Below are 124,089 nucleotides of genomic sequence, written 5' to 3'. Positions count from 1 at the left end.
TCACTTGGTGGGGCTACTGGGACTATTGGGAAGGAGAGCTCAGAGGAAGGGCCCAAATGGGCCCCTCTGGCTGCAGAGTGAGCAGACAGCACACCCACAACATTCTCAGCTGTAGGGAAGTTGGGAGGCCAGAGATGCCTGGAACTTTCCCATGGTAGGATGACTACAAGTCAGGCTAGGGAGCTCCATCCCTTGTGACCAGGAGGTATTGCAATTGTCATTGATAGAGGCCAGCGATCTTGCTTGGGAGCCAGAGATCTGGGCTGGAGCAGTGCTGAGCTTTGAAACATGCATTGACTCTTACTATGTGCCAGATACCATCACGCATATTCTATCTAATCTTCATAAAACTTCATAAAAACTCTATCAAGGAAATACAGTTTTCTCCATTCTACAGAAGAGGAACTTGAGGTTCAGAGAACATAAATAACATGCCAAGAACATGCAGATGGTGAGAAGCAGAGTTGGGAGGACAAAGCTGGTGCTCAGGCTCCATCCCTATGGTTTCTCCTAGGGTGACCTCGCTTCTGTGATGGCTCCTCAGTCTCCTTGACATTTGGGCTCTACCCTGGGTGTCCTCCTAGCCTTCATCCTCTCCCTCACACTCAATCAAAATTGACCAGAGCCTGTCAGTCCTACTCCCTCTACAGGTCTTGCATCTGTGCCCTTTCCTCCAGTCCTGGAGTCAGGGCTCCGGTTTGGGCCCCATGATCTGCATTACGTTGGTTTTACATCAGCCTCGTCCTTGGTCTCCCTGCCTTCCAGGTCTCCCACTTCCACTCCAGTCCCTCCTCCACATCAGCAGCCAGAGGGCTCTTCTGAAATGCAAGTCTGGCCACGTCATTGTCCTTCATAGCACCTGCCAACACATCCCTCTGGATAAAGTGCAAATTCCCACCAGGTTACCAGTCCCTCTGGGCTCCCAGGCTCACTGCTCCCCTGGCCTGTGCCAGCCAAACACGATCAATTTCACCCTCCTCTGAACAGGCCCTGGGCTGGGCTTTCTTGACTCTGGACCTTTGCTCCCCCTGCCACCCAACCTACTACAATCTCCCTCATCCATCTCTGCTAACTGAAGTTTTGGCCACTTTCAAAGTCTCATCTTCAGGGAGGGCCTTTTCCCAGAGCTGAGTGTACCTTGGATTAAATTTGTTAGTGTTCCTCTTTCTCTTCTCCACTGAGTAGCACCAGCTCCTGTGTGCCCCTCCCTCTGTGCCCAAGGGTACAGTGACTGACATTCTGGGGAGGTTCTGTAGCATGAGCTGGGAGCCTCTTGGCCTCTATCCACCAGCCCTTCTATGCTGGCTCTGGCTGCAGGTCTAGTCCCTTGATTCACTCCAGCAGCAGCTGCAGCAGTTCCAAGTTCGGCTCCTGGCTCTGCCCCAACTTTGATTTTATCTCTGACCTACTTCAAGCTGTAGCTACAGCTCCTGGCCTAGCACCAGCCTTGGCTCAATATCCAGGACTAGTATGGCCTTAGCCTAGGGCATTGAGTCCAGACTCACAATCCATCTAACTGTTTCCTACCCTCCCAAACCCCAGCTCCTGGACTTCCTTGGACTGAGGTTTCCTCCCTCAGAACTCCCCAGTTAGAAGGAGGTAGAGAGCATGAGAGGAGACCAGAACAGAGCCCCATGCAGCCTGCCCACTACTGGGATTACCCCTGCCCTGGAGCCATGTTTTTGCAACATCCCAGCCCAACATCAGGGCCCTGACCTGTGCTATGGGTACAAGTAGTCCCAAGTTCAAAGCAAGAGCCTGCCATTTACTGGCTGTGAGGCTTTGAGCACCTCCTTGGGCCCCAGTTTTCTTGTCTATAAAATGGGACAACTGTTGATGTGAAAAGGACAAGAAAGAACACTGTGGAGTTCTGGGCACGGCACCTGGCACAGAGTAGATGTCAATAACCATGAGGGCCTTTCCTCTTCACTGATCTCCCAGGTCCATTGGGTCAGTTTCTGTAGATGCCCTGCCCGTTCCACAATGCCTATTGCATAAGGGCCTTCCTGCCACTGTGACACTGGTGGGCCTGGCAAGCCTTGTTTCTAAGCTTTTGGCTGGGACTGTTGTCCCTAGGGCAACTTGGGCAGTGGTGGGGCAGAGCAAAGGCACCAAACTAGATCCTCTGTCCAGAACTCCATGTCCCTGACGTCAGGTGCAAACACGAGTCCACAGCGTACTGAGGGAAGGCCGGTCTTCCTTCTTTGTTGTGGGCTGAATACATATATTTGGGTTGGCGAGGTAGGCTGTCTCCTCTTCTCCAGTTGGCTCACTGAGTCTCTGTCCCATCAAAGCTCGGAAGGCAAGGGTTCCTATGGATAAGCGAACCTGGGGACACTGCTACCCATCAGTGAGGAGCTGGGTGTGATGTGAAGGTGTGTGAATGTGTAGGTATGGTTGTATGTGTGGCATGGTGTGTGGTGGGTATAGGCATGTTAGAATATAATGTGTAGTGTGTATGTGTCTGCAGGCAATGTGTGTGTCCATAAATGATGTGGGCAGTTGGAGGGCTGTGCATAGCATGTGTGTGGTGTGTATGTGACTTGTGTATGGATAACTGTATGTGTGGAGTTAAAGGTGGACTGGGAAGGTGTCCTAAGCAATATGTGTAGATGGTGTGTCTGTATGTGGGACAGGGACAGTGTGAGCTGGAAAGCTCTGTTAGGCAGTCGGCAGTGGGAAGGTGCTGGCGTATCTGAGATTCTCTGCTGAATTCTTTGAGGTTGCCAAGGTCATTGTCCACTTGCTGCAAGAGCAGAGAAGGGCAGTAGGGACCGAGTCAAGGGGATTGGGTATTTCTCCAGAGAGCAAGACAGTCCACGCCTAGCTAGCTGCCCTGCCCTGATATATGCAAACAGCTGGGGGAAATAAACACAACCTTTGGAAGTCCTGGTGATGTGTCTGGGAAAGATGCTCCAGCTGTTAGTTCATGTGAGGACTGCCCTGCCCTTGACCAGGGGCTGAGGCTGGTGAAGAATATGTCCTTGCTGCTACTAACTAGTCCTAGATTATCTCAGAACTGCAGCCTCACTCCAGAGCTTCCAGAGCCTCCCTGCTGGAGAAGGTTAGCCCAAGTGCAAAATGGCATCTCTTGGAACTCCAGACCCGAGAAGGAAAGTTTAGGGACTTCTAAGGCCAAGCCATATTCAGGCAGCGGGTTCCTTCCAGAGGGAGGAACCTAATTTGAACTCAGGCTGGTTCCTCCCTGCCCCACATCTAGGTATGCCTCTTACCTCAGAATAGCCCATGCTTCCCAGCTTAGAATCATTCCTTAGATAGTATGACCCTGTCTGGGTCTTCATTCAGGCTTCCATTCAGGCTGGAGACACCCTGAATCAGATGTATTTCCAAGAATGCATTCTGGAGACCACTGCCTAAAACACCCTCCTCTGCCTGGCTAAGATTCATCTCTCATAATTCAGGTTAAGCAGCAGCTTATCCAAATGCCTTCTGAAGCTGAAACTAAGCGTTGTCCCCTAAGATCCATTACCCTGCTTGTTCTTAGTCATAGAACCCTGCTATTAATCTGGGCACAAGTTTGGTCTGAAGTAAAAACTGTATTCCCCAGAATTCCTTGCAGCTAAGTGTGGCTCTGTGACTAAGGGTTAGTCAACAACTTGTGAGCAGAAGGGTTTTGTGCAACCTCCAGGAACTGTTTTTAAAGGGAGAATATGCTGCTTCCTCCTTTGGACTGACTGGAACATAGTTGCAATGACTAGAGCTTGAGCAGCCATATTGGACAATGAGATAAAAGCATCGCGTTAAGGATGGCAGAAGCTGGTAGAGCAATAGAACAGAAAGCAGCAAGGCTCTGATGGTCATGTATCAGCATACTAGCTCTGGACTAGTTATTTCCCGATGTCTAGCTGGTTGTAATGACTGTGATTTGGGGTTTTCTGTCACCCACAACCAAACCCGAGCCTAACTGATTCAATTTCCTTGGATCAGCTGTCTCTCCTCTTTTCCTTTCTGCTTTCTCTGCCAACATCCTCCATTCTAATTGGTTAGTTCTATTTGCTCAGGTTATTGTGAACTCATGAGGGCAGGGTCCATGTCATCTACCAAGCGCAGTGTCTAACAAATAAAAAAAAATGTTAGTTTTATTGACAACTGTGTGAAATACGCATTCAGGCATCCAAATTTGGGTACAGCTGTGATTAGGGAGTTATTAGTATATTAATATATAGTACAATATACTTTATCATTATTAAGATGGTCACTGAAATGGTGGGAGAAGGGGGTAAAAAGAAAAGAGGGTTAAAGGAAGAGGTCTTTTAAAGTCATGTTGAGGGGGAAAACCCTAGAATGAGACTGAGAACAGCTTGAGAGTGGGCAAGGATTGACTGAAGGGCTGTGGTGCATGTGAGCTCTGAGACCACATATGATTACGTGGATTCCTCCAGCAACTCGTGGTAGCCTGGGGTAGGAGCAGAGAAAGAAATCAGTTGGGTCTGAGCCAGAATAAGGGCAGGGGAAAGTGTCAGCAAGAGATTTGCCAGCCCTATGGGACAAAGACAAAGTCCAACTAGGAAGGACTGCTATATTGGGAGAGGATGGAGGATTGGAGAGATGGGAGGTCCTGAGGAGGCTGAAAAACAGCTGATGTGAGCAGGCCTAAAAGAGAAACCTAAAGAGAATTTGACATTTTTCTCAGGGTGTAACCAAGTCATACCATGCTGAGGATTAAAAACAAGGTCACCAAATTGTGGGTTTTTTTCTGGTTCTGCAGGACCCCAGCCTCCCTCAAAGTCCTCCTGGGAATGCTAGGAATCCCAAGGGGCTTCTCATATATGTCACTCATCAGGCTCCCACCCCGTTTCCCCCTCTGCCCACGATCTCCACGGAGCCATTTAGTCTTGTATACCAATGACCTATGAAGGCCCTGCTTCTTATGAAGCTCAAAGAGGGAGCTGATGTGATTGCTGGGGCCTACCTGGCTCTGTGCTGCGGCCACCCATGCCCAAAGGTAAGGGCCTTAGTTTTGAAGGAAGTCGTGGTCAAGGGCTCATGGTTCCAGAGTCTAGAACATTTGGGTTTCCATCCTGGCTCTGCCATTCACCAGCCCTGTGATCTTGAGCAAGTTGGCTGATTTCTCTGCACCTTATCTGCAGTAAGGGAAATAATAAGGAACCTACCTCATGGGGATGCCGTGAAGTTAATATGAGAAAATTCATGGAAACCATTTTGTAAAGTGTCTAGCACAGAGTGAGTGACTAACAAGTGTTGGTGATTATGATTTTTGTTATTATAGTCCTTCTTGCATTCATTAACCCGTTTAACAAAAATCTCTAGACATTTCCTCACGTGTGCTCAGTGCTTCAGCCAAAATGGACTTCCTGATATTTCTCAACACTTAGCACATTGCCTCAGCTCCCTGTGGCTTCGCATATGCTGTTTGCTCTGTCTGGATTCTCCTACATTCTTCGTCTGCCTGATAAACTTGGCCTTTGAGCTTCAACCACTATCTGGTATCTTCAAAGGACTTGCTGAGACTTTCCAAACTAGGTCAAATGGCTCCTCTGGGCTTGCACATGACCAGGCCTGTCTCATTGCACAACTCCATGGGGGACCAGTCATATAAACCCCCGGCGTTGTGCAACATGGCAACCCTGCTATGTTCCCCTCTATCAATTTATTTTATCAGATCCTTTCTGTAATGATTTATTTACCTGTTGGTCTCTCCCCCTAGACTCTGAACTCCTTGAGGACTCTGCCTGACACAGAGTCAGGGCTCAGTAAACACTCATCCAAATGATGGGATCTTGGCCTTGACCCTACATCCCGGGGCTCCCAGAAGGCTGGAAAACAGAAGAATCAACATGAAACATATCAAGAACTGAGCATGACCAGGAGGTTCAGAAGCCTGTTTGTTTCAGACTGAGGCTTCTCTAGGACAAACAGAGGTGTAAGAGAGGATGAGTGGTCACAGTGGTGGACTGGAGCTGAGATGTAAAGAATGAGTATGTACTTGGAAAACCCAATGCTCCACACTTCTGGATTGCTCTGCTCAAGGGTGGGAAGAATTCTAGCTCTCCAGTCCCTGTGAATTTCGTCTGGTCCAAAATGAAGGAAGTAATAATTTCAAAGCTCTTACAAAGAAGTTATCTATCCAAGAGGAGCTATTATAAGTTGATGCTCTTTGCAGGGCCACTTTTATGCATGGTAGGCTGGGGCATAGCCTGAAACAAGAAGATGTACCCAGAGGATCTGAATTGCTCTAAAAAATAATTTGAGTTATCCCCACTATGGGCAGGAACCAGATTACGGGGTTCTTACGAAAAAGATTTTCTTCCTTAGTATGGATTTAGACTATATTGGTGCTGAGAATAAACACTTATCTTTTATAGGTGTGTGCATGTCTGTGTGTTTCATCTGCATTTAACCACCCCTCTGCCATCCCCACTCACCCAACAAGGCCAAGTCTGAACAATGAAGAGGAGACATAGCTGATGACTTCTCATTGGCAGAAAGACTTTAAAGAAACAGGACACCGAGAATCAAAATTGTCAAGCCCATCCTGCGCTGTTTGGTGAAGGCTATTTCTTGTACCCTTCCATCATCTTGCTGTGAAATTCTTCTAGACGGAATAGTTCAGACTTTGGAGATTGTTCTGCTGAGTGTTTCCTAGCCTGTTGATCTGATCTCATGTAGCTTAGGGGATGAGTTTTCCTGCACAGAGCTTGATGGAGGTTTTGCCCTGCGAAGAACTGAAAAGGTGGTCTTTTTCTGGGGATGTGAGAGAAGGAAGAGCTAAGACAGGAGTAGACTTAGGAACTGAGGGTACTCATTAGGGGACATCTTGTTAACAGGTTTTCATTGTTTTTCTCCTTGGGCAGTCACGTGTCATGTACAACTAAAAATGACTTATATTTCCTCCTTGTATTTCCACACAGGAAGTCCTGCTTCTTCAGTTAATTCTGTCCCATGCACATGGCCCTGTGTTCATGGCAGCATCGTGGCATGAACAAGTCATGCAATGGGGCTGGGGAAGAGTCCTGCTGGGCAAAAGGCTCTAGAGCAGATGCAGGAGGAAGGAGATCTTCCCTGAAAGGGAATAAAATGTGGAGCATCCATTGTAAGGGAGAAGGCAGTCAAGGAAAAGGGCAGGGCTTGAGCAAAGGTTTAGGTGAGCCCTGGAAAAGATCTTTTCTGGGGACTGAGAGCTTCAAGCTCAACTCCTGGCTGGAACAGAGGGTGGGGGTGACATCTGGGGCAATGATGTAGGAAAGGTGGGGGTGGGAGCCCCTTGGTCTCAGTTCCAGGTCCTGGGCTGTGCCTGTGCTTCCTCACTGCTTCCTGCTCTGCGGGAAGGTCCTCGATAACAAGCAGGATGGATCCTGCCCACTGGAGGACACCTCCACCTATGACATGTCCTAGCCTCTACTTATTCTTCCTGGTAACCAGGGAAGTCCTTGGGCAGCTCAAGGAAGGCTGCTACTATCTTCACTTTGGCCCTCTCTGCTAGGAGAGGGGATGAAAGCTGAAAGTTTCCAAGAAGAGAAGTGAGTTGAAGGGAAAAACTCAAGAACTTGTTATTCTCCCTTCTGTGACCCCCCTGCTCTCACCCAATATAAGCCCAGAGCCTGGAGTTCAGAGACCACAGCTTACCATCTAAGATTTAGAAACGAGTTCAGACCAGTCCCAAAGTACAGCTCAGAGCCTAGGACCCAAAGCCCAACCAAGCTCAGCCTTGGTCCAAAGTCTAGCTCAGAATCTAGAACAAAAGCCCAGAACTGTAACTGCAGAGTGTGAGGCCAACTGGCCCCACATTCAACCCTGACAGGTTGGCAGTGATAAATCTCTTGGCCCCACACAGAGCCCAGAGCAGGACTCAATCCAGGCCCAAAGTCCAGCCAGAGCCAAAGATAAGAGCTCAGAACTTACAGCTGGGCCCTCGGCCTAAAACCCAGCTCACAGCCTAGAACCCAGAGCCCAGAATTCAGACCAAAGCTAAGCCCAAAATCTAAGGCCCAGAGCAGCCTAGAATCCAGCTCAGAACATACCCAGAAACTACCCGAAAGCCTAGAATCCAGCACAGACCCATCTTAATGTCAGAACTCAGAGTCCAGCTTTATTAGGGTGGCTTAGAACCCCACACTCAGCCCAGTGCCTAGCAGATCCTTGACGCGCCTCCTAGGGGCAGCCCCAAAAGCAGAGATTGAGGCTGCAAGCTGAAGAGGAGGAATTCCTTCTCTCAACCCTACTCCTGGCTGGAAGGAACACGGAGTTGGTGTTTGTGTGTGTGGCAATGGGAGTGTTCTGTGGTCCTCTCAGCCCTGGTCTGGAGGGTCCATCTTGTGACTTGGATACCAGGCAAAACATGACCTGGGCTTTATCTGCAAAGGCTGCCCCTCAGAATCCCGATGAGATGGAAAGCAGAGTCCCACTGCTGCTGACTTGCTATGTGATCTTGAACAAGTCCCTTCCCTTCGCTGGTCTCACTTCTTCCAGAAAGGAAATTAGGAAGTGCTCTATGTAGACCCATAGACCCAGAGACATAGCGGAAAGGGCTATTACAGACAGCCCTTTCATTCATTTAGTCTTCCACTCTTCAAACATTTATTGAACACGTGTAATAGGTAGGTGTTAAACAGGGGGTTGGAATGGTCAGATTTATTTTTTAAAAATTCATCTGTTGTTGGAAATTGGATCAGAGGGGACCAGTTAGGGCATTGCTGTAACAGTCTAGGAGAGATGAGATGAGGTTCTGAAGATGGCGAGTGACAGTGTCATGTTTATAAAGTACAGATATAGTTATTTTGCTCCTCTTTTCAAAATCCTTTTAATTGGCATCGCTTCAGGATGAGGATACAAGGCCTCCTTCCATCTTCTCAGCAGCAGGGCTTACCAATTCCCCAGCCAGCATGTGCCCAGCCAGCTTCAGCTGCTCAGTGTTTCTGCACCCACCATCTTCCATCACACTTCCACATCTGTGTTATTTCCTTTCCCTGGCATGCCCTTCCTTGTCTCAGGAACTCTTACTCATCCTTTAGGGTTTGGCTCTATCATCACCTCTGTGAAGCCTTCCCAAACTTCCACTCCCCAACAGAATCTGGTGTTCTCAAGTCTGTGTACTCAGACAGGTCTCACTTAGGCCTTTGCTACATCATTTCATAACATAGTCTGCTTAGATTCGTCTCCACTATTAGTTGTTACTCCTTCCAGGGGTGAGATTATCCATGCCTTATTTATCTCTGTGTTGCTGGGTGGACACAGAGTAGGCTCAGTGAGTGCACTGACAAGGCTACTTTTACAGCTTTTAAATTTAAGGCCCTCATGTTTGAAGCTTTTAAACCCAGGTCAGAAAGGTGTTTCTCCATTGTGTATTAATCCAACACATCCTGCCAATCAGAGGGAACAAAGGAAAGAAAGGGACATTTGTTGAGAGACAACTGTAAGGTTTTTTAAATTTTATTATTATTTGGGGGGGTAATTAGGTTTATTTATTTATTTAATGGAAGTACTGGGGATTGAACCCTGGAGCTTGTGCATGCTAAGTATGTGCTCTACTACCGAGCTCTACCCACCCTGTAAGTTTTATTTTATACTCACTGCATTGTCTCACCTGATCCTCAGGTTAACACTGTGATCAGCTAAATTACAGGTCAGATAAATGAGGCTCAGAGAACTTAGCTGACCTGTCCAAAGTCACAGAGCTAGCTAGAGACAGAACCACATTCAAACCCTGAGGAGCCTGACTCCAGCCACACTTTGTAAGGGCCCCCAGCTAGGCCCGTTACCTCTTGTTCCTAATCAGCAATGAGATCACAGGGTTACCACTGTGTCTGAAGGTGGCCCTCAAAAGCTGGAGGTCTCTGCATGTCACAGTGCAAGTGGAAGTGGCCATTGCCCAGTGCCCAGTTGTCCAGGATGCTTTTTGTGCAGATGGGTAAAAGGATACCCAGATGGGAAGTGGGACTTCAAGGACTTCACAAGGCAGGTTCCGCTTCTGCCACACTGCTGAGTCTAACAAGTCACTTACTCTGAAAAACTTCCAACTCGGAGAGAGTCAAGGCCAACAAACCAAGTCAGGGTTGCAAGGCAGGAATATGGTATGAACAAGAAGAACCAGGGCAGAGTCCTGGCTAGCAAGTAAAGGAGTATTGCTCAGACTGCCCACACCTTTCCTCTGAGGCCAGGCTCTGGGCTCCTGCCCAGAGATCACCTTGTTATGGAAATGACAGGCCACCCAAGAAACAAGCACCACTCGGAGGGTTGGAGTACTCAGATTTATTACGCCGGCGGGCTCAGAGGGGCTTCTGCTCCGAAGCTCTGAGCACCTCCAAGACGTGCACATGAGGTTTTATAGGGTTAATTACAAGTATGGGGCTATTAGCCAATAAGGTTCAAACAACAAAAAGCAAGGAATCAGTACACTGGAGCTTATCAATTTGGAACAGATCACGTTACTGACACTTGTGGGGCTTGGATTTACGAGTTAACATGTTAGCCCAGTAAACTGACACTAAACTTCAGATTTATGAGTTAGCCCAGCAGAACTCAGATCAGTAATCCGACACTTGTTGCACTTAGATTTGTGACTTAGCTTGTTAGCCCAGCTGGGCTTTTCCTTCACAACCTTACCTGATCCAGGTCCCTGAGGCTACCTGGTAGGTTGGTCCAACCACTGGGGCTCCTTCAGGGCTGTGCCATGGTCTCAGATGGAGTGACTTTCTCTGACTTACCCAACTCCTTTCACTCCATCATTCTTATGTTACCTCAGCAGTCAAAGTCTTCTTGCAGAGTCACATTGTCACTCTCAGCTGAGGAGGACCTTGAACTGAGAAGACACGGGGATACTAGCTGGGGAGGCAGGCAACATGTGTCCCAATGAATCTCTGGGTGCTCTCTAGGCTCCTCAGCCCCATCTGAGGCTCGGAAGTTAGACTGATCACCCAGCCCAGTCCTGAAGCCCAGGATAGAGGGCCTCCCTGCGGAGTGGTCTATAGCCTTGGAGGATCAGCCTTAAGGCCTCTCTTGTCCCTCAAGTGCCCAACTAACATCCAAGCAGGAACTGGTAGCCTCAGGTGATTTCAAAGGCCCTTAGCTACTTCCTCCCCAGAGTCACTCTTGGGATCCTCAAGAGTCCTTCCTACTTTCTGGCCTGACTCCTCCCCTCAGGGCAAACAAAAGGGCTAGGTGGGGAATAGCCTGAAGCATCCCCATCACTACTGCCTTCCAGGAAGCACAGGCTTTAATGCTTGCCCAACCCTAAACTCTTAAACCTGGCCATTTCCTGGCCTCAGGCCTCAGACCACCACCACCCAGGGTGTAAATTTACTAGTGGCTGTTAATACAAGTACATTTTTAAGGCATGGGCTGGGCTCCTTTTCTTCAGGAAAATCAAGGCGGTGGGTCTGTCAATTAGGAACTGAAGAGATCTTACCATTGGATAACAGATTGCAGGTTATCCCACCCAACAAAACGGGTATCTGACAACATTTTCACTTAGCAACAATCTCCTAGCACCAACACCCCAACAGCTCTACCTGCGAATCCTGCCCTGGCAGCATCCCACTGGGCTGGAAGCCCCACCTTGAATTGCCACATATAAATCTAGCCCCTATAAACCTTTATAAGTGCTTACTATGGGCAGAGCAGTGTTTTAAGCACCTTATTTAATCCTTATGCCAACCCTATGACATGGATACAATTATTATCTTCATTTGGCAGGTGGGGGAATTGAGGCTCAAAGAGATTCCATAATTTTCCCAGGAGTAAACTGTGTGGTAGGGGTAAGCTATGAAGCCAGGTGACTTGGCTTTGGAATCTTTGTACTTAACTCTGCTGCTCTGTCTCCCAAGAAGCTCAGGGGACCCAGTGGCCTCCCCTAAAGGCCTTCCCAGGAGTATTCTAGGACATGAAGGTGCCCACGAGGCCGAGCATGGTGACTTCTGAGGGCACAGACAGGTGGGGAGCAACAAGGGGAGCTTTGAAATTTATTTGCCCTTGGCTGTCAGGCTGGGCTGGATCCAGAAAAGGTCAAGGATGGCCGTGAGGATAGTACCACTACAGAGTGGGGAGCTGCTTCTCTGCTCCTCAGGGAAAAGCCCTTGTCCTCAGTGCTATCCTAGATGAAAAGAATGTTGCTAATGAAGAATGGGCCCAGGTATCTGCTCCAGGCTCCTGAGGCTAATGGAGCTGATAAGGTTGCCTTTTGCCCACCGTGGATTGGAGCCTCAACAAAACCCCTTGGGCCCCAGGCCTCATGGTGTGGGGGGAAGAGGGTAGGAGGGAGAGAGGCCAAGAGGGCCATGGAGGCATGTGGTCAGGACTGTATGCACCTGGAGGACAACATCTCTACAGCCAAGCTCATGGTCAGGAAAGGGGTCTGACTCTGGATTTATGAAACTGGTCTTTGCTTTCCCTCTCGTTGCCTTAGGTTCATCATCTATAAAATGGGGGTAATAAAAACTACCCTCCCCCATGTTACTGTGAGCAGACAAAATGGAACATACATAAAGCACTCAGCACACTTCCTGCCAGCACACAACAGGTGCTCAATAATTGGGAGCTGTTGTATTAACACTGCCCTGATTCGGTCAATGTCGAATGAGTGTCTCTAGTGGTGTGTTACAGGCCTCTGTCCTAACAGGATGGACAGTGGAGTTGAAGTTGCAAGGAGCAGCCTGGATCTAAACTTTGAGAGGGAGAGAAAACAGTGGGCAATAGAATCAGCATTCAAAACCATCTCGACAGGCTGGAATAAGCAAGATGAAGTTGTCCTTCTGTGAGCTTCGAGACATTACACAAAGCAGGGATGGGGGAGAGACCTAACTTGACCCCAGCTCCAATGAAAAGGATCTGAATGATTTAGTTGACCACAACCTGATGAGAACTAATCATGAGAGAGAAAGGCTCCGAAGCCCAGCAGTCTTAGGCTGCATTAACAATGTGTCGTGTCCAGACTGGGGGAAATAATAGGCCTATTGTGCTGGCTTGGTCAGGCCATATCTGGAATCTTGCATTGCTACACTGGCAGACTGGAATCAGGCCAGGAGGGGGGACCAGCCCAGCCTCAGCTCCCAGGCACTTGGGCTAAGCACTTCCCATGCATTTTTTGTTTCATACCCAAACCAACCCTATCAGGTAGTCGCTTAATATCTCCACTTTATACGCAGAGAAGTTAACTGAGTTGCCCAGTATCAACCACACAGCTAGTAAATGGAGGAACCTGGAACTTTTCTGAATGGGCTCCTCTTGTGCTTATACCTGAGGGAAACTGAGCAGGCATCACTGAACACATGTTTATTAAGTTCCTACTACGAGTCAGATGCCCACCTAGTCAGCGGGGATATGGCAGTGAAAAAGATGTGGTTCCTACCTTCCTGGAGCTCATGGTCTGGCAGGGGATCTAAATCACTTGTGATGTGGTGTGATGCTATAGGACGGAGGATGTTGGGGCTGGAAGGAATCATAGAGTCACCTTAGCCGACTCAAGCCCAGAAAGGGGAAGAGACAGAACAGTGTCACACAGCTCATGGCAGAGGCTTGGGGGCCAGGCCTTTTCATAGTATTAGGCTGCCTCACTCAGGCTCTCTTTGACTCAGCAGTGGCCAAGAGCTGTGTGCCATGACGGGGATCTGTTAGGGCAGATGAGGGAGGAGGGTGCGGCCATCCTGGAGCAGCCAACCCTCATCTCGCCTGCTGGCAATTAGATTTTACAATAGAAAAAAGGGAGCCTGACACTAAGCAACCCACAGGAACAGGAGTGAGTGGTCTTTGAGCATCCCACTTCACTGATCAGAGCCAGCTGGCCCCCACACAGCCTCTTGAGTGTCTAGGAAGCCTGGGGTGATGGTGGCATAACGGACCCAGAAGTAGTAGAAAAGATTGTTTCCTGGCATCCGTGTCTGGCTTCTCATCTTCTTTCAAGGACCAGATTGTTCAGTACTCTCTTTCAAATCTTTCCTTGATTGTTTCCACACAGAGCTTTGTATCTCCCAGGGCTTCTTGTTTGAGGAGACAGGTTTAGTCTGGTAATTTTTGCTGACAGGGATAAAGCGGGGCTGTAGAGAAGATGTTGAAATGGGGCAAAATCTTTCAGGCCTGGCTTGGCCACACGACAGCTGTTTCATTTCTCTGAGTTTCCCTTCCCTCTGCTGTAAAATGGGGGTAATAATAGCACCACCCTCGCACGGTGGTGATGAGGGCTGAATGAGACCATGTCAAGTCTGGAGGAAGCGCTCCATTAAACGCTGCTGTTATCATCACTGTGCGCTAGTGGCTGTGGTCCCGACTCCTCTCAACAACTTGGGAGCTTCCTGCTGGATTGGGTAGTGACTGCCTGGCCTCATCATTCTCGGGAAGAGGAAACAGTCCGTCTTAGGGAAGGAGAGAGGAGCATCGGTTAGGAAAGTGCTAGCGCTACATCCTCCAGGTTTGGAGTGGAGAGAGACTCGATCTGAATCCAGATTTTAAAGGGGCAGTGGGCTTCTGAGCCCCTAACTTTCCTAGACCTGGGGGTCAGAAGTCATCGGGTAGGTCCAACTACAGGGAGAACCCACTCTGGGGTACCTTGGGCAGGTCAGTTTTAGCCTTGGAACTCAGTTTCCTCGTGCGTGTCAGGTGGGTCTCCCAGCCTTCCCCCTGGGATGCGAGGAGCACGAGCAGCCGGATGCAGCTAGAGAAAGTGGCTCCGTGGCACAAGCTGCTGAAAGGGTTGGGTAGGCGGGCTCCAGGATTGGCTGGCGGCGGAGTGGGGCTCCGGATTGGCCGGATCAGAGAGGGCAGGGCCCAACCTTTAAGAGGCATGATGGTGTGTGCAGAGGAGTGTGAGCATTGCTTCTCCGCCAGCCGGCTTTTCTAGTACTCGGTGACCGTGGCGGCGGCGGCGGCGGCTAAAAGGCGAGCCCTGGGTGAGCGAAAGCCCGCGGAACAGAGGAGCATCGCGGAGCAGAGAAGCATCCCAGCCTCCTGATCCCAGGCGGCGTGGCCCAAGGGTCATGGCCAAAGGAGAGGGAGCCGAGAGCGGCTCCGCCGCGGGGCTGCTGCCGGCGAGCATACTCCAAGCCGGCGAACGCCCGGCCCAGGTGAAGGTGATGAAGGTGAGGGCCCGGCACACCGGGTAGAGGACCAGGGGTGGGGAGTAGGCTGAGATGGGGGCGTCGAGGGGTAGACCTGGTTCTGGGAAACCTTGGGCTTGCCGGGAACAGGTAGGCCGAGAGGCAGGAGAGGGCCCGGGGGTGCCCTGGGGGCAGGGGGTGATGGAGAAGCTTTGTAGCCAGAGGCCCTCGTTTTGCCCACTTCCCTCAGCATCTCTGGGGAGCGGCCCCGCCGGCAGCTCCACGCAGTACCCCGCTCTGCCTAGCCGGTTTCCTTTCCTCTGAAACAAGCCGCTAAAGTTTGCTACCCTTCTAGGGCAGAGAAACCCCAGAAATCTAAGAAACTCTCTTGGTTCTCCATCTCTCATCCCCTACCTCCTACCCCCACATGCCTCCGCGTGTTTCCCAACTCTGCTGTGAGGCCGCTCAAGTTCATTCATAAGAACAAGGCTCTGCTCTTAAAGGAGCCGCATTCCGCAAGCGTTTGTGTGTGTGTGTGGGTATTGGCCCACGTGCAGCGCTCTGCGTGTCTTGACCTTCCGTCCCATCCCCAGACGTAATGAAGGACCAAATGAAATCAGGCGGCCCCGGGGAGGAAACACAGGCAGTTTTTTATGGGCAGTTACTGCCTTTTCCTTTTAATTTTATTAACCCACTTTTGGAAGGAGCTTGGGTAAGCAATTACGTTGCTACCATGTATGAGTAATCTCTGCTGTCCCTGGGCAACTTTAATCTCCCCAGTGCCCCACCCAGAGAGGGCCCAGCCCTGAACCTAGAGGCCTTTTCCTCCTCTCTCCAAAATCCCCTGGGAACTGGGGGAGGGGCACAGGGAGAGGGAGGGTAGGACAGCTCCTGGGTTTGCCTGAAGGTCTGGCTGCCTCCAGGGGCCAAGGAGGTTCTGGGACAGATGGAAGGAACAGCTGTGCCTACAGCCAGCTGAGCCAGGCCCTTACAGATCTCTAGAGCCCTCACTCAGTGGGCAGGTGGGCTCTGGCCTCTGAACCAGTGCAGGTTCTGGGGCTTAGGCTTAGGCAGCTCTTGGCAGTAAGAGGATTTTCAGGTTGTGGCAGTTGGTACCAGGTGGGGACAGGTCCACTGCTGGAACGTGGTCCCCCTCCAACTTGGAAAGAAATGTGGCTGAGGTCTTGGGGGGAGTTGTTAAAGGATGATGCCTGATAAGGATCTGAGGCGGGGTAGCCTAGGTGCTACTTCCTTAGTATGGATTCCCCTTTCCCAGGTTGCTAAGAACAGAGAGTACCTTTCTTTTGGGAGATGGGAACTCCCTGGGTGGGAACAGGGCAAGGCAGACTTGTTGAGGGTTGGCTGGAGGGATGGTCCTGCCTCTGGAAACTTCTAGGATGGAGGTCAGGATCATGAATCTCTTTTCATTCTTTTTCCTCTTATTCCCAGAAGGAACCAAAGAAGAAACAACAGTTGTCCGTGTGCAACAAGATTTGCTATGCAGTTGGGGGGGCCCCCTACCAGGTGACGGGATGTGCCCTGGGGTTCTTCCTGCAGATCTACCTGTTGGATGTAGCTCAGGTGAGTGGGCTGAGCCCCTCAGGGCTCCTCCAGCAATCCCAAGGTGGGAAAGACTAGGGACTCCCGGATAGTATCATTTCATTTTCCCCATCTGTGAAATGGGACTGGGAATCCCACTTTACTGCCTCTCAGAGTCACAGTGGATAAGAAAAAAGAAGACTTTGGGAAGTATCCAGAAGGAGAGTCTCTCTGCCCCAGGAGTCTTAGCTGGCAAATCAGGCAGGTCCTCCTTGCCTAGCAAGAGAAACAGAGCCTGGAGGGGTAGACGATGGTGTGAGAGAGAATGAGGCCCGCTGTAGACCAGGCCATTCTTAGAAGAGGCTGGCACACCATGTCCCCGGCTGGACAGTGGTCAGCTGGCTTGGCTCAGGGGTTGGTAGTTGTTGCAAGGCTTGTGGATGACGTGCATTCCACTTTCACCTGAAAAAGAGGCATGTCAGTGGGCAGAGGCGCCCTCAAGTGCTGGTCTAAGTTAAGGTACCTCAGGATACAGGGTCTTTGACCCGGACAGGTACTTAGGGTGAAGCATGGCTCCTCTGTACTTTGCAAAGCCTTGACCAGCAGCCTGGCATCCCAAGAATTCACCTTGTCTGGTGGGAGACTAGGAGGCTGAACAGCCATGGCTTTCAGGGCTCATGCACTGGCTGTCTTTTGTATGTAGCATCTGACTTTGCAAGCAAGCCATCTTAGTTGTATTCATTTATAAGTGGGGAACCCTAAGCCCCAGAAAGGAAAAATGACTTCATTCAAGCAGCATGTGTTTGAGCAACTCCCATGGGTTGGGGTGCAAATATGAGGAACCTGCTATCAAAGTATAAGACTCTTGAGTGTTAGAGTTAGAAAAGTCAGACTGGGGAAACCGCAGTGTGGGAGAGAGCCTCCAGCTTCCTGGAGCAATAGCAATAGTAGAGCCTTGATGGATTAAGAGGAGCCTGGAGAAGCTGTCTATTCAGATCTAGAACATTTGTGGGGAAGGGGATAGCTTGAGTGTGTGGTGATAGTGACAGGCCACTTTTTCAAAGCATCTGTGGATTGCTTTTTCCACATTCAACATAGGGCTTGATCCTGTAAGATAAGGCTCATAACTCCCATTATATAGTTGGGGAAATTAAGGCCCACTGTGGTAACCCAACAAGTGCTATTTCTGATATTTCTGGTGGCTGGGGGCTCCAGGCTGTGAGAGGGAGGTAAGGAAATGAATTCTGGATTCATTCTCATTGGTGGCAGATCTGGGAAAAGTTTCTAAGGAGGCGCACAATACTACTGCTATTGGAGAACTGGTATTGTCATTATTAACAAGGCAAGTGATGATGTTTAAGGCCTGGGTGGAAGCAGCATAGAGTCCCAGTGGCCTGGCTGAGATGGGGTGGGGAGCTTTACTTTTGCCCATCAGTGATGGCTGAGGTGGGGTAGAAGGATGAGGGGGTCATCTTTTGCCTGTTTCCTATTCCAGGTGGACCCTTTCTCTGCCTCCATCATCCTATTTGTGGGCCGTGCTTGGGATGCCATCACAGACCCGCTGGTGGGCTTCTGCATTAGCAAATCTCCCTGGACTCGCCTAGGCCGCCTCATGCCCTGGTGAGTAGAAGAGGCTCCTTGGAGGTAGCAGAAGGCCGGGCTTCCGGCATATCTACTACACCTTGGTCCTTTCATCTGGCTTGTCACAGGCTGTGGGGGGTGAGAAGGAAATGATACAAAAACCTGAGTGCCGAAACCCCGGCTGAGGCCTCAGCTGCCCCTGGCATGGGCACTGGAACCCCTGCCAGTTCATAGCCAGGCTGGCCAAGTTGCTAGACTGATCAGCTTCCCCGGGCCCAGGTCCCATGACTCCCCAGGGATTCATTTCCCTCCCATGAAGGTGGAATTCTAACTGCTTCCACTCCATCGCTTCTCAGAGTAGCTGAGGTAGTCCTGCAAGGTGGTTGAGAGGTTATACACTCTGGAGCCAGCCTGCCTCAGCTTGAATACCAGCTTTACCACTTAGAGCTGTACAACCTTGGGCAAGTCACTTAACACCTCTAAGCCTCAAGTTCCTTCATCTGCAAAATGGGGATAGTAATTATGCCTATCTCACAGGGTTGTGGGGAGGACTAAGTTTTTTAAAAATACGTAATGTATAGAGCAGTGCCTGGCACACATTAAGTGATGGATAATTTGGCCCCTCAGCAGAGTGGCTCCTGATGCTGGGGCAAGGGTACGAGGTGAAGCCTCTGGCTCCTCGGACCATGTGAACCACCTTTACTCTAAGTACAAATCCGATACTACTCAGCCTCAGGCTATGAGGGGAGGTTGGGGGAGGTGGTGCCGCAGATCAGACAGTAAAGGCAGGCACGTGGGACAGGCTGACAGGCCCTGAGCTCTGGTTCCCTCCAGGACATCCTGCTTGGTGGTTAGGGGGGAACATACCCCTTTCATCTCCAGCCCATCCAGGCTCAAATGGGCGCCTTCCTGCCCCAGGGGCGCCCATACCTGGTCTCCGGCCTTGAAGGCCTTCAAAGCTCTTCCCGCAGTCCATGCCGCCCTCCCACCCCCCCACCCCGCCTACGGCTTCCTTTCCCACGAGGCCCCCCTCCCACTGAAATCCCGCCAGCCCCTGGCAAAGGCCCAGGTTGCCGCCTTTGATCCAAGCTTCAGGGCCCTGGGGACAGGAGAGCCTTCCTTACCTGGGTAGGCTGCTTGGGGCTCCCAGTGAGTCTGGGTCTTATACCCACCCCTTGGCAGCTAGTAGGGGAGGGGCTCCACTGTCACATCTCCTCATGAGGCACAGCCAATGGCAGGCAGCGGCTCAGGCCAGCCCAATGCAGCAGCAGCCAGGGTTACTTTCAGTCACTTTCGGTTCCTAAGCATGGCTGCTTGGCAGCCTTCAAGAAGAGTACGGACTGTTTGAGGAAGACTGGCTAAAGGCACATTTATTCCCTGAGGATTTGGGAGGGGTGGGGTGGGGCAGGGAGGGAGAGCAGAGGAGGTCCTCCTTGTGAGAGGTAGGGTCTGAGGACACCTCACCTGGGCAGGTGTGGCAGCCAGCTTGGTGAAGAGGGCCTTTCAGGCTAGTTTCTGATTTTAGCACTGATTATGTATGTACATGTCCTCGCCCATCTGGGTGGTAACCCCTAGTGACACCTCCCAGGTGGTGCCCCCAGCTCTGTCTTTTATCAGGGGGCTAAGGGGCTGCCATGTGGTGTATGTGACCCACCTTCCCATCCAGTTAGGACCCTGGCCCCTCCTCAGGCCTGGGACTCGACACCCCTTCTCCTCTCAGTGTAGGAAGAGGCTGGGCCTTTCAGGATTCATGAGCTCAGGCCCACTCCTGCAAAGCCTCAGACCAGCCCCTGCCTTCTACCAGCATTGAAATCCTTTTCAAACCAGGGAGACTTTGACAGACATGGAGTTCCCAAGGCCGCCAATGAGAGGCAGGGTGTCAGTGGGGTCACTTGGGAGATGCACCTCAGGTCTGATTCCCAGGCCAGTGCAGCTCCCTGAACTCTGCCCCTGGGCTTCCCTGGTGTGATCATCACAGCCAACGCTTGCTGTGTCTCAGGCACCATTCTACATTTTAATATCCACTATTTACGTCTCAAAACTGCTTCAACCCTACGAAATAGAACCAAGGTCCTTACAATGACCTGCAGGGCCCTCCACGACCTGGTATTTCATTTCCTCTCCAGCCCCATTTCCTAATTCCGTCTCCCATACTCATTCCACTCCTGCCCCACTGGTCTCCTTGCTGTTGCCCAGACCTGCCGGGCCATCTCCCACCTTTGCCCTCACTGTTCCGTTTGCCCCGCATGCTCTTGCCCCAGACATCTGCAAGGCCAACTCCTCCTCATTCAAATCTAGGCACAGATGCCGCCTCAATGAGGGCTACCCTGGCCACTTAGTTGGGAATTGTACCCCCATACCCCTAATTGCCTTTAGCTGCTTTATTTCTTTCCTCCACAGCAACGTAATCATATTTTAATACATTACATAGCTTTTTTGGTGTGTGGTAAAATACACTATTTAAACATTTAAAAATGTGCTGTTTTAGCCTTTTTCAAGTGTACAGTTCAGTTGCATTCAATATAGTCACATTGTTCTGCCACCATCTCCAGATCTTTTTTTTTTAAGATTTTCAGAATAAGTTTATTTTTATAACATAGAAATACAGGTGAAAGTAAAGGAAGAACTCTAATTTTTTCTAACCTTTGTTCTCTTTTGCTTATTATTATTTTTTTAATTTTGAAATGGACACATCCCTTTAGTTTTGCAGTGACTTTTTAAAAAGTCCTCAATTTGCTCAGGCCCCAAAGTCTGAGATTTTTTTTTAACATTTTTTATTGATTTATAATCATTTTACAATGTTGTGTCAAATTCCAGTGTTCAGTACAATTTTTCAGTCATACATGGACATATACACACTCATTGTCACATTTTTTTCTCTGTGAGCTATAACGTTTTGTGTATATTTCCCTGTGCTATACAGTATAATCTTGTTTATCTATTCTACAATTTTGAAATCCCAGTCTATCCCTTCCCACCCTCCGCACCCCCCCCCCAGATCTTTTTGTTTTTCCCAAACTGAAACTCTACTTATTAAACACTAACCTCATTCCTCCCTGCCCCCACAGCCCCTGGCCGCCGACTACTTTCTATCTATGAATTTGATTCATCTAAGTGGGATCTTACCATATTCGTCCTTTTGTATCTGGCTTATTGCACTTAGCGTAGTATCTTCAAGGTTTATCTATGTTGTAACAGGTGTCAGAAGTTCATTCCTAAGACTGGATTTTTATTTATCTATTTATCTATCTATATATCTTTATTTGTGTTTTTTTTTGTTTGCCAATTAGAATGTAAATTCCCCAAGGGCAATGACTTGTTTTGTTCAGTCATTAGAATTGCGCTCAGCCCAGAGTTGGCACTAGAATATTTCTTGAGTAAATGTTGACGGTAAAGTAGCTTCTAGTACTATGTGCACTTTACAGAGGAGAAAATGTCTCAGAGAAGTTAAATAACTTGCCCAAGACCAAGTTATTTATAGTTATAGCTGAAAGTGTGGCTTCTTTTAACCACAGCTCTCTGCTGGTTTTCATATTGATGCCATGAAATTGGACCACCCAAAGATCTAACTAGGATGGTGTAGGACTCACACGTGGGGAGGCAGGCATTTGCCCCTCCGTCCCTCTCATAGTTATTTCACTAGGCCCAGCCCTCCTCCATGGCTTCTCCAGAAGGGACACCTTGCCCTGAAGTTGGCCTCCCCAACCCCTGCGTGTGTGCGTGCATGGGTGAGAACCCCACCAGTGGGGTTGTTCCTCCTCCCCTGTCTCGACCTCCATTCTCAGCCCCCAAGCCCATAGGAAGCCCCTGCTTCCTGCTATAGGCAAAGCTCAGGGTCTGACCTTATACTCCATGCTCAGGATTGTGGCCCAGGGGCCCTGTCTCAGTCTGCTCTTCTGGGCTTGGCCATTAGTCTCTTCCCTGAAACCCAGGGGTGGGTGGATCCAGGGGGAGGAATTTCCTCCCTGGTGGGCACCCTGTGGGGCTGCAGAGCAGTCCAGACTGGGTCCAGGTCTTGGGGTTTTGGCATCCAGCCCCAACTCAGACCCTCCCCTTCCTCAGGATCATCTTCTCCACCCCACTGGCCATCACTGCTTACTTCCTCATCTGGTTCGTGCCTGACTTCCAACAGGGCCAGGCCCTGTGGTACTTGCTTTTCTACTGCCTCTTTGAGACACTGGTCACGGTGAGTGTGGGCATGTCCACTGGGTGTCTCTGGGGGCAGAGGTGAGGGCAGTCCCTGGGGCCTTCGGGGTTGGTGCCCAAAGCCACATCTCTTTGTCCATCATCTGACTGGCCGAGGGCCTCTCTTCCATGCCAGTGTTTCCACGTTCCCTACTCAGCTCTCACCATGTTCATCAGCACAGAGCAGAGTGAGCGGGATTCTGCCACCGCGTATCGTAAGTCACCCCAGCCACTGATCCCACCCACCCGGGACTCAGGGTCCTGGATTCCCTGACCCTCCTATCATGTTTCTTCCCATGTGGGCCCAGCTCTCTGCTTTTGGGAATAGGTGTGAGACCATCTTAAAAATAACTCAATCCCCTTATTGCTCTGAGACCAGAGAGGTGCAGGGACCAGGCAGAGGTCACACAGCAAGGCCACGAGTTTAGACCAAGGTGCCATCTGCCTCACCACTCTGTCTGGAGCTGCAACCATCACCTGGGTCTACAGATGGGCTTCTGTCTATCTGACCTTCCTCCCTGGGGGCCCACAAGCCATGTGGCCCCTCCAAAGGACTTTCTTTTCCCTGCTTAGGGATGACAGTGGAGGTATTAGGCACAGTGCTGGGCACCGCAATCCAGGGGCAGATTGTGGGCCAAGCAGATACGCCTTGTCTCCAGGACCCCAATGCTTCTACAGCAACCTTGGAAGGTGCCAATCACACGCATAGCACCACCTCACTCAAAGAAACGGTGAGGCCCGGGCAGGGCAGGGATCTGGGGAGATGAAGAATGATGGGGTGGTTTGCAGTTATACTGAAAGTAGTAATAATGGCTAGTGTTTATAAATGTTGGGCATTTGATAGGCAAAGTGTTAATTATGCCCCCTTGGCAGATAAGGAAACTGAAGCACATAGAGGCTAAATAATTTGTCCAGGGTAATTGAGCTAGTGAATTGCAGAAACTAGATTTGGGGAGATTTGAACTGTGGGCTCTCAGACTCCACAGCCTGGTTTCTTACTTAATTAACCTGTTCATCTGGACTTTGTCCAGCCTTGGGAAGCAACAGCCAGGCTGGGCTGATTTTCCCATTTCACAGATGGAGACAGTGAGGCCCCCAGAGAAGAAGGGACTGGTCCAAGGTCATTTAGTAGAGCTGCTGGGAGTTGGGATGAGATCAGACTGACCGTCCTCTCTGTCACCTTTACCCTATTTGTAGCAAAACGCATACCTGCTGGCAGCAGGGGTCATTGCCTCCATCTATGTCATCTGCGCCATCATCCTGATCCTGGGCGTGCGGGAGCAGAGAGGTAAGGGGTCCCCGGGAGGGGTGCAGGCCCCAGAATGGGATGGTTTTGTCCCTTTGCTTGGAACTCAGGCTCTGGGAGGGGCCTCTGCTCTTACCTCACTGTTCCCTCTGGCCCCCAGAACCCTACGAGACTCAGCAGGCCAAGCCAATGTCCTTTTTTCGGGGCCTCCGGTTGGTCATGACCCATGGCCCGTACATCAAGCTTATTGCTGGCTTCCTCTTCACCTCCTTGGCTTTCATGGTGAGTGGGGCCCTGATGTGCTCAGCCTGATGGGTGGGGGTGCGATGGGAGTGGGGTGGGCTCCGGACTCAAGATGTGACAAAGTGTAAGGGACAGGTGGGATGGAATGAGGGTGGGTTGAGCAGAGGTCCTTGGAGCACGGGGAGTTCCTTGGGGAGGCTCAGCTCCGTCATCACCTCTTTCCTTGCCTTTCTTTGCCACTACGCTGCCCTGACCCCCAGCTGGTAGAGGGGAACTTCGCCCTATTTTGCACCTACACCTTGGGCTTCCGCAACGAATTCCAGAATCTGCTCCTGGCCATCATGGTGCGTGTGGGACCCCGAGGGTAGCTGAAGTGGCTTAGGCTGTGAGGTGGTTCTTTAGATAGCCAGAGGATGTTTCCCAGACTGGCCCAAAGTCATGAGGGATGAGGGAAGCTTCTTAGAACATTTGGATCTGATCTATAGTTGCTTAGATAGGACTGTGAAAGAAAGGTATCTTAAAGTCCAATTTTATGTCAATTATATCTCAGTATCATGGGGGAGAAAAAAGAAAGGGTTTGGGTTAGATGTTCACGGAGAGAGTATAACAAAAGCAAAGGTGTGAAGGTCAAGAACTTTGGAGATCCATGCTCAGAGAAGGCAGGAGATGAGATTGGAACTCGCTGTCAGCTCCCCTGGAAAGCTGTCAGGGGTGTCTGTGAATATCCCCACTGCCCAGATAACGGCATCTGGCTGCTCTCGGGCAAGGCTGGAAGCCCCTTTGGGGTCTTGGAAAGGGCAGGAGGGTTTCCATGGCTCTAACTCACTTCCCTCACCCCCTTTCCCCATCCACAGCTCTCAGCCACAGTCACCATTCCCATCTGGCAGTGGTTCCTAACCCGGTTTGGCAAGAAGATGGCTGTGTACATTGGGATCTCAGTGAGTGGGGGCTGAAGGGATAGGACCTGGGCTGGCTCGAGGGTTACTGATGGGAGCCTTCCAACTGACTCATCTTTGTGTACCTGCTCTGCTAAGTCAGCAGTGCCATTTCTCATCTTGGTGGCTCTCATGGAGAGTAACCTGATCGTCACATATGTGGTAGCTGTGGCAGCCGGCATCAGTGTAGCAGCCGCCTTTTTACTACCCTGGTAAGTATAAAGAGGCCCCCGGCTTCTCCAGCACCCCACCCCCAAGTTCTGAAGCTCCTTGGGGATAATCCTGTGGGGGCTACTGCAGGCCATTCTATGGGTCCAGGTTGGGGGTGGGGCAGGTCTTCCCAGGACAGTTGTACAGGTTGTGCACTGCACAAGAAAACCTAGTCAGTAGGGGAAATACGGTCTCAAATCTAGCCTGCACCCTACTTTCCCAGCTGAGCAACTAGACTTGAGGCTGCTTCATCTTGGAGGAAGAGGCCTTTTTTTATTCCCATCAAGCAGCCATCTCATTGAACTTTGTGCCGTGGGACCTCAGACTCCCAGAGAACCACTCCTGAGAGAGGCATCATGTGGGCGAGTGGGGGCCTGGGGTTGCTAGGTGGGAGGGTCCTCATGGCTGCCACCACTCTGTACAGGTCCATGCTGCCGGATGTCATTGATGACTTCCACTTAAAGCAGCCCCACATCCACGGGACTGAGCCCATCTTCTTCTCCTTCTACGTCTTCTTCACCAAGTTTGCCTCCGGAGTCTCTCTGGGCATCTCCACTCTCAGTCTGGAGTGAGTAGGGTAGGGGGCTGAGCAAGACTGGCTGGTGCTGGGTGGGGCCAGATCTCAGGTGCCCCATCCTCACCACTTCCTTACCCACTGGGTCCCACAGCTTCACTGGGTACCAGACCCGTGCCTGCTCCCAGCCAGAACGTGTCAAGTTTACGCTGAAGATGCTCGTGACCATGGCTCCCATAGTCCTCATCCTGCTAGGCCTGCTGCTGTTCAAGCTGTACCCCATCGACGAGGAGAAACGGCGGCAGAACAAGAAGGCCCTGCAGGCTCTGAGGTATGAGTAGGGAGGAGACAGGGAGGTGGAAAAGGGGGTACCACCAGTCTAAGCCTTTGTTTCATGTCTCCTGGGACCAAGCCCAGATTTGGCTCCTGCCCATCTTCCCTTGATGGCTCTTCCTCTACCCTCTCCTTTCCCGCTGCTGATTCATTAGCACGGGAGCTGACATTTTTTGAACACTTAGCTGCGCACCAGGAGCTGTGCTCAGTGGTTTGACATTTATTCATTCAACAAATACTTATTGGAAGCCCACATGCCAGGCATCGCTCTAGGGAATGAAACAAAAATCCCTGCCCTCAAGAAGTTTTACATTTTGGGGGATGTACTCATGATTTCCCCATGTCCTTCCAACAACCCTGGGTGTCAGAGATCCCTGTGATTCCCACTCGGCAGTTAAAGATACAGGCTTCACCTGGAAGAGGGACTGGCCCAGCTGATAAGGGCTAGAGCTGGGGTTTGAGCCCTGGTATTCTGACTCCAGAGCTCACTCCCCTGGCGGGCGAGACCTCAGGTGTGGCTTGAGACCTGCCTTTTGGGAGACCAGAGGGCAGGGTGGACTGAGTCACACCAGCGCATCAGCCTGCCCAGGCCAAGGTGCAGGACTAGGGCTTGGGGTGCCTGGTGGGCAGCAAGAACAGCAAATCGAATTTTCTGAGCTGAGTGAGAGTGAGCAAACTGTCCGTGTCCTCTGATTTAGACTAGCCTGGCAGCCAGCTTAGACTGAAGAGCCAAGAGCCCACGAAGAGCAAGCAGGTGGGTAAGGATGCTTCCTCTAACCCATCTCCTCTGGCTCTTGCAGGGAAGAGGCCAGCAGCTCGGGCTGCTCTGAAACAGACTCCACAGAGCTGGCCAGCATCCTTTAGGGCCTGCTGGGTGGTCCGAAGCCACCACGCCCAGGGCCTGAGTCACCAGGCCATAGGAGGAATCCAGGCTTGCTCACCTGCTCACTGAACAGCTGGTCTCCAGATGCCAGGAGGGAAGCCAAAGACTTGAGAGTAGGTGACCCAGGACACCTCTTGTGCCCATCGTGGGGCGGGTCGTTCAGACAGCAGGCTGCCTTCCCCTGCCCGCCCAGGGGCCAAGCCCAGAGACTGCGACTGTGAATATGCCAAGGACTGACCGGGCCTAGCCCGGAACACTAATGTAGAAACGTTTTATACAGAAACTAATTAATGACCATGTACATAGCAATGTGTGTGTATGTATATGTCTGTGAGCTATTAATGTTATTAATTTTCATAAAAGCTGGAAAACGGAGCTGCCTGTCTCTGTCTTTGGTTTTGGCTACTCCCTGAGCCCTTCTGGGTTAAGACTCAGATAGAAGAAGCAGTCAGCCGTGGGGGCCCTACGTGGGGAGACGGTATCTGCAGGTGCGGTAACACCTAACATTTACTACGGACCTATCTGTACCGGGCACAGTGCGGAAGCTTTCCTCTGTCTTTCCTGGTGTTCTCACTTGATCCTGGAAACCGTCTTGCTGGGTCAGGACTTGTCCCCATTTTAAAGATGAGGAAACTGCCCCAGTATTGAGGGGGACTTGGCTAAACTCACATGGCCAAAGAGTGACCTAAGTGGAAAGCCATCCCAGGTCTGTGAGACTCCAGGCTACAACCACCACCTTCTGCTTCCCTGTGTCTGAGAATGAGCAGTTTGCTCTGCCCAGACCCTTGTGCTGTTTTCTGCCCTGTGCGTGCCTAAGCACGTGCAGCTGGCTGTGCTGGGGCAGACTGTGTGACTGAGGCCCTGAAGGGTCTCCAGAGACCTGGGATTCTTTCTCCACAGCTGTTGATGACAAGGGTGGAAGGCCAGAATGTGCCCACTGGGTATATATACATCGAGAAGTGGGATCTCACTACTGGTGGCAGGGGAGGAGAGTGGTGGGGGAAGCCTACTGTGTAGTATTTGCCTATTCCCATGGTGTAAATATTCCCATTGTAGCCAATTTCAAGTTACCAACAGTTGTGCAATACTGTAAAATTCTTCATAATTTTATAATGGGCTCTTGCAAGCTGGTAGGAGCTGTCCTAGCGAGTCATTGGGTTGTACACACTTAGGCCAAGCTCCAAAAATCAAGAAATTAATGCTGGCAGGATCAGAGACTACCCGTCCAAACTCTTTTTTTATAGATGGATAAATGAAGCGCACAGAAGAGACATGCTTAAGACTATTTAGGCTTGGTTTTTACTTTGATTTTGGAGGCTCCAGTTGTGGGGTGGGGAGGAGGGGGCTTCATTTTTTTTTTTTTTTTGAAGTTCTGCCGAGCCACTCTTATACACATGTAAAGTATTACTAACAGACACTTACACAAGCTTAATATCAATTAGTCCTCATAACTTTCCCCTGAGGTAGATACATTATTATTCCCACTTCCGTACTGGGAACTGAGGCACAGAGAAGTAAATTGTCCAAGGTCACCAGAGAAGCTGATATTTGAATCCAGGCTATCTGGCTATAGGGCCTGTGTTCTTATCATTGCTTTAGGTTGTTATGTGACAATAGTTTTGCCACCACCAAGCCAAGTCCAGCTGCCTTTTGAGCTGCCCTCAGGGTCAGAGGCTGCCTGGGCAGGGCAAGAGCTGTGGGCTCTGGTTGTAGCTGGAGCATTCAAGGGTAATGCTTGCAGAGGCCCACTCACACCTCCTTTCTCCCTCCACTCCAATCAGTAACCACCAAATACCATCTTTAAAACATTTACTCTTAATTTCCTGAACTACCCAAGCTTACTTCTTTCCCGTCCCCGCGATTACTTCTCAGGTCTTGTTTTCTCTCACCTGGATGATTATATCACTGTCCTCACTGGCTGCTGTCTGATTTGATCCCATCAGATTTGATTCCTTCTGCAAGCTAGCCAAGATAACAGAGTAGCTCTCCTGTTTAGAAACTTCGAGTCTGTTGTCTTCAGGAGGAAGTCCAAGATCCCTGCTGACTTCTCCAGCCCTAGATTTAGATGCAGCCCTTTTTGCAGGCCACCTGCCTGACCCTGGAATACACCGCTGTCCCCTGGTCCACCTGGAAGACACTGGTCCAGTGTGTCCATGCTTCTGGAAAGCTATTCCCGACCTCTGCATCTTTGGGGCAGCTCTAGGAATCCATGCCTTCCTCATCATAATCACCTCCAAAGAACCCAGAACCAGGCATGGAGGGGAGGAGTGAGGTGTGTGGAGCTGAATGAATGAACTAAGGCCAGAGAGGGCTTTGTCAGCCAGACTCAGCTCCCACTGACCCCACTATGAGACTTCCTTGGTCTCAGTTTCTCCAACCATACAATGGGGATTTGGGATTGAATACACTTGCCTCTCTCCGGTTTCATGGTCATGGGAAATTGCTCTCCTCAAACACCCCTTGCTGACTTTTGGAGGGATGGTTTTGGGATGGGATAGGTGGAGGAAGTCGGAGTGCAACCTGGGATCCCAGAGACCCCTTGAGTCATTGGCTGTTCTGGCTCCCTTCTGGACAGCTCATACCTTCCTGTTCTTTGGGAGATGTGCCATCTTGACTTCCTAGAGGATCTACACTTGGATCCAGCAACACTGCAACAAACCCTGCTTCTCCCTCTTCACTGTCCTATTGCCCTCAGCCAGGCCAACCACACATCGCTCCGCTGGACCCCTTTAATGACCAGGTGTGGCTTTGGCTCCACCTGCTGGACGGAAAGGGAAACACCTGACATTGCAAAGAAGAAACTCCAGATCTGTCACTTGACTGGCTCTAGGACCACAGCTATCCATTTATGCAACAGGTATTTATAATGGGCCTACTAAGTGTCATGCATTGGCTAGGCTCTGAGAATTGGTGAATAAAAGAGAGTTTACATTCTTAGTGGGGACCAATGACAAATAAATGGACGCGTACATAAGATAATTTCAGATTGCAATAAGCACCATGAAAGAAATAAACAGAGTGCTGCAATAGAACTGGTATGGAGGTTATTTTAAATCAGGTGCTCAGGAAAGAACGTTCCAAAAAAGTGATGTTTGAATTGAATTACAGAAGAAGAGACATAGCCAGACATTTGAAGAGCTTGGGGGGAAGCATTGCAAGTAGAGGAGACAGCTAGCATAAACACCCCGAGGTAGGAAAGACCCTGGTGTCTCTGAAATAAAACAGTGCAGCCAGAGAGTGGTGAAGGAGAGGGTAGGTGGTGTGAGACGAGTTTGGAGAGGTCTACGGGAACCAGATCACCCAGGGCCTTGCAGCCCACAGTGAGAGTTTCAATTTTATTTTGAGAACAGCAAAAGCCATTGAAGAGATTTAAACAAAAAGTCATTTACATTTTTTTAAAAAGCAAAGGCAGAGGCAGATGGCACAGGGCTTTGTGAGTCATGTTAAGCATTTTGGTCTTTACCCGAAGAGCAGACAAAAGCCATTGACAAGTTTTGAGTAAGGGAACCATATGATAGATCAAGAGTCTAGAAAGACTGTCATCTGCTTTATGGAGAAAGGACTGAAGGGGAGTGAAAGTGGAAGTAGAATGACTAACGAAGAGACTACCGTTACAGTGTTCCCAAGTAATGAAAAGTGCTCAACAGAGGTAGTGGCAGGGAAAACGGAAAGGAGACAGCTTTGGCAGCTGGTTGGCCTGTATAATTGACAGAGAGGGTGAGAGAGGGAGAAGGAGGAAGAGAAATGAAAGTGACGCCTCTATTTCTAACTTAAGAAGCAGAGCGTTACCTCTATTCAGTAATAGAGGGTGCGCTGGAGGAGGAGCAAACTTGGGGGACAGAACAATTCATTTGTCACCGGTTTGTATCATTTTCCTATTAAAAAAAAAGAAGAAATCACACTTAGAAATTCCACTAAATCAGAAACAAAAATGCACACTGTCACTACTATCACTATACAACCTTTCATTTGGAAATATTAGCCAATGCAGCTAGATAAAACATAAAAATTGGGAAGGAGTAGGTAAGATTAACTTTATTTGTCAATGATGTTTGAATTCCAAGAGAATCCAAGTGAATTAACTGAAAAACTACTATAAACAAGAAAATTCAGTAAGGAAATGGGTATAAAATTGACACACCAAAATCAATATACACAAACCTTTATATACACAAACTGAAATCATTTAAGACTGCATCGTTCAACAAGATAACCACTACCACATGTGGTGATTTGAATTTCAACGTAAAATAATTAAAATTAAATAAAATAAAATTCAGTTTCTCAATCATACTGGTCCCATTTTAAGATCTCAATAGCTATGCGTGCTTCATGCTACTGTATTCGTGTAATTATAGAACATATCCATCACTGCAGAAAGTTCTGTCGTCCAGTGCTGAGTTAAAAGATATGGTGAAAGAGAAGATCACATTTACGAGAGCAACAAAATGCGTAGGAATAGGAACGAAATAGTTCTTGGCCAAACCACGTGACTTATCGGGTCACTGTCACCTGTCTGGACCTCTCTGCATTTTAGGTCATGGGTAAAGCCTTATCTCTTTGGGACTCTTCCCTGACTCTTTCAGGCTGAGTCAGAGGCTCCCCCAGGACCCCCCAGTACAACATACAGTTGATCCTCATTATTTGCAGATTCCATATTTGCAAATTTCCCTACTTGCTAAAATTTATTTGTAACCCCAACAAGGGAGGCAGGAGAGCGGAGAAAAAGAAGCAGCAATGACAGAGGTGGTAGAAAGCCGGAGAAGGTTGAGGACTGGGTGTTTTAGACAAGATCTAGGGCCTCCTTTTTCTCCAGGGAAGCTATGCATTGCAGGGTGGGGCTCATATCTTCAGGGCAAATCAAGGAAGTGCCGGATTGCTATGGTCAAAAGCATTTTCTGTTTTCCGGGGTGAGGCCCAAGCCCCTAGAGTGAATGCCGATCGCTCACCCATCCAGAAAATCACCTTCTGTCTGCCAGAGATCCTGTTGAAAATGACCTGGGGTGAGTAGACTGGGTCCCTACCCCAAGGTGATCTAATATGGCTTGAATAGCTAGCAGGGAGTCTGGGATATCCTGGGGTGACCTAGAGTCAGAGAAACAAGGAGGCGGCGGGACTCTCTGCCTTTATAGTGGTTCACCAGAGATGAAGAATGAGGCCTGGAGTCTCTCTGCTCCCACTGCAGTCACGGCATTCACTCATCCCAGTACCTTCCCCTTAGGACTCGTATACAGAAGGACTCTGTACTGGGGAAGGCTGGGGAACCACCCAGGGTAGCCCCTAGGCTCAGAGAGGGAAACAGTCACACAAGCTCACACGGCCCACCAGAGGGAGAAACAGGATGGAATCTAGTTCTCACTCCCACACTTTTTGTTTTCCCACCAAAGTGTCAGTTTTATAAGGGCCAAGACTCTTGCCCTGGGTCATTCCCTCCCCCTTCACTTCCACCAGGGTCCTGATTCCACAGCTAGCTCCCCAGCAGATGGGTTTGGTTCTCTCTGTGAACACTCAGTGGCAATGCAGTTCCACACCCTACTATTTCTTTTTGTTTGTTTGTTTTTGTCTTTTTTGAGGAGGGGGATAATTAGATTCTTTTATTTATTTTTAATGGAGGCACTGGGGATTGAGCCCAGGACCTTGTGCATGCTAAGCACACGCTCTACTGCTGAGCTCTACCCTCCTGCCTTCCTGCTAGTTCTTGAAGGGACACAGGGGCAGAGGCCACAGGGGAAGAGACCTAGGTTAACTAATCCAACTCCCATCTGATGCTTGGATGCCTCCTACAACATTCCTGCCTTGTGGCTGGCTGCCTGCATTTTGCTCACACACGTACAGTTCATTATAGTTCCAGTCAGTCTGTTTTATTTCTAAAGAAAGGTATAAAAAAATTTCTCATGTTAAATGGGACCTATGTCCTTATGGTTTGCCCCACAGACCCTGGATCTGCCCTTTGGAGACTGCACAAGACCTCCCTCTGTCCCATCTCAGACCTGCAGAGAACTGAAGATAGACCCATGTCCCCAGAAACAGGTTCAAGTCTTGGCTTCATTCTTTTAGTGACAGTTGCTTTAACCTCCAGTAAATAACATGCATTTATTTCACATTTGTGATTACAAAAGAAGCTCCTTATTTAAAAATTTTTATTAAAGTATAATTTATATAGGAAAATGCACAAATCCTAACTGTACAGCTCTGTATGTGTACACCCACATAACCTCCACCCAATTCCAATGTAGAACAATTTCATCTCCCTGGAATGCTGCCTGTGCCCCATTCAATCAGTGCCCAATCCACCAGAGGTAACCACTGTTCCGACTTCTAACACCATGTGATAGAACCATACTTGGGTCCACTTGCCTGCATGCAGTAAAGCCAATCTACTGACACCAGGTTACAGGTTGTGGTGAAGGAAAATACAGCGTTTATTAAAGGACACCAAGCAAGGAGTCCAGGTAGCTAGCGCTTAAAAGATCGAAACTCTCTGAAGACTTTCAGGGAAAAGTTTTTAAAGACCGTGTGAGGGGTTGCAGGGTATGTGGTCAGCTCATGAATATTTTTCTGATTGGTTGGTGGAAGGTAATCAGGAGTCAACGGCGTCATCAACCTAGTTCCAACTGACCTAGGGTTTACATGCTTGTGGATAACATATAGTTAACTTCTTCTACCTGGTGAAGGTTTTAGTATCTGCAAAACAGCTCAAAGGATATATGGCTCAGAATTTTATCTACAGCCCTTGAGGAGGAACTAAAGGTCCTTGACTTTGTTTAATGGCTAAACTATTATTATTTTGTCTTGCTTGAGTGTTTTCCCTTCTTTCTGCATTTTCTCACTTCTCTGATTAAATGTACTCTTTGGAACTCAGGGAAGACAATGGCCCATGTCTTTAAGAAATGCATACTCAAGTATGTAGGAGTGAAATGATATGGAGTCTGGGACTTGAAAGCAAATAATGTCTTTTTCTGCAAAGAAAAAAGAAAAGAGAGATAGATAAAGCAAATGGGGTTCTCAATATGGTTAAATATTGACTCCAGGTAAAAGATACATGGGAATGCATCATACTGTTCCCACTTTTGCTTGTATGTTTGACTTTGTTAAACACCTGGGTCATTGTCCTGTAAAACCACAATGCCACGACCATGCCTAACAACATTTAAAGTAGCTCTTTGGTATCATTTAATATCCAGTCCGTAATTCCACTTTTCCTAATGTGGATTTGTTGTTACAGTGGATTTGTTCGAATCTGGATCCAAACCAGTCTCCACATTCCATTCTGGCACTGTACCCTTCGGTCTTACTGACTGAATAAGCCATCCTCCTCCCTCCCTTTATTTTTCATACCATTGACTTAATACAGAAACTAGCTCCATTGTCCTGTAGAATGTTCCACATTCTGGATTTACTTTTTAGAACAAATCTCTTGTAATTTACCCTTTACCAAGCTGAAATGAAATTCAGAAATAATGTAGCTACTGTATTAGTTAGAGTCTGGCAGGACCCAGAGGCCAGTATTATGAAGGGATTATTGACAAAGATGTGGGCAAAGTTAAGGGAACCAGCAAGGAATGAGGAAGCGTGTGGAGGACGTGTTGGCCATCCCTGGGCCTGAAGAGCTGGGATGAGGAAGTGGTATCTCCCTTTGGCTGAACCCAACCCGTAACCACTGGGTAAGGGAGTTGGTTGGTGCTATTTATAAAAGTCTGCATCCCAGGTTAGACAGCAGAATGCAGAAGAGCAGAGAAGATCTGGTCTGGAGTGACAAGTGGAGAGTACCTGTCACAGTAATCTACACACATACTTTCAAAATAATGAATCGAATTCCCTGTACTATAAGGGGAAATAAGAGGAAACAAATGCATAAAGTATTATATGCTTGAACATGTAAAAATTTTGCACTTCACCAGAAGCCCTACTGGAATCACCAGTTGCAGCCATTCCTAGAATCACCGTCTCTGCCAAGGCTGCAAACGCAGACTGATCCAGGAGCCCTGGATTGGCATCTCAGCTACAGAGAGGAGCCGTGTTGTTGATTTTCCGAACAAGACAGAGCATTCTTTTCCATCAATTACATGGAAGTGGCATTTGTGGGAAACTCAGTGCATATTAAAACCATACTCAAAATACTCTGCGTTGATGTGGAGAATAGATCTAGGCTCTAGGTTGAGATAAACAATAAACACATTTTTCACCAAATGAATATCTGATAGGACATTTGAAAATGACGTGGAGTGTGGGACAATTTCTGTTGTGCAGGATTGTCCTGTGCATTGCAGGATGCCTATGAGCCCTGGCCCCATCCACTAAAGCTTTGTAGTTCTCCCTACTCTAATTATCATGACATACCCTACCCCCTAAAAAATGTGCTGGCAATTTTCCAAAATATTCTCTAATGGGTAGATCATCCTGGTGGAGAATTATTGGCCTAGGTGTTTCAGTCCCAGAAGAGGAGTCCAGTCCTGTGGATTTTAATACCCTGACACTTGCCAAATTATTTATCCAGCCTCATCCTCTCTACTGAGTACACACTTGTAGATTTGATTTATACTTGATGTTTCTAGATACATCACTAATGGGCATCTCAAAGTTTACATGTTAGAACCAGAACCTTGAATCTACTCCTCAACACAGGCACCCCCTCCACCCTTTTTCCATCCCAGGTTTATTTTAGTTTAATACGTGGCAATTTAATTGTTTTAGTTTTTCAGGCCAATGATATTAGAATCATTCCTGACATTTCGATTTTCTCATGCTCCACATGTGATCCATCAGCCAATTCAATTGGCTCTACCTTCAAAATGCATCCCACTCTGATCGCTTTCTACCACGACCATCACCATCACCACCACTACCATGGTCCAAGCCATTATCATCTCCCTAAACTGTTACAACAGCCTCCAAAGTGGTATCACTGTTTCCACTCTGGTCCCTACTTTCTATCTTCAACGTGGCAGCCAGTGTGATTATTTAAAAAATGTGAGTTAGATCAGCTCAAGCCTCTACTCAAAACTCTGCAAGGTTCTAAGTGAAATAGTAACCTCTGGGATCTTTGTGTCTCCAAGTTCCCTCTTCCTATAAGGACACCAGTCAGATAGGATTAGAGCCCACCCTAAAAACTCCATTTTGACTTAAATACCTCTTTCAAGCTCTATTCCAAATATTGTCACAGTCTGAGATACTGGGGCTTGGGCTTCAATATATGAATTTTAGGGGAACACAGTTCAGCCTATGACAATATTCCTATTCATATGAGGGATAGTTGCATCATATTAAGGGCAACATTACTGTTGTTTGAAAGTTAAACACGGACAGAAGAATGTATATGAATTTCACTGACTAGCCAAAAAGGTAGACCATACCAGGTTTGTTGGCATCTCAGCACCGTTCTCACTTCCTCCTGTGATTCATCCTCACTTCCCCTGTATTTTGGAGACTGGAAGCCTCAAGACTACATTTCCCAGATTCCCTTGACAGCACGGTTCTAGGTTGTGTCCTACAAATGAGACGTGCGAGTATGAGATTTGTAAGGCAGGGTTAAGGAGAGGCCATAATTACTCCATCAGTGATGAACAGGTGAAGGCCTCCACAGGCAGCAGGTGGAGGTTTGGGGTGCAGCTTCAGGCAACCTCCTGTAAATCACCGACTTTGGTGTCTCTGGTAGTTGAGATCACTGGTGTTGGTTCCTCATGACTTCTGCACTTTCTGATTTCCTAAACATTAGCAGACACATTTTTTGGCTGCAGGATTCTTTGCAAAATGTCTCTCAAAATGTTTTATTATCATTACTAAGCCCTCTTCTTCTTGCTCGATTGTGCAGGCATGGAGGCCCAGCTGAGCGGGCCAAGTTGCAGGAGCCTCATTCTCCTACCAGGAGCGGAGACAACAGACTGTTTCTCACCAGTTTCCCTAAAACCCTGAGGATTGGGGTTCTAACGTTTTTCCCAAAGAAATTCTGCCACCGCTGCTAGGTTGCAGGACATTTAGGGTGATGAATTAAATATTGCACGTAGGAACGGGAGACTTTAGTTCTAGGCCTACGTGATTGCTACCTGGCCTTGGGCAAACCCCTTGACTTCTTGTGTCTTACTTTCCCTATGTATAAAACGGGAGAAATGAGAAGAAAACAAATTTAAATAATAGCTAACATTTACATACTGCATTCGGTTCCAGTCATTATTTTGAGGACTTTTCCTATCCAGTCATTGAAATCATCACAAGAATCATATGAGAAAAGTACTACTTCTATCTTATATTTGGGGAAAACAGATATTAAGAAACTTGCCCAAGTTTCTTGCAAGTCACCCAGGAAGTCTGTGTCCTCACTGGGGCTTTTACTCATTAAAATATTTGGCCTCTTATTATGTGAAAATGTGTGATAAATGGCAATTGATTTACAGTTTAGAAATGACTGGTTTGGGATGTAGTGGCCTCTGTGCCAAGTTCTTTGTCCTCCCCAAAGTAGGAATTCACTGGATCTAGGAACTAACTAAAGATGTTAGGAATTGTTCTGTTTCTTCCTCTCCAATGTCATTCTTCCTCTCCCTGCACATCTTTGCTCAGCTTTCTGTCCCAATGGCAGGTAGAAAACAGAAGCCAATAGCTCTCAGGCATTTCCTCTGTTCAAGTGACCTCCCCTGACTGAGTTGGACACTCCTGATTCTAATTATAGATTTTACTGAGAGAGAGAGAGAGAGAGAGAGAGACCCCATTAGCCCAGCAGAATCTGGAAGTGATTACTCATCCAATCAACTGGCCACCAAGGGCAGAGTCATGTAGCACAGACTTGGTGTGTAGGGCTGCCCACCGAGGGGTGAGGCGGGCAGACACCCCAAGAGATGGTACTTCAGCTCTCTTGACTCTAGAGATATTTAGGTCCTACATCATGTTTTTCATCAGGTGAGGGACAGTGACATGTCTCTCACCTTCTGGAAAAAAATCTCTATTCCAGGCCTGGCAGCCAGCCTCAACCTTCTAGGGACAGCTCAGCTATTGTGGAAAGAGCCTTTTATGCAATCGGAAGTCCTGGGATGGGATCAACTTCCGGTTCACCACTTACTAGCTGTGTGAAATTGGGCAAGTTATATAACTTCCCCGAGCCTCTGTGTACTCATTTCAGAAAAAGCACAAAATGCAAACAATTATAGCTAGGAAAAGAAAGCCACCTTCTTTGTCCTCTTCTTTCTCCATTTCAGCAGGCTCCTATTTATGTAACATGCTGGAACACAGAGGGGAGGAGTCCAAGCGTTCAGTTTCAAAGCTTTGGCAGGGCCTTTGTGTCTTTGTAGGAAAGGGAGAGGCCATTAAGAAGTACCTTGCTCTTCAATAGGCCTGTTCATTATTCCCAGCAGGCCTAAGAGAACACGCAGTTTAGAAGGCCAAGGATCAAAGAAAGACATAAAACTGTTCTGCATTGCAAATAGAAGTCCTGCTCCATTGTGAGAGAGGCAGCCTTGCAAATTACAGGGGCAGAGGGAGTAAGGTAGCTAAGTCAGGAACAATTAGTGAAACCCAAGAGTGGAGAATTGTATGAACCTCTAGGGGAAGGTAGGTGAGGAGGTGTTACATAGGACAGGTATGGGAGGGGTAGGTTTCCCATTCCTGTCCTGACCCAGTCAGTGGCAGCAGGGCCACCTCTAATCTAACGGGGCCCCTTAAGGGAAGTTAAAGGGTGTCCCTTCTCTGAGTGGTTGCAGCTCTGTGCCAGGATGCAGGGTTTGGTGAGTGGAGCGTGAGTTGGGTTCCTTCCATGCTGCAGATCTCCAAGGCTATGCTCAGCAGCCCTGAGTGCCAGCCCTCAGTGTAGACTAGTGGGCAGCAAGGAACATCTACTAACAGGATGGACCCAAATGGACCCAGAACAAGGGTGATGCCCAGGGCTCTCCGCCATCTTGAGACACACCTGGTGGGATGAGAAAGGAGAGACCAAACACACAAGTTTTATATGTAGCCCAGCTCCCTATCCTCTGAGATTACTTTAAACTGCTTCTAACCTCCATTCCCAAACCCTCTGGAAGAAATCCACAGCCTATCCTTTAGAATCCTGTGAAATCCTAGGGATTACAGTCTTGGGTTTTCCCACTGGGTTCCTGATTCGTTCCTCATGTGTGATCCCACTTCTTCCTCCAAGTATTACAAAAACTACGCATACTAAGCATTCGTTTGAGTAGACGGTATCATAGAAGATTGGATGGGGACAGGGAGGAAGGAAGAAAGTCTTTACATTGAGCTGATGAACACTTCAACTTTGCATAAGGGAAAACGCCATTCTTAAAATTCTTTTAAGTTATCCTGTGATTCTATGTGTTTTTCACTGATATTTAACCCCACTTACACCCAATCTTCCAGAATTTTGCTGGCTCCCCTCTCTCTACCTTTCCTATCTTCTACCTCTAGAATTTTCTTCTGTACTCCAAACTTGTCTTTTTCTATTGTGCAGAGCAATGTAGCTCTCCCTATCTCTGAATCTGCAAGATGGACATGTAAACTTATAAAGTGGAGGGTTTTACACTGAATGGAATTCATCCTTCTTTAAATTTTTTTTTGTTTTATAAAGGGAGGTAGTTAGGTTTATTTATTATTATTATTTATTTAATGGAGATACCGAGGATCAAACCCATGACCTCATGCATGCTAACCATGCGCTCTTCCACTGAGCTATACCCTCCCCCCAGAATTCATCCTTCTTATAACATCATTACATCTGACACAATTGTCAGAACCTGAGGAGAAAAAATGTTAGCTTTATTTACTATGCAATTTGATGGTGAACTTCCTGGGTAATGTGATACTTAATAAATATAAGGCATAGAATAGTAGCTAAAGTTAGAAATAGAGTAATTTTTTTTTAAGTCAGGCTGAAAAACTTGATTTCCACATTAGTGGGAAATGTGGAATAGTTTGTGTTTTTAGTTTAATCAGGAATATATTGATCATCTATTAACTTGATCTTTAAATAGAAATTAAGGTCTCTCAATAATGAAGTCTTCAACTTGTCACTCCCTTAAGTAGGGAAGAGATGAAGATAGGATTTGTAGGGTCTGAGGATTATATAGCTTTACTTATATATGTATAAGTATATGTATATATGTATATATATGTATATATATATATAGCTTTACTAATGTACAATAGTAAATCTTACAGTAATATTATATAGTTTTACTAATATGCTATATTAATTATATAGTATACTATACAAATTACATAGTTTTACAGGGTGCTTTTTTATTTTTTAATTTTTTTTTAATGGAAGTACTGGGAATTGAACCCAGGACCTCAAGCATGGTAAGCATGCACTCTGCTACTGAGCTATACCCACCTTCTTACTGGGTGCTTTGTAAAATGGTGGTTCTTAAACATTTAAAGAACTATCATTGTGGAGAGAGGATAGCTTAATGTGGTAGAGTGTGTGCTTAGTATGCACGAAGTCCTGGGTTCAATCCTCAGTACCTCCTCTAAAATAAACAAACAAACAAACCTAATTACCTCAACCAAAAAAAACCTAAAAATTAAGCAAAATAAAGAAAAATAGAAACTATCATTATAAATGTAACTCAGTGAGATTTCGATGTTCTGCTTTGGAAATGACAAAGGGGAGGGGTGCTACACCTGAGGAGTGCTGACACGAGTTAAGTTACTTTGTGCAATTTTGCCAAAAGATGGAGCTACAGAAGTCAATGCAAATCCAGAGTATTTTAATGGTCCATGAGTTGGGGGCAGAAATCAAAGCAAAAGATCTTACTTTTTTTTTAACTCTTTTTTTATTGAGTTATAGTCATTTTACAATGTTGTGTCAAATACCAGTGTAGAGCACAATTTTTCAGTTATACATGAACATACATATATTCATTGTCACACATTTTTTTTTGCTGTGAACTACCACAAGATCTTGTATATATTTCCGTGCTATAAAAGATCTTACTTTTAATTAAGTTTTATAAGTCAGAGAGCCTGCTGTTCCTGCCCAGACTTCAGTAAATCACAGTTCCTATCTTAGCTGGTAGAGGGGCAGGGCCAAGTGGAACTATGGGTTACCAACTGGTCTCTCCCTGTTCCACGGAGAAGAATTGGTCAAGCTGAGGCTGAGTTTCATAATGAAGGTATTAAGTATCATTAGTTTCAATGGGATGCCCATGCAGCTGGCAATCTGCCAGGATTCTTGCACAGGACCAAAAGTAGGAATTGCTGAGTTAAGGTTGTGGGTGTTGAATGGCTTGGAATGGATAGGACAGAAGGTTTCTCAAGGGGTCAGCAAAACAGAAGGTCCCAGGGGACACAGTATTTGCTGCTCTTTTCCCCCAGCTCATATTATCGACATCCTGAATTTCCTTTTCCTGGTAGCTGTCACAAAACCTGGGAAGAGGAGTTGTAAACTCAGTTGCAAATGGAGGAGGAGGTCCTTTTAAGAAAAATAATACATAAGTATGAATATAAAATTAGGTACAGGGCCTTGGAAGGGTCTCACACGAGGAAGGGATCCTAAATCTTAAGCATCATTAGCTTCATGGTAAATGTGTCTCTATTTTGGCCTGAGTCAGAAAATCTTTTTCTGCTGGTTGTGTTTCTGGCCATTGGTCCTTCTGGAAGGCATCATAGAAAAGGACGAAAATCTACCATACTCGTTCCTGCTGAGCGATGGCACAACATCAGAGCAGCAATCCCAGGCCATCCTAGAAATTAGCCTTTCCCTAGCTCATCAAAGGTCAACTTTGTAATGAGAAAAGCAGATAGAACAGCAGGGACCTATCTGGAACACATCAGGTTATTACGACTATCTTTCCAGCATTCTCACGCTAATTGCTCACAGGTTGTTTACGCTAACGGCACAATGAAGTTTGGAGGAGAGCCAAGATGATCAAGCCAAACTCTGCAATTTATAATGTTCCATAAAGTTCTCACGCAGCAACACATCCCTCCTTTTTTTCTTTTTTCATTTGTAAGGGATGGAAAATCACAGCTTTTTTTTTTTTTTTTTGAAATGGCCTCTGGCTTCCTACAACATGGCCAGGGATGACATTGGAGGCTGTTTTCCAGTTGCCTTCTAAATTGGCCCATGACTCTATATCTGATATGATCTGATTTATATTTTGAGAAGTTCCCTCTGGCTGTTGTGTTGAGAACTGACAGTGGGAATGTGACCGAAAGCAGGCAGGTGAGTTGGGGCTCTGCAATAGGCTAGGTAAGAAATGATGCGGGTTTCAACTTGGGTAGGTAGGACTCCAGAGAAGACACTGGAGTCTGGACAGCTTTTGAAAGGAGAGTCCACAGGACTGCTAATGAGTTGGATGTGGGATGAGGTCTGCAGGATGGGGTAAAAAAAAGAGGATTCATGGTTGCTTCCTAGGGTTTTGATCTGAATTACTAGATAAAATTCCAGAAAAGGGGAAGATAGAGGCAAGTGTAGAAAAAAAAATCAAGAATTCTATTTTGATCATGAGGTTGACCAAGTCAAACTCCACAGACTATGGGACACTTACTCTAAACAATGTAGATTTTCAAGTGAATCACTCAAATAACCATCCATTAAAGAATAAGCCCTAAATACCAATCCAAAGAATATATTTATATAAATAAATTTGTTTTTTTTTTTTACCCTGACATGGAGATGTCCATTTCCTCTCAGTGTTATAGCTAGGTCAACATCACCAAATTTCACTTTCTCTGGGGACTTTCCAGGTGTAAAGAAAAGTGAGTACAAGAAGAAGTAAAAACTCAAATAACCACCATGTTTGCTGGCCAAACAATGATATCTAAAAGGCAAGTCTGAAGGTTTAGTTATCAACGACAGACCATTCCGAAAGAGAATTTTGTTAAATGTGCCTTCTCATTCATTAATTGGTTGATTCATTGATTACTAATAATCTCACATGCAAACAAAAAGCACACTCAACTCCTTCCAAAAGGAGATAAGCCAGGTCCAGCTATGGCCTCTATTCCTTCCCTGGTTACATTTGCTTGTTTAACAAACATGTAATGAATGTCTATTATGTACCAAGCACAGTGCGAAATTGTGGGAACATAATTATGAACAAAATATCTTCCTTGTCTCCAGGGAACTTGCAGTCTACTTGGAAAGACAGAAAAGTAAACACACTTCCAACTTCAGCAATCTGGGGCCCTGCTTGGGCACCTGAAAGTGTTCTTCTGATAAACACTTAGAAATGCTGGCTTAAATGTCCATCAATAGGTGACTGGATAAAGAAGATGTGGTATATTTATACAATGGAATACTACTCAGCCATAAAAACCGACAACATAACGCCATTTGCAGCAACATGGATGCTCCTAGAGAATGTCATTCTAAGTGAAGTAAGCCAGAAAGAGAAAGAAAAATACCATATGAGATCGCTTATATGTGGAATCTAAAAATCAAAAACAAACAAAAACAAAGCATAAATACAGGACAGAAATAGACTCATGGACAGAGAATACAGACTTGTGGTTACCGGGGGGGGGGTAGAGGGTGGGAAGGGATAGACTGGGATTTCAAAATTGTAGAATAGATAAACAAGATTACACTGTATAGCACAGGGAAATATACACAAAATGTTATGATAAATCACAGAGAAAAAAATGTGACAATGAGTGTGTATATGTCCATGAATGACTGAAAAACTGTGCTGAACACTGGAATTTGACACAACATTGTAAAATGATTATAAATCAATAAAAAATGTTAAAAAAAAAAAAGAAATGCTGGCTAAAATCTAAGGAAGTGCATAACTGAATTGGTAAGAAGAAAGAGACCTCTCCAAGGTCCAAAGCAAAGCAAGAGCTGAAAACCAAACTGGTAAGGATGAGAGCAGATGATGTAGCTATCCTGGGGGAGGGCTTAATCCCAATATCCTAGAATATTCTAGCATCTATTCAGTGTGGGAGGGGACTTCAGGAGGGCATGAACTCCAGAGGTGAGAATCACTGGGTGCCATCTTGAAGGCTGGATACCACTGGGCAAAGCACTAGACCAACTGAGTTGCTGGCCAATGACAAGAGAACATGGATTAGTGGGAAAAGAGAGAAGTCATAAATAACATAACCCGTTCTGTTAAGTTAGGACTATTGCCTTTACTTCTATTTCCTTCCTTACTGGATATTCTTTCTATTTTTTGAGGTATACCATCATAAGATAATAGAAAAAAAATTGTTCTCTGACCCTGGTTCCTAGCACAGAGCTTCTTAAACCCTTGTAATTTCCTAATTACAAGGAATTAATTAATTCCTAATTAATAAGAGCACTAGGAGCATCTCTTGTTCTAATACTTGGTCTTTGACCCCAGGTCCTGACACAGAGTTCCATGGAATTTCCTGGGTGATAGCAGTGCCTTTTCTTCTGATGAAGTCGGCTCCTGGATAGGGGCTGGTCACCAGAAAGACCAAGCGATGATTAGGAACTTGGAATTTTCAGCCCTATCCTCCATTCTCTAGAGAGAAAAGAGGGGCTGGAAATGGAGTTAATAATTGATCATCTATGTGATGAAGCTTCCATAAAAGTCCCAATTATATGAGGTTCGGATTGCTTCCAGGTCAGTGCACATGTGGAGGTCAGGGGAATGGCATGGAAGCTCTGTGCCCCTTCCCTCATGCCTTGCTCTATGCATCTCTTCTACCTGGATGTTCATCTGTGTCCTATTATAATAAACTGGTGAACAGTAAGCAAATAGTTTTCTTTTCTTTTCTTTGACAGAAAATTACATTTATTGACCGCTAAATATAATAAAACTAAGAGCTCTGCGCCACACGTTTTAAGAGGGCTTTAACCTTGTTCTCACTGCTATGCTCATTGAAGTCAGCGTGCATTTGTCTCTGTAGCCTCTGCGTCTGTTTTCTGGGCGGCTAAGGGGACTTCACGTGACTGTTTCCGTAGCAGCCTCTCAGTATTTGTGATCACCATGGGACGCAGAGGGAAAAAACCAGAAAGACCTAGAAGCTTTTCCACAGGCTTAGAGAGGTGGACCCTACAGCCAATCCAATGCCGGATCCAATCCAGGTTGAGAGCAACGAGCTTCTCTCCATGACTGTTGGGCAGTGTATCTTAAGAGCCCAGCTGCTCCATGAAATGGCCATCCCCAGGACACTTGTGAGCAGCCACGATGTGGTAGAAAGGCCAGTTGGTACAGCCACCCAGGGCAAGCAGATGGTTAAGTGGACTCCATAGGAGGCCTGGCAGAGGAGAGTAGTGAGCGGCACCGTGCTGCAGCCGGCGCCTGTGCACTAGTTGCCACGTCTTAGAGCTTCCTGGATCTGCTCGACCACCTAGGGTGGCGCCGACAAACCACAGGAAAGTCTACATAGCAGAGCCGCTGGGATCGCCCCTCTACAACCCCAGCCCGGACTTCTCGGTGCTGGAAGCCAATGCCAAACAGTTTTCTTGAGTCCTGTGAGCCACTCTAGCAAATCAATCAAACCGGAGGAGGAGATCGTGGGAACCTCCAATTGATAGCCATTTGGTCAGAAGCACAGGTGACAACCTGGACTTGAGTCAGTGGCTGAAGGTGTGTGTGGGGTGTGTGTGTGTGTGGTGTGTGTTGGGGAGGGGGGCAGTCTTGTAGGACTGAGCCCTTAACTTGTGGGATCTGAAGCTACCTCCAGGTGGATGCTGTCAGAATTGAGTTAGATTGCAGGACACACAGCTAGCATCACAGAAGATTGCTTGTTGTGGGATAAGCCCCTCATATCTGGTGTCAGAAGTGCTGTGAGTGTGGTAGTGATGTGAGAGTAAAGGAGAGACCTAGGAGGAAGACTGGGTTTTTCCTTCTCAAGCTTACATAGAGTAATAGGCAGAAAGTCAGAGATGTTTTAAAAGTAACTATCCTTCTCTTTCCTTTTCACTTCCCCTAGAATTGTGTATGGTGTGAGCTGGTGATGATTAAATTTCTTATGTTGTCCACAAGTTGCAAAATATGGAGAGGGATCATGATGGAACCAGAGGAGAGATGGAGGCCATAACCGGACATGGGTTGTCTCCTTTCGGAAAGCGCTGAATTTTTTGTTTGCACGTGAAATAATTATGTTCGAAATTTAAAAAAATTGTATGTGGTATGAAAAAAAGTGAGAGGACGTTGCTTGGCAACCCATGGTTGGAATGCAGAGGACATCTGTTGTTTTCCTCTCTCAGCATTCTATCTCCTTCTTTTGGAGAAGGCCTCCTCCCCCACCACACACTGGCTAGGTGGGGCTGTCAGTCACCGTTCTCTGCCCTTCCCTAGTCAGAGGATGCCATCCAATTCCAACTAGGCCTCTTGGAAGTGCTTTCTCTGGAAGAATGTTTTAGTGGGAGGACAAATCTTGAAGTTCATTCATTTTGGGGCAGCATCTTTATTGATCACTTATTTTATCTTTTTTTTTTTTTGATGGAGGAGGGACATAATTAGCTTTACTTATTTATTTTTAAAGGAGCAACTGGGGACTGAACCCAGGACCTCATGCACGCTAAGTATGTGCTCTACCACTTGAGCTATATACCCTCCTTTGTCTGAAGGGCCTTTCCCCCCACTATCAGTTAGCTCTTCATCCTTTCCACAAGCTTCCCTGCCAGGTTATTGTGGCCAAATGAATGTGAGGCAAGGACAACCCAGGTGAGTGAGGCTCCTGCCTTAACCACCTCTGCCTCTCTCGTGAGAGAGGAGGCTGGGCATCCCTGTTGGAGGCTCGTCTGAAGGGAGGTGGGCCAGGCTGAGCCTACCGCCCAGAAAACCAAGCCTGGCTGAAGGGACTTTTTATTCTTGTTACCCACATATCCAGAACTGCTCTGATTCCTAATTATCTTGCTACTTAACTGTCTAGATTGTCTTTTGATTTTTTGTGAATTTTCACGTTTTCTTTCCATAAATTCTTTGAAGTTCCCTCTTAAATTAGCCAGAGTTGGTTTCTGTTGCTTGTAGCCAAAGAACTTTATTTAGTAGTTGATTCCTTAGCATTGAGCTCAGTTAGAAGGATCCTATAGCAAAAAGAACACTAAATTCAGTTAGTTTTGTAGCAAAGAGGACCCGCAAATAAGATGATACTTAGTGATCCAGCTTTTTCAACACATACATGCAGCACTTTCCTCCCTAAGCCTACCTTCATAGAGTCTGGATTGGAAAAGTTTTCAGGAAGGGTACCTGTACTTGCTGATACCTTGTATTCAGAACCACTAGCTAGGATATGGCCTTAAAGGTCTCGTACCGCAAAAACCTCCAGGGAGTGCCATTCACATAGATTATGTTGTGAATGGTGTCCTTGGTGTTGTGTAGTGCAGCAACCTGTTACTCCCCTCTCAGAGTCCCGGTTGCTGGATTTGGCTTCTTGTGTCAGCCTCATACAACCTCCTTCTTCTCCTGAATTTTCCCTCAAGTGCACAGTTGAACTTCCCTGCAATCAGTCATGTCTAAACCAGTTCATCCGATGTGTCACAGATTTGTATGTATCTGGATCAAATAGTCGACAGAGATAAAGACTTTGTTTCTCAGGAGGTTCTTAGGAAATCAATCGATACACTGAATGTTTGTGTCCCCTCCCAAATTCATATGTTGAAGCCCTAAGCTCAGCATGGCTGTAATTGGAGATGGAGCCTCTAAAGAAAATTTAAAGTTAAATGAGATCATGAGGGTGGGTCCCTGATCCAATAGGATTACTGTCCTTATAAGAAGAGGCACCAGAGAACTCTGACTCTCTTTCTCCACACACAGACACTGAGGAAAGGCCATGTGAGGACACAGCAAGAAGGTGACTGTCTGCAAACCAGAAAGAGTCCTCACCAGAAACGGCATTGGCTGGCACCTTAATCTTAGACTTTCTAGCCTCTAGAGCTTGGGAAAATTAATTTCTGTTTTTTAAGTCACCCAGTCCGTTATGGAAGCACAAGCCAACCAAGACAGATTCACATAGACACATAAAGGTGGGTAGAAGGGTATTAATGAATTTCACTTATCAGAAACATTGACTTCAAAACTATGTCCAGTCAAGTCACATTGCTACATAAAGAAGATACAATGAGTGGATAGGGTGTCCTTTTTTTATTGTTGTTACAGAGGAGGACAGGTGAATGAAAAACATGGGAGAGAATAAGATCAATGCTTTCTGTGTTTTATGTTTTCTTCCATATACAATCTATAAATATCTTGTCACTATAGCAAAGTAATTATTACACCATACCACCACCACCACATAAACACATACACACACAAGAGTATTAGAATAGGAATGATATTAATTATCAGGAAAATGCAAATCAAAACAACAATGAAATACCACTTCAAACCCACTAGGATGGCTATAATAATTTAAGAAAAAGACAATAACAAGTTTTAGAGAAAATGTTGAGAAATGGGAACACTGATACATTGCTAGTGGGACTGTAAAATGGTGCAGCTATGGGAGAAAATAGTTTAGCAGTTTTCCCCAAAGTTAAACACAGAGTTACCATGTGACCCAGCAATTTTACCCTAGGTATACCCAAGAAAATTGAAAATGTATGTTCACACAAAAACTTGTACACAAGTGTTCATAGCAGCATTATTCCTAATAGCCAAAAAAAGTGGAAACAACCCCGATGTCCATCAACTGATGAATGAATAAACAAAATGTGCTATATCTATAAATGAAATACTATTCAGCCATAAAAAGAATGAGGTACTGACATATGCCACAACATGGATAAACCTCAAAAACAGCCTGCTTACTGAAAGAAGCCAGACACAAAAGGCTACATGTTGTATGATTCCATTTATATGAAATGTTCAGAACAGGCAAATTCACAGAGACAGAAAGTAGTTTAGTGGTTGTCAGATGCTGGGTGGGGGACACAGCTGTATGGGGCTTCTTTTTGGGGTGTGATGAAAATGTTTCAGAATTAGATAGTGGTGATGGTTGCAAACCCTCATAAATAGATTAAAAATGACTGAATCGTACACTTAGAAGTGTGAATTTTATGGTATGTGAATTATATCTCAATAAAGAAAATCAGAATAGATAACAAGTTGACTTCTATCCTTACAGATATTGGACAGTCAGTCATGTGGTAACACCATCCAACTTTGCGTTTTCTACCCAAATTTTAAGCAAGAAGGAATTACTCAGAGAATAAGGGGAAAGAGTTGATGATAAATTAAGAAACATTAATTTTAAGAATCTATATTGTATACAAGGCTAGTTATAAATGCAATATAAAATTCTACAAAATATAAGCAATATCTAAATGCATAATGTAAAAGGTTAGTCTCCTAAATCCTACTTTATCAGCTAACGTATGCTAGCAGTTTAACAAATCGTGACATCCCAAATGCCTCATAAAAGTTTTTTTTTACTTCAGAATTCCAAAGTAGGATTTTATCACTGATCAATAAATTGTACTCCTCTAAGCAATGATTCTGGGACCAAGTCTCCTTTCATCTTGTGTCTCCATCGTGAACACAGAGCCTCCAAAGTTGCCATAGAAGAAGAAATCATGGAGAATTGTCCACAATTCCCTTGGCCAGATTCCAGGCACACGACCATGCTTCTCTGAAAGGGAGTTTAAGAAATGTAAGCTAATGAGTGCCCAGGAGAAAGAGGAAAGAGATTTGTTGAATTGTTGATCAGTCTCTGTCACACCCACCCCATGGAGAACTCTGTTAACAGTTTACAGCAAAGTCCTCCGGCTTTCTTTGTATGCATGTATTAATATATAACAGTACTTTTTAATGGTAATGGAATCATACTATATATATATGGATACTATTCATGGTAGGCTGACTCAAATATAATCTACACTTATTTGCTATCCATATACAATTAGAATTTAGAAAGTGGATGGCTAATCCCAAGTGAAAAGAATTGAATGGGGGGGTTCATAGCTCTGTTGAGATTCATCTTCCTGTAGAGTTGCCTTCTGTACTCCTTCAATAAAAATTGACATTCTTTGGCTATCTGTTATTTTAATTTCAAACTTAGGTGCAGTTAATCATTTTCCTCATTTCAAGTCACACTATCATCATTGGTCCATGCAATGCTCCTCACATATATTTATATTCTGTTTCATTCCGTAACCTACTTCCTTTCCTACTCCATAGACAACCACCGTAATGTATTTAATACACATCTTTGTGTTTGTGTTCTTGAAAAATGTATATTGCTCTGTAACCACGTATTTTAAATTTGCATATATGGTCTGTGTTTATAACTTATTCTGACTTTTAAAATCAGCTCTATTTTTAAGTTCAAGATTCATTATGTTACTAAGTGTATATCTAATCCATTGCTCTCAACTGCTATATGTAGTACTCCATGGTTTACATTCGCTACATTTTATGTATTTATTCTCCAAATAACAGAAACTCAGATCACCTCCACTCCTCCACACCACAAACAATGCCAGAATTGACCTTCTAGCTTGTGACCCTTCAGGGGCTTTTTGTGGGAATTTCAGTGAGATACAGACTCATGGACAGATTTTCTGGGTCATTAGGTATGTATATGCACTATTGGACTATGTGTCACCATATTGCATTCCAGAATGGTTACACCAGTCTTTATTCCCATCACGAAGAGTGCCTATTTTCCCATCATCTCTCTAATTTTTGCTATCTGATTGGATGTAAAGCAATATCTCACTGTTAATTTATATTTTTCTGATTATAATTTAGTTTAAACATCTCTTCACATGCTTGCTAACCTTCTGAGTTTCTTCTTCTGTGTATTGCTTACTCATATCCCTTTCTATTTTTGAAATTGGAGTTGCTGTGTTTTTTTGTTAATATGCAGGAGTTCCTTGTCTTTTCTAGATCAAGGATCAACAAACTACTGCCCACAGATAAAATTTGGCACACTTGCGGGTTTTGTAAATAAAGTTTTATTAGAACACAGTCACCCATTCACTTACTGTCTCTGGCTGCTTTCCTGGTACAACAGTAGTGTCGAGTAGTTGTGTCAAAGATTATCAGCCAGCTTAAGTTTTCATTGTTTGGTCCTTTACAGAAAGAGTTTGCAAAATCCTGCTCTAGTTAGTAATCTCTTATTAGCATTAGACTTGGGAAATATCTTTTCCCATGTTGTCATCTGTCTGTTAACTTTGTCCATACAGCTCTTCACTGAGCCCTAAATCTTGATTTTAATGCAATCAAATCCATAGATTTTTTTTTTGTCAACCTCAAGTTACATTTTTTTGAAGTTTAAAAACAATTTCTGTTCTGCCTCTAGGTTACAAAAATAACTTACAACTTCTTTTCCTATTAAATTCATAATTTTACCTTTTATGTTTAGGTCTTTACCCCATTTGGAGCTTACATTTATATATAGTATTAGATAGGGATTCAATATTTTTCTCCATGTAGTGAGCCAACTTATCAAACACTAACTACCAGACATTCCAATTAGCCTTTGTGTCAGTTTTCAACATATTGCTCATAGTTCCAAATCTACCCTTCATTGCCTGCTCTGCAAAAAATAAGATGATCCCTTTAAATATTTCTCCCTTACCATCTGGGATAATAGTAAGCTTGTCAGTAGAGGATACTGGAAGAACACCTGAGGAAAAAGAGATTTTTCCTCTTCCTGATTCCTTCTCTAATCAGGCTCTTGCAGTATGCAGTTTCTGTAGCACTGGGCTTGCAGCACGTGGCTTCTCCAGCATCTAGTGCCTACAGTGTGCAGTGGCCTGCAGTGTCCAGTATCCAGCAGTTTCCCCTTGCAACCTCTTGGGTAGATTTCCAGCAGATTTCACTGGTGCAGCTTTCCCACCATCCAGTGAAGAGGAAATTCCCTCTTCAACCCATTCTGGGTCTCAGGCTGAGGGATACTCTTCTTTGGGTATTGCCTTAGAAGTAGTAGCTATTCCTTAAATCTGAGATTCTTGTATTCTTTAGTGCTCTCTTTATTTCTTACTACCCAATCTCCTATAATTTCATCCCCTGCTATAGTTAATAGTTCTTTATATTAAACTTTTTCTGTACAGATTACTGTATGATTTCTACCTCTTGGTTGGACCCTGACTGATATAGTCATATTCTCATTGATTTGTGCTATACTTGTATCATATATTAAATTCCCATATTTAAGTATGGGTCTATCTCTGAGGTCTCTTTTTGTTCTATTTGGCCTATTGCCTAATTTAATCTTCAGTAAGATAATAGGTGCAAAGTACCTAGCCATTACCTAGCATATATATAGTAGTTGCTCATTAAACAATACTGATCATGGTAGACTACCATGCCCTACTTTGCCCTCAAAGAGTACCCATCTAAGACCAATAATTTGGCTTTGGTTTAATTCTATGAGCTGGAAAAAGGGAGTCAGGACCAGTAGAGGAGAGTGGCCTATTTCCCAGTTCAACTTATGAATGAATGAAAATCCAAAAATCACTGGCTGCTTCTGACTTTAAGCTGCTTTAGCCATCACCCATAATTAACATTAATGCAGACATTTATTCCCACAAGGATACTAATAGGTCTATTCTATAATTTTAAAAATTTCTTAAACATGATAATCATAAACCTGTACAATGCAGCCTCATATAGGCACTCAAGTGAATGTTTCAAGTATATGCAATGCTTTGTTTCTTTTTCATTCTTGTTTGAAAAAGGAAGTTTCTCTCACCAATTAAATACAACTGAATTATGAAACAAAATCTAAACAAATAGAAAAACATATCCTATTCTTGGAAGGGAAAACTTGACATGTCCAGTCTATCAAAATTAATACATTTAATATAGTTATAATTATAAACTTAATTTTTAATGGACAATATCATCTTTAAGTTGATTTTGTAGATAGTTTCCAGAGATGAACAATTCCTTCCCTCACTGATGTAGAGTTATCCCTCCCCTTGAACCTGGACTGGACTTAATGACTCAATCAATAGAACGGAATGCTGCCTTGCTTAATGAATAGAATGCAGAGAAAGTATCACTCTGGGACTCTAAGATTAGATCATAAGAAATATTGCAGCTTCCATCTGGATCTCTTGGAATGTTTTCTCTTCAGACACTCCCCCTCAGAACCCAGACACTATGGTGTGAGAATCCCAAGCCACATGGACAGGTCACCTGTAGGCACTCTGATTGACAGCCCCAACTTAGCTCCCAGTAGAGAGCCAGCATCCATTTCCAGTTATGTGAATGAGCCATCTTGGATATCCTGCCCAGGTAAGCCTTCAGATGTCTCCAGCCCCAGCCACCATCTGACAGTAATCACATGAGAAACTGCCCAAGTGACTGCCCCGCTGGGCCCAGGCAACCCACTGGACATAAGAGATAATAAATTATTGTTTTAATTTACTAAGTTTTAGTGTGGTTTGTTATGCAGTAATAGATAGCTGGAACAGAAATTGATACCAAAGTGTTATCTTGCTGTGACAAAAACCTAAAACATATGGCAACAGCTTGGGACTAGGGAGTGTTTGGCAGCTGGAAGGGCCTTAGGAAGACTGTTAGTGAAGATTTGAAGGAGAGAAAGGAAATTGTTATTGGAGGCTGGAGAAAAGGCAACTCCTGCTATGTAGCAGCAAAAAGTTCAGAAGATTGTCACCTATGGTAAAACATAAAATGGAAAGTATAGTTAATACATGGATGATTTGGATAAGGAGATTTCTAGGCTGATGGTTCAAAGTACCAAATGGTTTCTTTTAGCTGTCAATGATAAGGTACAGAAAGACAGAGATAAGCTAAAAGGGAACTATTCTGCATTCTAGAAGAATTTAGAGGATATCTGAAAGGCTCAGGACAGTTTTTCTAGCCAACAAATGTTTCTCAAAGGAAGAATATTCTTCAGATAAATGAAGTCAATATTGCATTTGTTGAGACTTGAGGAGTTTTAAGTGCATGTTTTCTAGGTCCTCTCAAGTAAATGAAGTGGTTTCTAAGAATGCTAGAATGTCTCTTAGATTTTTTTTTTAACAGACAAGAGAGCTTTTAAGAATCTTAGGGGTGTTTTTTATAGCATACTGAATCTCAGACCAAGGTAGAGAAGGACCTATTTTGAAGACATTGTGGGTGTGGCTTCTGAGAACCTAAATAAAATTCCCAGAGAACACAAATGTTCAGGAAGACTGCATTTGTAGAAGAATCACTAGCTTCTAGCAAAAAGGACAGCTCAAAACAAAAACAGCCCTTGGAATACCCAACTTTTTATGGGCAAGAAGCAGGCTGTGAAAGCTACACAGCAGCAAATATGAGCCATTTTTTATGGAAAAGGAAGGATGATCCAAAGTGAAGAATCAAGGGTTGAGAAGGCAGAGCTCAGGGCCACAGAGAGCAGGAGTGGGTCCCAGTCAAAGAAATGGAAATATGTTCCTGGCTGGGATTTCAGAATTGCTATGGGACACTGCCTGTTATGTGTCTCCTGTTTCTCCCTTTTGAACAGAAGTGCTTATTGCAGTTACTTCGTCTTCATAACATCGTTGTATATTGTGTTTGTGTTGCAGACAGCTTGATTATTTTTTTTCACAGATCTTCAGATCAAGAAGAGCCACCCCCAAGGAGCCTCAGCTACACCTAGACCTCATTTAGATGATGAGATCCTGAACTTTGAGTTGATGCCATTATGTGAAGAGATTTTCAGAATCCAGAGAGGATGATGAGTATATTTTGCACATTCAATAGATATGAATTGTGTTGTTCAGAGGGTAGGCTGTGGTGGGTAAGCTTTAAATATGTTACACCATCAGTCTCTGCTGTAGCATTTTTTTTTTAACTCCAAAAATTGTTTGTGCCTTTTCTTCATCATTTCACCAGAGATTTATCTATTTCATTATTCTTCTCAAAGAATCTACTTTTGGCTATGTCAATCTTTAGAAAATCACACGTATTTGTTTTTTGCTTATTTAGTTTCTCCTCTCATTTTTTTTTAACTCATTACTTTTAGTTTCTTTGGATTAGTTCAGTTGTTCTTTGTCTCACTTCTTGACTTTTAACATTTAGCTCTTTAAATTTTAGCTTATCTTTTTTCTAATATAAGCACTTAAGACTTTGCATGAGGTACCTCCTACAAGTTTCGATGTAAAGCATTTTTAAAGTCATTTAGTTCTAAGCATTTTCTGATTTCCTATCTGATGTCTTCTTTGACCAGTTTAGCAGTACATTTAAAAATTTCCAGACATAAACAGGTCATTTTAAATTGTTGCTGTTATTGTCCTCTAATTATAATGTAGACACACAATGTGGTAAGTGTAATATTGATTCTTTGGTATTTGACATTTGTTTTTCAACAAGGCTAAAGTATGATTTACAGTGTAATAAATATTTACAGGAGTTCCATGGAAATGATCAATGAAAATATATATGTTCTAATATTGGTAAAGTTTTCTAAATAAAATCAATTAAATCACGCCCTTTAAAAAAACCTGTGTCTTAGTTTTGGATCCCCCTATTATAACTGTGTGCCATTTGTGAGATCTTTTGCAGGGGGTAATCCAGTTTTCCTTTCCTTGTTAATGTGATATAAAACATTTCTAAATTTTACAGGCAGTATGCTTGATATTGAACTATGAATTCATGGAGTTTTACACCTATCAGTTTGCCAATATTTTAAGATACTCATATTTGATATCCTCTTACTGTGAAAAGATTGACTTCAAATTTTAAGCTGGAAAATCATTGCAAAATTGCTCAGAAAATTATTACAACCATGTAACTTACAGAGATTTTCAATACTTAGATTAAGAATTATGTACAAACTGTTCATAGTGTCTGTGTTCTGATCAACAAACAAAAATAATAAAACATTGGTTATAAAAAGTATACATTAGCATAGAAATAGACTGAGTTTAGACATACATCCCAGTGTAGATGGGAATTTTAGGAATGACAAAATGGTATTTTAATTCAGGGAGGAAGTTAATGGTTTAATAAATGGCACTGGTAAAATTAGCCATCCATTGGAAAGAAAGTAAGGTTGGACTCCCAGACTCACTACACTCAGAAATCAGTTCTGGAAGCATTAAAGCTTAAAGCTAAGAAAAAAACTTTTTAATGATATTTTGGCACCTAAACATATAATTTAAGATTTAGCAAGACCTTTTACAAGCAGAAATCAGTGAAGAAACCTAATTACCCAACCCTCATAAAACAAACAATAAAAGGCAAAAACGTGTGCTTCATTTGAAAAAAAAAATCTCTTAAACAAGAGAAAAATGCAGAAGATCAAGGAAAAGTTAGGTTTATTTGATCTCATAAAAATCTTTTTTTTTTTAATGGGAAAAGATAACAAAGCCAAATAATAGACTGGAAAAATGTTTGCAATCCATAAAACTGAAGAGATTAATTTTTGCAACATACAAAGAGAGTCTATAAATTAATTTAAAAAAAAGACAACTCAACCATCTGCAGCAATAAGGGCTATAGTTCATCCCATTAACTTCCCTCTTCTAAGTTTCCCTTCAGGAAGGGGGGCCTGTGAGAACCGGGAGGAGGAGCTGCTCTCCAAAGATGTGTGGAAGGGTGGCTCTCTTAGCCACGCAAGGAATGGGTTATGTCAGAACGGGGTGGACTGTGTGCATGACCTCTTGGATTTATGTTCAGAAAGACAACTGCGTGAGTGCTGTGAGGAGTAGGTAGCTGGCAGCTGCCAACAGCCCTACTGCTGGGACTTGCTATGGCATTCTTGCCAAAGCAAATCCTCTCTGGATTAGTCCCAGTCATGACTGAGCCCAGTGGGCATACCAGAACTTACCCATTTCTGCCTCATGTTGTAACAGAAAAGAACAAATCTGACACCACATTAAATCTGTTTCTTTGGCTTTAACCCTGTGCCCTGTTTCCTAGGCTTAGTCTTGCTAGCTCAGCACTTTTTGTAAAAGAACGTTGCCTTTAGCCTGAAATACAGAAGAGAGCCTATTCTCAAGGCTCTGATTTTTAAGGATATTAACACTTTTGCACTTACATAAAGATAACAAGTTGCAGAATAGAAAATAACATTTGTTTTGTTAGAGGTTTTACAGGGGCACCATGACCTGACCCACATGGACAGCTACAAGAAGAAAGAAAGAATCCTACCAAACCAAGAATTTTGCAACAACCAACCACACCCCCTCCCCTTTTTAGTATAAAAGGAACCCGAATTCTGACTGGAGTAAGATGATCTTCCAAGACGTTAGTCTGCCATCTTCTTGGTCTGCGAGTTTTCTCAATAAAATCGCTATTCCTTACCCCTAAACCCCATCTCCTGATTTATTGGCCTGTTGTGCCGCTAGCAGAACGAGTTTGGACTCGTAACAATGTGGCACTCCTCTATTAGGAAACTGGCCAGGTCAAGGCGTTCCCAGAGTTGTCTCACTGTACCCTAAGGCTCTTCTTACTCACCCTTCCTTTCACGGGTACCAGGCCTGCATCAGAGTCTACTCCTACTTCCTCTCAATTTGATCTTTCACAGGCATTTCTCCCTTGAACTTTTGATTCCATCTTTGGCATCTGCTTGCGGGAGGGCTCAGATTTAGTTTGGAGCGGTTCATTGTTCAGCAATAGAAAATGAAACAGTTTGGTCTGGGTGCTGCCATAACAAAAGCCTAAAACATGTAGCATTGGCTTTGGGATTACCGGTTGGAAGGGGTTTGAGGGAAAAGGCTTTTAAAAAGCTTCAGTGACTGTAACCTGAAACCTGAAGGGCCTGGAGGGGGCTGTCTGGAGGGGAACGAAGGAAAAGGAGGAAAAGGTTATTGAAAGCAGGAGGCAAGGGGTCCTTTCCTAGAAAGTTTGGCAACATTGTCACACGAAGGAATACAGAAAATAAGAAATGTCCCTGTTGAACTCAAGGAGCCAACCAAGGAGATTTCTAGGCAGAATATGGATGGTGCTACCTGCCTTTTACATGCTGCCCATGATAAAACATGAAAGGAGAGAGATAAACTAAAAAATAAACTTAATTATATAGAAGACCACATCTTGTATGATTCCATTTATATGAAATGCCCAGAATAGGCAAATCTATAGAAACAGAAAGCAGATTAGTGATTACTACGACAGGCAAGTAAGGACTAGGGGCGGGGGGGAAATGGGGAGTGACTGCTAATGGTACCAGTTTCCCTTTTAGGGTGATAAAAATGTTCTAAAATTGATTGTGGTGATGGTTGCAACTCTGTGAATATACCAAAAACCACCCAATTGTGTGTTTGAATGGGTGAATTGCATAGTATGTGAACTACATCTCAATAAATCCTCAATATATCCAGGACCAGGACTTCCTGGGCTTAAATATAAAACTAGTTTTCATTGTCAGCCTCTCCAGATGGTAAATGATTCTAAAATTAAGAAATGTCTCTTGGCAAAAATAAAATCCAAGATACTGTCAGGAAAACATTATCTAAAAAAAAAGATCTAAGGAGGTGCCTCATAGAACCTGTCAGATACAAAGAAGTCTCTCTAAATATCTTAAGGATATTTGTTCACAGCAGTCTCTTGGGGAGCCCAAGGTGGAGAAGAGCTGGTCTCTGAACTCTGCTCAGACAGTTGTTAGGCATGGTTTTTGTTGAATGGAGTGGGTTGTAAATTGATGCATAAAAACCCCACAAAGCCTTTAAGGAAATTGCCCTGGCAGAAGCATCATCAGCTCAGACTAACAGTGACATAGTACAAAACAAACAGAGAGAGGTCTTTGCATCCCTTTTATACGCGAGAAGGTTACTCAGTTGCAAAGTCAATTTTCTTTTGGTATAAGGGAAGGATGATTCAGAGGGTGGAACCAAGAGCCCAGACACTGGATCCATAAACCTTAGTGAATAAAAATGACTCCAAAGCAACTGGGTTAGACTCTAAACCAACAAGCATTTCAAAATTGGCTCCATTATGCACTTCCCGCTTTCTGTCTCTTTGAAGGGGAATGGCTATAGAGGTTACCCTATGCCTTTCCCACTGTGGCATGTACACTGTGTGTAGGGGAGAGATAACCTGTCCCTTTAGTTTACAGAGCTGCTAAATAGGGAAGGGGTGTGAGGGAGAGACCAATCAGAAGATAAATTAAGATACTCTTAAGATAGCCCAGGCAAGAGACAGTGGTGGTTTTCAGTAGGTAGCAGTGGAAAAAGTGATAGGTGGTGGGATTCAGCATATTTTGAAATTACAGCCAACAGGCTTTGTTGATACACAGGGAGTAGGACATGAGAGGAAGAGAAGAGCTGAGTTATGACTCCATAATCATAAATGAAATGGGTGAATGAATGTCTCCCTCCAACCCTCCCTGTTCTATTGAAGTATGGTTGATTTACAATATTGTGCTAGTTTCAGGCATAGAGCAAAGTAATTCAGTTATAACCCCTCCAACTCCTTTTGTCTGTCTCTTTTAGGGGCAGAATTTTCAAGGGTAACCTACACTGTTGTCTTGATTTTCTCACTTCCCACTTCTCATCCCACTCCTATCTAGTCTCTGCCTCCTACCACTCTGCCAAATTGCTGTTGATAATATCACCAGTGGCCACTGTATTTCCAGAACCACTTTTGCATCCTCTTTTTATTTGCTTATTCTATTGCATTTAGTGGAGGGATCCACTGCTTTTTTTGAAACATTTTATTCCCTTGGCTTTCTTGAACCATGTATTTTTCTGAGTTTCTGCTACCTCTCTGGTTGCTCCTTCTGAATCTCCTTTTCTGGCTTCTCTTCTAACTCACTATTGATGTAGATCCTCAGTAGCTCTGGAGGACCTTTTCCTTGTCTCGCTGTAGACTAATCCAATTCCAGGATTCCTAAACTGACACCTCCCGGCCAAACTTCTGAGCTCCATACAGTTCTGTATGTCTACTTGCATATTCAGGAAATCCCAGAGATACCTCAGGCTGAACATGACAAAACAGAAGTCATTACCTTTCCCCTCCAAATGTACTCTTTCTCCAGTGTTCCCACTCTGTATAAGGAAATACCATCTACCCAACTGCTCAAACCAGAAAACTAATAGTCTTGGCTTCTCACCCTCTCTTACACATACTACCATAAACAATCAACCACTATCTCCAGTAATTTCCACCTCTTAGATCACTCACTCTCAAATCTGACCATTTTTTTTCATCTGCTGTCACGGTCTTCCCAGCCATCATCATCCCTTGCCTGGACTTCTTCATCAGCCCCCTATCTCTATCTGCTGGCCTTCTAGTATCCACTTTGGCCTTGTATGCTATGCTCTTGTTCAAGCACAAATAGGACGGTGCACTTCAGCAATTTAAAGGTTTCCAATGATCTCCTATACCCTTGAAATATATTTCAGAATCCTTACTATATAGCTCATAAGACTTTGCATGATCTGGACCGTGTTGCCTCTTTCACTTCCATCTCTTATCACTTTCCTTTCTTTTCTGTGGCCAGTCACACAGATCTGATCTCAGTCCCTTGAACCTGCCAAAATTCCTCCACCTTACGGCCTTCACACTTTTTCTCTGCTCGAACAGCTCCTCTCCATTCCTTTTGTCTGGCTCATCCTTGTCTCAGATTAAGTGACACTTCCTCAGGGCAGCCTGTCTTAACCACCCACCCCCTCTCAAATTAAGTCAGATCTCTCTGTTGTGTGTTTTCTTAACCTTCTGAACTTCTGCTTGGCTGCACTCTGCTTGAGTGTCTTGTGTAATCATTTAGTAGAGTGTCTGTTTCATGTCCGATTTCCCCACACTAGACTGTTAGCTCCATTACGACAGACTGTGCCTGTTCTATCCATCACTGTAGATGAGCATGTGGTTTCATGGTCACTAAGTATTTCTGGACTGGTTGACAATAGAGGAAGGCCCAAGTAGCACTGGCCTTTGAGCACTAGCTAGAATTAATTGCCTGAGGCTATAACCTCCCACCCTTTCCTCCCTTAAGGAAAGTTATAAGGGCTGGGGGGGGGGGAACAGAAGTACTCCATGACTCCATGCACTGTCTAGTACAAATATGAAAGAATCTTCATCACAATTTTACTTATTAGAGTGAAAAAATCAGAAAAACCCAAGAGTCCCTAAATGTCTAACAATATGGGAATGGCTTCATACATTACACCAATGGTTTAAAATAATTGTCTAACATATTTGAACCCTTATTTTTCAAATAGAACCTGGCATAGGACCCCAACATGTAAAATGCATTACAGTGGGGGCTATTCTAGTTGAACGGGGGATGGGGCAGAGCTTAATTTTTTAGGTCTCCCCAGCTTTCCCTATCTCTTCTCCTCCCCTATTTTCCCATCTTTCCTCCCCCAGGTCTTGAAGGCTTTCCAGTTCCTGGCTCTGTTATTTCTTTTAAAGCCGGGACGTCATTTCTGTTCAGGTTCCCATGAGACACTCCCAAATGCTTTGCTGTGTTGTTATGCTGGCTCAAGTTGGTTTTCTGTTACTTGTAATTAAAAACAAAAACAAAAAACCGAATACTAAATAATAATACTGTTACAGCTTTATATTCACTTATCTAATGGAAAGAGAATTGGGTTCGGGGTCAGAAAACCAGTTTCAAATCTAGGTCCTGATTTCAAGCAAGCTAACCATTTTCAACTCAGTTTTCTCATCTGCAAATGGGACTATTTTGGGGAATATCCAAAAAACAAAAACAAAACAAAAGAAAAACCAATACTGGACTTATATTTGCTTTTGTTTAATTTGTGGACAAAGACTTACAGACAAGTGCAAAAGTAAATCCTCTTTTGCAAACCACAACTCATTGTTCAGTATGAGTTTTGATACAGATAAGAAGGGACATGATACCTAAAACAGATTCAACTGATGAGGACATTGATAAACATAAAGGTTGCTTCCAGGACTATAGAACTGATCATTTAAAAGCGTAAGATATGAAGAAATTATCAGCTATATTGATTTAGTACTCCAATTTTTTAAAATAATTTTTGGGGGAGGTAATTAGGTTTATTTATTTTTTAACACAGGTACTGGAGATGGGAGCCAGGACCTCGTGCATGCTAAGCACACACTCTACCCTTAGTGCTCTAATTTTAATGCTGACATGAAACAAAGATGGCTTCTTCCTTTAGGCTTTTATCTTGAGAACACAGTGTCTGAACTTTAAAAAAGGTATTTGCATATCTCAGCGGTCAGTACTGTTCCTAGGGTGTGACAGCTTTGGACTGAATATGATTTGAACTTCAGGTGAGTTTAGAGGGTGTCTAAAATTCTGAACCTGTCAGCTCCATCTCCTCTGACCCTAAATATAGTCCAAAAGTAAATTGCTTGAGGAAATTGGAGTCCAAAGATTACAGGTGGGGAATTTTTGAAATGTGTCCATAGTCCACTGGAGATCGAAGAAACCCAACTAAAAGAATTGTGAACTGTGAAAAATGTGGATTGAGCAAAACAAATTTTTGAAAAGGCTGTCTTGAAGATTGTGACTCAAACATTGGAGGAACTAAGGTGATGGATAGTGGCCGGGATCAGAACATGTTAAGAACATGTGAAATTCCTTAAAAATTTATTGACAAGTAATTTTGCCTATGTTACATATAATAAAGAAACTCCTTTACAGAAAAAGAACAAAACCAAAAACAATACTAATATATTAAAAAGGCCAGTATTGAGAAGGCTGTCAACAAATGTTTAAATAAGATTAATAAAGTCTTATTAGAAGTCCCTCCTACCCGCTCCAACTTGAGGGAGTGGATCACTGTATTTAGTGCAGCCAAAGTTAGCAAGGCTGCCATCTTGTGGAGATATACTGACACACTGACCAACGTCTCTTAACAACAGCTAAAGTTTTAAAATGTTCAAGAATCTAGAGCTACAGAAAAGGATGGCAAACACATCAGAGAGAAGCTGGAATGAAGATAATAACAAAAGACACAAGATGAGGATAATTCGCTATTGGAAAGAGCAAGGAATGAAGAACCTAGGACTGAATTTTTAGGAACAGGCACACACAGCAGAGAAGTCAGGGAAAGGGACAGAAAGAAGTGACTGATGAAGGAGAAGTGAACAAGTATAGTTCAGTGTAATACTCAAGCCACGGTTGACAAATATGTTTGCGTTGATAGTTAACCTGATCTCCTATCTTGTATTTTTCCAAGATTTCAAAAGTCATTAACAAAAGCCTGCTGACACTATAATTCTTGTAACACTATTCCCAGGCCATTCAAATGCTACTTGTGCCTCTTAAATCAATGCTTTACTTTCCTTTTTTTCTTTTTTTTGGTGGAGGGGGTGGTAATTGGGCTTTATTTATTTATTTTTAGAAGACATACTGGGGATTGATCCCAGGAACTTGTGCATGTTAAGCCTGCACTCTACTGCTTGAGCTATACATACGCTCCCCTCCTCACCTTTCTTTTACATCTTATTACAATATACCAGTGGTAAGGATTTTAATAATTATAAGGCTACTGCATGTCAAGGGGTATCAGCACTTGCTCCTACCACCAGGAATGGGGTGCTCACTGGGGTCTGCTCCAGTTCCAGACTCCCATCCTGAGAATCTGCTTTCTAGGGTCACTTTTACTAACAAATCTTTTAGATTTATTCCCCACCTGCCCCAAAGCAGAGCCTGTGACAGGGTCTTGCAAACAGGTAGCTTATTTTCAGAAGTGATCCCAAAGGACAGGAGTCAGAGACTAAGTAGGAAGAGTAAAACAGGCAAAGTAGGAAAGCCAACCCAAGGATGAGTGATCCAGAAGGTCACTGCCTTGGACATATGGGGCTCGATTTCCCTGGAGATACTCTGAGGCAGTGCAGAGTGTGACTCTCAACTGTCCAATCAAGGGAAGGAAGAGGTGAGTATTTATTCAGCAGCTCCCGTGCTTCACTGGTCAAGGGTTTCCCAACTGCTGTTAACTCCTTTGCACTCTCTCAAGTTGACACGTTCAGGCTGACATGAGTCAAAATGATTGCACAGGTTCTCATAGGCATCCCATGAGGTGTGTTCCATGAGAGAAGCCCTGGGACAGAAAGCGAGATACTTGGAGAAAGCAGATGAAGCTTTGGACTGTTGGGTCACACCTGCACGCAACTGGTAGCCATAGCAATGGCTGGAGTAGGTGTGCCCATGGGCACAAAAGGTGCCCAATACATGGCTGTAAGTAAGGGACAAAGATTTCAAGTTCTATCCTATGCAGGCTGCACTGTTAGTTCTGAACCAGTAACCAATGCGTGGTAGCGTTTCATTCCTAGCCAAAATAGATGGATCCCAGGAGAAAAGGGTAAATGTGGAGTGGCAATCTATTATACCTAATTGACTACTTTTAAATGTTTATCTTCATTCTCTGGGATTCTGAGTGTGGTTATTCACAAATTTTATTACCCAAAGGAGGAATGCATCCACCAAAGGACATGCATTTAGTTCTGGTGGATTGGAAACTAAGACTGCCATTGGCCAATCTGGGGCAAATTTTTCATGCTAGTAGGTTAAACAAACAAACAAACAAACAAACAAACAAACAAAGGTTAATTCAGTGGTGTGCCAGAGTAGGTGATACAGGCTTATCGGAGTTGATTGTGTACATGTATGATTCCTATTGTTGCTGTAACAAATTACCACAAATTTAGTGGCTTAAAACAATAAAAATTTATTATCTTACATTTCTGAAGATCAGAAATCCAAAATAGGTCTTACAGGCCTGAGATCAAGGTGTCAGCACAGTTATGTTCCTTCTAGAGGCTCTAGGTGAAAACTTGCTTCTTCCATTTTCCAGCTTCTAGAGGGTACCCTGATTCCTTGGTTGAATCACTAGGACTTCTGCTTTCATTGTCACATCTCTTTTTCTTACTGACTCTCCTGATTCCTTCTTTCTCTTACAAGGAACCATGTGATTGCATTGGCTTCACCTGGATAATCCAGGCTACTCTCCCCATCTCAAGAGCCTTAATTTAATTTACAAAACCCCTTTGGCCATATAAGGTGGTATATTCTCAGGTTTCAGAGGTTAGGATGTGGACCTCTTTGAAGGGCCACTATTTCATATGCCATAGTGCATTTTTCTTCAGTGATATAATGTTGGTAGCTTAAAATTGGCCATGGGGGGAGTATTTACACTACAGAAGTTGGCAAATCTACAAATCAGGTATTTTACCCCAGAGAACCTATTGTTAAAGTTCACTGGCATATCTCTGATTATGATGGTTGGTTGGAGTAAATGAGCGTTTATCAAGGCAAAATAGAATGGTCACTATGCAATAGAGGGAGGAAGGATTATGATATAACCCAGAGGATACCTGGGGCATCTCCTAGTTCTGCCACGCTTACTTAGCACAGAAAATTATGGGAATATTGTACAGGCAGGACCACCAAGGTCTTCAGCCCCTCAAGAAAAAAGCTTTAGGTCACCTATAGAAAACTCAAGTTATAGCCCCAGCCAGAAGCTATCTGACTAAGTACTAGCTAATGCAGTGGAAGTGGAAGTGATATATGCCATTTCTGGATCAGAGCCTTTAAGACAGCAGCAACCTTCTTTCATGTCCTCTTTTCCCATCATTATGACCCTGGTGAACCCAGGGGTTGGTCAAAGACAAAGAAAATATGAAGTGAGTAGTGGATATATGAAGTCAAAACTATCAATTAAGGTCTTGTGATCAGTTACAGAAAGTTTTATCATGTCAGCTCAACAGTTACTAATTTAGTATCTAATTTTCTAAGGAACTCCACAAAGCCAACCCTGCTTTCTGTCTTATAGCTGGAATCAACAAATATCTCAGCTTGCTTTGAGTATATTCAGATACTAAAATAGTATCTAATTTTCTTCTCCCCCCACCCACCCTCCAATATGTGTAAGGTGTGGTATGTTGTGGTGGTTGACTTTATTGTTCAGTCTATAGGCTGAAGAATATTGAGGAAGGACGATTATGGAACTCGAGGAAGATGAATATTATTCCAAGATCCTGGACTCAGAGCTAGATGAAGTAACTGATGAGACTTGGGTTGATTTCTTTTTTGGGGTAGGGGAATGGGTATAGTGATGACAATTTAGATTATAAAGGGGAGGATTGTTTTAGTGAGTTTTGTTTCATTTTTTGAAGTGTAAGTGTAGAAAGAAGGGTATATATTGATGTTGGACAATCCAGGGTTTATTATCATGGACACCTATCATTCATATCGGACACTCAGCATCTGAGTCCCCTTCATAATATTTGGGCGATATCTCAAACAACGAGAGAGTGCATCTTATACCATCAATGCTGCAGAGCTCATTGTCACCTTCCTAGTGTGCCTGACTCAGCCAACTCCATTCTTTTTAGTTTGGGTTCCCTGAAACAAGTGAGTTGGGGGAGGGAGAAAAGCCAATAAAGGGTTCATTAATGAGTGGGTTCCTGCAGTTGGCACCTGGAGCTCACTCAGCCCCTCTCAGGAACCTTGAAAATACTGTGAAACACACACCTCGAAAGTGTTCCTCTAAGGGACAAGGAAGCTGAAATATTTGTTGGCTGTTGGTTCTGGCTATGAGACAGAAAGCAGGGTATGCTTTGTGGAGTTCCTTAGAAAATTTTAGCTTTCCATTTTCAGATGCTTCAGCTTCCTTTTCCTCTTTCCTCTGTCCTTAAACATGATGTGATGGCTTGGGCTACAATGGCAAACTTGCAACTAGAAGACTAAGTCAAACTGAACTGCAGAGATAGCAGCTCTGCTATTACTGAGCCAGTAAAAGTGCCTACCTCCATTCTCCTTGTGAGCAGGATATACTTAAAAAAAGTTACCATAGTCAAGTTTTCTGTTATTTGCAGCCAAAAGCATTCATATTCTGGATTTATCTAGTCTTACTTGCAGCCAAGGGCACAGACTTTCAATAAAAAGTTAGTGATATAAAGAAGGAGATACTTTCTGGTGATTCAACAGCATGGCAGTGGTTCTGGTGGCACCATCCGATGTGTTGACATTTCAGACCTTAATTTGTTTCCTGGCTGCCTTCATCAGGGACACAGACAATAGACTCTCTGTATCTAATAATAAGTGTTACTGCTCATGGAATATTTACTGTGAACCAAGTGTTTTGTATATTTTCTCTCCTCATCATCATGTCAACCATTCCAGGTAGATTTTAACATCCTTCTCTGAGGTTAACTGACTTACCCAAGACCACACAGTAAGTGGCAGAGTTGAGATTCGGGTTCAGGTCAGAGTGACACCCAAGCCAGATCTTAAGGACTACATTATATTGCCAGTATATCTCTTGCCAACTGGTAATTATTGGACCTGAGACCTTAACTCAGGCTGGAGCCAGGGTCTCTATCCTAGGAGAGGAAAAAAGATGGGCTCCTGTAGATTGTTGTCTATCATCAACCCCTTCTGTCAGGGGGCTGGAGGACTTGCACAAATGCAGGCAGGCACTGGGCCAGGCAGCACAGATGCAGGCGCTCCTCTGAGCCAGGCTGGGAAACACTCCAGATGAACCACCAGACTTCTGTGTCTGAATCTCTGAGAGATACGGAAGAATCTTGGGTGGCGCCCTCACAGACAAAGCAATTCTGCAGGTTTAGAATGTACTGACATCCAGGCAAAATAAGGAAGTGGCAAAATACATGAAGAAGGGGCATGTGTGATAATCAATAAACTCTCTTTTGGTGATTCTTTTTAAATTTTTTAATTAAAAATTTTTTTTGGTAGAATAGATAAACAAGATCGTACTGTGTAGCACAGGGAAATATATACAGGATCTTGTGGTGGCTCACAGCCAAAGAGAATGTGACAATGAATGTATGTATGTTCATGTATAACTGAAAAATTGTGTTCTACATTGGAATTTGACACAACGTTGTAAAATGACAATAACTCAATAAAAAAAATAAAAAAAATAAAAAACTCAATAAAAAATGGTTTAAAAAAATAAAATAAATTAAAAAAAATTTTCTGTCTGCAGTTCTTGTTTGAAAAATAATTAACTGTCCTCCTTTCTCCCTTTCTCTTCCCAGGCTGGACTTTTAAGGTCTGAGGCTCAAAACCACAAAACCCGGATTGAGTCTTCCTCCCACCCCCCATTCACCCATCTCCAAGTCTCAGAGCCACTTTGACCCCTCCCACCCTTTCCATTTAGTCCCAATTTTCCATAAATATCTACTGAACATCCATTTTGTGCCAGAGAGGCAAGGATTCTAATCTCAGGGTACTTAGAAAGATAAAAGATAGCTGCACAAATAATTATTTAATTAGGATTGTGATTCCTGCCAAGAAAGAGTAATATTCAAAGGGAGTGTATCCCTGGGGAACTAGATCAGGTTTGAAGGTTCATATTCAAATCACGTCCTTTCCATTTGTCTTCCTCCTCCTCACTATCCCCTCTGTGAGAATGGTAGCTTCTGCATTGTCCCATTGCTGAATCCCCATACTGCAGCCTTGATTCAGACCTCACTACATCTTTGTATCTGTTTTCTAACAGGTCTCTTGCCTGTTTTTTTTTAACTCACTCAAGCCCATGCTCTACAACACAGGTAGGGTTGTATTTCTAAAATGCGATCTGACCAGCTCCCTCTCACTTTCACATCAGGGTTTTACCTCTCCTGCCTGGGAGAGCTTGCTCAACATCTCCCTCCACCACCCCAGCTTTATCTCCTATTTCTCTCCTATAGGAACCCTTCACCTCATCCAGGCACAGATTCCCATCTCCACTACTGTTCACTCATGTTTGCTCTGCAAAGTTCCACCCATCCATCTCAATCCAGGAAATGAGTTCTGAATTCAAGGGTCTCACTGGATATGGGCTTGATGAGAACCTACCATGGATGAGGTACCGAGCACTGGGCACTGGGCAGGATCAGTGAGGAAGAAAAAACTGGAAGCCAGTAGTCGGCTCATCTTCTGATGATCTTCGCTGTTGGAAACACCTGTTTCCACAAGAGATTGCTCCACGAAGGCTCCACAGGGTCTGACTTGTTCATTGCTGTACTCCTAGTGTGCCTGGTACAAAATAGCATGGTGCTTAGAACAGAATATGAATTCAGTAATTTTTTTTCAGAGTATAAATAAACGAATAAATAAAAGTCATGATACTGCTCTTAAACTGCCTCCCACTAGAGTTACAAGTATATGTGTTTAGACACCTTAAAAGATTATAAGTTCCTTAAGGGGAGGCCTTGTGACATACATGTGCACTCTTCACAAAGAATCACTTTATCGATTGGTTTCACACAGATTATTGCTTCTGTTTCTCTTTACAACCCTATGGATTATTATCCCCAATTTATAGATGAGGAAATTTTCTTCCTTCTTTTCCTCCTCCTCTTTCCAGTTTCTTCCTTTCTCTCCCCTTCCTCTAAGATACATGTATGGTCTAGTTATTTCCTGTCTCTAATCCAGAAAGAGATTTAGGAGAGCTAAATGTAGAGCTGATTACAGTGAAGGCCAGGGAGGCTATTTGCCCTGGACTTCACATACATGAAGCACTCAAATATAACCTTTTTATGTTATGTCTGAATAGTTTGTGCACATGTGTGTGTGTGTGAAACAATGTTTTTGTTAAATGTAAATATTTGAGATATACTACAATTTTTGTACCATATTTTGCCATGTGGTCATTTTCTTTCAAACATTCTGAGTGATAAAATTGAGAAGAGGCCCAGGTTCAGAGAAGTCAGATAACCAGACCAAAGTCTTGGATCAGACTTTGTAAAACACCTATGCCAGGATTGGAACCCAGGATGTCGCTCCACCCAGAGGCATCGCTGCCTCCAAACTGCCACAAATGATTCCAGCATGTCTACCATAGGGGTTAAGTTCAAGGGATTTAGCCAGATAGATGTGTTCTCTTCAAAATCACTTTGTGAACCTGGCAAGTAATTGAGCTTCCTCATTTGAAAACTGGAGGCCATAATGGTACCTACCACAGAGAGTTCCAATTAAAATTAAATAAAAATACTACTGAAGCATTCAGCACAGTCCTGGCATGAAGTCAGCGCGCAGTAAATGGTAGCTGTTATTATAAGAACTATGTTTGTTGAATGAGTGACTCTGGCATATAACGCCGGCATTCAACTTGAAGCTTGGAGCTGTCACAGTCGTTCAGCTGAAGGGGTGGGAACCGCAGCACTTGCCAATTTTTTTCTGGAAATAAATTTTTGTGGGAGGATAATCATTGGTTGGAAAGTGTGAGCCTTGAGAAAACAAAGCTCTGATCCCCAGGCCTGAAGAGCACGGAAGCAGTCTTCCCTGCGCACAGCGGCTCCCGTGCGGAACCTTCCCTGTACTGAGTGCCAGCCGGCTGGGCACACTCAGCCCCCGCCGAGGCTGCCTCTGAAGTCGGGTTTCAGTCGAGTGGAGCACGATCTCTTTTAATTCTGCTCATCTTATTCTTGGGGACCACACCCTGCACACCGGGAGGAAGGACTCGCACACCGGGAGGAAGGACTCCCAAACCGCAGGGCGGAGGCTACCACGGGGCGGAAGCTTCCGCGCGGCCCTAGACCTGACCATCTATGGTCACAGAGTGCGCCGAACAAACAGGAAGTGGGGCGAGCTTCCACCTTCCCAGCCCCAAGGCAGAGCAAGCAGGGCGGCGGCAGGCAGGCCCGGAAGCCGGGTCTGGGCCGACGCACCACTGCCGACGTCCTCCCAACACTCAGCCGCCGCAGATCCTCCCGGAAAGTAGTCCAGACCAATGGCCTCCCACGTCACAAACGGGGAAACAGAGGTATGCACGCCCAGAGGGAGGCGGAGCTTAGCTTTGATCCCCACGGAGAGTGGACTGCCGCCCGGGCTTCCCACCCTCAAAATCCGACCCCCTAGTCCCTCTAGGACCCTTTCCTGACGGCTATGAAAAGGGACCGGCCTTTGCCACTGCGGCCAAACTGATGGGAGAATTAGCCACTCATCTGTCCTCCTTCTGCGGGGGTGGAGCTTAGCCAGTAATTTCGGCCCTTCATTGGCCCAGTCGATTCCGGCTCCTACAGTTGGCAGAGGGGCGCGGCCTAGCTTTGAGCACGCCCCACTGTCGCTCCCGCCTTGGGGGCGGGGCTCTTTCCCAGGTGATTCTCTCCAGCGGGGATTCTCTCTCCCCGGGGAGGTGACTAGGGGGCGGAGTTACGAGTGGGGCGGCCAGACTTCCTCCCCTTCCCTTCTCTGGCCTGGCGCTTCAGCCGGCCTTTCATTTCCGGTGGGGGTGCCGCGCCCAGTGAGGGCCCGGAAGTGGGTCGCGCGAAGATTGCTGGGCGGTTCTTGCCGGAAGTGGAGGGCGGCTGATCGCTGTCCGGAGGTGAGGCAGAACTCTGAGGTGAGTGTGCGTGGCTGGATAGGGACTGGGGTCCGCTTCGCGGCCCACTGGCCCCTGGCGTTGTTGGTGTCTCTTTGGCCTAGGCGCGTGCGGTGAGCCCTCCCGAGGGGGCCGGCGCAGAGGCCCTCAGGCCGACCCCGGATCCTGGGCGCGGTCTTTTGAGATGGGGCCAGGGTGACCAGACTGAGCCCGGCTCCCCTGAGGAGTTCCCCTCCAGTGGATTTCACGGTTCTGGCTTCAGCCTAAACGGAGGCCTGATTCCTAAGGTGCCCTGACTGAAAGGAACCTTTGAGACCTTAAGAGTCTTTCCTATCCCTAGTCTCGCCCCCACTGCTCGGATGGGTAAATTGATCCTGGAGAGACGAGGCTGGTCTAAGATCTTACAGCGAGTGAGGGAAACAATTGGCATCTAGACCTCAGTTCCTTAAATTACGAGTCCCAGATCCTACCCCTGTTCATTTCCCAGGAACCTCTCTCTCTACCTTGGAGTGGTCTTGGGTAGGTGTCATCTCCAGGGCTATCGCAGGGCTAGCCGCTGCGTGAAGCTTTTTTAAAAAATACAGCTTTTTCGGAATGCCTGTGGAGTTTTTATTTTTGTTTTTGTTTTTTAAAAGAGGGGCAAGTCTTTTTATTTGCAATCAGATAGCCTCCCCTTTCTCCTAGACGGTAGCTCTTAACCTGAAAAGCTGGGTTAACTTTTTTGAAGGTGTTGCGTACTTCTGGACGTGATACCAGTTGGCTCAGTTTGGCCTGGCCCCACACTGCTAAGCATCGGTAGCCATAGGTGCTTTATTTAACTTCCTTGAGCCTCATTTTTCTCATCTTTGAAGTGAGGATCTCTGCTTACCTGGCAGGATTAAATTCAGTGTAACAAATTGTGCTTATTTTGTGTCAGGCACTCCTGCCACATCCAGGGAATGCAGAAACAGAACAAGACAGACCCTGCCCTCATGGAGCTGACGGTGTTTGCAGGGAGTTAAGTCATTGTAAATGTGATGAGTGTTAGGAAAGGACAGGGTGCTGTGGAAGTGTGTAACCAGGGGCTCAGGAAAATCTCTTCTGCAGGAGCAGAGTTTAAGATGAATTTTGCAGGATGGCTAGCTCAATGAGAGGATGAGAAACTTTTAAGGCAAAGGTTGTCAGTTGAAGCTCTTTGTAGGGATCCCTGTTCAAGTGAAAAATAGGGGGCAGCCCAGCACATTCATCATTTACGAATCACTTATTGAGTCCTTAATATGTGAGGCATATATTAAATGAGGCACTTGGCCCTGGTGGCTAAGAATACAGTAGTTCTTACAGAGTGGAGGAGGCGGCAGACAAGTAAATCAGGGGTGGCTTACAGTGTCATAGTGCACTGCGTGAGCACAGGGATATGAGAGGTGGAATACCTGGGCCACTTTTCCAGGCTTTGGGGAGGAAATGGGAGGCTAAGTCTTGCAGGATTTATTTAGCAGGATGATGAATCTGGAAAAGGGATTTCTAGCCAGAGAGTCCAAATGCAAGGACATGGAGATCTGGTCATGTGAAAGACCATGACTGGAATTCCAGTAATGTTTGGAGAAGTGGAGGAAGTGGGTAGTGGTGGGATCAAATGTGAAGGACCTTGTAAACCATGCTAAGGAATTTGGAGCTTACCCTGAAAGCTGTGGGGAGGCTTTGAAGGCCCTTATGTAGAAAAATGATGTGGTCAGTTATGTTTTAGTTTAGTCTGTCAAGTGGAAAGGAATATAATGGGGGAAGTATACAAGTGTTTGGAAGCTTGAATGTGGCTTGAACCAAGACAAAGAGAATGGGAAGGAGGGGAGGGATCAGATTTGAGCAATATTAAAAAGCTGGAATCCATAGAGTTGGAGGCTGATTGTTTATGGGTATGAAAAACTAGGAGTAGTCTAGGACAATTGTCTGGTTTTCTGGTTTAGGGAACTAGGTAGTACCATTCACTAAGACAGGTAATGTGATAGAAGGGTTAAGTTGGAGAGGTGACACAGAAAGAAAGTGAATTCTGGACATACTTAGTTTGAGTTGTTTGCAGCACACCCAGGCAAAGATGTCTGATAAAGTATCCCAACTAGAAGAAACAGAAAGAGCAAAGATAGGGAGGCAGGAGAGCACTTATATAGTTCAGTGAAGTACTGGGGCTTGGATTTTGTAGCAGAAGATAAGACCAGAAAGAAAGGTAGATGCTACCAGGTTGTAACGATGCTTTTGATGCCTTGTTTGAATGCCTTTGGCTTTTATTCTGTGGTTGGCAGTTTGTTAATTGAGTTGCTGCCATCCAGCATAAAGAAATTTCCGTAGGAATTTTCCACCTTTTTCTTCCCCAGAAATACTTCATCAATCAGATGGACATAATTTATGTTTTGGAGGGGTTTAAATTAAATGGTAGCAATGAAAATACTTTTGTCAAGGACAACCTGTCATGCAAACCAAAAGTGGTCATATTGTTAAGATTCAGTGAGTGTAGTTTTGCTTTGAGGAAGTTAGCTGTTTAGTTTGTAAAATGATTTGTTTCCAACATGAAGAGTGATCTTTTTTTCACTTTTTTTCTTGATTATAGATACATTTGTTTAGTTGCTGTATTTTTTGAACTAGGGACTGAGCCTTTAAAAAGTGACTTTCTCCTTTCAGTTTTCTGTGAAGCGTGGTGAGTCAAAGGTGCATTTTACTTAAACAAGCAAATGCAGTGTCACTGGAAGTTGAACCCTCTGGCTTGAAATTTAATCCTGAGATTTGAAATCTGAGGATCGTCAAGCCATATCTTAGTCAGTCTTAGTGATTATTCCTTTGACTTGTCATCATTGGTTTCTTTCTTTGCTTTCTACTAAGCTGGCTTTCATACCTATACTTGAGCTTCTCGACCACAGTCGGACTAGTCTTTTGTAAAGAACCATTTTCATCTTGTTAACCCTTCAGTGGCTTCATTTTCCTAAAGAATCAAGTCTAAACTCTATTATCCAATGTACAAAGTTCTCCACATCAGATCCTTATCTTAGTTTTCGTTGGGTGGTACAGCTTGACATTCTAATTTAGAAAGCCCTAAATTATTACATTAGCATTTTATTTGTACCTCTTGTACTTACCTTTTGCTCATTATTACATTAGAACAGGGTTTTTCAACCTGGACATAATTGACATTTTGGGCCAGATAATTCTTTGTGTTGTCCTGTGCATTATAGGATTTCAGCAGTATCCCTGGCCTCTACCCTTTAGATGCCAGTGGCACTCCCTCAGTTGTGAGAACCAAAAATGTCTTCAGGCATTGCCAGATGTCTCCTAGAGGACAAAATTGCCCTGATCGAGAACAGTGCATGAGAAAGTATCGTATCTATGATTGTGCAGTATCTTCTCTCTCCAACTCAGTCCTCTGAGGGCAGGCGCCATGGCCGTGGCTAGCATGGCAGATGGCATGTAATAAGCACTGGGTACCTTGCAGTAAATAAATCCTGGGTTTCATTGAGACATCAAGAATTATTGTTCATTCAGGGAATTCCTGGGTGGTCCTTGAAGGAGGAGGACTTGCCTTTTTTTTTCTCCTCAGAGGATGTGATCATAATAGAGAAAGGCCATTGCTTAGGCACTTACTGGAAGCAAGGTTTCTGTTAGTTGACAGTGCAAGTTAGCAGATTTATATTTCCCCTATACTGGGGATATTTAAATTCCTGTTTTGTTTGCTTACATTTAGACAGCTTGGTTTAGTGGACAGGTATTATTACTTTTTTTTTTTCAAGTAACTAAGGACTGAGTTTTTTTTTTATTGAAGTGTAGTTGATTTACAATGTTGTGTGATTATCATGTATTTTAAATTGCATACAGTTTATGATATTAGTACTCAACGTTTATTTTGACTGATAAAATTGTTATGCAATCGACCTTTGAATAACATGGATTTGAACTGTACAGGTCCACTTATACAGGCAGATGTGGAGGGCTGACTGTAAAGTTATTCTAGGATCTCCCACTGTGCTGAGGGCCAGTGCTCATACCACTGCATTGTTCAAGGATTGACTGTAGTTTCATCACATCTTTAAATTAATGCAGCTATAGCATTCACCATGAAACTATTTCTTCTTGATATACCATCATGTAAACCTAATAAAAATTATCAAAGCTCTAAAAATACTCCTCAGCTACAATGCAGCTTTGTTTGCCTTGTATTACCAGACTTGTGGTGTCAAATTTTTCCATTTGACTGGAAAATAGTTATAGTTGAAATGTTTAATGGAAGAAATGAGTTTGCTTTTTTGTTTGTTTTTTGGGTTTTTTCCTCCTGAGGTTATTAAAATTCCTATACTTAAGCTAATTATAGACTTACAGTCACGAATCTTTTCATATCTCTAGCTATAGCTGAATCATGGCTAGGGACAAATGGCATCCTTGAATCTATCTTTATGTATGAGAATGGGAACTGCCGTTCTGTTTAAAGCTGCTACCAATTTTTTTTAACATTTTTTATTGATTTATAATATTTTACAATGTTGTGTCAAATTCCAGTGTTCAGCACAATTTTCAGTCATTCATGGACATATACACACTCATTGTCACATTTTTTTTCTCTGTGATTTAAGCTGCTACCAATTTAAATCAATCCTTATACAATGTAAAAGATGCCCGCTGAATGTTCTTTTGCTGTTGTTAGTCTTCATTATATTCCTGGAGTTTCAGATAGAGGACCATGTTTAAGGAGGCAGCAGGAGACAAGTGCTAATATTGGGTTGGATTCTTTCCCTCACTATAAACAGGCCTTTCTTTCTCTTTTAATCTAAACCTCAGGTGTCAGTGACTCAGGCACTAAATGTCATTGGTTTCGTCAGCGAAACCAAATGCTTGGGGAAGAACAGTGGCTCCTGATTTGGGTTAGATTTAGATGACATCTTTACTGGGGCAAAGTACTGTCTGTTCTTTGGTTTCTGTGTCATATTAGCCAACTTGTAAGTATCCTGTTAGCATTTCTAAGTTTTGCTTTGTAACATGTTAGAGCCTAGTGATAAGAATTTGTATTGTTAGTTTAGTGATAGCTTAGGTGAGATATCCAAGTGGAACTGTTTTGTTTGTTTTTTATTATAAAGAAATTATATAACTGTGTTTAAAAAATGTTTGGAAAACAGCAGGAAATTATTCAAAACTCCATCCCTTGAATGTGACAAATACTGTAAATTTTGTGTTCTTTTCGAGTCTCTTCCTACAGTGCATTTAGCTATTCTCCTTTACTTAGAAGTGTAAATTATCATTGCAGGTGAACATCTTCATGCCTATCACTTTTCCCGAGTCAGGATTGCTTTCTTAGAATAACTTTTCAGGAACAGAATTACAAAGTAAAGACCAACGAAGCATTTTAAAGCAGATTAGTTTGGGCTACCATAGTATACAGGGTGACTTGTATGGTTACTTTTTTTTTTTTTCAATTTTACTTAAGGGTGTGACTTAGAGGAACAACTACCAAAGTAGAAAACATTTCAAGCATAGTGACTTCCTAGAGTGGAAATTCATTCCTCTGCCTTCATTGTCTGGTGAGAAGAGGCAAGAACTGCAGGAGTAACCTGGTTCCATTTACATCTGAATGACAGGCAGGAAGAATTGGGTTGTTTGAGTTGTTAGAATGATGAGCCTATGAAGCAGCTTTGGCAGGAATCACTGACCATTTCTGATTTTTCTTGGTTTCACACCACAAAAGAAATTGCTGGAGAATCAAGCTCATGGTTTTTTTTTACTCTGCATGATATCCCTCCAAAAGCCTATTCTGTGCTCATGACTATGACATTTCCTTGCTGATGACTTGTAAACATCGCTCTCCAGCCTTGATCCTTCCCCACACTTTATTTCTGTTTACTGTACATTTCCACTTGGAAGCTTCATCTTCTATTCAAACTGTGTATCCAAAACTGACCTCATCTTGCCTTAACTAGAACATGCCAGAAACCTATTTCGGCTATGGTGTCATTATTCTCTTACACCCCTGGATTTGCAACTCTGGAATCATCTTTCACTCCCTTCTCTGAATGCTACTGTACTCAGAAGTCAGTACCACACAGTTAATACTTGTTCTGTATTTAATGCTCACTTGTTTTGTGTGACCTCCAAGGGCAGAACCAAGACCAGTGGGTGGAAGTTGCAGGGAGACTGATTTTGCCTCCATATAAGGAAGAACTTTTAAATACTTTGAGCTGTGTGACTGGAATGGGCTGCCTCTAGAAATCTTGGGTTCTCTACACTGAAGATATTTGAACAGAGGCTATCTGACTAATTGCTGAGAATGTACAAAGGTCTGTTCTGGTATCAGATTGTGATTTTACAAGGTGATTTCTAGACTCTTCCTAATCCTGAGAGCCAGTGATTCAGTGGAAGGTAGCTCTGTCTCTCCTGCTAGACTCCCTCAGGGCAGAAAAACTGTTTCACTATTATTAATTCAGGTACTTGTTACCTCAAAGTGATTATTTTTTTCTTTGCAATATCAGAAATATTTTTTGTCGTAGCACTTACTTTACAGCTAGATGAACAGCTTTCAACATAACCTAGACCCTGATATTGCCCCTCTTTTCCCGAATCCCATTCTGTCAGACAGTACTTGTAAAAATTTTGCTTTTATCATATTATGCCTTCACTCAGAACCCTTTAATAGCTTCACATTTATCACAACATCAAATTCAAATACTGCCTGGCTTTCAGTGCCCTCCATAACTTTTAACCCAGCTTGCTTATTTCCCGTGATACCATGTGGGGTAACCTACTCACATGTTCTGTACATAGCCTTCGTGGTCTCTCTTTGCTTTTGATTGCTCTGGAATCTCTTCCTGTTTTTTCTTTTACCTTTTCCATCAAAATGCCTCACTTCCCTCCTGAAACCTGCTGAGACAATCTCTAGTCCTCATTGATTTCTTCTGAACTTTCCAAGCATGTAGTCATTTATATTATATAATTCAGGACCATACTACATTCTGCAAAATAAAAACTCCAATATACTGGTTGACACTTTAACTTTCCACAGTCCAAATGAAGTTATGTAATCTCTAACAGGATTTTTTAAAAAAAGTATTTAATATTTATTCCATTGGCATTTCATTTGTGTTGTGTTGGCCTTCCCAGTAACAGTGAAAGCTTCTGGAGGGTAGAGACCATGCGTCTTTTATTTCTTTAGTAGCTGACATAATACCGAGCACTATCATGTTATGAGCATCTTCTGTGTGCCAGGTTTTTCCAGGTGCTGCACATTGTGTCTGTGTGTTTGTCTGTGTGTGTGTATAGTGGGGGGTGGTTGGGGGAGTGGGACAGGGAGAATGGATAAATTCCTATGCTCCTAGAACCTAGCACACAGTATGCAGTGATAACATTTTACATTTGAACTGCATTTTAAGGCTCCCAAAGTGACTACTCATCTGTAAAATCAACTTCATTGATCCCTCCATCTCTGCGTGCTAGGTGATTGTCCTAAAGTTACACAGTTAATACGTGACAGAGTTGGGACTCAGACCTTGGTCTCCTGAATCCTAGTTTTATTTAGGCTTGGATAATTAGGACTACCTCTCTTTCTGAAGCCTTTATGATGAACGCTTACATAGTTGGGAATCTGTACATTCATTTATGGAGGCTTGCGTGTAGTTCTTGGCTGTTGTCAATCAGAAATGACAAGGAGCAAGATTAGGCAGAGCTACAGTTTTCTGCTCTGGCAATTCTGTATTCTTGGGAAAAGCCTTATTTTAAATATCAGCCGCCTATCCTGAATGTGAAAAAATATTGGCTCCTGTGGAGAAGATTGAGAGCAGAGAAATCGAAAGCTGCTAATAATGTGACTAAAGACACCATAAAGAGGCCTCAAACCCACAGTGCTGTGCTCAGCAAACAGTGGATGCTGGATGCTGTGATAAACCTCTAGTCACTTAATTGCTTAAAAGCCATGTGGAATGATGGGAAGAGCCTCAGAAAATTTGTGCTCAAGGCATAGGTTCTCTCCACATTGGTTTTTTGATATCTGGCAAGCTTTTAAACTTCTGTCAGTTTCTTCATTCTAAAGATGGGGATCATTATCTTTATAATATACCTCACAGAATTATTTTAAGTCCCAAAAGAAGCAACAGTTTGATAATGTGGTGTACTTACAACTATAAGGGAGTTTTGTTTTTAATTAATATTATATCATCTAATAAACAATATTATCTTCCTTATGGTACTTGGTTTGAAGATCTCTGTGTCAATGTAATTTGTGTCCAAGAAGGCAGCATTTATTTGAAAGTTGAGAATGTTTGTTAGATCCAAAAACAAGCAAAAAGGAATTGTTTAAGAAAGGAAACCGCCCCCAACACTTCCCCCAAATTTGACACAGAGACAGCCAGACTTGTGTTGAGGGGAGAGGGTAAAGGCCCTTATTTATTAATTTTTTCAAGGACCCTTATTGATCTACCGTATTTATAGTACCTACCACATTTATAGTACTGGAATTACAAAGGCAGGACACTGTCTTTGCCTTAGGGTGACAAATTGCCTATTGGCTATTAAAAGATTTTAAACCAGTATGTTAAATGTGTGGTAGAGATAAGTACACAATGAAATGTTTTGGGCGCACATACTGGAAATGCTTCTCGTGAGGGGTTGGGGTGATACCTTAGTTGAGACTCAATGAACAATAGGAATTCTAGAGAGGGGGCAGATTGAGAAGGAAAAGCATACTAAACTGAAAAAGCTTCCTAGCAGAGGTGATACCTTAGCTGAACCTGAAAAAAGGCTGTAGGAGTTATGAAACAAGGAGCAGATTGGGAAGGGAAAGGAGCCAAGCAGAGTGGTAGCATTGTAAAGGCTCAAAAGTGAAAGAAAGCATAACTCTTTCTGGAAAAAGCAAGTATTTTTGGGTTGTTGTAGTGTGTTGAGCAAAGGTATGGTAAGAAATAAAACTGGCGGAATGGTGGGAAATAAAGCAGGGCCAGATCATGGAAACCCTTGTTTGGACTTTACTCTGAATCACTGTGGTAATAATGGAGAACAGATAAAGAGGGTGTATTACTGGAATTAAAGGAGACAAGTGAAAAGGTTATTGCAGTAATCTAGGCAAAGTCATGATGAGCGAAGTTTTATCAATCCGGATGAAGACAAGGGGCATCTATTTATGAGATGTGCAAGGTAGAGCCTATTTTGATGGCTGATGAGGTTAATAAGATAATTTAGTTAATGTTTATAGAATCCTAACTATTTTTCAGGACTGAACCAAGCACTTCTACATGTATTTCCTTATTTATTCTCACTATAGCCTTTTGAATTTTACATTGTTGTTGTCTCTGTTTTACAAATAAGGAAGCTGAGGTTCAGAAAGTTTGGTAACACTCGGTCACAGAGCCAGTGAGTGTCATTATTCAAACTCCCAATCTATCTGACTTCTCTAAAGAACAACGGTCTTAACTGCTGTGCTGTTCTGCTTGACTCTTTCCACGTTACTATCTTGATCAATCAGGTGATTGCTGGTAGTGCTGGATTACTGAGACAGTGAGGGGGAGCCGTATCAGGAGAGATGAGTTCTGTTTTGGACAATTACAGTTAGAGATGGTTTGGGGACATCCAGGTAGAGATATCTAGATGGAAACTGGATCCGAAATTCTGAATCCCAGAAGAATGGCATGAGTTGGATATACTGCTCTGGGAGTTGTTAGTCTGTAGGTGGTTGTGATGGTATCACTCAGCAAGTGGACTGGATGGCAATGCGATAATGGCAGTTGACAGCTTTGGAGTGGACATGACCACCTAAAGGATGAATATATGTACACAGAGAGAAAGCCAAAGTGTGTCCTTTGGTCCCTTCAGGCATTCTTTCTCACAGCATCTCATATTTCACTCCACCCCCACCAAAAACAAAAAACTAGATTCTGTTCACCTATATTTGATCAGTGGTAGAATGAGATTAGCTCTGATAGCTACATTGTCCTTTTTCATTCTGCTAAAGTTAAATAGCAGAACCGTATCTTGTTTTAGCATTGATAGGTTACAAGTACAAGTGAAAGATGGGGAAAAAAAGGAACCAAAATCTCATGAAGCTGTATTATTAAGCTTTTATGATTGGTAAGTGTTCACCAACCCTGGTAGCCTTTAGAGACACTTGTACTGTGTTACCATGTTAACACTGGCCTCAAACTGTAGCATCCATTATGTATGAAGGAACATGTTTTATAACAGAATGGGTGGTATCTGTTAATGGGAGGTAGCTTGGGAGTTTATTGCGTTCACTGCCTTGTTCCCTGGGATTTACAGAACTGTTGGATTATATGAGTCTATCCCTGGATAGAACCCAGAAAGAACAGGACAGCAGTTTGGATACTCAGGCGATCATGCCATAATATGAGGGAGAGTATATTGGATGCTTCTAGTCTGCTCCATAGTCTGTTCCATTTGTGAGAGGAGATTTGGAGGTTTCTGCTACTTCTCCAGGCCACGGAATGGAAAGGTTTATTTGGTTCACATTCTCTGTTTTCCCTTTGATTGTCTTTTAAACAACATTCTCTGGTAGAGAGATTGGGCCCTGAGAGTCTGTACACAGAATAGAATGGACAGGAATTATATTGTCTTCCTTACTTTATTTTGTGAGTTGCTTATCTCTTCCACATGGAAGACAACGTGTTAAATTGAGATATTCTGGCATGTCGTCATCTTTTGGGGGAATTATAATTGCTGTGGTCATTTTAGGTGGCTTCAAGGAAGTTAAGTTCATTTGACTTCAGTTACCTGAACTAATTAATGCTTTGAAATGAAATCTCTCCAAGTCAAGTCTTTGATTGAAACTTCACTGAGTGATTTTTATGAGATTGCTTATAGTCTCAAGCACTTTATGTCAATGTATATTGATAACATTAACACTTATTTATGTGTATTTGTGGGTAATGTTCAGAACCCTTGTCCCTCTAGAGTTCTGGGATACTATAGTTCAGGTTCATTAACTTCATAAATATTTATTGAACACCTTCTCCCTGCCAGGTAGGGGTCTAGATGGACGAGTGTAATAGGGAACAGGCCAGAGAAGGTCCCTTCTCTTTTGGACCTTACTTTCTTTAGGATATTAACCATTGAATGCGGCTAGTTCAGATAAGTTAGTGCTTGCCATAGAGCTATAACAAGCTCTCCTGGATGTGTCTGTTCTTCCTTGTACATATCCAGATCCTGCTTAGCCTCATTTGAAGCCTGGCTCAGTCGGCAGCTTCTCCATGATATCTTTATCTGATCCTTCCAGCTGACATATTCTTCCCCTCTCTGAAAGTCTTTGTTATTCTGTCTGCAACTTACGTCACTTAACTTTTTTTTCTACTTGTTTTATAGTTGTTAGTACACATGTAAAGTCTCCTCCGTTAGACTATAAGTTATAGGGGGCAGGATAAATTTCCTGCTCATCTTGGTTTTGGGCATGCCACATGTAGGCAGCGGGATGTTATAGGAGAATCACTGAACTTAGATCCAGAAGGCTTGAATTTGAATGCTGCTTTCCGTACTAGCTAACTGTAACTATAGGCGAATCATTTAACTTCACTGAAATTGTTTCCTATCTTTGAGAGTCTAGTAATTATCCGTCCATTCCTAAATAGTTGTTGAGAGGCTCAAACTGAGATAATATATGTGACTGTACTTGGTAAATTCTAAATTCTTACACCAGTATTTATTCGGTGATATCATAGTAAATATTCAGTAAGTATTTGAATGAGTAAGCATTTGCTTTCAGTGAACACTGTTTTCTGGATAGTTCTTTTGCTTGATGAGGTCTCTATGATTTTGCAAATATGCTAGATTATTTTCCATTTCATTTTACTATAAAGTGATTCTGTTTCTCAGGATTGGTATCCTCTTCACCTCCAGGGCATTCTGATTTTTCTCCTTAGGTCCTATGTAATATTAAAACAACAAATGACATTGATCTGTTTCAGCAGGTGCTACATTATGGCTGACATGCAAAATCTGGTAGAAAGATTGGAGAGAGTGGTGGGCCGGCTGGAGGCAGTGTCCAGTGCCTCTGACATGCACTGTGGGTATGGAGACAGTGCTGAAAAAGGTAAGCAGTATACAAGCCAGCAGAATACTTGTAGTGAAGACTTGGTGCCTTGGCCTGACATTTTTCCATCACAGTTTATTCTCTCCTTTGGAGCTAACTTCTTTAAACGCTTAATCTAGAAAGTTCATCGCCTGTAATTCACATTGCTGTGAACAGATAAAGGAGGAAGTGACTTGTGCAGGGAGGTTTGTGGTTATTTTAACACAAGAACTTCCTGCTTGTGTGATATTTCCTGTTCTTTCTTTAGCAGAATGACTTAAAGTCAGATGACAAGTGATATTAAAATTCCTCTCTCCAGATGATTGGCAAATTGGCCATTTTGCATGTATACCAATTGAATCATAGAATGTTGGTGCTAAAAGGAACCTTTAGGGCTCATTTTGTTTATTTTCATTCTATTGATAAAAAAAATTAAATTCAGAGAGAAAAGGAGCCAGTGTCACACAAGCACCAGTGGTGGTGCTAGAACTAGAATGCAAGCTCCTGACCCCAGCCTTCTGTTTACTGTGTTACCTTGCCTTTTTGAGTTCATATGGAAGAGCCTTGAACAAGTCACCTTTCTTTTTTTTTTTTTCCAGTTGAAGTATAGTCAGTAACAATGTGTCAGTTTCTGGTGTACAGCATAATGTCTGAGTCATGCATATGCATACATATTTTTTCATATTCTTTTTCATTAAAGGTTATTAAAAGATACTGAATATAGATCCCTGTGCTATACAGAAGAAACTTATTTTTTAATATATTTTTATGTATAGTGGCTAACGTTTGCAAATCTCAGACTCCCAAATTTATCCCTTCCCACCCCCTTTTCCCAGTAACCATAACCCAGAAAGAGAAAGAAAAATACCATATGATATCACTTATATGTGGAATCTTAAAAAAAAAAAGGAAAAACAAGGACTCTAAAGAACTCATCTATAAAACAGAAATAGACTAGCAGACATAATAAACAAATCACCTTTCTGACGTGTCACTGATTCTTTGTGGTGTGTCTGTCTTTAGCAGGAGCGGCTCCTTATGTGCAAGCTTTTGACTCACTGCTGGCTGGTCCTGTAGCAGAGTATCTCAGGATCAGCAAAGAGATTGGGGGAGATGTGCAGAAACACGTAAGGAAATTTTACCCTTTTTTGCCTCTTTCAAGGACTAGTTGCTTTCTTCAAATCCTACTCATCCTTGGTATAAGATCCCCTTGAGGGGCTCCTGGCTTCTTCTCTTTTACCTGTACTGAGGAGCTCAGTCCTTGCACTGGAACAGCTCCTCAGATTTTTCCAGGCCTGCTGCTTTTATCATGTATTCTACATGGGCTTCTTTTATACAGATAGCTGGCTTGGTGCATAAAACATGGCTCGATTCATCTTTGTAGTGAGAACATGCTACCAGGCTTATCCCAGCATGTTACATAACCAAGCCTGGGCTGGCTTATTCAAAGGAGTCATTATCATGACTTAGCATTATAAAACTATGCTTGGCAGTAATGCTAGAACTATGCTAATGTGAGTTATTTTCACACTTAGCCCACAGTGAGAATATGAAGTAGGCGATGACAGGTGCCTCTCCACCCACCTCCCTTCATGTGCTGCTACCCACGTTGTCACTGGCACCCCACACTTTGCCTCCCTCTTTAGGACCCGAAACCTTCCTGCTAGTCTTCTAAGTGATCTTTTGTAAGCAGTAACCATAGTTAGGATTTTCCTGACCCTTCAGCAAAACTGATTTCTTGATCTTCGGAAGATCTATTTGGAGCCTCTTATGTACCATCTGTTGGCATTGGTGTTAACTCTGGAGAGTGGGACCGGGACTTAAGTAAGAGTGTGGGGGCTTGCAGTTTTACTTTATATAGTACATAACATTTGAAAAGGTTCTAAAACATGTATCACTGTTATATTTTAAAAATACAAATTCAGAAAAAACATGACTTCAATTTGAATTTTTGTATTTGGTAGTGCTTATAGCTTCATGTTTCTTAAGCTCTTTTGACCATGACCCTCAGTAAGAAATACATATATGTAACTAAGATAAAAGTTCCACAAAATAGTACCGTGCTACTTATACTGTACTTTGGAGAGGGGATGGATAATTTCAAGTTGATGTACCGTACTCATTGTTTTAGTTTTTTCTATTCACTTAATAAAGGGTTGTTTACAGGGTGGCAAAGTTGATATAATTGTCTGTGTCCTAGTCCAACATTTGAAAATTAGCTTTAACCAAAAGTAGTAAATGCCTTGAGAATTTGAGGCATAAATTTAGGTTTTTGCTTTTACTCCTGCCTCTAGTTTTTGAGAACAGTTTTTTTGTTGTTTTGTGATGAGAGGTAGGAGGGATTTTTCAATGCACTTCATATCGCACTGCACGTGCAGTTGCTAACTTTACTTCATCGAAAGCTAGCCCTAATTATCTTGATTGCCAATTCTGGATATATATCCCTGATTAGTTCCAACAGGAACAGTGGTATGTGTAATTCTGCTATCAGTGCCTGGAATCTGGAATACTTGAAATCTACATGAAGTGCCTGGGTTGCTACCAGAGTACGTAGAAGTGGAGGTTTCAGATTATTCTTATCAAGACTTCTCCAGTTGTAAAGTGACATCAATAGCTGATTCTTCTCTGTTCCTCTCCTTTCCAGGCAGAGATGGTCCACACAGGTCTGAAGTTGGAGAGAGCTCTCTTGGTTACAGCCTCTCAGTGCCAGCAGCCAGCAGGCGTAAGTTCACTACTAGTGGGTTTCATTTTGGTTTGATGTGCCGGACAAGTTGAGTGCTTTGTGCTAGGCTATCACAACAGGCTAAGATAGCCCTACCAGGCTTATGTACGTTCACATCAAGTCCTACAGGGTGAGTCAGATTTTAAGCACCACTCTGGGAATGTGCCATTGAGTATTTATTTAAGGGCTCTACTGGCTTTTTTTTTCCCCCTGTCATTTTACTCAGGACTATAGTTACTTTGGGTCTTTGCTGCTTCTCTCAATAGACAGTCTTTTAAAAAAATTTTTTAGCCTCTTGGCTAAGACCAAATTCATCATATTGTCCCCTAAGCCCTTTGGGTCACAGTGAGAGGTTCTCTTGCTCCACTGTGGGTGGGCTTAGTAAGGCTGCTGGGGAGATCCTGAGACTCCTGCAATACTGCTTCTCTCCTCACCTTTCAGAGGTTTAGGGTTTCTCTTTAACTTTACTCTTACCTCATAATTTTATGCTGCCAAAGTATGAAAATGAATTAGAGAAAATTTAGATTTTTCTTGGAGCCAAACATTTTAGTTCTGTTTCTTCTTTTGTTTTTTTCCTAGGCAGGGTGATAATACAATAAGTCTTCCTGCTAACACCGTGTTAAAAACCCATGACGGGTGGGAGAGCATAGCTTAGTGGGAGGGTATAATACCTTAGTGGTAGAGTGTGTGCCTAGCATGCACAAGGTCCTGGGTTCAATCCCCAGCACTTCTACTAAAAAAAAAAAAAGAAATAAAAACCTAATCACCCCCTCAAAAAGACAAAAACAAAAACCTTTGAACCCTCAGCATACCTAAATAATGTAAAAATAGCGTAAGATAATGTTAAATATGTTAAACTCTAATTCTTAAGCTGTCTTGAAAGGTTAAAGCATTTTGTCTTAACGTTTTTTTCAACCCCACACTTTCCACAACAAATCAGGCAGCTGAGTCACTATTATATTCCCCTTGCTTTAGATCGGGGATTGGCAGACTGCAGCCTGCAGGCCAAATCTGGCCCACCACCTATTTTGTAAATGAAGTTTTTTTGGAACACACCCATGCCCATTGTTTCAAGTACTGTCTGTTGCTGCTTTGTGCGCTGCAATGGCAGGGCTGAGAAGTAGCAACACAGACTGTATGGCCTACAGAGCCTGAAATGTTTATGGTCTGACTCTGACTTTACAGGAAGTTTGCCAATTCCTGCTGTAGACTATTCTCATGCTAAGATCTGAGAATTGAGATTTTCAGGAAACTGAGTTTCCGGACGAAGGATGAAAACAGAAACATAAGATTCATCCATTTTGCTAAGCTGTTTGCTCAAATGCCAAGCCTCATAATTGCATTTGATTCAGCAGATATCTTCTCAGCAGTTGCTATGTGGGCTAGCAATGTGTTGAGGGCTGGAGGATTATAAAAGAGGGCTAAGACAAAGCCCTTGTCTTTGAAGAGTTAATAAGAAAGTAAAACATGTTTACATGGGCCCATTAATAAATTGTGCCAGGTGTAATAAGGTTCCAAAATTGGTTATGCTGATGATAAATGCTGTAGGAAGCCCCTGTACTGGGGTTGGAAGGCTGTTCCTTATGAAGCAGAGGGGCACATGGATATATGAAAAAAGGAGCCCATCATGAGTAAAGGCTCAGCAGTGAACTGGTATCTCCTGTTAGTGGGACAGAGAAGAAACTAGTGGCTGAAGTGGTGGAATTGTGTGGTACAGCTGGAGTAGGGGTCTTGATCATGAAGAATCACAAAATCCAGCCTGAGGAGTTGGAACTCTGTGAGGAGAGTGAGATGATGAGCAGTATTGTAGCATATGCATCTGTGCCGAACGAGTGTAGGGTTCGAGTTCTCATTGTAGTTCATGAAGAATTCTTGCCTTCAGGATCAGAGTTGGGCAACACATAAAGCTTTTATAGAAAGATGCTAACCTGACTCTTTTCCTGCATCTTTTTCTAGAATAAACTTTCTGACTTGCTGGCACCCATCTCTGAGCAGATCCAAGAAGTGATAACCTTTCGGGAGAAGAACCGAGACAGCAAGTTGTTCAATCACCTGTCAGCGATCAGCGAAAGTATCCAGGCCCTGGGTTGGGTGGCTATGGTGAGCAGAGCAGCTTCCATGGGAAGGAAGGGACAGAATGAAAGAGGTCAGGAGGTATGACTGGAGAGGCCCCAGGTCACTGTCACTGACAGCTTCTCTTTTTCTAGGCTCCCACGCCTGGTCCCTATGTGAAGGAAATGAATGACACTGCCATGTTTTATACAAACCGAGTCCTCAAGGAGTACAGAGATGTGTAAGTCCAGCCTGTCTGCAAGGGGTAAAGGAAGCACCCAGCTGGTTACTTGCTGGAGAAGCGCTTTGGGTTAAGTTAAGGCTGTCCTTGGCTACTATGTTGGTTCTACTGTCTTAAGGCTGATTTTTGGAAAATTTGATAGATATTGTCTCATAGAAGCTGCATTTGCAAGCACGAAGTGTTTCTGCTTCCACTTCTGCTTATTCTCCAGGGTTGGTAGAGGCCTTTTGAAAAGTCTTCTAATCCTTACCCTCCCAGGTTTAGGAGATTTTGCTGGAGATAAAAATGGATGAATGCCCTTTAATTTGCCTGTGTAGACAAGATTTTATTGCTTTATTGAAAACTTCTACCTGGCCTAGTGGCAAAAGATTTGGTAAGATTCACTTGGAAATAACCTTGACTGTTCATGTGGTCAGGGAAAGCAAGAGGAATGCTGCCTGGCCAGTACAGGTATTGCATCAGGGAGGTCATTGTACATCCAACTACATGTGTCCACCAGGGCTGACTTCTCCGTTACTGGTTTTGAGCTGGAGTGACTGCAAGTAGCCATTACTCAGCTGCATAACTATCTAGAACCTTTATTCACCCCGTCCGTTACCAGTCAGCCAACATTTGTTGAGTAACTACTCTGTGAAGGAATAAACCTTCATGTGGGTGAAATATGTCCCAGAACATGAAGGAGCTCCTTGATTCTTCCAGTAACCTGGAATTAAGCATCACAGTATTTTGATTATATTACATAATTTACTTGAGGAAATTAGGTTTAATGCTAAATAACCATATAGTCTTCTAGCTAATAATATATAAGAAGAGAGGAGACTTGAACCATAGTGCAGTGCTGTTTCTATAATTTAATACAGATTATTTCCTCCTAAAGGGAAGTTTTTTTAGTTTTTCAGGTGAAGGGCATGTTTGACATAAGGCACTATGCTATAAGGCAGTTGAATTTCTTGGAGTTCTAGAGTTCCTCAGTGATGCTCAAGAGATCTCTACCATGGCTTCATGTATAGAATGTTTACTTTTATCAGTTTTATATATTAGGTTCTGTCTAAGAACTTTTCTACTTTGAAAAAAGTTTTGCTACTTAAAAAGTTTGAAGAATGCTGTTATAAGAGATAGAAAGAAATATAACATAGTGTCCTTATGTGAATGGACTTTGGTCTAATTAGGGTAGAGGATTGGTTAAAAAAAAGAAGAAAAGAAAAACTCAGTTATGATAGAAAAACTGCCACTGAGCAGAGCCTAAGAAACACCTCAGGCAGGAGGATGTGCGCTGACAGATAGGAGGGTTTCTGGAATCACTCTAGTAATGTACCTGTCTGCCTGTGATGAGCTCTTCTTTAATTCTCACAGGGATAAGAAGCATGTGGACTGGGTCAAGGCTTACTTGAGTATATGGACAGAGCTGCAGGCTTACATTAAGGAGTTCCATACCACTGGACTGGCCTGGAGCAAAACGGTTAGTGAGTCCTCCTTCCCCCCCTCTACCCCTCTAGGATTGGATCTACAGGTTTCTTAGACTTTAGTGCTACCAAGGTCCAAGAAGGAATGCTGGTCTTTTCAGTGGAGGATAGAAAACAAAAATGAGAGAAGGAAAGGGGAAAAAAGAAAAGAATAAAAAAACAGGGTCAGAGAAGAAATAGTTCTATTCAGTGTCAGTCAGCATGGGTCAGGAACAGTGACTGGGCTGGAGGGGAGATATATGAATGAGTTACATTATTATCCCAACCCTCAAGAAGCTTAAACATAATAGATACAAAAACCCCAATACAAATCACCAAGCTAAATGCTATACAATAAAGAGACACACTACAGAGTATGAAGAAGAGAAGAATGATGCTCACTGGGAGAGTCTGTACTTTCAAGGAGGTATACTGTGATCTAAAACTTCAGGAATAGAACAGAGGTAGGAGAAATGGGGTTGACTAGCAAACAGCAAAGTTTAAACAAAGTAAATGCAGAATAAATGTAGAGATTGGTTATCTGGCTTCAGTAAGGAGGGAGAGTCACATTTTTAGGAGGAAAGGCTGGAAAGGAAGACTTTTAGACTTTGTAATAGGTAATAAGTAACTATCATAGGTATTTGAGCAAGACAGTGATAATGATCAGATTTGTCCTTAAAAGAATCTTAGTGTATAGGTTTAGGGTAAGGGTTTATGCTCAGAGTATGAAAGTGCTCATGGTGCTAGGGGCCAGTGCAAAAGAGTTTACAGGAAGTGTAACCAAAATAATAGAATGATTTAATGAGATAGATTTAATGAGATTGAGGGGCTTGAAAGATTCAAGGAAGATTGAACAGTCAAGTTTGGATGGTCTCACTGAAATAGAGACATGGGGATGATTGTACAGGTAGTGGAGCAGGTGGGGGATGGTGAAATCAATCTTGGACTTGGTGAGTCTGAGGTACTGGTAACAAACTAAGTAGATTTTTAGAACTATAGGTTTAGAGCTGGAATTAGGTAAAGGTCACTGGAAAAATGTGAAGGTTGAAAAATGGAGCTGAGTTGGATCCTTAGAAAGGCTGAAGAGGAATGAAGCCAAATTGGGTGTGGCTAGGGAACATTCATCATTGCATCAAGGGCTGGAGTGGGTACCCCATTATCTTGGACACATTTAGGACCCTGTTAGGGCTAGTACAGAGGGGAGGAAAGGCTGTTACCTTCGCTTATTGTTCCAGGGGCCTGTGGCAAAAGAACTCAGTGGACTGCCGTCTGGACCCTCTGCTGGATCGGGTCCTCCTCCCCCACCACCAGGCCCGCCTCCCCCCCCAGTGCCCACCAGTTCAGGCTCAGATGACTCTGCTTCACGCTCAGCACTGTTTGCGCAGATTAATCAGGGGGAGAGCATCACACATGGTAAGTAAATACTTCAGCAAGAAGAGTTGGTACAGTAAGTTGTTTTGGCAAGAACTTCCCAGTCTGTAAACCAGAACCATGGTTTGATTGTGGGAGAATTCATTTGGAGTGTCACATTCCTTCAGGTTGCCTAAAGGGACAGCAAAGCTGGCTGAAATGGAATTTGAAAATACGTGATTATAACTGGGGGAAGCCCTCCTCCCATAGGAAAGCGATTTACTGTTAAGGGGCATGCACCCTCTTGTGCCAAGGCATGGTACCAGCACTTTTCCCCAGAGCTTTTTCCATGTCACCACATAGTCTCTTTGGGAAGTCATCGTGGAGGGGGTGGTCACCTTCCTCAGAGGATGTATCTTAGTCACGGAAAATTTGCGTAAAAATGACCTAATGTTGGTATAGAGAAAGTAGACACCCTTATACACAGTAAGTAGAAGTCTAAATTATACAGCACTCTTCTAGGAATCTACCTATAAAAATACTGAAAGAACAAGCTTTATACCTTGTTATTTATAGTAGCTAAAAATGCTGTAACAACATAGATCCAACTTTAAGAAGTGGTTAACTGTGGTATGTTCCTCCTGACAGAATATTGTGCAGCCATTAAATCTTTTTCTGCAGTGAACTCTGCAGTGTTTAGGGGGGAAAAAAAAACTATAACCACAAGGAGTGGTGGAGCTGAAAGGCCAGCATTGGTTGTAAAGACTGGGCTGTGTTCCAGAGCAAGGTGTGTGTCAGCCTGCGGAGGGCAATTATGGAATGTTTTCCCTAAAAAAAAGATATTTTTAGAAACAAGTTAACATGAGAAAATTTTTATATGTGTTAATTGGTTAAAGCACATTTCTTCACTGTGTATGCTTATATCTAAATAAAAAACAACTATGAATAGAAAAATTACTGGGAGGAAAGTTTCAAATGCTAACACTGGTTGGAGGTAGTAGGTTAGCTGTGAGTGAGGTTTTTTCTTTTACCAAATTTTCTGTATTATCACCTATTTTTCTTCCTCTGTTGCTTTAAAAACTGCACACCTATTTTGTGAGTATATATTTGGTGTGTATCTTTGTAGATCTTTCTCTTGTATTTACATACTCATCCCCCTCCATACACACATATTCCACATTTTATTTTTTTTAGTAGAACTTTATAATTTAACCTTGGGGTAGAAGAGAAATAAAAGTGCTTCTTCAAAGCTGCATGTGAGAGAACTCTTAAAGGCTCTGGTTTTTAGCTTTGAATTTTTTGTTAAGGGTCAATTTAACTTCTGATAGCAGAAGTCGTGCATTACCTCAGCCCAAAGCCCTGGTATGAAGGGCAGGAACAAGGCAGCTGTTGTTCTTACAGCCCTGAAACATGTATCTGATGACATGAAGACTCACAAGAACCCTGCCTTGAAGGCTCAGAGTGGTCCAGTACGAAGTGGCCCCAAACCATTCTCTGCATCTAAACCAGGAATCAGCCCATCCCCCAAACCACCCACAAAGAAGGAGCCAGCCCTACTTGAACTGGAGGGCAAGAAGTGGAGAGTGGTAAGTTTAAAATGTCAGGACTGGGGGAACAAAGAGTGGGGACAAAGTGGGTAAATGTAGCACAGCCAAATGAGCGCAGGGTTCTGGCTTAGACTACAAGAATGAAAATTTGGGATCATCTGTTTTTGGGGGTGGTGTGTACTTAGTGATAAGATTCCTAAAGGGGGTATCTCTTTAACAGGAAAATCAGGAGAGTGTTTCCAACCTGGTGATAGATGGCACGGAGCTGAAACAGGTGGCTTACATATTCAAATGTGTCAACTCGACATTGCAAATCAAGGGCAAAATTAACTCCATTACAGTAGGTGAGTTCTTGTTGTTGGCGTAGGCAGGCTTTGTCCTAGGGCTTGAGAGGGCTGGAACCATGCCTACCCTATTCCTTGAGATTCTTAAATATATTACTTTCCTTTAAAGTTATACTGCTGACCTGCTCCCTTTCTTCTCCTAGATAATTGTAAGAAACTCGGGCTGGTGTTCGATGACGTGGTGGGCATTGTGGAGATAATCAATAGTAAGGATGTCAAAGTTCAGGTAACTTGATATTTTGGCTCCTTCCTTTGGTCCCTGAGCAATTAATTGAAAGAGACATAGCCGACCCACAGATGTTGCTGTGGTGGGAATCTGACTCTACAGAGTCTGTAAGCTGAGCTGCTTTGGATGTGGCAGGAAAGGAACCAGCCCTTATAGTGAGCTCTTTCCAGCCCCTGTCCCCACCCGCCCCTGGGATCCAGTATCTGCTGTACACCTGAGTGTGCACGTAGTTGCTGAATCACGTGGAACAGTGAAAGCTTTCCCACAGCTTACTGTTCTCCCAGCTGCTGGGACTCAGTGCTCTTGGTTTCCCCTGCAGGTAATGGGTAAAGTGCCAACCATTTCCATCAACAAAACAGATGGCTGCCACGTTTACCTGAGCAAGAATTCCCTGGATTGTGAGATAGTCAGTGCCAAATCTTCTGAGATGAATGTCCTCATTCCTACAGATGGCGGTGACTTTGTAAGTTTCTTGATCTCTTTAGTAGAATGATCTAAAAACAGAAGGAACTGAAGACTTCTTGCCTTGGAGAAAGCTAGGTGGACATTCTACACCAAGTGGGTCAGACCCAGCAATGCACACTTCAAGCACACAGAAGCGTGAGGGAGTCCCATGAAGCAGACCCCCGAAGGAGGGCGGTTTCTGCCTTTCTTAGGCTGAGCAGATGTGCAGGGGAGTAAAAAGGAATGGGACTGAGTCACAGTACCCAGTTGAGCTGGTGTTGTGCAGCCATACACGTTCCCATGAATGCCTCATAGGTTTTAAGTCTGTCCAAGATCACCTACGTCTGTCTAGCTTTGGAGCCTGTTCTCATTCCTACACTGTGGGGCTCCTTCGCTGTGTCAGTGGTGGGGGGCCTGGTGTATGAGATGTGGCACTGCCGGTGTGCTGCCAGTTACAGAGCCATGCTTCTCCATCTGGCTTCAGCTTCTCTCATTCACATCCTACTTGTTCTCAGGGTTTAGTGCAAGCAAGCATTGGGAGCAAAGTGTAAGATCATTCACTCCAACATATCATTTAGCTCAGGTTTAAATTAAACCTGTTGTTTCTTTATTTACAGAATGAGTTCCCAGTCCCTGAGCAGTTCAAGACCCTATGGAATGGGCAGAAGTTGGTCACCACAGTGACAGAAATTGCTGGATAAGCGAAGTGCCACTGGGTTCTTTGCCCTCTCACAGTGGGATAAATCTGTATTGAGACAGTTCTTTTCTAGATTTCCTCTACCTTTCTGCTCTTAAACTGTTTCTCTGCTTTGAGAAACACAGCTACCTGCCTTCACTGAAATATACCTCAGGCTGAGATTTGGGGTGGGATAGCAGGTCAGTTGATCTTCCACAGGAAGGTACAGCTTTTCCATATCAGCTCAACCACATCACCAGTCCATTCTTAAGGAACTGCAGACCAGGACAGGTGTGTTTTCACTTTCAGCCTTTGACCAACAAATAGTCTTTTGAGAAGAATAAAGCAGTCCCCAGGAATTAACAGGTCAGGATGTTCATACAAGCTAACAAAAACCAATCTTTTTCTAACAATGAGCATGAAGGTAGCAGAATCTGCTGTGATTCTAGTTGGTTCTTCTAACTAAACTAATTTTTACCATTGACAAATGAGGCAACGGTTGCACAGGACCAAAGGCTGAAGCTTGGCCACCCAGCATTCCAAGCAAAACAATTTCCTCTGATCATTCCTTTTCTCCTCCTCCATCCTGCACCTGCCCAAATCTGAGACAGTAGCTTCTCCCGCGTCAGCTGCTGTGGCGGTGCCCTGCACCCAGGCCAGTTAGAGGAGTCCTGAATCCTTTCTCTCTGTGATCCCTGCTCAGCACCTTCCTTCAGGGATGACTTAAGAGAGAAGAAAAAGGAAAAACACACCATTCCTAGGCACCTGCCTGCCTTCTCTCCTTCTGTGCTAGGTGCCTGTCTTCCATCTTCTCTGTCTCCTCTGCCCTGTCGTGCTCAACAGCTTTTGGCTTATCTGGGCGCCTGAACAGAGGACTAAAATCTCCACTGCAGGCTGGTTTGAGGTCTTATCTAAGAATCTTGCACAGCATTGCTAATGTAAATTTCAGTTTTTCCCTCTAGGACAAACACTTTACCAAAATATGCAACTTTTCTTGGTGGGAAGAGAGATTGTCCTGTGACTTCCACCCATTTCCTGAGGCCTGCGGAAATAAACCTTTATGTACTTAAAGTTATACAGAAAATAGAATAAAATTAATACCAAACTCGCGTAGTATTTACCTATGATATTTGCTGCACAGAGATAAGAAAAAATGACACCAAGGATAAGAAACTACTCTTTATTTTAGACAACTTCAAAAAATTATTTTCACATCCCCCCACTTCTTGCCTTTCATCCTCTCTTCTTTTAGTTTAGAGATAAGTCTTAAGAGAGGTGAAGGAAAGATCATAAAAGGTAAACTCTGCAGCCCTGACAAGATGCTTCCCTCAAATGTGGTTACTCATTTCCCCAAACTAGCGTTCTGCAGAACAGTCTTCCAAAAAGTCGCTCAGTTTTCATGGGATGAGGGAGTGGGAGCTAAGACAGCCATGCTCAAATACTGTGGGAAGCAGCAGGGTAGGGTTAATTCTCTTTACTGTAACAGGAATTTTCAGAGTCCTTAATATTCTAATATGGGCTGATCTCCAAGAGCAGAAAAAGGATATGGAATATTCCCTAAGCTTTTTGAGCAATCTTTTTTTCACAGAACACATCAGAAGCAGTTTGGAGCGTGCTGATAAATAAGAATTTTTGACATGGCAGTTAGAAGGCCTGATCTCCACATTTTCCCTCCCATTCTTTGCTACTGCCAGTGACAGTGACTCTAGAATCCAGACCACTCGTCATATAAAGGACAGGTTCACCAAGGATGGAATGGAAAGAACCAGCTACCTCTTTTTCATTTTAATTTCTACATTTTCCTTTGACCTCCTCTCCCCGCCTCTCCCCATCTAAGTTAAGCAATACGTACACTTCCTCAGTTAAGCAATCCAGTTGGGCACTACTTCCCTCCTTCTGTGACAGAGCAACTAATTCACTACCTGAGGAGACAAAAAGTACTACGGAGGCAAGATGGTGGGCTGGCAGAATCTGTCTAGTAACAGCTGAGACACCACAGAAAGCAACATACTCAGAGGGGAGGGCAGCCTCAGAGGAATTATGGGGACACATTCAGGCAATACTTTTCTAAGCACTGGTTAAACCTCTACCAGCACAACTGAGAGAGCATTTATGTGACTACCTCAAGTCTGGGTACTGGCCTCTTGGCTTGAGACGTGGCTAGATTTTCCCTAGAACGGCATCTGTCTTAGAGTCTATCTCATTGATTTAGCTTGCTCCATCTTTTCTGGGCCTGGGCACATTTCTGCCACTGACCTGCGGCAAACTCCCGATTCCTGAAAACGGTCTGACCACATCAGAGTGTGGTAAAACAATCTCCATGGTTATTAGCTAATTAAACTTGCATTTAACACCATATGCTGATAGGATGAGGCAAACGATAAGATTCATATCTTAGATCTTTCCGGGCACGGTGTGTTAGAGGATGACTAGAGAGGATTAGTTGCAAGCTGGATCTGAGCTCAGGCGTGGGCGTGTAGGGAACTGGTTTGGAAGTGTGAGGGGTTCCCTGAGCTCTGGTGCAAACTGCCAGGGTTTCACTCAAGGAAGGGTATGATGTGGGTATAAAACCATTCTTCAGACAGTTGAAGGTGGTCCCCTTCCACAGCTAGGAACACCAGTTGTCCTGCATTGTCCATTTCCTTTAGTCCCAGGCGGTCCTGCAGAGAGACAGGCCATAATCCAGAGGCTTAATGAAAAGTTTTATAGTAAAACAGTAAAGAAATATACTGTCAACTTGAGATATATTCTCAAAATGCAATCCTTTCCCAGAGTATTAAAATGTAGGTGTATTGTTGAAAATGCCAAAAAGGATACTTCCCTCCAGTTTTTTTTCTTAAGCATTAAAAATGAGCAATTGAGATCATTGTATACAGAGTTTCATATTCTGCTTTCTGAAGTTTCCCAAGGCTTCTGGAGGACCACACGGACAACTGCCTCAAAATGTCAAGTTAAGTGGGACTGAGCCAAAGATAGGAGAACATTAGCCAGATAACTTAAAACATATCCAACACTTGGATAACAAAACTCAGACATGTTCATAGTCTGCCCACAGCCAGGATGCCACAGAACAAGGGTGGCTGGGAAGATAAGCGGTTAGGATGGTGCCAGAACATTGCTTCTGCTATAGCTACCATCAATTTGAGCTTCATGATAAGTTCCTAGTTGTAATTTCCAAAACTCTTTACAGACCCCAGCTTCCCTTTCCTTTCACGTCACCTAAGTTGGGGTGCCAGGTGCAGAAGAAAAACCGAGGAGACAGCTGGCATGCGAAATTACTTAAAGGAATTCTAGTAGAAGGAGAGTGGCTCAGATGTAGCACTTGTGCATTCAGGGGAGAGTATCTCCAATATAAAACCCTCAGAGTGTGGAAGGTCCCAGAACCGGCAGTGGTGAGGAACAGGACCTACTGCTGAACAAAGTTCACACTCCATTGCTCTCAGCCTCCTGCAGGAGGAGCTCCCCGTGTCAATGCCTGATTTACAAACAGGGCTTCCGCATCTGTGAATGTTTCAAGGTAACAGCCCTCTCCTCTGTTTTTGTCATGCTTGGGGGCTTCCTGGATTTGTAGCAGAGGGTACCTCAGCAAAGGAAGCCAGTTCTAAACCTTGTTATCAGAAGGACGGAGTTACAGATGTGTCTCTTTTATCTGCTTGAAAACCATGAGGTACAGGTCCTTCAATCTTCAGGAAGTAGACTGCGGTAGTGCAACAATCAGCCTAACAAGCCTTGCTCAGATCAGACATGAGTCAGCAGCCTCATGAGCACCTGCTGGGCGGGGATGTACGGGACAAGGTCCATCACCAAAGCGCCTAGCAGCTTCAGGAGCCAGGTACTGAAAAGGGCTGTGCCTCTCTCCTCCCCAGTTACCTGTGTGTACAAGGTGCTCTCCTGTAAGGGAATGGTTTCCTTGGCTTGGCCACTTCTGTAAAATCCAAACCACTGGAGAGAGGGAGAAATGAGGTCAGATCAGACACATGCACACACTGCCAAACTAATTTAAGACTGGCTAGTAGCTAAGACTACCAACCCGCTGAAGATTCTAAAGCTGCAGCAAGTAGGGGAAATAAAGCATGTCTTAAGCCCTCTCTTTTTAAGGGTGAGTTGATCTATCCAAAGAACTTTCCAATTTTCCAGAATCGCTGCTTCCTACAATTACTGAGCACCTGCCCCATGAAAAGCCTTATGCTGAACTCTAGACATTAAAAGATGAATATGTATACAGTCCCTGTTTTCAAGAAGCTCTAGTCTGATGCACAGAAACAACTAATTGTTTAGTGTGGAGGTCAGCAGACTTTTCTATAAAGACCAGATACAAAATATTTCAGGCTTTAAGGACCACGTGGTTGCAACTACTCAATGCTGCTATTGTAATGCAAAAGCAACCATAGACAATATTTTAAAAAATGAATATGGCTGCATTCTAATGAAACTTTATTTATAGACACTGAAATTTGAATTTCAAATTTTCACATCATCAAATATTCTGATTTTTTTCTACCATTTAAAAATGCGAAAACCATTTTTAGTTTGTGGGCCACACAAAAGCAAGTAGCAGGCTGGATTTAGCCCACAGGCTGTAGTTTGCTAGTCCCTGGTGGTCTGACCCAGTGTGATAAGTGCTGATATAACAGAGGCTGATGAGTCTTTAAAAGGGGGAACAAATTCTGCTTGGAAGAGGGATGGTCTCCTGGATGGAGGAAGTAACATCTGGATTTGGCCTTGACAGCTGAACACAGCTTGTCAGGTGGAGGAGCCCAAGGAAGGGCATTCTGGAGACTGAAAAGCATGAACAAAAACACACGAAAGAAAAAGCACATGGCAAGTCTGGGGCACATCAGTAGAACAATACGGCTGGATCAGAGAGGATACTGAGTGGTTGTGAAGCAAGATTAGGCTGGAAAGACAAATCGAAGCCAGGTCAAGGCAGCCCTTGAATGTGAACCCCAGAGATTTAGACTTTGGGCTGGTGGTTCTGAATCTTTTTTGGATCACAGATCTCTAAAAATCTGATAAAAATTATAGACTCTCCCTCTGAGAATACAACTACAATTGACCCTTAAATGACACAGGTTTGAACTACTCGAGTCAACCTCTATCCGGGTTTTTTCAATACCGTGGATGCTGAGGGCTTACCATAATTATATACGGATTTCTGACTGTGCAAAGGGTCGGTGCCCTTAACCCCCATGTTGTTCAAGGGTCAACTGTACACAACTTTACATACAATTTTGGGCAGTAGGGGGGTTATAACCCTCCTCAGTTCTATTTACAGACCTCCAGAAAGAACCCCTGCTCTCCACAAAGACTGGTGGAAGGGACTGAAGGTCTTCCCCAATGGGCAATTACTCTGGACTTTAATGCTATTCACTCTGATGGGCTCCTGGCATTATGGCCTTAGCAGTGTCTCACCTCAGAATCCACAGGGTCCACAATGGAATCATTGAGGAATTTCACCATCACAAACTTTTTCAGGGCCATCAGGTTTTTCTTGTAGGACTCATTGACACCCTGGAGGAAGGGCCAGCAGTAAGTACCTGAGGGATATTGCCATCAGGTTCAACCACAGCATACAGGTGCCACTGTGCATCTGTCACTGCACTCCATAGGACTCAATTATGTAGCTTAAAGGCTTCTAGCCAGAAAAAGCCAAGGCAAAATAAGAGACTGCAAATTCTGAGTGGTTCAGCTATACTATCCTGCTCCCACCACTCCCTACTTCAAATTTCACTGTTTTTTTTAAAACTTCCAGATAAGCCCACTATAAACCGAGCCATCTAGTTTACCAGAATCTCCCAAACCAGAATCTCCCAAACTTGGGGCACACTCAGTCCCTTCTGCAGTCTCTCTCGTAAGCAAATCACTCTTCTGAGAAAATATGACCCCAAAGGGATCCACTAGGAAGGCTCCCCTTGGTAAGACAGCAGCTGTGAAGTTACACGTACACCAGCCAGCAACCTACTGACTCATCTTGCTACTTCAACACTAGCAAAGGGAAAGAACCCAAGGGAAGAAAGCCAAGTGAATTTCAGCCTTCTTAAAAGGAACTGAATCTCATAAGCACCACCTCCCCCCAAAACAGAACTTCTTGTTTCCTGGCTTCTGTCTGGGATATTTTGGGTAAGCAGTCATTGCCAATCTATTTACAATGCCCCCAATTAAAAAAAAAAAAAGAAAGAATGCACAACTATGGTGGCCTGGGTTGGGTGCTTACTCTCTCTTGGTTAATATCTGCCAAGAAGATGCTGTGGTTGCGGTATACGTCCTCCTTTATGGGGTCATGCCAGTATTCTGCTTGCACCAGGCTACGGGAGGAAAAGAAACGAAGGTGAGCAAGATGCACGTTGGTCAGCACGTCCGGGGCCTGCCCCTGAGCACAGGCCACGAAGAGACTTCAAAAGGACATTAAGACCAGAGTCTACAAGTCCCAGGCCTCACCCTCTAATAGGAAAGACAAGACTTCTGCTTGCAAAACAGTTCATCAACAAGACACCCGAGGCACACATGTGCTATTTATTTAGCACAGTCCAGGAAGTCCTAAAGATTTAGGAAGGGGCCTCATTAATATTGGCTTCCCTATGGCACTGAGCTTTCTCACTCTAATCATGCCTCCAGACCATGGTGGCACATGCTGTCCTGTTCTGTGATCTGGTTTCTCTCTTGCAAGCAGAATCTTCCCTGATGCAGAGGGCAACCGAGGACAATTCTACAGAGAAAACTATTTCCTTTTGTCACTTTCAGCTCTTACCATCTCCCTCTACAGCCCTCTACTTAAGACTATTTGCCTCTTTCAGTCTCATACTGGCCATCTGTTAAAAGGAAAGTTTACCTGTATCAAGAAACTTTAAAAAGAAAAAGCAAACAACTGTATTAAATTAGAAAAAGATCCTCAAAGGCAATCTGTAAGTGAGCTGTTGAGAACTCAGAAAGCATTTCCCAGGAAAACTGTTATAAATGGTGAGCTGTAGGCTGGCTGACAAGTCCAGTTCAGCTACAATGTTAGGGAACATATCTCAAGTACTCTCACTTCCCTCCATCCACTGTGGCCACCCTGGTGTCCAAGCTACCATCACCTTTTATCTAGGCCTTGGCAACAGCCCCCTAAGTGGTCTGCCTGCTTCTCCCCTACCTCCTTGACAATCCACTCTCCACAAAGGGGAGATCTTCCAAAAACATCAATCGGGCCATGTTATTCCCTTGTTTAAAACCTCCCAATAGCTTCCCATGACGTTCAGAAGAAAATCTAAACTCCTTTGCAGCCTATGGGTCCTTGCATGATGTAGCCCTTGCTTCCCTGTTCAAGTCTCCCGTCTACCACTAAACTCTAGTCACCTGGTCTAGAATGAGACAAACTTGTCCCCAGCTCAAGGTCCCTCTGCCTGATCCCTCTTTTCTTAGCATCTCCTCTGCTCCTTTATTATCCTTCAGATCCCAGCTTAAATATCTCTTCTTCAAAGACCATTCTGTCCAAATTAGGTACCTCCTTCATTACTCTCCATCACTGCATCCTGTTTATTTCGGCCATGGCCTTTGCACCGTTAGAGGTTATCTAGTGCACCTGTTCACTTGGAGACCCCTTTCCTCCCCTAGGATGTCACCTCATGAGAGTATGTTTCCTGTTTTTTTCTACCTCACTGAGTTTTGTTTTAAATTCCAGATTTCCTCAACCTTATATTCCCATACCTCTAACACATTTTTTAAATTTTGGTTATACTTTTAATTTCCAGGAGCTTTCTCTTACTCTCTCTGATTGCTAGTTTCATCTGTATTCTTTTCTAGTGTCATGGATGACCTCTTGTCTCTGAAGATAGTAACACAGGTTTATTTGTTTTTTTGTTTGTTTGGTTTTCTTTTTAGGTTTTCTTCAGCATCTTGAATTGCCATCTGTCTTTTTCACGTTCCTTTTTACTTTTTGTTTGCTTTGGTCTGTCTTTCATGTTGGAAGCTTTCCTGATGTCTGACAAGGGGTCCTTGGCTACAAGGTACTACAGAGCTGACCGAAAGCTCTCTGCACAAGAACAGAGCTTATCTACGGTGGGTTCACTACACGGTAGTCAGAAGTCGTCCAGATTTGCTGGAGGATTCCAAACCATCACCTTGAAGGGCTTTTCTCTGAGGCCAGTGTTTTCTCAGGGAGGGATCCATCAAACTTCTGCTGAGTAGGTAATGAGCCTGGCTGCTACCATTCTGAGGGCTAGATGGGTGGGGATGGGTTTTCAATAAGGCATTTACCACCATCTGGTGCTTGTATTCTCGAAGCCTGGTACTTCTCTAGTTAAATGGCTCCAGAAGATAAATTTGGCTTCTCTTTTCAGGGTGGGAGAGAATCAGTCATTTGGATGTGCAATTGAAGGGAATCAGGGAGTCTGATCATCGTTTATATAGATTTTCAACAAAAAGTCCTGCTTTTAGTCCCACGCGCATACTCTACCTTCCAAAGTATCTTGTGCGTATATTTCCCAAATCTTTCTGGAATTACAAAAAGTGAAGCTGGTCCCTTCTTGTCTGTGTATCCCTCCACAGACAGAAATGTTTCAGCTTTTTCTGCTCGGCTAAAATAGTGATCACTCATTCATTCACCTGCTTTCTGCCTCTGAAAAAAGACATGTTGACGTCTTCTATTTCTTTTCTCCTCTCCTGTTCTCTTTGCTCTGTGGCTCATCACTCTTTGTCCTTTTACTACCAGTTTATTAAAGGTTAAAGAGAAAGAGAAGATTTAAACCCATTCAAGTACCACTTTTAACCAGGACTTAGAAGTCGCTGTCCCCACCCCCACAGCTGACTGTGCCTCTGCACTCACTTAAAAAAAAAGGCAGGACATAAATAACCCAACCGTGACTAGTCAAACCAGGGAAGAGGTAAGCTTAGCAGTGGTTGGAGCTGCCTGAGGAAAGGAGGTGGAGAGACAGTCTCTTAGTTTCCCTCACTGACCATCAGGGGCGCTGTTGACCCAAGACAGCTTTGTTACTATGCACACAGCCAATGGGTAGGAAAGGAAAAGAGCTGGCTGCAGGTAGCTTCTATAGGCCAGTCATCCACAAGGCTGTACATTGGACAGGGCTTCAGGGAAGTGTTGTATTGAAGAGCTGCTATCAGACAAGAATCATTCACTTGGAAGACCCGTAGGATAGATGCCACAATCATATGAGTTGATCTCAAATCTCAGTCATCACCCAGAATACTGTAGACCTACTGAATCTGAATTTCTAGGGATGGAGCCCTGAAATTTATTTTTAATCAATTCCCCAGGGAGTCTGATGTTTAAAAATTTGGAAACAACTTAAGGAGAACACACTCTGAAAGTGATTCTATGTATTTTTAAACACCCAAATACATCTGAGGAGTTGACGACACTGATGTAGGAGACTAACCCCTCGATACTAACAACATAAAGAATCTGTCCTGGTGGGGAGCTATAGCTTAGTGGTAGGGTCCATGCTTAGCATGCACAAGGTCCTGGGTTCAATCCCCAGCACCTCCATTAAGAAAAATAAAATAAAACAATGATCTTTAAAAAGAAAAATCTGTCCTTCAAATATTAACAATAATTCCTTAGGCCTAGTATTTTCTAAAGGCTTTTTTGTTTGTTTTTTAAAGATGAAAATTTATTGGTGCAATTATATTCTTCTTATATAGAAAAATGGCCTCCCTTTCTTTAAATTAATATTAGAGCAGTTTTAGGCTTACCATAAAATGAAGCAGATAGTATAGAGATATTTACAAAAAAACCCTATTTCGTTTGAATATCACTAGCAACTAAGCCTAGAATCATGGTTAGCATGAAAGTCAGCATGATATTTTCATGCAGTGACAGTTCGGTATCCTTTTCAGCTAACCATACCTACCGTTCTTGGACAGCTTTGTTGTAAGCCCCAGCATTCAGTGTTTTTCTGATCAAGTCACAGATGTGAGAGCTCTCTCCTGGGCATCGAGGGAGTCCAAAAACACCTACAGTAGTAGAAGACAAACATCCACGCCTTCAGTAATCATGTACTAAATACCTACTGTGTGCAGGGCATTGTGAGAAACAAAAACCAGAGCTGGACCCTGACCTTACTCATTTATTCCTCAAGAAAAGAATGTATTGAGAATTAATACTATAACTAGCTTCTTCCTGGTGCTCTCACACTCTTTTCTGCCTCAGGACCTTTGCACCTTCTCCTCCCTGGAGAATGTACTTCCCTCTCTTACTGCTTCAATGACTGGCCTCATTCTCATCTCTTGGATCTTAGAGAAGTCATATCTGGATACCCTAACTCAAGCAGTGTCCAATCCCATTTCCCCCTCGTCCCCCAGTTATACCTCCATCCTCATCTTCCTCATCAATAACATTTTTGGGGTACCAGGCATGCCAGTTCTAAGCACGTATTGGCAATAATTAATTTAATCCTCACAACCACCCCGTGGAGTAGAAATCATTATTTGTACCATATTACAGATAGGAAATTTTCAAACAGAGAGGTTAGATGCCTTGTTCAAGGTTAGTAAGTGATGGAGCCAGGATATGAAAAGGGTAGCTTGGCTCCAGAGTCTACACCTTTCACCAATACAACCACTATTCTTCCCTCAAGTATTATCCTATTTTTCTTTATCATATTTATCACTATCTGTATTTATTTTGTTTGTTTACTTGTTTTATGTTTATTCTACCCCAATTTAGAATGGAAGTTTCACGAAGGCAGAAACTTTGTCTTGTTTCTAGGTTTTCAATAAATATTTGTTGAATCAATGAATGAATAAGCTGTTTTTACCAGCTTGCATCTGAATACTACATGTACTTTTTTCTTTGTTTTTTTTTTCACATGTACTTTAAAAAAGCATTTTCCTTCCTATTATTTTATTGCATCCCCTGAAAATTTCCCACAAGGTAAGCAGGGTCTTAGTTTCCTTTATCTGTGAAAGGGGCCTATGATACCAAATTACTTGCCCATCAGGAACAGTTAGTTGGCTGAATCCAGTTTCCAGGTTATAAGGAGAAGCTTTCTGCACCTACACTATACCAGTAACAGCTACATCCATCAGAACAGAGATAAAGTTCTATTCCAAAGACACATCTTCCCCCACAAAGTATGTAATTCTGTCTAAATAGCAAACTTGTTGTTTTTTGAAGGATTTAACCTTGTCTGTCAAACTTACAGACAAAAAAGGCCTAGACAGTATTCTCTGCCTAAGTCTAAAGCCAATAGGACCGCACCCATGTTAGAAGACAGGAAAGGTTGTTGGACTTTCCTAGCTCCTCAACCACCACCTGCTACGTGGCTGCAACCATCTCACCTTCAGAAAATCATGTCAATTAGACTGGAGAGAAGGAGATGCTAACCTAACAATTTACTTGTGTTCTAGGCCTCTGGAATCCTATTTCTTCATCATTGCTGGCTAGTTTTTAATAAACTAGAAAAATAGGATTTTTGCAAGGTTGGCTGACTTCTTGTACAAATAGAACCGCTAGAATTTTTTTTGGCAAAGAGGGCCAAAGTTACCTTGATGTTGTCCCCCAATGGAGATGAGGTTGATCATGGGAGGTGATGGGCATCTCTGAGCCACTGCCCTCCTGGGGAAAAAATAAGGATTATCCGTTCTGTCAGATGGAAATGTATCAACAATCAACTGCCCAGAGGAAGCTACTTAATCCTCTGTGGTGCCCCACAGCCACAAAGTTTCAGGATTTTCCTCTGATACGGCCAAACATAAATCTTTATTCCTTCATAGAGGATAAATTAAGCTCCACAGAGCTTCTTCTATGGGAATATTTTAGAATAGTTTTCCATTCAAGAGAGATGGAGATTCCAAAAGAATTGGAGGAGCATATTTATCTGAATTGAAGGCAAAAAATCAGTTCCATGTAAGTGGTGTGATATAACAGAAGGAGACTTACAGAAATTGGCCTCCCTGGGAGAATCCCATAGCATTGTAGCCTTGTTGCAATTTAGGATCCTTAGCAAGAATCTGACACACTGTCTTTACTTGGGAGTTGACATTCAAGAAGAAGCTGTTCTCCACATCCTAAAAGATGGGCCAAAGAGAAGTGAAAGGATGGGGCTGAAAACACCACTGGCACCTTCTCTAAGAGGCACATTTGTTTAGGTTGGTACTCTCACACAAGCCACTCAAAAACTAAAGTATCAGTGTATGACTTGCTGCTAAAAATACAAGGTAAAGCATTTTAAGAGTACATTCCATGAAATCCGTCAGCAAACCTTCACAGGAACAGAGCCATGAAGGGCCTTACCTCTATCAGGGTCTTCCCAATCTCTAAAGATAGAACGTAAATTCCAGGTATTTTCTTCTCAACCATTTTTTTAATAGCACCCATGCTTAAGGGATTACAACAGCTGTCTCCTAGACAACAGACAATCAAGGAAACTCATAAAGCAAAATATCATTTATTTTTTTAAAAAGCTTGTGCTTCAAAAGGTACCATCAAAAATACGAAAAGACAACATATAGAATAAGAGCAAATATTTGCCAAAAAATTGCAGATTTTATATATCTGATAATATCCAAAACATAAAAAGAATTCTTACAACTCAACAAGAAGATAACCTAATTAAAAAATGGGGAAAGGACTTGAACGGACATCTCTCCAAAGAAGATATGCAAATAACCAATAAGCACATGAATGTATGTTCAACAATATTGGTCATTAAGGAAATGCAAATCAAAATCACAATGAGACACCACTGCACACCTACTAGGATGGCTTTAATTTTTTAAAAAATTTATTTAAAAATTGGAAAATAACAAGTATTGGTAAAAATATGGAGAAATAGGAACCTTTACATTGCTGGTGGAAATGCAATATGATACAGCCACTATGAAAACAGTTTGATGGTTCCTCAAAAAGTTGAATGCCACAATGACCATATGACCCAGGAATCTCACTTCTAGATATATACCGAAGAGAAATGGAAACATACATTCCTACAGAGACTTGTTCAAGAATGTTTAAAGCAGCATGATTTGTAATATCCAAAAGGTGGAAAACACCCAAATGTCCGTCAATGGTTGAACAGACAAACAAATTGTGGTATATACATATAATGGAATATTACTTGGCCATAAAAAGGAATGAAGTACTGACACATGCTACAAAATGGATGGACCTTGAAAACATTCTTACAAGTGAAATAAGCCAGAAACGAAAGGTCACATATTGTATAATTCCTTTTTTATGATACATCCAGAATAGACAACTCTGTAGAGACAGAAAGCAGACTGGACATTTCTTGGGGGTGATAGGTGGAATGAAGAGTGATTATTTAATGGGTTCAGGTGTTTTCAGAGGTGATGAAAAAGTTTTGAAACTAGAGAGAAGTGGTGGTTGCACAACATGAATACACTAAATGCCACTGAATTGTATACTTTCATATGGTTAATTGTACATTCTACAAATTTCATCTCAAAAAAAAAAAGAACATTTTTTGCTCAGCTCATGTTTATCAACATGGTAACATCAAAAGCCCATACAATATAATTGGGACAACTGAAAAATAAGCAGAGGTGCATAGTCCTCTCCCTTATCATACAGAATATTTGGGGTTAATAGATTCTAAAGTACTTTGGGATCTGATTTCTCTTCAGGGCCAGGACTAGGGTAAGAGAAATTAAGGGCCTAGAATACAAAATTAAGGAGGCGCTCACGCTCGGGTTTATGCAAGAGCTGACCTTTAACTTACATTTTGTATACTAAGGGCTTCCTTGAGTTACCCTAGTCCCAGCCCTGGTCTCCCCCCCGGCCCCCGCCCACTGTTTCAAGGAAACAGAACTAAGAACAGGGAGCAAAGTGGTCACTAAGTGGGAAAAGTGGGCAGAAATCATTTTCCATTTTGAACTTAATCATCCCATTTTCAACCTGAGAGTAAGCTTAAGAATTCGTTTTAAAAAAAAAGAATTCATTTTTAAAGAAGGAGAAAGCCTTGAGCATCTTGTATTTCTGGGGCAGAACTATAATTGCTGGTTACTCAACTGCCTCCCCTACAGACTGACTGTGCTCTGGGAGGGGACAGATTGTCTTATGTTCTCTTTTAACTCTGCTGTAGCAGCCCGGGGGCCTGGCACAGAACCTTGAAAGAACTGTCTCTACTTACTGACTCTAATTCCACTCTGAACATTTTTTTAAAATCCATTCCAATAAGGCTCTCACTCTCATCCCTCCCCTCAAAAGGTCATTAGCCATCTTCATATCGCTAAATTCAATAACCAATTTTCAGCCCTTATCTTACTGGACCTGTCAACATTTCGCAGCTGACGACTCCTTCTAGAAACATTTTCACTTGGCTTCTAAGACACTGCACTCTCCTGACTCCACCACCTCCCTAGTTATTCTATCACTGTCTCCTTTGTTAATTTCTCATTTCCTCAGCCTCCAAATGTTGGGAGTGCCTCAGGGCTTGGTCTTTAGACCTCTTCCCTCCCTTGTGTACACTCACTCCCTGGGTGAGCTCATCTGGTCTCATGGCTTTAAATAGCAGCCACATGACAAAGGCTCCCAGCTTAAATCTCCAATGTGTATCTGTCTTGGACTCTACACTCCAAACACCTTCTACAACCCCTGGATATGTAACAAACATCTCAAATTTAGTACATTAAAAAGCAGACTCTCGATTTTCTCCCCACCTTACATTTGGTCATCCTACAGGCTTCCCCATTTTGGTAAAACGACAACATCCTTCTCGTTGTCCAGGACAAAAGTCGTGGAAAAATCCTTGACTCCTTTCTTTCTCCTTCATCCCACATCTAATCTGCTAGCAAATCTCATCCATTCCACCTTCAAACTGCATCTAAACTCTGACCATTTCTCACAATCTCCTGTATTAGTATACTGTTTCAAGCCACCATCATCTCTTATTTCAATTATTGCAAAATCTTCCTAACTTTTCTTCCTGTGGCTGTCCATGACCCTCTACAATCTATTCTCAAGGTAGCAACCAGAGTGCTTTTAAAATGCAGATAAGATCATGTTACTCATCTGCTCAAAACCCCCACAAGAACTTCCCATCTCATTCTAGCCAAAGTCCCTACAGTAGACTTAGCAGGCCCAGTAACATCCGCAGGCTACCGTGTCACGCCCAACCCCCACTCCCAGCCCTGAACTAAATCCCTATTTTCTTCTCCTTCCTCACCCAGTTCCAGCTACACTGACCTGGATGTTATTCCTTGAACATGCTCACCAGACATATTTCTGCCTCAGGGCCTTTCCATTTGCTACTCCTACCAGATATCCACATGGCATCTTCCCTTATCCACTTCAGGTCTTTGCTCAAAAGTCACTTCATCAGTGAATCCTTTCCTGACCTTGTTCTATAAAGTTGCAAGCCTCCACCTCCAGGCTCTATCCCCCTTCCTGCTTTATTTTTCTCCATTGCACTTATGTGTTTTACTTTTTTATTTCTTTATAGTCTATCTCTCCCACTGGAAAATCAGTTCCAAAAGAGCACTGAATTTAGTCTGTTTAGTTCACTGCTGGATCCTCAATATCCAGCAGGTGCTCAATAACTATGCGTTAAGTGTATAAATGAATTATAGGTGCCTAACAAATCTCTGCTCAACATGTGACTGAATAAAAGGATGGATGTGGCGGTCATGCAGCCACAGCCCAGCTCTCCCGAGCAAGTGTCAGATGCTGCTTCCTGACGCCACCGCCATGGAGATTAAACAGGCACAGCACATAAAACCCTACCGCAGTGCACAGTCCTCTGCGAGCGCTCACCAAAGGCAGCTCATTCCGCATCTCTCTTTCCAATGCAGTGTAATCCCCAAATCCTAAAACGTCGCGGGACAGGCGGGTGCTGTGGGACCACGATCCTCGCCCTTCACACTCTCACTCTGCAGACACGAAGCCAGGCTAGGAGAAAGAGGAGCCAAATCCTTTTGACCCTCCTCTCCCTCCCTCCCTCACTCACCCATCCCATGCCAGATCACCAGCGGCAGTGGCGCGGGCGGGTCGAGATGCCCCAGCGCTATGGCAGCGCAGAACCCCGGCAACAGAGCGAGGATCAAGAGCCACAAGCAGCTGGGCGACGCCATCTTGACTCAATCACGTGACGACGCGCCCCTCTCCCGGGCCTGGCGCCGGCGGGGGCGGGGGCGGGCCGCGCCCTCCCCGCCTCCGCCGGGGCTGCTGCGCAGACGGCCGTAGGGCCTGGCTTGTTGCTCTGGTGGACAGCCCGCCGCCGTAAATCAGATGCACGGCCAACGTCTATGCAGGGCTTACTACGCTTCAGACAGTATTTTAGGTGGTTTTCGTCTGTTAACTGATTGAATCCTCTCAACAAGGCCGAATACGCTTCTCCCCATTTTACAGGTCAGGGCACTGAGGCAACTATTTGTGTTAGGAACCAAGGTCATAGAAATAGCAGATTGGTGGATCCAAAGTCGTTGCCCTTAACCTCTGCATTGTATTGCCTTTGGAAGAAAAGTACTTTGTGGAAGGAAGGAAGAAAGGAAGGACTCCGCTCTCTATCAGAAATGGAAGGAAAGGGATAATTTCCAGGGCTAATCATGGCAGGCTGTGTGGTATTTGTTCTGGATTGGGAAGGAAAGGTAGGATTTCAACAGACAAAGACGAAATTCGGGAGAAGGACTAGTATGAGCTAAGGTAGAGGGAAAGGTACGTGTTTTCTAGAGATGGCAGAGCTTCCAGACTGACAGGAGCTTCTGTTGTATGTAAGAGAGATGGGAAAAGCCGCTGCCGCTTCCTGGTCTAATCTCAGAGCTGAATTATTGCAGAAACCTCTCTCATTCACCATTTCCCCCGTTTCTGTTCTACCTCCAGATTCATTATTTCAGTCCACTTTCACCATTTTAGTTTCCTGCTCAAAAATTTTTTTTCAGAAAAATATCAAAATTGTTTAAATGGAGAATTTGTTAAGTGAATTAAACTGTATCCATCATACAATGGACTACCATGACGTGAGTTTTATAAAGGATAAAGGTAGATTTATATAGAGTGACTCTACAAATGTCCTCAATATATTGTCAAGGAAAAGCTAGTTACAAACCGGAAGCCCTTTTATCTGATGCTTGTGGAACTGGTGATTAGTTGTTAACTGAAAAATTCGACTAAAATGAAGCATTATATAATACATGGTTTGGTTTTTGTTTTTTAAAAATAAGTTTATTGTATATTATAAGCATTTTTTAAAATTTAAGACTTATAAATGTTAATTCCTTCACCAGTCTTTTGAGATAGCTTCAGGATTTTTCTGTGATTATAGGGCCTTTGGTTGAAGTGCTTCTTGGAGTGATTTGTGCATCCCGCTTTTAGCAAATCATCTATAATTTCTCTTAAATGTTTCCTTAAAGTGGAGCAATAACTGGAAGACACTTCTGAAGCAATCGGAATGCAAAATTTTTCTCAGTGTATGTAATTTTTACAATCACAGATTTCTCACCCATACCTAATTTAACAATTTTTTAGCAACTTGCCTTTAACAAGCTTTTCCAAGGCATTCAACTTAGTTTTCATATAAACATCTCGTTTTTTTAATACAGAAGGAACTTTTTAAAATCTATTTTTATTTAAAGTGGTTAACATTTGCAAATCTCAAACTCCCTAATTTATCTCTTCCCACCCCTTTTCCCCCGTAACCATAAGATTGTTTACTATGAGAATTTGTTTCTGTTTTGTAGATGAGTTCATGTCCTCTTTTTTCTTTTATGCAGATTCCACATATGAGTGATATCATATGGTATTTTCTTTCTCTTTCTGGCTTACTTTACTTAGAATGACGATCTCTAGGTCCATCCATGTTGCTGCAAATGGCATTATTTTATTCTTTTTTTATAGCTGAGTAGTATTCCATTATATAAATACACCACAACTTCTTTATCCAGTCATCTGTCAATGGACATTTAGGTTGCTTCTATGTCTTGGCTACTGTATATAGTGCTGCTATGGACATTGGGGAGCATGTGTCTTTTCAAATTAGAGTTTCCTCTGGATACATGCCCAGGACTGGGATTGCTGGATCATATGGTAAGTCTATTTTTAGCTTTTTGAGGAATCTCCATACTGTTTTCCATAATGGCTGCACCTAAACATCTCTTTTATCTTTATACTCGTACTTCATACATTTTCAAAATGTAACTAAATTGTAATAAAAGACATCAATTGTATAAATAAGTGGAATGAACCCAATTGACATTTGGTAGTTAGGTAGCTCAGTTGGCAGAAACAAAACTACCCAGAAGCTCTCAAAAATAGCCTCCTAGCCAAGTTTAGCATGCTGTGGGTATCAGTAAGTACTTTTGGGGGGGGGTGAAATTAGGTTTGTTTGTTTGTTTGTTTTAAATGGAGGTCCTGGGGATTGAACTGAGGACCCCGTGCATGCTAAGCATGTGCTCTACCACTGAGCTCTACTCTACCCCTTCTCCCCTGCCACCCCCATCCCCCACAGGACTTGGAAGGGTCCATTAAATAGGAACTAGAGAGTAACTATATATTTTTGCAAAAATTATGTATGTTGTAGTGATAGTTACACCACTATGATTATATTTACTAAGAATCATTAGAGTGTACATATGAAATGGGTGAATTTTACAGTATATAAAACTTACCTTACTAAAGCTGTTCTTTAAACAGCTGTGTATTCATGTATTTCTAGTGATTTTGACTGAAAAGCTGAAGCATTGATAAGAAAAAAGAAAGAAAATAAATATGTAAAGATATCAGGGGACTGTTAAAAGTGATATTCTTATGGCTGTATTAAGTTGACTGAAAAAAAAAAAGCACAATATGAAAGTTGTGAGTTCAGTTTTATTGGGAGGGAAAATGAGGGCACTGGTGACACAGCCTCTCAGATAGCTCTGAGGAACTGCTCCGAAGAGGTAAGGGGGGAGGTCAGCATATTTGTGATTTTGGTGAAGGGGGATCTGTGCATTCAAACACACATTTTGGCAGAAGGTTGCTGCTAGTCACAAGAAGGTAGTTGCCAGTCACAAGGAGCCAATGTCTCTGTTAATTTTCTAGGTACATAAAATCTTCTCCTGAAAATATCTAACTATCTGGAGTCCTGTTCTGCCAGTTTTTCCCAAAGCACAGAGCGCCTTATTCCTGATCTCCACTCTGAACTCCTTTCAGGGTCTGTTGAAGGTCAGTGACTGCAGTGGCAGGTGACTTCATTCTTGTAGTGCCAAATGGTTTGTGACAATTTTTAGTTGGCAATTACAAGGAATTTCATTTTTTACTTTATACGCTTCTGTATGGTTTGAATTTTTACAGCAAGGACACATAATTTTTATTTTCTTTTTCCCAGGTTCCCCCCCCAACCAGTTTTATTGAGATAGAATTACAACATTATATTAGTTTAAAATATACAACATAATGAATAATACATGTATAGATACATAACTTTTATAATCAGAAAAAATATATACATATATATACACCAAAAATTATTGTACTTCTAGCTTGAGATAATGTAATAAAACTTCCTCATAGACTCTGTTTCCACCAATACCTAAGAAAGTTTTAAGAGTTAAAATTTCATCCAGAGCAAACAACAGGTAATAGCTCAGTATCTTGAATGTCAACGAATGGCAGTCAGGGTAAGAAATAGAAGATTCTGGTCTGGAATATGTCACAGCTTTGAATCCTGCTTCCATTTCCTCAACACTCATACTGTCAGGTCCACAAAATCCTGGAAATTAACACATGCATATGCACATATATTCCAAGAGAAAAGAAAATTAAGTAGTTTCCTTATCTTTTATCTCTTCTCTCTGGAAAAGTGAAAATGGCTACTGGGGAGAAGAAGGTGAAGTGAAAAGTGAAGAACTGCCTGTCTTTCAGTCACAGTGAAGATTCCAGAAAAGCATACTGAGTCGGGAGAGGCTCCGAGGATTGAGGCTCTTTCCCGTTGGAATGGGATACACCTATAGAGTGAATTCTGGAATAGACACAAAACATGAGAAGTGATTGCAGAATATTTGAATTCCCCTGAGTTCTGCCTGTCCCCTTCTCCAGACAAGCTTATAAGTCATAGAAGAATTGCATACAGCATAAAATAGCCCTCAAACTGCTGTTCATTAGGAAAACCAAACCAATTTCAGATCAAGTGGGAAGGAAGTCAGGAGGCAAGTAGAGAAAATTCACCCCAAGTGATTTGAGCACTAGAATAACCTAAAAAAAAAAAAAGAGCTCAGTAGACTAAACTTAGAAATGAGATAATAAAACAACTGAAAGAGATGCATAGGGAAATCGCACATCTGATAAAGCACAGACCAAACCAGTGTCATTAAAGAACTAATAAATACATCAAAACAGTAAGGGACACAATAGACATATATGGAAATTTAATTATTGATGCGGGGAAAGGCTTGAAATAATCACCATAAAGGCAAATGAAAAGCACAAAGAGATTAAAACAATCTGAGAGAAGCTAACAGATACAGAAGTCAGACATTGTTAGTGTTCCTGGAGTTGCGATTCTTAAATGGAACAGAAGTATTCAAAATATAAGCACAGAAGTTCCTCTAAAATGATGAATTAATCTGTAGCTTGAAAGGTCAAAACAAAACATTTTGATACAAAATATTTAACCCTAAGACATATTTTAATTAATTTCTTGAAATTCAGCCATCCAGGTAGAAAAAGCAAATCTCCTGTAAGAAGAAAAAAAGTCAGGCCGTCCTCAGATTTCTCAGCAGCAGCATTCAGAGACAGAAGACAATGGAGCATTGTCTGTAGAGTTCTAAAAGAACAGAAGTATGATCCAAGAGTAATATACCTAGCCAAGATGTCATTCAAAAACAAAGGCACTAGGCAGTCCCCACAAATATAAAAGAACTCACAGAAAAGAGAAATGTTTGAAAGTGAAATTCAGCCAATTAAGAAAAAGGGCAAAAGTAAGATTTTAAGAATTGAGAAGTCCTGGTAAAAGGAGTTGTGATGATCATTGAATCCATCTGAATACAGAAATAATACTGAACACTTGTGTGAATTATTGTTTTAGAGCATATACTTGTTATGCAGATTAACAGTGTAAAATAATGACTAAGAAATATTGGGTCCTACAGGAAGGGGTCATGGAAAATAGGGTGAATGTGCTGATACCTTCATCTTCCATAGCAGGGTCAACTGATTTTAACTTAAAACATGTTTTTTTTTAAAAACAACAAGAACAACATATATCAAAACCACTTTTTCTTATCTTAAATTGATATTTTAAGAAATATTGGAGGGGTGGGTAGAGCTCAGTGGTAGAGTGAGTGCTTAGCATGTATAAGGTCCTGGCTTCAATCCCCAGTACCTCCATTAAAATAAAAAGAGAGAGAGAAATAATAGCTCTTGCAGTGAATAAACCCTTATTTGACGTCCAGCTTTTCTTTTAGTTTCTTTTTATTCTGCTAAATTCAAGTCAGCTTGAGTTTAATACTTTTGAACTTTTAAATAACACATATACCATTTTAAAAATTAGCTAGATCTACCTACCTATTTATCTATCTTCCTATCTGTATAAAGTCATGAAAAGATATTTAGAGTGATGTTACCCAAATGTAAATAATGGTTATTTTTAGATAGTGGGTTTTAGGGGTTTTAAAATTTTTTATATGTGCTTTTTTTTTTTGCATCGCTTAAATTCTTTATAATGAAAATGTTTAATTTTTTTAAGAACAATGATCTGTTTTTTGTTAAAACAAAGCAAAATGAAAAACTTTCAGCACTTTTCCCTCGTCTTCAGGATATGCTCGAAGAATTTGTATTCAAAGTAAAAACCCAACTATCTTCCCAAATCTATCTCCCTTCACTCCCACATTAACAGGGCTGATCTGTAAGAGATGTCCCTTGAAAAGCCCTCTCTGCTCCTTTTCCTAAATTGTTTATGCCGTCTTGAATGGGCTCACCATCTTTATTCCACCTAGACCAGTACAACCCATCGAACAAAGCTCAACCTCTGCTCTATTTCTTCCATGGACCTCTTCAGAGCTCACCCCCTGCCCAGGCATTTTCTAATCAGTTAGTTAAAATTATCCGGGTAGGAAATACCAACAGGGTTCTTACTTCCTCTGGATTTGGTTTTAAGAGGAACCATTTAGTGTGAGACAAGCAAAGTTCTCTCAATTTAAGTCAATTCCAGGTTGTTATTTTAATAAGTAGCTTCTGACACTTCCTAATGTTATAATAGAAGTGAGAACTGGCCAAGTCCCAATTTCTTTGTAAGTTCGAAGAGAACTGAAAGTTAAAAGACACACATCCATCCCTGAGGAGGCAGGGAACAATGGGAACATCAAGCAGTGTCTGAACGCTCATAGGTTTCCGTTTTCTTTTTTGCACACAAGAAATGAAAACACGTTTTTACAGATTAAAAACTTTAATAAAGTTGCGTGGTATGAAAACACATGCTTATTGAGAATCAAGATCTAGATACCTACTGGCTTTCCAATAAAATAAACAGAAATTTCACCAAGTGACCACATAGTAAAATTCTATAAATATTAACTGTAGAACCAAGTAGTGTGATTAGATCCTTAGTGATGGAAATATATTCCCATATCACCAAACTCTGTAACTTCAAAGGGTTGCAGAGTTTTGTATGTATCAGGATGTTGGGAATCTTCCATTTTTTTTCAAGTTTTTTTCACTTTGTTCAGTCTTATACCTCTATAACTTACATCCCATATGGTCCTCTTTGTTAGAGTCCATTTTCAGTTTTGCTAAAGTATATCTGTGAGCAATTTTTCCACATAGAATATACAGTATTAAACATTTTGAGTTCTTACCTGTTTCTTATTTTGCTCTCACATTCAGTTGGCAGGTTGGCTATGTGTACAGAATTCTGACAAAGACTCTCTCTTTGACCAAACTTAAGGCTACTCTGAGCCCTCTTTTTGACTATGCCTCATCTTTGGGCTCTGACCTCAACTTGCCTAGTCCAATTTTAGCAAGAATCCTGCTAAGTCAGTTTAGCAAGAATTCCCCTATTCTTCATATCTGATCACCATTGATATCTGATGAAGTTACTCATTCCTTACCCTTGATATCTAAGTCCTTGGTCTGCTTTTTTAGCAAGAATCTTGTTAGACAAGTTTATCACGAATCCCCCTACCCTGATGTCTCTCCTCTTAGTAATATTCATCCACTGACTGCCCCACCCACTCTGCTTTTTGCCCCGCTGTCTTTGCTGTATTTGGAGTTGAGCTCCATTTTACCACAGCCTCTCTCCCATGTTGCAAAAGTACTAAATGAAACCTGTCTTCACTGTCTTTAGCTAGTGTCTGGCTCTGTTTCTCTTTAACTACTCTAGGTTCAAATAATTCCTCCCTCATAACTTTGAAGACATTTGTTGCAAATGATGACATCTCATCTCATTCCTTCATAAGAGAAGCTGTTTTGTTTGCTTGCCTTTTTTCTTATTTGAATGCCAGGTTGCCCTCATATTCCTATATAGGGACCTAGCTTGAGTTTCCTCTGCATGTGTGTTTTTCCAGTAGGAGTGTACCTTAACTTTGAGCTCTGTATGAGCAGGAAGTGAATATCATATCATCAGTCAGCCTTCTTTGTAGGGCGCGTGGGGAGTAGGCTGACAGTCTAGTGACCTCTATAACTGACTCCATCAGGAGGGTGGAGTGCATTATGTGAATCTTTCTGAGTAAAGCTGCTATCTCACTCCCCTTTCTTTTATACAAGTCTGATCTGCTTTTTGTTAGGCTAAATATTCTCTCTAGGAGCCTGCTCCAGGCAAATCCCCACTGTCTTCAAAGAGCATCTATGCTGTGATTAGCAGACAATCCCTTAAAAGGAAGTGGTTAGGAAGTTCTTCCTTTGATGGATGACTGTGTCAGATTGTCTGGAAATTCACCAGTGGGGTTCAGGTTACTGCCAGGCAATGAAAGGCATTCAGATGAGATTTGGAAAGCAAATGAGAAGCAGAAGCTATATATTATTGCTCCTTGGGCAGCAGCAGGAAGACAAGAAGTTTTGCAGTAGCTTCCAAGTAATTCCCCACAAACTGCCCGCCTTGGTGTTGTGTGTAGGAGTAATCATTGCAGTTCCTAAAACTTCTGACTCTTTGAAGGCTAGTGGCAAGTCCGAGAGGAAAGGATGAATTTCCCTGACCTTCAATCCTCCAGCCCTTCTGATGGTTTAGTAAAATAGCTATGTCTCTGAAATAAATTCCTTCCTGCTTGAAATATTTAAAATGGCTTCTGTTTCCCCGACTGATTCCCCAACTGGCACAGTGACAAAGCCAAGGAGAGCTGAGAAAATAAACATGTCTTAAGACAAAATTGGCTAGAGAAGGTCCCATGTGGTGAAGGCTGGAGGTGGCAGCTCTGAGAGAGAGAAGAAAGGATTGAATCACTGGGGCTCACAGCAAAGAACAAAGAGCTCAAGAGCCCTTCAAGAAGAAGGTGACAGGGAGGGTTGCTGTTTAAACTGTGGGGACACATCTTTGTTTACTACTATATCCCTAGTGCACAGTACCGGCTTGACACAGAAATGGTGTACGATAAAGACGTTTAGTAAATGCATAACCCAGTAAAGAACCGTGCCTTTCTTTGTGTTTCAGTTAGGTTGCTTTTGGTTGCAAATAATAGAAAATCCAACTCAAACTGGCTTAAGCAATAAAGGGAATTTACTATTCCACATAACTGAACATTTTTCAGAGCTTTGCTGAAACTCGGTATCAAAATTTCAGGCAATCCTTGATCTAGCAGCTCAACAAAGATCTAATTTATCTTCATGCCTTAGCTCTGCCTTCTAAAATGTTGGCTTCCTCATAAGACTAACTTCTATTTTGATTGATTGATGCCCATAGCGCCAGGGTTACATACTTTCTCTATCACATCTTATAGAAAACATGGGGTCTTTATCCTAGCATTCCTAAAGAAGATATGATTGGACTGGATTAGATTACATGCCCACCCCTGGACCTGTCATTGTGGTCAAGTGTGCCTGGATCTGCTCCACCCCTGCGTTAGAGTCAGCTTCCCTGGACAAAATGAATGCTATGAGATGAGACAAAAATGTCTTCTGTTCTTAATATCTGGTCTGCTCAACTTTGTTGCCAATTCTTGGAAGGACCCACATCTCTGTATAGCTGAGGCTGGGCTCAGGAACTACCTGCAGTGGGAGTCACTGAATAGAGGTAGATTTTACAATGGGTAAGATACATCCAAATGACTCCACTTAGTGAGACAGGATATCATCTGTCTCAGTGACAAGCCCCAGCCAGCCTCTGAGCAAAGATGTTCATTCCCTGGAAACATTGCTGATAAGGAAGGGGACCTGCCCCTGCCCTAGCATCTGACCCACAAGAGGCAAGGCCTGGTCTTCAGAATTTCCTGTAGCTACTGAAGTGAGTGATCTAAAACTCTAGACCCCACTTCCTTTTACCTACTCCAGGAATTATCTCAGTAATTTATTCTCTCTCACTTCCACATCATCAGAATTTCCCTCTCTACTTAATAGTTTCCCTGAGCACACGAACCTGCTGTAATACCGCCTGTCTTAAACATGTATCTCCCTTGACTTTCACACCGTCTTCTGGGTATTACCCCATTTCCCAGCTTCTCTTTACAGACAAAGAAGATCCCTTTTAAAGTTATATACACTAGAAGTCTGTATTGCCTCTCCTCTCATTTTCTCTTAAACCCATTTTAATCAAGTTCTTATGCTTGTAATTCCACTAAACTGCTCTCATCAAGGTCACTCGTGATCACCGCTTTGCTAAATCCAAGGTTTATTTTTCAATCTTCACCCTTCTCAGCTTCTCAACCACATTTGGCAAAAATTGATCATTCTCTCCTTCTTGAAATCCATTTTCACTTGGCTTCCAAGACCCCACTCCCACACTTTCCCTCCTGTCTCACTTGCTGCGCCTTCTCAGTTCCCACAGCTGGTTCCTCCGGATCCCAGCCTGTAAAGGTAGAATCACAAATCAGCTCTCTAATCTCATCTCTATTTACACACACTCCCTGGGTAATGTAATTTGCTTAAAAACAATCTATTACATACAGAAGTATTTACAAGAAAAGCAATACATATCCAGAATTTGCTTTAAAACACTCCAACCCAGGGAGAAGCAGGGGAGGATGGGACAAGACAAACAAAATATTAATAATTGATGAAGCTAGGTGACAGTTACATGGATATTCATTATGTTATTCTCTCTACTTTTGTATATGTGTAAATTTTCTCCGTAATATAAATAAATAAAAGTGCAATCTATATATGGAACACTTCTGTAATTATGCTTCCAGTCCTGACTTTTTTTCCTTAAACTCCAGGTATGTATTTTCTTTCTTTAAAAAAATTTTTTTTTATTGACGTGTAGTTGATTTACAGTGTGTTAGTTTCAGGTGTACAGCAAAGTGATTCAGTTATACATACATAGATAGATAGATAGATAGATAGATAGATAGATAGATAGATAGATAGATTGATCAATCGATTCTTTTTCAGGTTCCTTTCCATCATAGGTTATTACAAGACATTGAGTATAGCTCCTTGTGCTACATAGTTGGCCCTTGTTGGTTATCTATTTTATATGTGTTCATTTCAAACTCCTAATTTATCCCTCCCTCCTTTCCTCTTTGATAACCACAAGTCTGTTCTCTATGTCTGTGATTCTATTTCTGTTTTGTAAACAAGTCCTTTTGTATCATTTTTTAAGATTCCACTTATAAGTGATACCATATGATATTTGTCTTTCTCTAACTTATTTCACTTAGTATGATAATCTCTAGGTCCATCTACGTTGCTGCAAATGGCATTATTTCATTTCTTTTTATGGCTGAGTAATATTCCATTGTGTTATATATATACACGCACACGCACACGCACACGCATCTTCTTTATCCATTCATCTGTTGATGCGCATTTAGCTTGCTTCCATGTAGACATGTATTTTTCAACTGGCTATTCAACATTTCTACTTGATTGTTTAACAGTCATCTCAAACTCAACATGCATGAAATGAACTCTGATCATCCTTGTCTCCACTACAACCCTCCTCACCCCACTCCCAAAGCCCTATTCCTCTCCAAGGGTTTCCTGTCTCCGTAAATGACATTACATTCACTGAGTTTCTCAGACCAAAAGCTTTGGAGTCATCTTTCACTCTTCTCTTTCTTCTATAATCCACATCCAACCTCATCAGCAAAATACATTAGGAATCTGGCAACTTCTCACCACCTGATCACCTTGTCCTAAAATCTATTCTGTTTGAGATTAATATAACCACTTCAGCTGGTTATAATTAGTATTTGCATGGTGATTCTTTTAAAAAATAATCCTTTTAATTTTAACTTATTTTTCTCATTTAAGTAAAAGGGATATCTTTTATACACAGACATACGTGGGTCTTATCTTATGACCATTCTTGTCTGTCATTTCTCCCCTGAGCTACTGCAAAGGCCTTGTAATGAGTCTCATTACTTTGGCCCTTGCAATTTGTTCTCCACCAGCAGCCAGAGTGATTCTTTGAAAATGTGAATCAGATCATATTACTCCTTCCTCTCAACTTTGCAATAAGGTCTCACCACACTTAGAATAAAACCCAGTATCCTTATGATGGCCTGTAAGGCCTTACATTATCTGTACCCAACCTCCAACCTCATGTCCCTGCCTGCTGCTCTCACCCCTCTCAATGTCATTCCCTGAGCTCTAGCACACTGGCCTTCTGCTACTCCAGGAGCCCACCAAGCAGACTCCCACCTCAAGATATCTGTTCTTCCTTCTGCCTGAAATGCTCTTCCCCCAAGTGTCTGCATGGCTGACATCCTCCTTTCATTCTCATCTCTGTTCAGTGGTCACCTGTGTAGAGCTTTAAACAGTCGATGTATGTAATATACTGTTATAATTATCTCCTTTCCTGTTTAATTTTCCACCTATTATACTATACATCCATTGGTTTGTTACTTGCTTTGTGAGCTACATAAGAGTGAGAACTTCATTTTGTTTATCCCTAATACCTAAAGTAAGTCATAACACAAGCAGACAACTGATACTTGCTGAGGAAATGAATGAGTGAATGAATGAGTCTTTAGATAAGGGTGGAAGATAGCTTTGCTTTTGAATGCCTAGGATGAAGGGCTGTAACTCTTCCCTTCCCCACTCCCAGCTTATCCTATGCTCACCTGAACCACACTGTCCCCTTAATATCCACAAAGCTTGTTCTTAGAGTAGAACCAACTAAGTGGGTATAAGTCAGACGGAGCCTGACTCCAGAGTTTAAACCATCATAAAGGAGTTGTGAAACTATTGCTTGTGACAGTCATGTGCTGAGTGATGAGGAAAGGAGTACAAGTGTTTTAGTCTGTTGGTGAGGCAAAGAGGGAGACAGTTCAGTGCCAGAGAGGATTGGAAACTTCCTAAGAGGACCGAATGCTCTGGGCATAAGCTTCCTGCTGGAGGCATCCTGCTTACTCGGATGATATCCTGAGATCACAGATGACTCAGTGGCTTTTTCCTTCTGAATACACAACTTATTGTTGGCTCAGGAATAGTCTTGGTGCAGGAGGGGCCGCTAGGGGCAGTTAAGGAAGAATGAGATTATTGGTGCCATTACTTATTCCCCTGTCTACTGGTACCTAATAAACAAGCACCCTTTTCCCCACTATTAATAGTCTCACGTTAAGAGGGACCCATTCAGTTGCCTCTTGCAGATGGATTAGGAAGAATTGGAATTTCTTCTATCCTTTTTTTTTTCAACATTTTTTTCTTTCTTTATATGTATATTTTAAACATTACACTCCATTTATAGTATTATAAAATATTGGCTATATTCCCCATGTTGTACAATATATCCTTGTAGCATATTTTATACATGAATTTCTTCTATCCTTAATTCTCCTGGCTCACTTGGGAGCCATTCAGAACAAAAAGATGCCAATTTATTAATAAATACCCTCTTTGATGAGATGTTCTTGTCTGCTGAGAAGCAAAATAAAAGATAGCAGTTTATCCCTGAAAAGCACTGAGGTGCTTGAAGCTCAGCTTTATTGGATATTAGCCAGAAACACTAAGCTATCAGGGTAAACATAGTCTATTCAAGGGGATGTAGTCATTTATTTGCTTAAAACAAATAAAAGCTCTTACCAAAGCAAAATAGAAAATGCACACAAGATTATTTTGTCATATGAGCAATTACCGAAACTTGCAGACTACACAAGATAATTGAACCATATAGAGATCAGCAATCCCTGGTTGCTTTCTGGTTGTCCTCAGAGCTATTTTGATGCCAGCTGCCAAAATGTGATAACTCAACTATTAGTAACAGTTGAATGGCAATTTGTAATAGATAAACTGATTTACAATGATCAGTGGCTCTTGGTAGAATAATATGATTATAGCCATTGGAAAAAAAACTACAAGTAAGAATGAATTGGATAAGTGTGTTAAGTTTTTAATCAGGTTATGCAAAAATACCACAGCAGGAAAATTTTAGGCAGTGTAGCTTGTCTCAGATAGATCTTATTTGTTTTAAAGTCACCTCTGCCGGCAAATCAGAAAGTCAGTGTGTTAGGGTTTTACCAGAGAACACAAGCTTCAACTCTATGCTACAAACACCCATTAAAAGTCTGTTACAATAAGAGCAAAAAGTTTTTGTCAACTACAAAAATCATTTAAAAAATTAAGTTCTAACAAGAAGAACTTGTATTTTTGGATGATTACATGAGGGACACACATTCTTTAAAACATATTTTTTTGAATGCGTGCTATATGCCAGGCAGTATATTCGGTCCTGGGGATACAGAGGAGAGCAAGAAGGAGTCGGCCTTGCTCTCATGGGACCTGCAATTTAATGGGGGTACAAATGAAAAAACTGTACAACAATACGAAATTACACTTCCCATCTGTTCTATCAGTTCTAGAAAGGAGATTTGACCTAGACAGGGAGGTCAGTGAATCTTTTCTCATGGGAGTCACACTTGGCCTGTGATATGAAAGATAGGTTTACTTTGCAAAACTGGAGTTGGAGATGAACAGGGGAACATTTTAGGCCGATAAAGGAGGCGCTGTGAAAGGAGCAAGTGTAGAATCTCTCTCTCATGGAGGTACTCTTAACACCATCTGTGGGTCAGATGGAAACCACCTGAAGGCTGTGTATTTGTTGGTAGCCATAGCCTCCTTGGAGGCCCAGAGAGAAGACAAAGCCTGATAGTGATCTCTGAAAATTAGAGAAGGGAAACTTCATCAAATGGAGTCGGGAGGCCAGAAGGGGGAGCTCTCACTACAGTACCACTCCAGGTCAATTACAAGAAGAGTTGTCAATTACATACCCCTGGAAGAATCAACAGGAAAGAACCATCCATTACAAGCCCAACAGGAAAAGATGTACATTGCATCTCCTACAAGAAACCAATTACCTCAGCAAACTCAGTCAATGAGAAGCCATCATAACCCTGAACTCTCACTTTTCTCT

General features: G+C 43.2%; 3 protein-coding genes, 1 long non-coding RNA gene, 2 other non-coding genes and 1 pseudogene across 19 annotated transcripts; 3 read left to right on the top strand and 4 right to left on the bottom strand.

The window, feature by feature from the left end:
- Window positions 1-14,763: 14,763 nt before the first annotated feature.
- On the top strand, window positions 14,764-27,049 carry MFSD2A (MFSD2 lysolipid transporter A, lysophospholipid). Of its 2 annotated transcripts, none has more exons than XM_072974691.1 (14): window positions 14,764-15,047; window positions 16,458-16,586; window positions 18,040-18,164; window positions 22,188-22,311; window positions 22,447-22,525; window positions 22,884-23,041; window positions 23,508-23,598; window positions 23,717-23,838; window positions 24,060-24,143; window positions 24,654-24,737; window positions 24,834-24,946; window positions 25,369-25,512; window positions 25,613-25,789; window positions 26,592-27,049. In XM_072974691.1, exons 1-14 carry the CDS (start codon window positions 14,946-14,948, stop codon window positions 26,653-26,655), a joined length of 1,596 nt encoding a protein of 531 aa, XP_072830792.1. In that variant the 5' UTR covers window positions 14,764-14,945; the 3' UTR covers window positions 26,656-27,049. The 2 variants fall into 2 exon arrangements, with proteins under 2 accessions (XP_072830792.1, XP_072830791.1); XM_072974690.1 differs by having other exon boundaries at window positions 16,455-16,586.
- Window positions 27,050-29,995: 2,946 nt separating this feature from the next.
- LOC140700699 (uncharacterized) lies at window positions 29,996-70,338 on the bottom strand. 4 transcript variants are annotated; one of them, XR_012079252.1, is made up of 3 exons: window positions 69,307-69,947; window positions 68,204-68,383; window positions 29,996-30,549 (listed from the first exon to the last, which is right to left on the bottom strand). It is a non-coding gene; the product is annotated as an uncharacterized lncRNA (long non-coding RNA). The 4 variants fall into 4 exon arrangements; XR_012079253.1 differs by lacking the exon at window positions 29,996-30,549 and adding an exon at window positions 37,822-38,567; XR_012079254.1 differs by lacking the exons at window positions 29,996-30,549; window positions 69,307-69,947 and adding exons at window positions 48,992-49,147; window positions 70,251-70,338.
- LOC102536050 (small ribosomal subunit protein bS16m pseudogene) lies at window positions 44,454-46,732 on the bottom strand (annotated as a pseudogene).
- LOC116283021 (small Cajal body-specific RNA 21) lies at window positions 46,219-46,368 on the bottom strand. Its single transcript, XR_004192566.2, has one exon.
- On the top strand, window positions 61,136-61,262 carry LOC116283018 (small nucleolar RNA SNORA40). Its single transcript, XR_004192563.1, has one exon. It is a non-coding gene; the product is annotated as a small nucleolar RNA SNORA40 (small nucleolar RNA).
- Window positions 69,981-94,830, top strand: CAP1 (cyclase associated actin cytoskeleton regulatory protein 1). Of its 10 annotated transcripts, none has more exons than XM_031683549.2 (13): window positions 69,981-70,112; window positions 82,577-82,698; window positions 83,704-83,804; window positions 85,322-85,399; window positions 87,356-87,499; window positions 87,607-87,692; window positions 89,046-89,151; window positions 90,370-90,547; window positions 91,886-92,070; window positions 92,252-92,375; window positions 92,519-92,601; window positions 92,921-93,064; window positions 93,663-93,806. In XM_031683549.2, exons 2-13 carry the CDS (start codon window positions 82,587-82,589, stop codon window positions 93,744-93,746), a joined length of 1,425 nt encoding a protein of 474 aa, XP_031539409.1. In that variant the 5' UTR covers window positions 69,981-70,112; window positions 82,577-82,586; the 3' UTR covers window positions 93,747-93,806. The 10 variants fall into 10 exon arrangements, with proteins under 10 accessions (XP_031539409.1, XP_015104670.1, XP_072830796.1 ...); XM_015249184.3 differs by having other exon boundaries at window positions 83,701-83,804; XM_072974695.1 differs by lacking the exon at window positions 69,981-70,112 and adding an exon at window positions 70,357-70,446 and having other exon boundaries at window positions 82,574-82,698.
- Window positions 94,831-94,887: 57 nt separating this feature from the next.
- On the bottom strand, window positions 94,888-109,770 carry PPT1 (palmitoyl-protein thioesterase 1). Its single transcript, XM_006215863.4, has 9 exons — window positions 109,624-109,770; window positions 105,951-106,060; window positions 105,597-105,724; window positions 105,202-105,272; window positions 103,567-103,669; window positions 99,936-100,026; window positions 99,134-99,232; window positions 97,592-97,663; window positions 94,888-96,381 (listed from the first exon to the last, which is right to left on the bottom strand). Exons 1-9 carry the CDS (start codon window positions 109,745-109,747, stop codon window positions 96,259-96,261), a joined length of 921 nt encoding a protein of 306 aa, XP_006215925.1. The 5' UTR covers window positions 109,748-109,770; the 3' UTR covers window positions 94,888-96,258.
- Between the last annotated feature and the right edge of the window lie 14,319 nt (window positions 109,771-124,089).

This window comes from Vicugna pacos, chromosome 13, assembly GCF_048564905.1.
Source record: "Vicugna pacos chromosome 13, VicPac4, whole genome shotgun sequence".
NCBI classification, from domain to species: domain Eukaryota; kingdom Metazoa; phylum Chordata; class Mammalia; order Artiodactyla; family Camelidae; genus Vicugna; species Vicugna pacos.
This window is presented reverse-complemented; position numbering and strand designations above follow the sequence as displayed.

Coding starts and splice junctions, on each gene's coding strand:
- MFSD2A (XM_072974690.1), top strand. CDS start 14,946: ATGGCCAAAGGAGAGGGAGCCGAGAGCGGCTCCGCCGCGGGGCTGCTG. Junction 24,144..24,653: donor ATCTGCTCCTGGCCATCATG/GTGCGTGTGGGA, acceptor CCCCATCCACAG/CTCTCAGCCACAGTCACCAT. Junction 25,513..25,612: donor ATCTCCACTCTCAGTCTGGA/GTGAGTAGGGTA, acceptor TGGGTCCCACAG/CTTCACTGGGTACCAGACCC.
- CAP1 (XM_006215865.4), top strand. CDS start 82,587: ATGGCTGACATGCAAAATCTGGTAGAAAGATTGGAGAGAGTGGTGGGC. Junction 92,071..92,251: donor AGGGCAAGAAGTGGAGAGTG/GTAAGTTTAAAA, acceptor TCTCTTTAACAG/GAAAATCAGGAGAGTGTTTC. Junction 93,065..93,662: donor CTACAGATGGCGGTGACTTT/GTAAGTTTCTTG, acceptor CTTTATTTACAG/AATGAGTTCCCAGTCCCTGA.
- PPT1 (XM_006215863.4), bottom strand. CDS start 109,747: ATGGCGTCGCCCAGCTGCTTGTGGCTCTTGATCCTCGCTCTGTTGCCG. Junction 106,061..109,623: donor GGTGATCTGGCATGGGATGG/GTGAGTGAGGGA, acceptor TCTGTTGTCTAG/GAGACAGCTGTTGTAATCCC. Junction 105,273..105,596: donor TCCCAGGGAGGCCAATTTCT/GTAAGTCTCCTT, acceptor TTTTTTCCCCAG/GAGGGCAGTGGCTCAGAGAT.